The sequence below is a fragment of the Natator depressus genome, chromosome 3, assembly GCF_965152275.1.
Source record: "Natator depressus isolate rNatDep1 chromosome 3, rNatDep2.hap1, whole genome shotgun sequence".
Classification (NCBI taxonomy): Eukaryota; Metazoa; Chordata; order Testudines; family Cheloniidae; genus Natator; species Natator depressus.
The window spans coordinates 149,929,662-150,041,635 of record NC_134236.1 but is presented as its reverse complement, the minus strand read 5'-3'; the positions used below and the strand labels follow the sequence as shown (position 1 = coordinate 150,041,635).

The window sequence follows — 111,974 nt, the reverse complement described above, 5'->3', positions numbered from 1 at the left end:
TGAGATGCCAGAACAACACTGCCATCTCCACCCCGGGCACATCCTGCCCCGTGGGAGGTCCCTCTGCCAGCTCAGCTGTCCCATCCCCAGGCTGAATGCATGGTTACAGTGTTGGTAACCCTGGGACAGGTTGGTGGGGAGAGGTAGGAATGAGATGCCAGGGCTGGAAGGGAAACACAGGGGAACGTCTGGTCCCTGAGGTTGGCTGTCTGGTGTGTGTCCCCCCAGTCCTGGCTCCTCTCACACACAGGGCCCTTGTTTTCTGGCCTTAGGGAGACAGCAGCTCTTCTAGGGCTCAGGGCCATGGGAAGAATGACTGGACAACGTGGCTGTTGTTACAAACCTGGCCAATGAGTTCATGATTCTGCTTGACTTTCCGGAGGCCATGGGCATGAGCTCTGTGCTGAGCCAGATGCACACTGGGATATGCAGCTCGGGATGTGCCCCAGCCAGTTTGAATTTAGCATGGCTAACAAGAGCCCGTAGCTGCAGCAGCATGGATTTCAGCACAGCCTGCCCAAGATCCTGGGATATATTCCCATTCAGAGCCTGCACCCGTGTGGCTGTGTCTTCTCTGCTATGTTTGGCTGTCCTAGCTCACATGAGTATGCCTCTGCGAGCTGCAATCACACCCTTCAATGACTGTGTACACGTACTCCAGGGGAGAATCAAAGAGCAAACCCTGGGGGTTTTGCTCAGCTAGGTTTGGTGCCAGGGATGCAACTATCCTGGACATGGGTTACAGGTGGTAGATGGAGGGCATCAGTGGACTATGCTGGGGTGAAGCTGGCAGGTGTATGGGCAGGTAGTCCTGGTGTTCAGAGGAACCAGCGCTGTCCCTAGGAGCAGGAGAATGTTTCTGGGGAAACTGCTTCCAAGAGAGGCAAAGGGGCTGGGAAGCTCAGACTGGAGAGAATGCTGCAGTTCACTATTGTGGTCACTAGGGGGCACAACAGCTCAGCCAATGCACCTGCCAGGGCAAGTTTTGCAGAATAGATTTGATTCTCAGAATAGCTTAGCACCCGCACCCCCGCAGCCCCCAACACCTCTCAGGGCATGAGACCCCAGCACCCCCAGTCTGCCAGTGCCAGCCCAGACCTCTGCTCCCCCAGCCTGCCCGTACTGCCCTGGACTCCCACACCCCCAGCCTGCTCTCAGCACTCAAAGCACTGGCCATGTGTCCAAGCGCTGGGGTTATGGTTGGGACCCCCTGCCCATGGAGCCCCCCCTGAAATGGGAAGCCAGAGTGGGAGTGAGCTGAGCAGGGGCTGAGGACGGAGACACCAAGATGTCTCCACACCGGTCCCTTCAGCCCTGGGGGCCTGGCTCTGCTGTGGCTGAGGCCTGCGTGGTGCTCGTGCTCCCCTCCCCCAGTGGCGGCGTGGGAGTCAGTGGCAGACACACGAGGAGGCATGTTCACTCTTTGTATAGAAAAAGGCAACTGTACAGCTACATTTACAGAGACAAATGGGCCGGGCCCCCACTTGCGCCAAGGGGCACCCCGCCAGGCAAGGCCTCACGGAGCATGGGGTGGCTCGTGGCAGTGCTGTCCTACACTGGCCTTCTCACTCTCTGCGCCCCGCCCCCAGCCAGCATCCCTGCTCCACTCCGCCAGTGCCTCCTGCTGGGGAAGGCGGGGACTGCTGCAGGGGGCAGATCAAAGTCTGGAGCAGTGCAAGCAGCTGGGGTTAGTGACACCTGGAAGGAGGGCAGGAGCAGGGGAAAGGCCAGGGCAGGAGGAGAGGAAGGCAGTGCAGTAATTAAGGCATCTGACTGGCACTCATGACACCTGGGCTCTATCTGCAGCCCTGCCCCAGTTCCCCATCTGGAGCATGGGGTCATGACCCTTCCCTAGCTCCCAGGAGGGAGGGGGAGGAATAAAGCCATGAATGTCTGAGAGGCTCAGCAGCCATAGAGATGGGGGGGCACACATGTATATAGGGCGGAGCGGGATGGAGTGCAGTCTGCAGGACTCCCTTTCACTCAGCCAGGCATGGGGCGTTTCCCTTGCTAGGGGAGGGGGAGAGAAACTGGACAAAGGTGAACGCTCCAGGGACCCCTTGAGAGGAGGGCAGGATGGGGAGAGCTAGTCACAAGCAGCCCCCAAGGGGGCAGTGTCCCAGGCACTCTCTTTTCTTTTGAGCCAAGGACCCCAGACTTGGCGGGTGTGATATGAATTTGAGGCAGGATCCTGGCATCTGTGTGTGAGGAGGGAGTCACACGACACTGGGCAGAGGGAGATCTGTGTGTGCAAGGGATCACACACAGTACGGTGGGCACACAGGTCCTGGAGCCATCACACAAGCTGGGGGTAGGGCAAAGTGGCCCAGCCATGGGAGCCCCAAGCCATCCTCAGGGCAGGTAGGTGGAGGTTGCTCCCCAGGTCAGAGGGCATAAGGTCTGTTAAAGCAGTGAGTTCATAGCAGTACACAGGAGACGTTCCCCGCAGCATCGTAGCCTCTACGTGCTGGCCGGGGGATGAGAAGCTGAACCAAGCATGGCGTCAGTGTCCATGCTGCCGTCCCGCTAGATCACCGTCCGGAAGAGGAAGGAGAACACGGCTCCCAGCGCCAGGCCCAGTGAGAGGAAAAAGGCCATGATGGCTCCGGCTGTCTCGGCTTCGTGGGCGAGCACCTTCCTGGGGGAGGAGAGAAGCATCAGCCCAGCAGCACTATGCACCAGCCCCCACCCTTTGGTGGCTCCTGTCCTAAGCCCTCCTGTAGGAATCAGTGCCCTGCAGCTCCCCAACATCTCCCACTCCATTCTCAGGGCTGAAGGGAAAGGGAACGAGAACCTGGAATGAACTAGGAGTTGTCTTTGGGGAATAATCCTGCGCCACCCCAACAGAAGGGCTGGGAGGGACCTAATGGGGCTTCTCAATGCACACTTCAGCAGAACATGTGGGAACTAGAGCAGGCGGGCTGCCCCCACCCTCGCTCGCAGCTGGCGCCTTCGCTCCTGTCCTGCCCCTCCTGCTCTTCCAGCTCTGGTCTCTCCGTCTGTGTGGCACAGAGCAGTTAAAATATTTCTGCTGGACACCCCACCCCTTGTGGCAGAGTCGGGCTGAGAACCCAGGTCTCCTGACTCCCAGATCTGTGCTTCAGCACCTGCTTGTGGGTCAAAGCAAGGGACTGGGGGGATCCTGGGGCACACACAGGGTCTTCTCCCCGCCCGGTGGCCAGGGCCGCTTTAGAGACCAATTGTTCTACCTCCAGAGAGAAGCCTCAAGTGCCTGACAGAGAACAGTTTAGTCCAGTTTCCAAGGGCCCCCAGGGTTGTGGTACTGACGCTGTAGGGAAGGAGGGGACAGGATGGCATGTGAGGGGGAGCAGCCTGCAAAGGGCCCCCAATGTTGGAGGGCAGGAGGCTCCCTTCACGCCACTGGGAATGCACTTGGTGAGCAAGTTCATTGACCTGCCCAGCTGTTATGCACTGGAAAAGCACTGGCGGAGTGTGTGTAGATCCGACACACCCGGCGGTGGTGCTCTCGTGCTGCCTCTGCTGGAACATGGCAGGCAGAGCAGAAGTCTGCGCTAAGGGTGGTGCCCAAACCAGAAACATGCTCTTTTCAGGCTGTGTGAGGAACGCAGGGGCTGGGACGGGGTGTCACACACAGCCACACAGGACTGAAGCTGAGCCAGGGGTCAAGCTGGCGCTGTATGTGGAGCAGGGGGTGGGGTTAGGAACCAGGCCGGCCAGGAGCAGGGAGAAGCGCTGGCATGGCTGCCACTTGATAATCACACACACTGGTGATGGGGAGAGGGAAAGGGGGGCAGGAAGGGCACCTGCTTCTGGAAGGGAAGGGGGCCGAGGAGGTAGTTGCAGCAAAGGGCAGGGAGGGTGCTGACTGCTTCCCGGCGGGGCTTCTCCGCAGCAGTAACCCCATCCCCACGTCCCGCTGGGACGAGCGCCCAGCTCTGAGTTATGGGCTCGTAAAAAGACCACGGCTGCTAAGTGTCAGGCAAAGCGCCATCCTGCAGCTCCTGGTGCCAGCATACCCCTCGCCTTGACAGACTGCAGGGCCCGGTCGACCCCAGCTCCCTGCGCTGGGGCCGAGGCTGTGTCCCTGGCCGAACGCTCTGCAGGGCCAGTCGCCTTTGGCTGCCTAGCTCTGGGGGCAGGTCTCCCCCCCAGCCATCGGCCCTGGCCCCTGTCGCTTTCACTCCTCTCTTAGGAGGCACAAGTCTGAGCTCAGCTCCTGGCTGGGGAGGAAGGAGAAGACTCGTGGCTGAAGCACAGGACTGGGAGCCAGGACACCTGGGTGGCCCGGGGCAAATCCTCCCCCCACCACCCGTTTCTCCCTCTGTAACATGGGGAGAGTGCTTCTAACCCACTGCACCAAGGCAACTGGAAAAGCACCCATTAGATAGGGGAACCCCCAGTCCCTCAGGCAGGGCCTGGATAAGGGGGCTGTGCCCAGGCTGGGTCCCTGGGGCAAAATTGCCATCAGCCAGTGCCCAGTGCAGCAGCATGGGCTGGTGTGTGGTAAGAGGTTGCTTGGCTCCCCAGCCACAGGTCACACTCACTTGGGCCCGAAGCACATGCAGAGGCTGGCCAGGTAGCCGTTGGAGATGGAGAAGAGGATGATGAAGCTGATGTACCAGGCGTCGTGGTGGAAGAAAACGGGCATGTGGCTGCGGGGCTGCACGTTGCATAGCATGAAGAGGGGGATGAAGACCATACGGGCAGCCACCATGAAGGGCAGGAGCCGGCTGTCTTTCCCAGGCTGGGAGAGAGAGAGACAGACCTATGAGTGGGTAGTGTGCCACAGGACACTGGGGAACTGGGCAGGTGAGGGGCATCTCCCCACGGCACCCTGCAGGGCACTAAGGTGCATCCGACGGCAAGAGGTGAGGGCAGAGGGGGATCCATACAGGTAAGGCATAGGAAGGAGGCTTTTGAAGGAGCTTCGCATTGTCCCACTCAACTCTAGGCCCCCCCTTCTAACCGAGGCAGCTCAGTGCTGTGCCTACCCGCCTGAAGGGGGTGCTGCTGAGGGACGCAGGCTCCCTCTCTCTGCCCTGCAGTGCCCCTTGCACATCCTGCGCCCCCATCTGATGCGAATGTGGCTGGGGAGGACTGGACTTGCTGAGCTTCTGCACTGCAGCTGCTGGCTTACGCCCCAGGGAGAACAGCGGGGTCAGCAGGCAGGTCCCTGGGACGCAGTCCCTGGCTCCTGCAACCCCTTCAGGTCCATTCCCTGGGACTGGGCTGGGGCTTTTCCAGCCTGCTGACTCGTGCTGCTGGAGCGCTGGGTGGCAGCAGGAGCCAGAATGCTGAGCCAGGGTTCTGCAGAGCCAGTAACGAACTGACGGAAAACAACAGGCTGATGGCAGCTGTGAAAGCCCTGCACGCACGCAGTCCCCCGCCCTCTCCCGAGGGGACGGCCGTTCATGGGAAATGCCCGTATTCCTGGCCGGCTTTCACCAGCTCCCTGAGCAACCCTGCCCCACGCTCTCTGAACCTTGGCCCTGGCTTGGCGAGTTTCTGGTCAGTCTCCCTTCTCCTGCCTGCTGTGTCTGCAGGTGTGAGCCCTCCCCAGGGAGCACTTTGGTTCTGGCTGGAACCTGCCCTGTTCGGTCCCTTCCCTTCGGCAGGTCCAGCTTTGCTTAGAGCCGAGTGCACAGAGTGGGAGCCCCCATCTTTGTCTTTCTCCAGCTGGGTGTGAAAACGTGCCCCCTGGACCCGACGCCGCTGGGACATCCCAGCCTCTCCTCTCGGTTCCACCTGGGCCTCTCCAGAGCGGTTGCAATGGGGCCACCATGGATGGATTGCTACCGTCCCGGAGCCAGGATTGGCTGCCTACATCTGACATGAGCCTTTGTTGTCCCCTCAGCTTGAGACCCTGCAGGGCACATTGTGCCCACGACTGCCCCACCGCCGTGCCAGCCAAGCCCAAAGAGTTTGCTGCGGGATAGGGGCGGGCCAGTCCCAGTGGTTGTGGGTACAGCCAAAACCAGCATCCTGTTGACTGAGTGGCCCCGCCCCGGGAAAGGAGGGCCTCCGGCAGATCAGCCAGGCCAAACCACAGGCAGTCACATCCCCATTTCCATAAAGCTGTTTTGGAACCATCTCCGGCTGGGTCCTCCTGCCAGCAGGGATGTGGCCTGGCGAGGCAGCTCAGGGCCAAGGGCGAGGGCAGCCAGACAACGTGACCCCACTGCTGGGAGGGAGTTTCGGAGAGGCGGCTCCTGGCAGCAGGGGGTCCTAGCTCGGCCAGGCCGGCTGCCTCAGACCGGACAGGCTCCCCGTTGTCTCATGCTGTCAAGAGTTTATTCAAACAAACATCCTGAACAGTAATGGGGGAAGTGTTGTATGGGGCACGGAAGAGGTAGGAAGAGCCAGAGACACCCCAGCCTCCTCCCCACCCACAGCAGCAGGCGCAAGGGATAGTCACTGCAGAGCAAAACTCTGGACCCACAACCTGACCCACTCTAGGCCACCTGGAATGTGGGAGAGAAAGAGTCCCCCAGCAGCCCTGTTAACTGTACATGGCCTATGACACACACTCATGCAGATCAGTTTCCAAAACACCTCTCACTCCCTGGACATGGTAGCACCCTGAATGCTAGCTACAGGGGGCGGTGTTTAGCTTCGCTCCTGCATTCTCAGGTCCCTGCTGCTGGCTGTGCCTGGAGGACGGCAGGTGGCAATTCCAGGGCAGAGTGGGTACAGGGCTCAGACCAGCTGACACAGTCTCGGAGGCCCACACGAAGGGCCTCCGAGCCCTGTTATTGGGACAGGGCCAGACCCCACAGCAAACACCATAGAACTCCAGAGCATCAATGGCACCATATGGGGCAGGCCTGAGGGGGCAAGAGAAAGAGACAGAGGGGGGCCAGGGAAGGGGCAGCATTGGGCACTGCTGCCATGGAGGGGACTGTAGCCCATTTGGTGCCCTTTGTGAGCCCAGCCCTAGACTGCCTGCGAGCAGTGCAGCCCCCTGCTGCTCCTCCTCCGCCCTGGCCAGCTGTTTGTGTAGCTGCAGCCTGGGTTTGTTTACAAGGAGGCTGCAATTGAGAAGATGATTGCCTCCAAGCCACACTGCCGGGAAAACAGTACCATGGGAACGTCTAACCAGAACTTCACAGGATCCCACCCCCACGCCCATTCGCCACATCCCCTCTTGGACCTCCCCAACACCAGCTCCCTTCCAGGACCTCCAGCCTACCCATCTCTCTGACTTCACTTGGGCCCACGCCCTCCTTCCCAGCCGGAGTTTTCTCAGCGCCATCCTGTCCCCGGCGGTGAGCTGCTCTTCCCTCGGCCCTAGCTCCCAGACTCATAGACTTTAAGGCCAGAAAGGACCATCACGATCATCCAGTCTGACCTCCTGCACGTCGCCAGCCACAGAACCTCACCCACCCACTCCTGTGACAGACCCCTAACTGCTGGCTGAGCTACTGACATCCTCATTTAAAGATTTCAAGTTACAGAGAACTCACCATTGACTCTAGATCAAACCCACAAGTGACCCATGCCCCATGCTGCAGAGAAAGGAGAAACCCCGCCATGGTCTCTGCCAATCTGACCTGGGGGAAAATTCCTTCCCGACCCCAAATGATGATGATTAGTTAGACCCTGAGCATGTAGGTGGGACCCACCAGCCAGACACTTGGGAAAGAATTCTCTGTAGTAACTCAGAGCCCCAGCTAGCGTCCCATGTCCAGCAACTAGAGATATTTGCCAGCTGCCATCCCCACACCTCCTTCCCTGTCACACACATTCCCAGAGCAGCCCATCTGTTTCTGCTCCCTGGGCTCCTTTCTCCCAAGTAGCTGCTGCCCTCTGCACTCTTCACAAGGCAGCTGATGGCTTCCTGCCAGTACCACCTATGGGTCCCTTCTATGCCCTTGGCATCCTGCATCTTGCTTTTCTCTGGGCTCACCACTTCTCTCCCTGCTGTACTTTGCTGCCCGCAGCTGCTGGTGTCCCTCAGGGCACCATCCCCTTGCTTGCTAGTTCTCTCTGGAGTGCCTGTTACATCCACTTCCTGGGGAGTTAATTATAGACCCTTAAGCAAACGTGTCAGACTCAGCTGGGAAAACACCCCGAATTCACAGTGCCTTTAGCTTCTCTAGCCAAAAGAGGCAGGACAGGATTCCAGGGGGACGGGCTCCCTACAGCTCCATGATAGTCACCCCTTGCCCTTTCCTAGCATGTACACACAACTGTACTTGAGCCCCAGCCCACTGGGAGGTAGGGGTCAGCAGCAGGATCCCTACTTACAGGTGGAGAAACTGAGGTAGGGCGCAGGGAAATGACTCACACACGGGCATGCAATGAGGCAATCAGAGCCAGGGACAGAAACTAGGAGTCCTGACTCCCAGCACCCTGCTCTAACCCAACAGTCCTTGCTCAGCTCCCAGAGCCAGGATCAGAATTCAGTGCAGAGCCCCTTGTGCTAACTTGCCAGCACCCACTTCCTTGTGTCCTGCATGGGCAGCTGGGCTGTCAGGACACAGGGCAGCCCTGAGAGGTGAACTCTGATTGGCTGACTGTGCTCCTAAAGGGTCAGGGCCCAGCTGCCAGGCCCGTGCCCCCTCCGCTCTGCCCCACACTTACCCACAAGCAGACAGCTGTGAGGCTCCGTCCCAGCCAGTCGAAGATATTAAACATCAGGAAACAGGAGACAGGGATGAAGTACATCTCTGGAGAGAGAGGAAGGGTCAGTGACAGGTGATAGGAAGGAGTGGGGTGTCCTGTCTTCTGCATGAGGTGCCCCCCACCGTGCAAGGGGACAGGGGGATCAGGCCCTACCCAACAACACAGCCCCTCCCAGGGGTACAGGCTCGCACCCTCCCTCTCCCTCCAACATGCCTCTCCCTGCAGCTCAGCAGCCAGGACAGGGTCTGGGCCCAGCCCACACCGTTGCCCACAGATCCTGCCCAAGCCTAGGAGGGAAACCTGGCGCCCAGTGTGTCAGAGGACACAGCAGGCCTATCCAGCTCTCAGGTTGCCATCAGATGTCACTGGGGCCTCTCCCCATAGCTCCTTCCCCACCCGAGCCCCACTTTCTTCCAGCTCTGCCCCTGGGGCTCCACTCCCTTCTAGCCCGCCCTGTCCCTAGTCTCCCCAGCAATGAACGAAGGGAAGCCTGCTGTCACTCACCCCACTTGCTGCTTCCTGCGATCGTGGACTTCACCTCGGCGGTGACTGCCGGGAAGACCCCAATGGTGACAGTAAAGACGAAGCAGACGGACAGAGCCATGACCCAGATCTGAGGGGCGAAAACAGAGCCAGGACCCATTACCCAAATATGTAGGGACAGACCAGCTCTGGGGGTCTCCCACTCCGGGTGAGAGACGTGGCCCAGGGACCCATAATCCAGGTATGAGGGGTAGGGGGTATCACCGACTCACATACCTTCTTAAAGATGCTGAAGACGGAGGGCTTCTGGCTGGAAACTTGGGGGGCTGTGTTGTTTGGGTACCTCTGTTCCACCCCATTGGGCTCGCCTGTAGGGAGAGACAGGAAGGGTGAGGGGAGGCCCTAAGGTGGGGGGTGACCCCAGGTGCAGCCAGTAGCTCCACGCTTGAGCCCAGTCCCAGAGTCAGCACTGATCATGCCTGCCGCTTCCCCATCCCCTGGGATTCTGGGGTGGGCCACATGCAGAGGGGCTGCAGGCTTCCCCAGAACCAGAAGGCTCCCCAGGTCCAGCTCCAGTCCCCAGCTCTCCCTCCAGCCTACCTGTCAATATTCCCCTCTCCCCTGGTCCAGGCTACTCCCCCGGCATGCCCCACCTTTCTTGATCAGATCGATCCTAGTCTCCAGCTCAGCAGGCCCCTCATGGACCCGATACTTGGTCTTGTCCTTCATCAGGTGGTAACGGAAGAAGTCCTGCAGAGAGACCACCCAGAAAGTTTGTGTGTGTGTGGGGGGGAGAGGGGCAGGAGGAGAAACTCTCTGCCCCCAGGGATGGGGGCTGTCTGCGGCCAGAACTGGAGTGTCACGGGGGAAGCCTGCAGGCATGGGAATGAGGCTGGCTTCCCCTTGCACTATGGCTCCTCTGGAGCACAGCACCCCTACTCTCCTCTGCCGGATGGGTGGTCACCTGCTGGGGTAGGTCCCCTGCTGGGGTAGGTCCCCACCCTCCGCCTCCCTGAGAAGGGCAAGTCCTTACCAGGCGGGGCAGCAGGATGTAGGAGCCGATGGCCAGCAGGATCACCACGCAGGCTGTGATGAAGTAGCCGAATGCGCTGTCTTCCAGCAATGAGCCGCCTGGGAGCACGGAGAGGACAGAGGCCGGAGGTGAGGGAAGGGCAGAGGGGGTTGCTGGGGAAGGCAACAATAGGGGAAGAGACATTCCCTGCCTCTCCCCCCCGCGCCAGCTCTGCCAGAAGGACACCCCTCTCCTAGGACAGGATGTTTGCAGAAGCCTGTGGAGACCCCCCAAGCTGCCCCCTGCAGTGATCACCTACCCAATAATTGGATTTTAGTGCCCCTCCCAGAGTGACCCCCAAGTGTGCCCTTTCCTAGAGGTGCCCTGGCAGCTGGCTCTGAACTGTGTGTGTGTAGGGGGGGTGTCGAGGGGACGGGCAATCCTCACACCCTCTGCACCGATCAGGCCCTCCTGCAGCTCCTGGGCACAGGCTGTGTTTTGCAGCAGATCCCACTGAAAGGTGGGCGGCTGGAGGGCTGTAGACAGCGCTTCATGGGAGTTACTCACTGGCGATAGCGCAGATCATGGCCAGAGCTGCGAAGGTCCCTGCCATGCCCTGCCCGCTCATGATAGGGGCTGTGTAGCTGACAGGCAGCAGCCCTGCCAATCCAAAGAGGCTGCCCTGGAGGATGGCACCAAAGGCTGCAAGGACAAAGACAGGTAATAATGAGGATCGGCAAATAGGGGTGACACATAACAGTGCCCTTCTCCCACCCTTGCTGTGAGACAAACAGGGGATCTGCACTACATTGCGGCCAGTGCCCCTGCCCGGCTCCTTATGGCGCCTCCTGCTGGGGGAGGAGTAGCCATGCATTTCAGTGCCAGGAGATCAGACCCAGATGCGAGACCCTGTAGCAGCAGAGTGGGTTGGCACTGCCCGGGGTAACAGCGAAGGGAGCGGTTGAATGGGGCCAGTGCCTCTTTCCACCCCTCTGGGGCCAGCTTCCCCAACCCCAGTAGCATCAAGGATTGCCCAAGGCCCCCACTCACAATTGATGAGGATGATCTTGACCATGGTGATGACGAAGAAGGGGAGGGGCTCCAGGGGGATCTTTACCAAGGCAGCTGTCATCATGAAGACCAGCAGGATGGCAACCAGGCTGCCCAGGATACGGACTTTCTGGGGGACCCTGCAGGGTGGCAAGAGAGCCCCACAGTGAGAAGAGCCCCTGCCAACAGGGCCATGGGGGGCTGCGAGAGGCACCCACCTCGGCAGGCCTGCCTTAAAGGGGAATTGGGTCACAAAAGCCAGGTGTTTGGTGGGTCTCGTGCCGGTGTCGAGTGGGGATTGGTCCAGCTGGGCTCTGGGAGGATGGAGGGGACCCGGAGGGAGGCTGAGTTCTCTGCTTGGCCAGAGGGGATGGAGATGAGGGACCGGGCCAGGGCAGGGGCCCAGACTTACCTCTGGTGGAGGAAGGAGTTGAGGCAGGTGAAGATGAGCAGGGGTAGCATGGCACAGAGTGTCATGAAATTGTTGAACCTGGCCTGCAGGTGGGTGGGGGGAGGCTCCTGGCCCTTGTCCGTGCTGTTCAGCCCAGCGAGGGGCTCCAGGGAGGAAATGTTCTGGGGTTCCCCAAGGCGGTTGGTGAAATACTGAAAGGGATAGAGCGAAATGAACGCGCCTGCCTCCGACACACCCATGCCACACGCACGTCCCTCCTGGCGCACACCAGCTCCCAGACCAACACGAGCATGGACCACACGCACCACACACTCCTTACCCTGGTGGCTGTCATGAAGAAATTCCATGGCAGCAGCGTCCCCAGGCCGAGTGTGAAGAATATGAGCCAGACAGCTTTATACCTGTGCGAGAGATGGGCAGAGTCAGAGGGGTCTCTGAGCAGGCTGCTGCTGGGACAGGTCAGGCGGTAGGAGGATGTGTGGATATTGCCCCCATCTCCTGACCATCCCTGGCCCAGAAGAGGGGAGAGGGGAAGGAGGCACCGAATCATGAATTAGCTCAGGTTCAGTGTTCATAAAGGGAGGGCAGAGGAGAGATTTTCTTGGAGAAGGCAGGGGCCTGGGCTACCTGCCACTCCCACAGCTCTGCCAATGTCCCTCACCCCTGACCTGCAGCCCCCCTGCTACCCCAGCCCTGGGCTCCCCATACACAGCTCTGCCAGTGTCCCGCACCCCTGACCTGCAGCCCCTGGCTATCCCAGCCCTGGGCTCCCCACACACAGCTCTGTCAACACCCCTCGCCCCTGACCTGCGGCCCCTCAGCTATCCCAGCGTTGGGCTCCCCACACACAGCTCTTCCCATCCCTATCACTCCTGACCTGCAGCCCCTGGCTGTTCCAACCCTAGGCTCCCTTAAGCAGACATTAATTACATTCCTCAGGACAGTGCAGGCTGGTGCTGCTCAAGCTCCCTCACACAACACAACACAGACAGACACTAGTCTTTGGGGCACCCCTGCTGAATTCTGCAGCACTCTTACAAGCACTAATGTCACCGGCCAGTTCCCAGATTCAGAGATTCACAGGACAGAAGGACCATTGTGACCATCTAGTCTGACGCCCCGTATAATACAGGCCGGAGAACGGCCCCAGAATAATTCCCTGAGCATATCTTTTAGAAAAACATCCAGTCTTGGTTTAAACACTGCCATTGTTGGAGAATCCACCACGATCCTTGGTAAATTGTTCCAGTGGTTAATTACCCTCCCTGGTAAAACTCGGTCTTATTTCCAGTCTGAATTTGCCTTGCTTTGACTTCCAGCCATTGGATCGTGTTGTACCTTTCTCTGCTAGAACGAAGAGCTGACTAACAACTATTTGTTCCCCATATAGATACTTATAGACTGGAATCAAGTGACCCCGAACCTTCTCTTTGTTAAGCTAAATAGATTGATCACCTTGAGTCTATCACTATAAGGCCTGTTTTCTAACTTTTTAATCATTCTTGTGGTTCTTCTCTGAACCTCTCCCCAATTTATCAACCTTCTTCTTGAACCATCTGTGGGCACCAGAACTGGACACAGAGTGTGCCAGCAGCAGTCACCCCAGTGCCAAATACAACCGTAAAATAACCTCTCCACTCCTACCTGCGATTCCCCTGTTTATACAGCCCAGGATCAGTTTAGCCCTTTTGACCACAGTGTAGCACTGAGAGCTCATGGTCAGCTGATTAGCTGCCAGGACACCCAAGACTTTGTCAGAGGGTTCTCCATTCAGTGGGGCACTGTGCCGTTGTGCCTGTTTTTACAGAGGTGCTGAACACCCCGCAGCTCCCACTGGCTTCACCTGGACCGGCGAGTGCTCAGCCCCTCTGAGAATCAGGCCCTACATGTCCAACATGGGACACTCAAAGCCTATAGCTGCTTTTGTCCACCTAGGCCTTAATGCAGTCAAATGGGCACGCGGAGTCCTGGCTGCCCCTTAGTGGCAGCTCTAATCATAGTGCTGCTTAGTACAGCACCCGCCTGTTGGACCCAGAATCCCCTAATGGGAAGTTGGATGTGTTGGAGTTCAGAGAAATAAGGCCAGGTGGGTTGTTAGCTGCGAACACCAGGGGCTCCCACTTCCTTACCCGCTGTGTATGCCTTCCCAAAGAGAAGAGACTGGGTGCCCCCAACAAGGTGTAACCGGGGGGGAGTTATATCTGACACTCCATATGGCATTGATGCTAAGGCAGGAGAATGGATCCCACTTGTAGGAGAGGGGCAGCTCTCTGCGGGAGGCGCAGTGGGGAGAAGGGTGACTACTTGGCCCAGGACGGGTTGTGTGGAGCCCTGCAAGTGCTGGGAGCAGCCCCGCCTCCCACTGACATTAAGCAAGAGTGCAAGGGTTCAGCTGCCCTGTGACCCAAAGGGGATTTCCAAGCTGTTATGAAAGGGAGGGAGCAAGCGAGGGTGTTGGCTGCTCACAGGCCCATGGCGGCCAGATATGTGCTGGCAGCTGGCAGATGTGGGAGGGGGCCAAGTCTCTTAGTATTTGTCTTCTCCTCGCAGTGCGGAATGTTTGCAGCCCGTGAGTTATGGGGAAACTGACAAGAGGAGAGCTGCCAAGGGAGGCGAGCGCCACAGACCTGATCCTGTTGCTTTAGTCACGTCATGAGCTACAGACTGGGCTCCACCGTAGAACTACATATATAGCACAGCACTGGCTGCTGCTCCCCCAGCCCTCTGCTCCAGGGCCACGGCAGAAGGCAGGGCAGTAGGGTTTCTGGGTTTGGGGACAGCAATAGCTCCCCACCACCCCATCTCCAAGTTTCAGGGACATTGTATTTGTCAAGATCATGGCCCCTGTGGGCTCATCCCAGGGTCCTTGGGCTCTTCTGGCAGTCCTGTCACTTGGTGAGCCTGCCAGGCTGCAGGGAGGGGGTCCCGGAAACATTGCTGCAGATGTGGTTCTGTCAGGAGGGGCTGGTCAGGGGACCAGCGCGGGAGGCGATGTTTCCAGGGGACGTGTGTGCACGCACACTAAGGCCTGGCCATACCTGTCTGAGGGACCGCTGCTCGTCATCATGGTGCCTGGTGGCGGTCAGCGAGGTTTGGTGGTGGTACTCTCACTGTGCTGCTGGCGTCCTGCAAATCCAAACCAAACAGAGAGCTTAGTGGGGAGCTGGAATCCTGGGAGCAAGGGGCGCAGTGCTGGTTTTAGTGCTGGGTTCATCCTGGGTGAGCTCCCAAAGGGCTGGGATCGGCAACACTCGGAAAGGGAACAGTACCCGCACAGATCTGCCTCCCCTTTGCAGAGCTGCTGCTTGGAGCGCTTCGAAACGACTTGCTCAGGACAGGCTGGGATGCAAGGCAGTGGGGTCGGAGGCCTGAAGCCCCTTCCTCCTGCAGGCAAGCCCTGCCCTGACACTGCCCCTTTCTCCCCTGGGTGAGTTGAGCTAGCATTTTTCTCAGCTCCTCAGTCCCCTCTGCATCAGCCAAGCATATCTGTTCCCCTTCAGTTACATACCCAGCAGGGCCCACCCAGGAGGCCTGGCTCCTCCATTCTAGGCTATGTGGAGTCGCCAGCCCAGCAGTGACTCCAGTAGGGGCAAATACCCCATCTCCAGACAAGGGGAATGCCTGGCTCTGGCATGCTCTAGGTTCCTTTAAGCTGGTGCATATCTCCCACCCCCTTTTCTCTGCCATGTACACTGGAGCAAATCCTCCACAAGGGCTGAGGCCCCTCCCAACCCCTCTTTGGTACCAAGTGACAACGAACCTTTAGGCACCTGCTCCAGCCATGTCTGCTTTCTGCAGAGACCCGGCCCTGCTTTATCCCTATACACCAACGGCTCTTCAGCCCTGAGGATGGATCAAGGGCCAGCTGGAGGGTTTGAGCATAGGCCAATCTCCTCCTCCCACAGAGACTGCAGGATTTGCTGCCCCATCAGCAGGAGCAGCCCTAGCCTGGCCCTTGCCAGTTTCAACTGTTACTACATTGGGCACTTCCTCTTCACACGCAGTGGGCATACTCTGGGGGCCCCCCTCTAGCTCACTCCCCTCTGCAGATCACATGACCCCCTGGACAGGGCAGAAGTGTGATCCCTTTTGTCGCTTATGGGGCACGGCATAGTTACCTAGTACATCTCACCCACTTCCCCCTACCATGGCTACCCCCCAGAGAGCCAGCGCCCAGCCACAGCTGGGACTGCTACTCAAGGCTCCAGCATCAGTCTAAGGGAGCCCAGAAATAATGGAGAGCAAACGGGAAAGCCACTGCATCTGGTGGGAGAAAGCCTACTCAAGGCGAGGAGTTCAGCTCAGGGGACACGCGAGTGCGGGAAGGAATTTGGGAAGACCACTATGAAGGTGGAAGGTGCTGCACCAGAAGAGACTAGTGGGCCCATATGCCCAGCATCCTCTGTCCTTGCTGAGCTGGATCAGATCAATGGGCCCATCTAATCTGATGCCCCCTTACGTCCCCTACTGCACTGGCTGCTGGTCCCAGTACTTAATGGCACAAGGAACGTTTAAAAAAAATCCTCATCATGCACCTGGCCAGGCGTACAACCCTCTCCCCAGCCAGCTGACACCGTGAAGCGTGACATCCAGTTGCCCGTAGGTCAGCGTGCAGAAAGCTGCAAGCGTTCTTGCTGCACATCCTGCTCCCCAGCCAGATTCATCCTGCCACTGCACAAGGGGCCCAGGGCAACTGGATCCCTCCTGTTGGGAGAGTTCCAGTGGGGCTGATCAGAACCTGGATCCCAATACGCCGCCTGATAAATGCCCTGACTGTGAGACACACCCCTGCTCCCCCACCACACCTGCATCATAGAAGGGCTGATGGAGAGGCCGAGCCCATGCACACACCTGGGGCTGACAGAGCCAACGGAGGCTCTGGCAGCCCCATGCCCACTGAACGGGAAGGCGTGTCTGAAGGCAGTGGAACTGTGTTTTGCCTCCCACGGGGGTGAGTGCCAAGCCCCTCCTGGTCATGGGGGCTGCGTTGGAGCAGATGAGTTGGTGTCAGCTGGCGTCAGGTCACATCACACAGAGCCAAGGGAAGGGAAGTGAGGAAATGGAGGATTTCGCGGAGGGGATAGCGTGTGAGCAGTACTACAGGCTACCAGCTTCAGGATCCCAGAGGAACGATGGAGCAGGGCAGCAAGGCCCAGGAGCTGGGGAGTTTGCCGGCGTGGGGACGGCTCTCCCTGCCAGCAGTGCAGCTGCAGTGGGCCCGCTTGCAGCAGCCTCTGAAAGCCCATCTGTCACAGGGCCCTGTCACACCTGGTTTAGTTCTGCTGCTCTGAGCTGGTGGGTCCCCACACACTCCTCTCCCAGGCCCCTCTCTCTGCCCTGAGGAGGCCATTCACTCCTGGGAAGGGTGACCCCCCCCATCCTGACTGTGAGCCCATGTCACTCTGGGAAGGGTGAGCGGGCTTCCTAAGGGAAGGTGCCATAGCTGCTTAACCCCATGCTCTCATTTTGCCAAGTGCCTCCATTTCTTTCCAGAGTGCTGGCTTATTGCAAGCACTCACAGACCAGCGCTCATTACTCCCAAATACCTGTAATGCAGCCAGCTCAACACAAGCAAATCAGTGTGAGTGACCCAGCCTGTGCCGCCTTGGGCAACCCAATAACAGTGCCCTACAACCAACCAGCGTATGTAGCCCAGTCTTCACAAGCAATCCTGCGATAATGCCCAGCTCAGCTGGGCTAAGAAAGCCTGCGAGACAGCTGCTGGGCCTGCACTCTTCCTCTCAGAGGATACATGAGCCTTCATGGATCGTGAAATCCTCTGCACATCAGGGAGAGGAAATACTTTTTTCAAGGTCATGGCATAACAGCTTTGTGACAGTTCTGCAGAGCTTAGAAATGAAATCTCCCTGCAGGGGAGGGATGTGGGAGCCCTTGTAATAAGCCAGGCTGCTGCTCCCTCTTGTGAATTGGCTGCAGGGCTACCTCTGACAAACTGCGCGGCCCTTTCAGGGCTTCAGGCCACATGGGATGGCATGAGCTTTCCATGGTCAGTACTTTCACCCCTGGTACGTGCCAAAAATGGCTGTCAAGGACATTGTTCCCATAAAACGATCAGGACAGGACAGGTCCAGATGCCTTTCCTGCCCTTATCTATAGATATTCTTCAGAGAGTCAAAAGTCTTTCCAGATGTCCCAGTGCAGGGGCTGACTTGAAGGGACTCCCATCTCAGTTCATGCTGCCCTTAGGGGAGTGCCCATGGACGCTTTTGATACGGATAGAGTGTATATTTGGCAGTTGTACGTTGAACGCAAAAATCTCACTGATGCTGCACTATGGTATATCTGAGATTTCACACTCCCACCTGGCTCCCATATGGACCCTAACCTGGCTGCTATTTAAACTAAAGGGCAATTGGGCACAACAACATATGGGCATCAACTGACTATGGACACATTTAGGATGGCAATTAGAAGGTTTCTAACCCTCAGACAGATGAGGATCTGGAACTCCCAATAGGAGTTGTAGAGGCAAACCATGATCTAGTTTTAAGAGTGAGCTGGACAAATGTATGCGTGCAATTGTATGATGGGGTTCCTTGTGATCGAAAGGTCAGGGCTCAGCAGCCTTGGGGCTCCCTTCCAGTTTGCCTTATGTTCCTAAAAGGTTTTGTTTCAGGGTTCCAGCCGGCCACCCTGCAGGGGTCGGGAAGGGATTCCCCCCTCCCTGCCAACGTATTCTGGGAGGTTTTTTTTTTTTTTAAAATCTCCTTCCTCTGAAGCATCAGGGATGGCCATGGTCAGAGATGGTTCATTGCACGGGGAGGGTTGGAGCTCTGAGATGGCACCAAGCACTCTCTCTCAGCTACTTGCCCCACATGCTCGTGGTCTAACCGATCGCCATATGTAGGGTTAGGAAGGAATTTCCCCCCCCAGGTCAGATTCGGGGAAACCCTTGGGGTTTGGGTTTTTTTGCCTTCTTCTGCAGCATGGGGGTCACTTGCAGCATTATCTGGGTATATCACACTTAATCATTTCCCTGTCATTGCAGGGGAACTTGGTCCCTCCTATCCTCTGCCTGTGGCACATGACAGTCTAGTCTCCTGAGGGCTGTAATACTTTGGTCTCATTGCGGTCACTGGGTTTTGTGTGAGGGTGCTGGGAGGTGCTGTTGGTCTGAGATATACAGGAGGTCAGACTATTATGAACTGGTGGTCCCAGTTTGGCCTTCAACTCTATGACTAATGAGGCTGTGGACCCACTAATTTGGAGCTGTCTGGCCTGGTGAAGGTCAGGTCCCTGGTAAATGCAGGTTTTTACAGTTAGCCTCTTGTATTTCTACACCCCAGGTAGAGGCTGTGTGCACAGAGAGCTGTATTTGTGCATGTGTGCATCCAGGGGATAGTGTGTCTCATACTGTTCCCAGAATGATGACAAACCCTTTGATTCAACAGTCACCATCAAAGAGCTGATGAGGAAACAGCCACAGTTTCCAGTCATCCTCTCTCTTCCTTCCTGGGTCCTGTTTTCAGACATCCTCTTTCATTGCTCGCCTGAGCCCAGAAACCTGGGAACCCCACAGCCACTTCCCACAGGCTTCCAAACCGGAGGCTCTGCCCCTCCCTGGGAAGAGGCAGCAGGATCATGGCAGTCTCTGAAGGGCCAGTGCCTAGAGTCTCTGCTCCATTTTTACAGGGGCTCTGTATGCTGGGGCCAATGAGAGAGAGAGAGAGACTAAGCTCTTCAGAGGCAGTTGGACATCAGGCTCCCCCATTCTGCTCGGGTGTCTCTAATGGGGGCAGTAATGCCTGCTCTCTCATCCCGGCAAAGCTGCTGACAGCCCTAAGACTCTCATTCCAGACACTCACCCCCTTCCTCCAGGTCAGGGACCCTGCAGCAGCTCCTAGCATTGTCCACAGCCATGACCCTGTCCTGTCCTGCTCCATTTTCGCTCCCCCATCTCTTTGGCAGGGAGTGTGAAATCAGCCAGCCCTGAAGAGGAGTCATAATCCCAGCACTCTGGGAGTGAAAGGGTGACCCGAGCCCAGCCCCTCTCAGCCACCCCATCTGTAGAGCCTCAGGTGGGAACTCTGCAGCCAGTGGGAACTCCCTGGGGAAATATAAAACCAAGGTGTTTTATCTTTCCTAGCACCCGGCTCCTTCTTATCACAGCTGCCCAGAAGTCTGGGGGGAGTGGCACAGCAGTGTTTCAGGGCTGGGATATGCCTTGAGTTACAGGCTATAGACCACTGTACCAGCCACTTCCAAAGTTAATGAGCACAGCTCCTGACACTGTGCGGGACCTGAGCTAACGTACCCGGTCAGCACACTCCACGCTACTTGAGGAGCCAAATATAGCCAGCTCCCCAGGCATCTCCGACCCAGTTTGACTCACCCAGCATGGACCTCACTGGAATCCCTCCTGAGTTACACTGGCATGAGAAGAGAAACAGACCTTCCAGGGAGAATCCAGGGCTGCAATAACAGTGGTTAGTTACCGATGGGGTGTAAACGATCACAAACAGCTGCAAGTGGGTGCCTGGAGTAAAGTTGTGCTACTGACCCTGATCTGGCACCAGGTGAGTGTGGAGAAAGAGTGTAACACACATGCTGAGGGGCTCGGTTGGTTGCAGCAGCTAATAGGTGGGCACAGAGTAAACTGAAGAGCTGCTTTATCTTACACCCACCTGTTAGTTACTTCTCCCACCACACACTCCCCGCTTAGTGCATAAGACAAACTCCTTTCAAACCCCCCCATCCAATGCCAGATCCGTGCCAGTCACACAGCTTTCCCAGAGCATTCACTCCCACCTGCTTCCTGACCATTCCACACAGTTCTGCTAGAAGTGGCCCTCGGGCTCAGAGTCTGATCAGAGGTGTACAGTGTAAAGCCAGTACTACTGCCTGGAGTGACTTCACATGTACCCTGCTATAACTGACAGCACAATCAGACTCTGGGTGTTTACACCAGACTAAAGAGTTTTCCGTGAAAAAGAGAGAGAGCTGGCCCATTGAGTTTGGGGTAAAGTTTCCCTGCAGATTGAACTTCTAGGATCCCTGCCTACAACCCCTTACCAAATGCCCCCATCCTACCAGCCAGGTGCTCTCGATAGCTCCTTCATGCTCTCTGTGCCTTGGGCATGCTCCCAGCTCCCCCAGAATTACGCATATTTTGGAACAGTTCCTAAGAGACTAGCATATAAAGTAGATCATTAGAGAAACTCCCACAAACACAGCCGCTTAAATAACAGCGCAAACAATGCTGAGTTCTCACAACAGGAGGAGGACTCAGCCCCCATGCTCCTGGCTCCCTTCAGCTGCAGCAATCTCCCAACCCCCCTGCTTCCGCAACATGTGACAGAATGGAAACCGTCCTGTTGTCTAAACCCAGCTGCAGACCCTTAAATCCCGCAGCTGGGAACAACTGGCTGGTTTGGGGTGAGGATCCCCCTTGCCCCAGTGGACAACAAAGAGAGATTTACCAAGAGGGCAGGTGGGTCTCCGTCAGTCAGGTCGCTCCAGACCCTTCAGGCTGCACTGGGCAGAGACTCCATGGAGCAGCAGCTCAGGGAGGTGCCCTAAAGGCCCTGCAGCTGGTATCTGAGCAGTCCCACAAGCTGAGGCCAGCACTCTGGATGTGGGAGGGGAAAAGCAGATACAAGAACTGACCCGGGCCTCTTTCTGAGAAAACACAAAGAACTCTCCCCTGACAACCTACTATGTCAGAGGAGCGGAGATAAGCTATTCTCAGTGTGGATACCAAGCACGTGGGACAGGGCCTGTCTCCCCGATGAGATGTCACACAGGGATCCTGGTTACTTATGCCCACTAGAGATTCCCAAGCACTTCTGGTGATGCAGCGTGTTACGTCCTGTGCCCTGGCCTCATCTCAACTTGAGCAAGTCCATTCAGCCACCCTCACTCCTTGCCGTTTCAAACAGATACTGAATTCCTGCCTTGCTTCATGGCTTAAAAAATTGTGCCATGTCACTGTGCACTGATAAAAGGCTGCCACGCTCCACCCAAACAGTGGCTGCACTGGAGCAACCGGAGAAACATTGTGTGTGTGTGTGTGTGTGAAGGAGAGTGTTTAACAGAGGTGAAGCCAGTGAATAGGGGATGGGGGTGGGCACTGTTTCTATACAGGCAGTAAATCTGTGTGCATTCCCACTTGAGTGTAACACAGTACGGATACAGACAGGTTGGAGGGAGGGACCTGTGCCCCAGGGCCAGAGCAGAACTCTGGCTATCTATCTCCACAGAGTTAGCCACACACAGGCTGTCTCTGCTCTGCCCCAGACTCAGTCAGGGAGTCTAAGGGCTGGGGTGTGCAAACTGCTAGCCTGCTGAAGGAAAGATCTATACACATTTGAACTGATTTGCTGACTGGGCCAGTTTTCTCCCCTAGAACTTACTGTGATGATTCTCCGGGTACCCAGAACTTGGCACCTGCTGCCTCCAGAGCAAGAGAGCTTGCCTGTGGTAGCTAGGTATTAGCTCCCTGATACCACCAGCCTTCCTAGCTAGTACAGTAGGTTTTCCCCTAAAGTTCAGTCTGTTGCAGAGTCGGCTGACTTCAGACGAACCAGGATCCAATCTTTTATGAAACATGCTCGCTCAACAAGACGTCTTCTCGGTGAAGGGATGCAGAGGATCATTCTCCATGCTGTGATAGAATGAATTAGAATTTTGTTTTCATTCACAGACAGGGTGACCCCATCTGTTGTATCCTTCCTTTTTACCTCCAAGTGGTTTCAATGTTTATAGTTTGTCTTTGATGGTTTTCTATTCACTGTTCTCAGTTGCCGCAATCGTAGAAAATTGAGCAACATGTGACATAATCAGTTAGCCGGGTGGGGGGGAGGGGGAAGGGAAGAAATGTTCCCTTCCACTTGAATGGGCCATCACCAAGATGACTTAATGCTTTCCTGTGCCCTGTGGATTCATTTTTACTCCAAGACCATAAGGTACAGCTTTCAATATAGTTACATTATTCCTTAAACATTACCCATACACACAATGGTTATAAGTATTAATAAGTTACAAGCACTCAGTAGAGACATCATATGCTACCCTTCATGGATAAACACCCAGAAAATGGTGTGAGTTTGTCAGGTCTGAGACAGGAGTTGTTTGTAAAGAACAGTGAGCCCTTTGCCCATTGGCACCAATTGGCCTCTGTGTCACAAAGACCCATTCCTACCCAAATCCTAAGTTCACCAGAACTAGGACCCTGGTAGGTCAAAGCAGGCTTCGGAGAAATTAAAAGTGGTTACCACAGCAATAACAAGGAAGAGCCAAGAGCAGCTGACTGTAAAATACCCAGGAAGGGAGGGAAGGAGGTTGGCCTTGCTCAGAGAAGCAGATGCCACTGAAGTATCCTAGGAGATGCAAGCCAGGTCATTGGGGGTTTACAGAAGGAGGCTCTGCCATAGAGTTAATATTGGTCTATTAAATATCCAGTGCCCACCCAGCATCTAAAACTGTACCCAATGCTTCAGTGTTTAGCCCCGTGTCCCATGGTCCCACTTCCAAGCCAGCACCATGCTAGGCAGCAGTCAGTCCCAGGCCTTACTTGGCATTCTCCAGAGTCCTAACCAACCTCCTCCTGCTGAGCTGTCACAGGCTGACACTGCCCCTTTAGGGCAGAGCAGAGCCAGTGCATCCTGAGCCTCATCAGCTCACTCCAATTCAAAGGGTGGGGCAGCACTGGGTGCTACCAAAGATCCAGAAGAGACCCCCTGCGAGAAATATCTGGTGACTCAGGGCTGCCTGGCAGGACTGACTAGAGGAACAAGGAAAGAGGCAAGTTAGCACTACCAGAGCCTGTATGTTTGGAACCTGGGAGAGGGCTGAAGGCGGGAGAGCAGCAAGAGAAGGTTGCTGGCTGACATCCCCCAGCCAAAGAGCCAGAACTGCAGGCAGGAGGAGAAGCAGCAGCAGCGGGAGCTGCCTGTTGGCTCTAGCTGGAGATGGGGACAAAGGAGGGTGGAAGGCAGAGGAGCAAAGGAGGGGCCTACCCATTGCCACCTCCAGGGCTTGAAAGCTGGTACCAGAGGAACTGTGAGAGGGCTGGGGAGAGGGAGGGATGTTTCCCTGGCAAGGATGCTGCCAGCAGAGAGGCTGGGGAGTTCCTGCTGGGAAGAACAGGGGTTGCACCCCAGGAGGAAGGGCTGGGCTGGCTGTCCCAGCAGAGGGACAGGAGGAGTGACAGAGTCTAGGTGTGGCGGGTGATGCCAGAATGTGGTATGTATTATGCCCATGGCCGAGAGGGTGTGTGATTTTCAGGACAGCTTGCACTGGGGTGATAAAGGACTATGGTTTGGGACTTCTGGTAATAAACTCACCCCAAGGAAGGGCATTATTGTAGCAAGAGAGCCTGCATTGGAGCTCTTGGGTTACCGGAGAGGGGGACACTAAGGGCAGGCCACACATGTCATACCATGGCTTGCCACCTGAGGTGCTGCAGACAGGGCTGCCTTCTGATACCGGCCATCACTGGGAAAAGGGAAAGGTGGTACAGCAGAACCTCAAAGTTACAAACATCAGAGTTATGAACTGACCGCTCAGCCACGCACCTTATTTGGACCCAGAAGTACGCAATCAGGCAGCAGCGACCAACCCTCCCCCCCCCATACACACACACAAATACTGTACAGCACAGTACTACATTCAACATAAACTACTAAAAAAATAAAGGGAAAGTTAAGAAAAGAAAGACTTGACAAGGCAAGGAAACTGTGCTTGTTTCATTTAAATTAAGACCGCTAAAAGCAGCATTTTTCTTCTGCATGGTAAAGTTTCAAAGCTGTATGAAGTCAGTGTTCAGTTGTACACATTTGAAAGAACAACCAGAACATTCTGTTCAGAGTTACAAACAAACTCCACCCCAAGCGTTGGTAACTTGGAGGTTCTACTGCAAGTGCTGAATGGGGTAGTTGGAAAAGCTCTTGTTCAGTGGTAGTGCTGGGAAAGCCTTCATCCAGCATAGTGGTGGCAGTGGGGGATCCCACACTGATTCCTGCTTCCCTAATGCACCCTGATCTTCACCCCTTCACAGATCTTCTCCCTTTTTCCCCAGGTCCCAAGGATACCTGAGCGCACACACAATCCTTGCTCTCCCCACCGATCCCTGCCCCAGGGCCTAACTCTTTGCGGCCTCTGTGTTTGAAACTAGCATTGAAACCCACATTTTCACATCCCCCTGCAAAGAGTCCTGCAGTTGCTCACTATCCCCCAGTTCACTAGTCTGTGCAGCAACAGGAGAGAGGAGCAAAGTCCCCTTTGTGGGGCAGTGTGCATAGGAGGCGGGAGGTCCCTGGGGGTGCTGGAAGGGAGTGGGAATGAGGGGGGTGGATTCCAACCTTGTTGCTTCACTCTTGGCACCAGGGTCTAGGGTCAGGACAGAGTCAAATAAGAGAAAGAAACTAGGGGCAGATGGGAAGCTAGCGTGAATTGGCAGAGCAACCGAGAGGGTGCCTGGGGAGATTATAACCTCCTGCTCCTTGGGTACTGGGCCTGTTCTGCACAGCTACTAGTCAGTGGGTTAGGCCCCAGCCTCTGCTGATGCTCAGAGCAGCCTGGGCCTTGTTTGCCTTCAAAGGGCAAGGGTGGCTGGTTCCAACATGACAACAACTAATGCTAGCTTTCCTCAGGTGGCCCATCTCCTCTGTGTTTCTGTGGCCGGTACTGCAGCTCGGGGGACAGTGATTGCTCTGGGGATTTCAGAAGGGGGGGCCCCAATGTTAAAGGTGCTGATATTCCCCCCAGGGGAAGTGCCCGGGAGCTCTCAGAGCCAAACACACCCTGGCAAGGGATCTTCCCCCTCCCTTGCGAATAAGTCACATTTCTCTGGCTCCTTTCATAGCTACAGGAATCACTTGCCCATCACTGAGACATACTCCTCCAAAGATGGCTGTGTTTATGTTTTTGTTCCCTCTCCGTTACAGTGGCCATGTTTGCTGGGCCCACTCCTCCCTGACCACCGTCTCCAGGTGGAACTACACAGTGCCAGGAGCAGCCCGGTGGTGTTGGAACAGCCGGGAACAGCTGTGCTGAGCTGGCTGTAGGCTGGGAATTGCATTCCCCCCCCGGGGGTTAAGCTGCTAAGAGCTGCCCTGAGCTGGTCTTGGGCTAGCAGCTGCCTTTCTGTGGCTCTTAAGAGAGCATTCAGAAGCCTAGGGCAGCCAGCAGCCTCTCCCTGGTGCTCACCCTCTGTGCTCCCCAACTCTGGCCTGTTGCTGGTTTAGCCCTGTAATTCATCCCCAAGTCTTAGCTGCCCACAGCAGGTTAGAGCCCGACTCCCTGGGGAAATACAGAGTGAGGGTTGCCCTGACCCTGAGGGCAAGGGGCCGCTTGCAGAGCTTGGGGCTGCTGCACTTATGCAGCTCCTCTCCCACTGCTTGGTGAAGGTGTAGCTTCCACTCAGCTATTTCTACTATTCAGCTGCTCCAGCTTAGCTATTTTTAGGAGGCCGCTGGGCTGGGGAGCCCAAATGAGACTTGCAGCTGGTTCCAATTTAGAGGTGGAGGGGGAAATGCAGCCAAAACCGAACAAAATGTTCCGTGGGCTGACCATTACCATTTCCCCAAGTTGCAAAGATTTATGGGGGGGGCTGTGGGGCTCTTCCTTAGGATTGGCAGCCTCACTAGGAGCTAGGCTTGCCGCTCAGCTCAACCAGCTGCCTGCTGTTCCCAGCGGGATGTCCGGTGGCAACGAGGCTGGGATTTTCTGCCCTCTCCATCAGTCATGGCCAGTTCTTAATATGGGCATGACAGAAATGCAGTAACTATTTTGGGTCCCAGCCCCCAGAGGGCAACTGGCCCCTCCCTCTCTACCAGACAGAGGCAGAGCAGGGCCAGAGCCGGTGCTCTGAGAGGGAAAGGGACATGCCTGTGTTATCCCCATCATGGGAAGTGGGGCAGGGAGAGAGGCAGAGGCAGAAGAGGCTTTGGGGCTGAACCGTGGGCCTGGGGAAATGCTTGGCCCTGCTCAGGGCTGCTGAAGCGGTGCAGCTTTAGTACCAATCCCTAACGCTCTCCAGCAGCAGATCTGCTAGCACTTTCCAAAGGGGGTCAAAGTATTCTCTCCCTTTTACAGCTGGGAAACGGATGCAGGGAGGTGATGTGACTTGCTCAAGGGCTCTGCAGGTCAGTGGAGGTAGAACTCAGCTACCCACATGGCCCCCACCATTCCCCCCCCAAATCCCCAAATGGCCCCCACATTCCCCCACCGGCTGAGGGGGATCCCTGGCCTTGCAGACCACATCCTCCCATGCTGCAGGCAACTCACAATGATGGGGCAGAGCCCTGCCCCCCCCCCCCCCCAAGGATCAGGTAGCCCCAGGAGATGCTGATCTTCAAACCCCATGGCAGAGAGAGCTCACGTGCAATGCAGCCAAGTACCAATGCCATGGGCACTGCCCACAGCAAGGGGGCTGGCTGGAATGCTAGCTCCACCCCTTCAACACAATCACACCCACGAGCAACTCCCAGGAGGTCTCCCCCCACCCCTAGGCACACAGGGCAAGATGGGACAAGCACAAGGACCAGCAGGGTCACTGTGAGCAGTCCAGAGGCGGTAGGGTGTGTCCCTGTGTTTAGCACGATGAGGCCCTGACCTTGAGTGGGGCCGTGGATAGCTCTGCAATACAAATGATGAGATGCCTGTTGCTTGGCCAGGGCACAGCGGGTAACCTGTCCCCCTGCAACTAGATACCCTCATGCAGCCCCCCACTACTGGCTGTCAGTCAAGGACCAGCTGGGGCAGCACATGTCATAGAATATCAGGGTTGGAAGGGACCCCAGAAGGTCATCTAGTCCAACCCCCTGCTCGAAGCAGGACCAATTCCCAGTTAAATCATCCCAGCCAGGGCTTTGTCAAGCCTGACCTTAAAAACCTCTAAGGAAGGAGATTCTACCACCTCCCTAGGTAACGCATTCCAGTGTTTCACCACCCTCTTAGTGAAAAAGTTTTTCCTAATATCCAATCTAAACCTCCCCCATTGCAACTTGAGACCATTACTCCTCGTTCTGTCATCTGCTACCATTGAGAACAGTCTAAAGCCATCCTCTTTGGAACCCCCTTTCAGGTAGTTGAAAGCAGCTATCAAATCCCCCCTAAGTTCTGGGTTCCCAACCTGGGACAGCTGGGGATGGATCGTCCGGGGTGCTGTGCACCCACAGCTCCCATGTACCTTAACTGGAGCTGCGGGTGCTCGGCTCCTCTGAAGTCAGGCCCTGGCCCTTGTCTCAGCAGGGACACCCACAGCTCAGTGAGAACAGCTGAACACCATGGCACTATTTGCTAAAAAGCTCTTTAAGGTGGGGACTCTGTCTCCATCAACATCGCCCACAGGAGGGAGGCACTACTAGCCAGAGGCACCGCAAGGCCATGAGCCCCTCCGTTCTGAGGAGGGGGCCTGAGCAGGCCAGCCCCTCCCTGGGTGCAGGCTGACCCACCTAGAGATGGCTCAGAGAGTCTCACTAGAGCCTGTCCCAGAGTCTTTACTGTCTACACGTGTTGGAATGTTTGTGGGCTGGGATGACTGATAAAGGGCCCATTGGCAGAACCCTGCCTAATTAATAGCTTTCTGGCACATGCGCCTGTGCGAGCCACCGCGAGGTTATTGTCTTTGTTTAGACAGCAAAGTGATGTAGTATGGCTGGAGTTTATCTCTGTTGAAAGTTCCTTTCAGCCCCAGACATAGGGTTTACAGCGGAGAGTAACTGACAGGAAGGGATGGGGCCCAGTATCCCCCCCAAGCACTGGGAGAATCAGAAATGGCTCAGCTCGCTCCCCACTTCAGGTCTGGCCTTTGCCCAAAGATCATGACTGCTCCAAAAGCCAGTGCGGAATCCTGCTGTCTACTGCATCATGGCTGCCCTACTGGTGTGAGAGCGGGTGCCGGGAAGAACAGAGAAGAAGGGGCCAGCCACACCAATGAGATCATCACGCTTTTCAGTTGGCTGGTCCTTGAAGAGCACCAAGATCTGATCCCCCTCCAGCATGCACCAAAGTCATGTTAGGGTGGACTACCCTTTCTGCAAAGACCCCGTGGGGGCCTTGACTCCAGCCTAGAAAGGAAACTGGCTCACACGGCGGTTGGCCAGTGTCTGTCTAGACAGGGCTGGGATGAGGAGATGCCTCAGTCGAAAGGTCTGGATTGTACTTTGTGGGAGAAAAGGAGAAACAAAGACTGTACTAGAGCCACAAAGGGAGAAGGTGCCAGAGCCAGGCTAAAGAATCAGCAGTTCCTGGATCCACTTCCTGTGCTCTGCCCCCCAGACCATGCTGCTCTCTCACTGTCTTAGAGTACTCCAGTTATTTGGAAGTCAGTTCCTGGAGGATGTACCCAACACAGGGAGTTGAAGGCTTGGCTGGTGTCAGCAGCTACTGGCAGAAGCTACATTCTGCACCAGGCTGCAGCTACATCAGCATCAGAGGGACCCATCAAATGGAATTGATGGTGAGGCCCTAGCACTGGGGCTGGCCATCCCCTCACTCCCCAGACAGAGCCCCTCTCTGGGCTCACAATTCTAAAAGGAGAAATCTCTCTCTGCCCTTCAGACCCAGCTTCCACCACAGAGAGGAGAGGGAAGGTTGGCCAGAGAGCAGGGCTCTCAGCGGAGAGTCTGCATGAGCTGAGGCTGAGCAAGCCCTGATGTAGAGCCTGGTGAAAGAGCAGGGAGGAGCAATCTGTGCCTGCAACCTCCCCTCCCTCTGCCCAGGAAGAGACACCAGCCCAACTAGTCACCACCCTGAGCAGGCTTCAGAGAGGCACCGCCCCCTCTACCCAGCTGGGGTAACAGCAGCATCCATTCCCAACAAGCTTTACCAGCGGTGCACCCAGCAACCACCTCCTTTCCTGCCACCACTGGGGACAGGGGGATCGGCGGTGTTTAAGAACACACAGCACAACAGGCAATGAAGGAGAGTCCCATTTACAACCAGCACTGGAAGGGACATTTTCGAGAGACCAAGCTGAATTGCCTGAATTTCAGTCTGGGCAAAACAGCAAGGTTAATAATGCTCCTCTTCTTGCCAGAAGTGCCTTGAGATCTTTAATAAGCACAAACAGTCAGGCCCCTCGGCAGCATGGCATGCCCTAACATACACTAGGATATGGAGTTCCATACTTTGAGAAAGCCTGCCCCATACAGAGTCATGCCCATGAGTCCTCCTCTGCCTTCAGCGAGCGCTCCTTAGCTTCTGAGAGCTGATGGGGTTGTGACTGTGAGAGAGAGCGAGAGAGAGCTGCAGACTTCTTGCAGGCACACCAAATAGGGGATGGGAGATCCTATAGCACTAGGCTGTCCAAAAAGAATAAAATCCCTGTGTAATTCACAGAGCAATACCATGGGAGTACCGCAGCAGCTCGCTTCACCAGAAATGGCGTCGAACCCACAACTGGATTCTGATGTAAGACATTCTAGGAAGAGACAAAGGCGTTTCCTTCAACCTGGTGCCAGAACCAGACGCGGCTGGTTGAAAACCAGAACTGGCAGCTCTCCTGTGCTCCCAGCTCAGCACAGACCAGGGAGAGGGGGCCAGGATGTGTCTCTACGGTCTAGACATGGAAAAATCCCCCTGGAGAAGAGTTATAAGTGTCTCACAGGATGGAGTGTCCGTTGCTTCCCTAGGGAATCTCTACCACAGGCTGGTGTGGGGAGATAGAGACATGCTGCAGCAAATCCAGAGGCCCATCTCCTCTGGATGGGGATCTCAGGGTGAGCTGTTTTGGAAGACAGGCCTGTGGAACAGAAAGTTTCTGTTCCATCCAATGGTAGGGACTAGACCAGGGGTAGGCAACCTATGGCATGCGTGGCACTCACACTGCCTGAGTCCTGGCCACCGGTCCGGGGGGTTCTGCATTTTAAATTTAATTTTAAATGAAGCTTAAACATTTTAAAAAGAAAAGGAGTACTTGTGGCACCTTAGAGACTAACCAATTTATTTGAGCATAAGCTTTCGTGAGCTACAGCTCACTTCATCGGATGCATACTGTGGAAAGTACAGAAGATCTTTTTATACACACAAAGCATGAAAAAATAGGTGTTTACCATCACAAAAGGTTTTTTCTCCCCCCCACCCCACTCTCCTGCTGGTAATAGCTTATCTAAAGTGATCACTCTCCTTACAATGTGTATGATAATCAAGTTGGGCCATTTCCAGCACAAATCCAGGAGAGTGCGTTTGTGGCGGGGTGGGGGAGAGGTGGGGGGAGAAAACCTGGATTTGTGCTAGAAATGGAACCGCATTTGCTCCAACCCCTCAGACAGAGACAAACACCTACAAGATCTCTATCAAGCATTCTTACAACTACAATACCCACCTGCGGAAGTGAAGAAACAGACTGATAGAGCCAGAAGAGTTCCCAGAAGTCACCTACTACAGGACAGGCCTAACAAAGAAAATAACAGAACGCCACTAGCCGTCACCTTCAGCCCCCAACTAAAACCCCTCCAACGCATTATTAAGGATCTACAAGCTATCCTGAAGGATGACCCAACACTCTCACAAATCTTGGGAGACAGGCCAGTCATTGCCTACAGACAGCCCCCCAACCTGAAGCAAATACTCACCAGCAACCACATACCACACAACAGAACCACTAACCCAGGAACCTATCCTTGCAACAAAGCCCATTGCCAACTGTGCCCACATATCTATTCAGGAGACACCATCACAGGGCCTAATAACATCAGCCACACTATCAGAGACTCGTTCACCTGCACATCCACCAATGTGATATATGCCATCAAGTGCCAGCAATGCCCCTCTGCCATGTACATTGGTCAAACTGGACAGTCTCTAGGTAAAAGAATAAATGGACACAAATCAGATGTCAAGAATTATAACATTCATAAACCAGTCGAAGAACACTTCAATCTCTCTGGTCATGCGATTACAGACATGAAAGTTGCGATATTACAACAAAAAAAACTACAAAACCAGACTCCAGCGAGAGACTGTTGAATTGGAATTCATTTGCAAATTGGATACAATTAACTTAGGCTTGAATAGAGACTGGGAGTGGCTAAGTCATTATGCAAGGTAACCTATTTCCCCTTGTTTTTTCCTACCCCCCCTCCCCCCGACGTTCTTGTTAAACCCTGGATTTGTGGTGGAAATGGCCCACCCTGATTATCATACACATTGTAAGGAGAGTGATCACTTTAGATAAGCTATTACCAGCAGGAGAGTGGGGTGGGGGGAGAGAAAACCTTTTGTAGTGGTAAACACCCATTTTTTCATGCTTTGTGTGTATAAAAAGATCTTCTACACTTTCCACAGTATGCATCCAATGAAGTGAGCTGTAGCTCACGAAAGCTCATGCTCAAATAAATTGGTTAGTCTCTAAGGTGCCACAAGTACTCCTTTTCTTTTTGCGAATACAGACTAACACGGCTGTTACTCTGAAACCTGTCATTAAACATTTTAAAAACCTTATTTACTTTATATACAACAATAGTTTAGTTATATATTATAGACTTATAGAAAGAGACCTTTTAAAAATATTAATATGTATTACTGGCATGCGAAACCTTAAATTAGAGTGAATCAATGAAGACTCGGCACACCACTTCTGAAAGGTTGCCGATCCCTGGACTAGACTGCCCCGCAGCATCACTTTGTTATCTGGCTTCCAGGATGGATGGAAACAGCTGGGCTCTGCCTGTTGTTGTTAAACAGGGTGCGGCATTGGCGCACACCTCCAGCTGGAGCAGTGCAAGCGGCTGGAGAAGCCAGACAAGGTGGCGCAGTTCAGATTCTGAGCCGGCCTGCAAGGTCTATGGCAAAGGTGTTAACTCACTGCGGAGAAGGCTGAACTCCATTTTAATTCTGGGCTGGTGTATGAGGTTATGACAGTGCTCTCCCAGGGATGGGTTGCACAAAGATCAAGGGGAGCACGTGCCCTTATGTACTAAGCAAGCTGTGTGATGATCAGTTGTTTGCACAGCATCACTCAGTTGGAGAACACGTTCTCCTTTAGAGCCATGACTATTTCGGATTCATTTCTCTTTCTTTGCCCCACCCTCCTTTGTTTCTCTCCCTCTTCCCTGCCTTTGTGTTCTCCTCTCTTCCCTCTGCACATCCCAGTTTCCTCACCTTGTGAACTTCACTCCCAACTAGAGCTGATCAGAAATTATCCATGGGACTGGCTTTCTGTCACAGAATGCTTATTTGTCTAAATCTAAGCTTTCTGGGGTGATGGTCCCATTTCACTGAGGGTGCCACAGAAAGCAGGCGGGATTCTGGTTTGCTGATCCCTTGCCCATCCGGCTCCTGGCTCTTTGGGTGGCTGATGGGAATCTGAAAGCCCCAACTCCTTGGCAGCCCAGGGTCCGTAGCCCCGAAGGCTCCCCTTTCTGTCACAGCCAGTAGCTTCCTCCTCCTTGGACAACCTAGGATGTGGGGCTAAGTGCAGAAGGTGGAAGACTCTGGACTGCATGTAGTAGGCCCTGCTCCGTGTGCTCTGGCTTCCAGGCAGTCACAGTGAGGAGGAAGGTCAGGCTAGGCCAAGTCCTCAAGTGACTGAACAATAATACTGACCCGCCAGCGCTAGCAAATTGATTAACATCCTCCACCCAGGAGACAATGAGGTACTAGCATTAATTCCTCATGGTAGGATTCTTCCTCTCATTAAGTAGCTTGGTAAGGAGAGGAGGCCCAGGGACACCCTGCAAGACCCAAGCTCCTCAATTCCTGTGCCTGGGATCCCAGCCCTGCTGTGTGGGTTGAAGCAGATTCCTTCTCACCCAACTCCTCACCCTCCCATTTCTGAAGGTTTGTCTTCCCTGCAGAGCTAACTCGAGTGATCTATGCTCAAGTTACTCCTCTCGAGTTGGCCTAGCTTGAGTGACAGCAGCCACACTATGACATAACATGCCAGCTGCTGTGTCTTCACTGGCTCTGCACTCACTCGTGTGTAGCACTAAGGGTACATCTACATTAGAAACCCTACAACAGCACAACTGCAGTCAGACTGCTGTAGTGTAGACACTACTGCGGTGACGGGAAGTGTTCTTCCATCACTGCAGTAAATCCACCCCTCTGAGAGGCGGTAGCTAGATGTACAGAAGAATTCTTCCGTCGACTTAGCAGTGTCTACACGAGGGCTTAGGTCAACTTCAATACGTCTCGTAGGGGAGTGAATTTTTCACACCCCTGAGTGACTTAGCTAGGTCGACCTAACTTTGTAGTGCAGACTAGCCCTATGATTGCTGGAGCTGTTTCCCATGGCTCCTTGTGCTGCAGTAAGCTAAGCCGCTCTTTGAATTCTTTCCCAGTGAATTGTGGGAAGGCACTGGAGGACTAGCAGCACCTGGGTGGAGCTAGCTTGCATCCGCATTACAGAGTGGTCACATTAGCGACTGGTGAGTTTTGCTCACTCAAGCTTTAACTTATACCCCTGAAGGGCCACACTCCAGTCAGGGTTGTGGGTGTGTGGACAGGACTCAAGTTAACCGAGTGAAGACAAGCCCTGAGAAACTCAAAGCTATTTAGGGCAGGAGCTGGCTGCTGCCACAGAGACAAGAGGATTACATGTTTTGGGATTTCACAAGAGGGACTGGGGATTTCATGTTTTGGCATAGACCCTGGACAATAAGGGAGCTAGCTGGAGCAGGCAGCTTAAGGGACAGGCCTAGGGAGGCAGCTTGCTGCTCAGGATGAAAAGGGAAGCATATCCCAACTGTAACATTTGGATGACTTGCATGCCTCTAACCCAAGGGAACCTGCCAGGTGTGGGATTGGGGGTCAACGCTCATTTACCCAGGACCTCAATAATGAGTCTCAGGGCCGACCCCAGAGCCTGGTCACCAACACTCCCAACTCATAGCTTGAAGGTGCCCCACTCAGAGAGTGGGCAATGGCTGGTACAACTGAGATCTTAGTCAGCTGAACTGGCACTTGTGCCCAGCAAGGTTGGGATGCCCCTATCTAGCTTCTATAAAGTCTACTAAGGAGGGGTGGGTGCAGGGTCCAGTGTGTGGCGGTCTCTGGTCCTGCTCCTATCAGACTCACTATTAATACAGTTGTCACTCTCAGGAAAAGAAAGAGATGCTCACTAAAATTTCCGGGGTGTCTGGTCATCCCATTCAGAGCAATTTCTACCTTGGCCATCCCCTACAGCCACTAACCAGGGGGAGTGCAGGAGACGAGGCAGCAAGGCCAGATACAGGAAGCTACCCCAGACCACCCTCCAGCTCCTCTTACACAAGAGCCTTCCAAACTGAATCCATGTGACACAAAGGGGTTACAAAGAGAGCGCTCTAGCTCCCCACAGCCATCAGAACACAGCAGCTTCCCTAGTCCCACACACCAAACCTCCTTCAGAGCTTCCTTCTTCCACCTCCCCTTCCAGCACTGCTCTCCTCTCCAGCACTGCCTACACCCTTATTGGGCTGGATCTGCCCATGGCAGACTGTATATTCCTCGGGGCTGGGATCTTGCCTTAATCCCGCATGTTCATAAAGCGCCCCACACACAGTGGTGGGTACCACTGACCTATGAGCAACAACATGAGCAGCCCCAAACAGTCGCTCCCATCGTGGGCACTGAAGACATGCACCCCTGCCCAGTGCCAAGGCGGTACACGGTAAAGTCCAGCACCTGGGCCAGGCTGCATGATACAGTTGGGACACCACCACCATCTCCCACCCGCTTCCCCAGCAGTAACCATTACAGGGACATTCAGCCCCACCTCGGACAGGGAGCAGTGCCGCAAGGATTAATGACCATTGCCTGGCTTTGGGGAAAAACACGCTCCTCACACATTCCACTTTCCTGCCCTACGCCAAGGAACTGACAACTGGCACCTCCCTACCCACGCCCAGTCCACTGGCTGCTGCCAGATTCCTGTGCCCGAGACGTTCAGGCGATGACACTGTTGGTGAACTGGGACACACACCCACACCCGGAAAAGTGCCTGCTTCTGTTACTCCACAAACTCCTGGGGTGACGATCGGCAATGGGGCAGGCTGTGCCCCGCGCCGGTGGCATGGGCCGTGCCCGAGGCATCTGCGTACAGCAGCAGGAAGTAGATTTACACGTGGCTGGCAGGAGAGAGACGGGGGAGCGGGTTGTGGGAAGGAGAGGGGAGGGGGCACCGACCCGCAACACCCGCTGCTCGGTGGCTAGTGCCGGGGACCTATGTGCTGGGCAAGGAGCAGCTCGGCCTCCCCCACCCACGAGCCAGGCAAGCGGGTCAGACCCCCTCCCCCCACCGGGATCGGGGCCCTTCCTCTCCTACTAGGGGATGAGCGGGGAGGGGACTCTGCTTCCCCGGAGCGCGCAGTCCGCCCCCCCCCCGCCGCCGCCGCCGCCGCCGCCAGCGGCTGATGTCCCGCCTGTCCCAGTGCGGCGGCGGTGCAGGAAGGGGGTCGGTGGCCCAGCCTCACCCACGGGCTCCGGGACGGCTCCGCGTGGCCACGGTCCGACGGGCTCTCAGTCCGCTCCCGCGCTGCTGCGGCTGCTGATTGCCTCGGTGGTGGAGGGAGCCACATGTAGCCAGCGAGCTGGCCCGGCTCCGCCCATACCCTCCTTCCTCTCCTCCCCCAGGCTCAGCCCTCCCTGTTCCCTCGGCCCCAGGCCGGTGCCCTCACTGCCCCCGCAGCACCTTCCCCTCCACCCTCTCCTTCCCCAGATACCCTCCCTCTGCCCCAGGCTGGCACCTTCCTCTGTCCCTCTCCAACCCATCCCCTCTCCGCTTCGTGGCTGGCACCCGCACCCTCCCTAGCTGTTCAATCCCCTTGCTCCTCCTCCCAACCGGCAGTCCTTCCACTCTGGCAGGCACCACCCCCTCGCTTGTTCTCTGATGCCCACCCACTAAAGCATTCCTTGCTCTTCCCCTCTGCAGGGCACCAGGTGCAGCCTCCTCCGCTCAGGAACCAACCCAGGGCCCAAAGTGGGTCATGGATATTTCCAAAGCTAGGGGCTGGGGATGAATCTTAACAAGGCTCTTGAGTTGTCTGCCAGGCACCACAGCCCTTGGCAGAGAGCCCTTCTCCTCTTCAATAAACCCCACTCTGTCCTGGGTGCCTATTAAACAGGCAGCAGGAGCCAGGAGATGCCAGGGTTTATTTATCATTCCAGAAACTCGTGAGCCACCGGCGCCTCCTAGAAATTGTGCTGGGAGTCAAGTTGGCTTCCTCCTCTCCATTCATTGTGTGCTGCACAGGGGATTTGGCACGAAAACAGGCTCTTTGCCCCCTCATCTGCTACTCCTGGGCTTATTCCCCAGCTGAGCTCAGGATCCTGAGGGTCACAGCACTGCCACCTCCACTGCAGCCCCATGCGGAAGAGCAAGAAGCCTCCAAAGGGGCAAAGAGCTTATTTTCTCATTGTAGTCCCCAGCACGCACCAGTCAGGGAGAGGAATGCACAGGACTAGGAGCAGAACTGTTTCTAACTGGCCTACTTCTCAGAATCCCTGCTACTCTGAACAGCTGCTCTAGCATCACTCGATAATGATTGCTCTGCCCATTTTTGGCCCCTTCCATGTGAGGATCCCAAAATACTTTACAGACATCAATGAATTCAGCTTTTCAGGCCCACTGCGTGGTTTAGGATCCTGCTCCTCAGCTTGCAGATGGGGAAACTATAGCACACAGGAGGGACAAACTTGCGTAAAGTTACACAGTGAGTCAGGGGCAGAGGATTCCTGGCTCCCAAGCCAGTGTTTGAACCAATAAACCATCCTTCCTCTGCTTCAGAACATCGTTCTTCAAAACCAAGTGGCATGGACTGATGGAGCTCAACCCTCTACACACAACCTCCCCGGTGCGAGTCTCTGCCTACCTCATCAGACCAGTTCCGCTTCTGGCTGACGTCCCACGTTGGCTGTCCCCAGGCTGGGTGCATGTTGCAATACATTTCCCAAAGCACCGGAACACGTATGCTGACTCTGTCTCAGACCTTCTCTAGACTAGGAGCGAAGGTGTGACGTTAGCACATGTTGGAGGGCGGAGAGACTAAAGCTTTACCTAACTTTACACATACTGGTACAGTCAGTGCAGTGCAACCTCCTAGTGTGACACAGTTATATGTGTACAAATGTGCTTTAGACCAGGATAGGTATTCCCCTTCCTTATGGGAATAAGCTATACTGGTAAAAGGCACCTTTACACCAACATAACTACATCCACAGGAGGGGTTGCACCAGTGTAACTATATTAGTAAAACAAAACACAGCCCCCACCCAAATATGTGTAGGTCAGACTTCAGCAAGTGAACATCACATCATAAACCTAGTCTAGGCAAGGCCGTTCTGCTGAGGCTTGCCCCGTAGGGTATGTCTAAACTAGAAAAAAAGGTATATTCCTAAACTGAGTTAGCCATCCCCATTAGAAATACCACTTAGTACCTAATCTAAATGCATTATAGAATCATAGACGTGTAAGGGAAGGGACCTCAAGAGATCATCCAGTCCACCCCCTGTGTTGAGGCAGGACCAAGTATACCCAGACCCTCCCCGACAGGTGTTTGTCTAACCTGTTATTAAAAAACCTCCAGTAATGAGGATTCCACAGCCTCACTTGGAAACCTAATACAGAGTTTAACTACCCTTATAGTTAGAAAGTTTTTTCCTATTATCTAGCCTAAATCTCCCTTGCTGCAGATTAAGTCAAGCACTTCTTGTCCTACCTTCAGGTAGGTCAAGGAGAACAAGAGCACCTGTCCTCTTTATAACAGCCCTTAACATATCTGAAGACTGTTACCAGGTCCCCCCTCAATCTTCTTTTATCAAGACTAAACATGCCCAAGTTTTTTAACTTTCCACATAAGTCAGGTTTTCCAAACCTTTGACCAATGTTTTTTCCCCCTCTCCTCTGGACTCTTTCCAATTTGTCCACCTCTTTCTTTGCCATTGTAGGGGCTGACCCTACAGGATGCACAAGAGAGAGATACTTGTATTCAATCATCATTAGGGTTAACCCCATATCCATAGGGCAGTCATTACTCCTAAAGAGCTAGGAGCCAATCTAATCTATAAGTTTGTTTCAAGTCACCAGTCTGCAGACTTAGGGCTTGTCTACACTACCACGCGGGGTCGATCTAAGATACGCAACTTCAGCTACGTGAATAGCGTAGCTGAAGTCGACGTACTTAGATCTACTTACGGCAGTGTCTTCACTGCGGTAAGTCGACAGCTGATGCTTTCCCGTCGACTCCGCTTGCACTTCTCATTCTGGTGGAGTACCAGAGTCAACTGGAGGGTGCTCAGCGATTGATTTATTGCGTCTATACTGCTGATCCAGCAGGTAGTGTAGACAAGCCCTAAGATGGCCTGCCACTGGGGTCACCTTCGCAACTGTGAGATCTAGATTTTTTTTTAAAAAAATCAAATCTTATAGGGGACGCATCAGATAAATCAGTTACTTTGTCTCACCACAAACCAGTCCAAGCCAACCACTGATCAGAGCAAACACAATCAGTCATATTTCCAGCTGACATACAGTGATTAAACTGATTAGATTGGCTCCAAACACACCGTTGTACTAAAAGCAACCTCTGCTTGTGCCCTGGAAACTAGCACACAAATGTAATCATATGCTCTCAGTACACAGCACTCCTTCCTAAGTGTAACTCAACTAGACAATGAGGTCACAAGCAACTTTCCCTCTAATTTTTGACAGGCCATGTGCGCAAAAAAATTTCTTCTGTGCAAATTTTTGTGCTTCTGTGCAAATGTTTGTGTGCGTGGTGTTTCGCTGTGTGTGTGTGGGGGGGGTTTAGGATCTGTGTGTGTGCGCACATGCACACAGCTTAGAGGGAACAGTGGTCACAAGAACCCAGAACCAACAGCAATGGCAGGAAACGGAAACTGCAACTGCGGCTGCTTACCCAAAATCCCTCCTATTGCAGCCATCTTATGTTATTAAGACACACACAAGAAACCCATCTGACTTTTCGTCAGCTTCAGATGGTGATAGAAATTAAAGATGGAAAAACCTCCAGTAGATCCCAGCCTCTCCATATCCCAGGGCAAGATTACTCTCTGTAGTCAGACTTCTGCAGCTGTGGAGTATGTTCCAGAATCCAACCCTGGCTGAAGAATCATGCTCCAGCACTGCACTTTAATTTAAAAAAAGAAAAGAAAAGAAAATATGTTTGTAGCCCTTACAGTTGCAAAAAAGCCTTGAAAATATGATCCAAATGTAACCAAAGCAGTGACGCCTGAGTCTGCAAACAGCCGGAAACAATAGCTCGGAGAGGGATGAACCACCCCATTCACCTCAGTGAGGCACTGACTCTGAGACCTAGAGATGACAAAATTAGAGATCAACATTGTTATCTAGTTTACTGCTATAATTTTAGCAGATGCATCCACCTAACGTCCTTATCCCACAGTATCAAACCACCTCCACAGCTACCCCTTGACTACTCCATTGCTGCAGTTGTATACTTCAGTATAAAACTGTGTGGCAAACTGAAACTAGGTGGGGACAGCATAAAATAAACTGAATATCAACATAAACAACACAGGAGCTGCTGATCTGAGGGTATGATTCATTTCAAATCAAAGTCATTCAAAGCCTTCTTTTGTCATGTAAATGAAGCTCTTAACGAATCTCCCATCTGCTACATCAGAATGTTGCAGAATCAAGGGGTCATGCTGCAGAATTCAGGCCCATCTTGCCAGAAGTGTATGGAGCCTGTCCTATAGCCTACTTCTCAGAGCTTTCTCCCCTCTAGATTGACATGTCTTGAGTGATGGGAACTCTGTCAGGGAAAAATCTTACTGTAGGAGTAAAGATAGACAGAACCTAAAATAAGACTCAGAGGCCACCAGAAACAAACAAGATCAGACAGAGACTTGCCCCTGCGCTTCAGCAAACCTAAGAGTTAATGATCGCTAACTTAATATGCCTCTGTTTCAAGCGCAATGGGTCTGAGACGCACCAGTAGGTCTCACTGAAGTCTATGGGTGCTCAGCCCCTCTGAAGTTCAGGCCCCGCATGTCCTGTTGAGACCTCTGCACTCAGGGCTCAGAACTGTAAACTGAAGCAAAAATCCAAGGTAACAATCTGCTGTAGATTCCACAAATACTCTGAGCAAGTCATCCACAAAGCTGTTATTTGTGCCCCTGTAATTTCAGGAAGTGAGTGCTCTCAGGGATGTGCACAATCAGAATGCAAGGGGAAGGGAGACACCACCTCCATCTGGGAGGATGTCATAGGAAGTTTCTACTACAGGACCGGACGTTTATATCCCACTGTGTTCCCCAGAGGGTTCACAATCAACATAGTATTTAGTGCTTTCAAGCTTCAAAGTACTCGACAGACATCATCTAATTCATTCACAGACTTTGCAAGAGACACCGGAGCTTCCAAGCACAGGAATAAATTTCCCTTCAGTAGAGTCTCTAAGCTTAAAATCCATTAGTGCCAAATCGCACAGCAGCCATCAGTGGCCACCAGAAGACACAAGCCCAGCAGAATGTAGGAAACGACAGAAGGACATAGCAGTTTTTATCTTCAAAGTACTGTATGCACACAGAGGCCCTGATCCTGCAACTGGATCTGTTCAGGCAAACCCTTGGCCCCTGTGGATCCAACTGCAGGAGCAGGGCCTTGGGTGAGGTAATATCTTCCACTGGACTAACTTCTGTTGGAGAGAGAGACAAGCTTTCGAGCTTACACCTGAAGTAGAGCTCTGTGTGGCTCAAAAGCTTGTCTCTCTCACCAACAGAAGTTGGTCCAATAAAAGATATTACCTCACCCAACTTGTCTCTCTGATATCCTGGACTCGACACAGCTACAACAGCACTGCAAGGCAGGTAGGCAAGTCAGTGTTGTTATGAGAACTTACCCAAGAATGAAAATCCAAATGGTTGGGCTACTTCTTTAAACTCCACCTAGCAAACAACAACTTCTGGCAACTGCCAAAGGCAGAACTGAAGCAGGCTTCACTCAATTAGGTGAATTGAAAGTAATTTCAGGGCAGCATCCACTCAATGATATTTACGAACATCTCTGCCTTTGTTGTGTAACTCACATCACAGCGCGAGACAGGAGTGCGTTTGAAGAAGGTGACGCTAATTCTGTTAAGTAGCCCTGGATCTGAAGTGTAATTAGTGACTTGCAGTTCATGTGGAAGGGTTTTCATTACAAGGCAGATGAATCACCCTGTATCCTGTGACTCCACCTAATCCACATGCAGCTAGGAGCCCCCACTTGAGCAGCTACAGTCTTGCCAAATATCTTTCCAATAATATCTCAGTCACTGACTAAAAAAAAAAAAAAAGAAAGATTTACGCGCCATCACAGCACTGCGTCTAAGCTATTTGGCAGGAACAAACACCCACAGTAACCTAAGATACCTTTGCTCAATCCTGGAGAAAACCAGGGCTTTGTGCAGAAATCAGCACTGAGAACTTTACAAATTATAGCTACCGTACACTGAGCTAAACTGTGTCCTGGATTACAATTGCTGCCTTGGAGTCTAAGGGGAAGTAAGAGCCCCCCTTATATCCCTGCATAGCCTCCCTAGGGAAGATACACAGGCATAACTGGGGGCTGTGTGCCCACTACTCCTTTCTGACCTGATGGATGGGGCAGGGCAGTGCATTGGCTCCAGCCCCTGTAATGTTCTCATTAACACAGCTGAACCCTCATGGTGTCATCACAATTTGCTTCTGCTACAGGCCAGCAACAATTCTGGAGCAAGGGGGAAGCAAAGAGGACGCTGTTCCTCTCTAAGACCTCCCCCTGCACTGTTTCTAGGGTGGTACAGCTACAAGCCAACCCCGCTTGCACCAGAGCCATGATGCAGCCCACTGGAGCTTCTGAAACTTTCCAAAGTGTGGAGTGATGGACAGAAAACTCCTCACAAATGGGCCATTTGTATCCTTCCCCTTCAGTTATTTTTTTAAAATCCATAAAAAATATGCTACATGATCTCCTTTTACACATCCCATTTCCTGCAAAATGTTTAACGAAAGCTTCATTTGTTTTCAGCCATTCAGTGTCTTCTACTTAAGTAACAAAACCCAAAGGGAAAAAAACAAACACCTGTCTTTGAGGGCAGCAGCAGAAAATGGGATTTGCCCTAGGCATTGGGCAATACACCAGATAATCTCAGGGTCTATTTTTTTCCCCTTGGCCACTATTTGATTTCTAGGGCCCTGGAGCTCGTCAATATTTGTATGATCTCAGTCTGTTTAGAATCCTTTACACTTTGCACCCATACAGAACCTTTTGTCTGGAGATCTGAAATATTTTACAATCATTCATTAACTAACCCTCACAACCCCTCCACAACACGTAGAGTACGAGCACTATCCTGGGGTTACAGATGGAGAAACTGAAGTGCAGAGAGATTAAAACGTCTTGCCCAATCTCACACAAATGAGTCAGTGGCAGAACTGGAAACAGAGCCCAGGCGTTCTAAAGTATCAGTCTCCCGCTCTAATAACATGACAATATTCCCTTACTGAGCCTGGAAAAGCATCTGGACTTCCAAACGGCTTTAGCTACTAGACTTTGCTTGCTAGTGAAGTACTGTTTGCTCCCTAATGCACAGGCAAAATCTAGTATTGCTGTTGTAACACAGTCTGGGGCTGCCTAGCACCCCTTCCCTGTATAGACAAGAGCAGCAGAGACAGGGATATATAGACACCTACAAATGAGGAATCACAAGCCTGTAACTCTTATGCGTTCCCATGCCCTTTGCCAGTTGGCACCAAGAGGTCCTGGGGTCACCCCTCCATCATTTTGTTCCAAAACAGAGCTCAGTTTAGAAGGTACTGGAGAGCATAGGAGTCTGGGGGCAAGGAGCCTTTATCCTCTAGGCTACTGCTGATTCCAGTTACAGCTCCGGTCAGCAGTGACTGAGTTGTCCTCTTCTGACAGATGTTCGAGGGCCCACGTGTGAACTAAGTGAGTTGGTGGATTCTCAGCCCAGTTCCTGGGGGACATGTGTCCATGACACAAAAACCACCATCACTTTTGGCACTTATTGGCCCACTTGCTGGCAGCCTCAGCAGAGGCCAAAGAACCACTAAGACGGAGCTCCTGTCTAAAGAGGGTCCCTGCACAGCAGGGCTGAGGACCACTACACTGGCCTGGCAAGTCCCTGGCTCTGTGCGTAGAGGCCACCCATCTGCAGAGATCAACCTGGCACCTGTTGTCACCAAATCCATTCAGGGTTTTCTCCAAGTGGATTTCCTGTTCTAAGCTCCCAGGGCCTGGCAGCTATGGGCAGGATGCCAAGAGGTCACCCTGCTGCAAAGGGCTCTATAGGAGCAAAGGCAGAAGCACAGGACTTGCGTCATTAGTGTCTCATTAACACAAAAACAAGACCATAAAACTAGCCATGCAAGTCACTCTGCCATGGTCTGCATCCTTGGGACTGGGGAAACCCTCGCTGGCCCGCAGGCCCTCTTAGCACACCTGGGGCCCGCTTGCTGAGCTAATCCCTCACTACCAGTCATGAGACCCAGAATCTAGTCTCCCAAGCACACCTGGTCTTAACACCATCAGTTGTGCACTGCAGAGCAGGCCATGCTGCAGTAGGGAGGACAGTAGCGGGGACACAGCTGCTGGATGGGCCAGAGCGCTCACTTACCACATCCAGTGTAGGGCAGCTGCCTCCTTGAAGCCCTGCACAGCTTTGGAGCCTCGTAGTGGATCACACACTAGTTTGCAGCAGTGGCCCCTGCCCTGATCCTGAAACTGGAACATGCTAGCCTTGCCCTGGCTCTGGGGGAAATGGGTTGAGTGCTGTAACAGATGTTTCCCATCTCAAAGCTGGAAGCAGCCCCTTAAATCACCAGCTATGAATAGTGCTGAGAATCAGGAGCTGCTGAGAAACCGACAGAGAGTTTATTAAAAACAGAGAGGGGTGGCGGGTGGCAAGGAGTGGGGCTGAGGGCACACTTTACCAGGCTGGGTCAGAGATCTATGGGCATGGCAGATCCACCATCACATCTATTACCTGAAAGCTTAGAGGTTTCGTGTGAAAGAGCCAGGGGGAGCTGGCTGGCTGACTGAATATCCCCTTGACAGAGGATGACAGCTCAAAGCAGAGGTTGGCCCTTGTGTGTTTGAACAGAAAGTGAGGGAGAGGTGGCAGGACAGCTGGGAAACTAACTTGGTTTCTTTTTGTGGGCTGGTTTGTTTCCAGGGAAGAGTATGTCACAGTCCTCTCCCAAGCTCTGCCCACAGCTTGAGTTCCACTCACTGGCATCACCACTCACAGTGGACTGTGCAAATCTTCAGTGTGATCTTCCCTCTCCTTTCTTGCATGATTCAACCTGAAGTGAAATAGTTAACAAGGCTGACATTTACACTCTCCTCACCTTGATCATAATTAACACCTCACAGAGAAGAATGGGGGCAGTTCACATGTCCTAGAGCACCTGTATCAGGCTCTCTGCAGACTTAGGCATTGCTGACATTTGTGTCATGATTTGAAGTTTTTCCTTCACAATCTCAAGGGCTACAGATTTATTTTAGCTGAATGCTGAGAAGCTGCAGCACAAGCTGCTGATAGCAGGTGAGAATTCTGGCTGCCCAGCTGCCATAAGCCAGCCCAGTTCCACCCCGATTGTCTCTCCAATAAGCTTTTGCTAGAAGCACCTGCCTAGAGCAGGCTGTGGATAAAAGTGAGGCTTCAAATCAGCAGAGAAGTCAGAGATGGGAGATGCCTTAGTAGATTCCACCTAATCCCTCCCAAGGAGGGCAAGGCAGGATTAGGCCCTATAGCACATCCCCCAGGGCTCTGTCCAGCCTAGGGCCTCCTTCTCTGGGGAGGTAATTCACAGCTAAGTGCCGGGAAGGTCCTCCAAACACAGCCTGCATGTTTCCCTTTCATACTTTTATCACTGGCTCCCCCATCACTGCACAGCTCCTAGCTAAGAGCCAGGCAGGGTCAGGTCCATGCTGTATTGTGGGGGCCTAGACCCAGCCCTGGCTCCAGTAGAAGGGGTCAGAACTAATAACTATTTTCACAGGGCTCAGTGGCAATGCCAATGCATGTGATGACTGCCCTCTGCTGGGGAATGACAGAACGCACCTGTACGTATGATTCCCTTCCTAAAAGCAGAGCAACTGTTTTGACTCCCTCCCTCCCGCATGCGTTTAGGCCTGCTCACCGCGTCCCAGATACCCTCTGGGGGCTGATAGCACTTTCTGTGCCCCCCAGGAGCATAGACAAGGCAGCCTGCTTGTGCCTCTAAGCCTCTGATGATGCATACGGAGACGCAATGGGTCACAGTGCCTGTTGTGCCCAGAAGGCCACCCCAGGCAGTAAGCCCAGTGACGGGGTGCTCAGACAGACTAACCGATACCAACCCCATGCTTGCCATGCTGGCCTGAGCTCCTAGTCCCTTCCCTCTGGCACCGACACTCTCCTCTGGGTGAGGCCTTGTGGGACTCTAGCCATCTCTGCTGTCCTGGGAGGGGCAGCAGGGGTGTGGGCTCTGCCTTTCCGGCTCAGCGGGCACAAACAAACCCACACTGTCTGTGAGTCAGGCAGCAGCCCTGTGAGGGACCCCCTTAGGCTGCTCAGCCCACCTGCCTCCCCACAGCAGGGCCAGGCTCAGGGGTGTCTAGTGCCCCGTGGACTGGTGGAGGGGGCTGGGTCTGTGGGCCTGGGTAGGGACCGTCGAATCGTGGAAGTCAACGAATGGCTACGCAGGTGGTGTCGGAGAGAAGGCTTTGGATTCTTTGACCATGGGATGGTGTTCCATGAAGGAGGAGTGCTGGGCAGAGACGGGCTCCATCTTACGAAGAGAGGGAAGAGCATCTTTGCCAGCAGGCTGGCTAACCTAGTGAGGAGGGCTTTAAACTAGGTTCACCGGGGGAAGGAGACCAAAGCCCTGAGGTAAGTGGGAAAGCGGGATACCGGGAGGAAGCACAGGCAGGAATGTCTGTGAGGGGAGGGCTCCTGCCTCATACTGGGAATGAGGGGCGATCAACAGGTTATCTCAAGTGCTTATATACAAATGCACAAAGCCTTGGAAACAAGCAGGGAGAACTGGAGGTCCTGGTGATGTCAAGGAACTATGACGTGATTGGAATAACAGAGACTTGGTGGGATAACTCACATGACTGGAGTACAGTCATGGATGGTTATAAACTGTTCAGGAAGGACAGGCAGGGCAGAAAAGGTGGGGGAGTAGCACTGTATGTAAGGGAGCAGTATGACTGCTCAGAGCTCCGGTACGAAACTGTGGAAAAACCTGAGTGTCTCTGGATTAAGTTTAGAAGTGTGTGCAACAAGAGTGATGTAGTGGTGGGAGTCTGCTATAGACCACCGGACCAGGGGGATGAGGTGGATGAGGCTTTCTTCCGGCAACTCACGGAAGCTACTAGATCGCATGCCCTGATTCTCATGGGTGACTTTAATTTTCCTGATATCTGCTGGGAGAGCAATACAGCGGTGCATAGACAATCCAGGAAGTTTTTGGAAAGCGTAGGGGACAATTTCCTGGCGCAAGTGCTAGGGGAGCCAACTAGGGGGGGCGCTTTTCTTGACCTGCTGCTCACAAACCGGGTAGAATTAGTGGGGGAAGCAAAAGTGGATGAGAATCTGGGAGGCAGTGACCATGAGTTGGTTGAGTTCAGGATCCTGACGCAGGGAAGAAAGGTAAGCAGCAGGATACGGACCCTGGACTTCAGGAAAGCAGACTTCGACTCCCTCAGGGAACAGATGGCCAGGATCCCCTGGGGGACTAACATGAAGGGGAAGGGAGTCCAGGAGAGCTGGCTGTATTTCAAGGAATCCCTGTTGAGGTTACAGGGACAAACCATCCCGATGAGTCGAAAGAATAGTAAACATGGCAAGCGACCAGCTTGGCTTAATGGTGAAATCCTAGCGGATCTTAAACACAAAAAAGAAGCTTACAAGAAGTGGAAGGTTGGACATATGACCAGGGAAGAGTATAAAAATATTGCTCGGGCATGTAGGAAAGATATAAGGAGGGCCAAATCGCACCTGGAGCTGCAGCTAGCAAGAGATGTCAAGAGTAACAAGAAGGGTTTCTTCAGGTATGTTGGCAACAAGAAGAAAGCCAAGGAAAGTGTGGGCCCCTTACTGAATGAGGGAGGCAACCTAGTGACAGAGGATGTGGAAAAAGCTAATGTACTCAATGCTTTTTTTGCCTCTGTTTTCACTAACAAGGTCAGCTCCCAGACTGCTGCGCTGGGCATCACAGAATGGGGAAGAGATGGCCAGCCCTCTGTGGAGATAGAGGTGGTTAGGGACTATTTAGAAAAGCTGGACGTGCACAAGTCCATGGGGCCGGACGAGTTACATCCGAGAGTGCTGAAGGAATTGGCGGCTGTGATTGCAGAGCCCTTGGCCATTATCTTTGAAAACTCGTGGCGAACGGGGGAAGTCCCGGATGACTGGAAAAAGGCTAATGTAGTGCCAATCTTTAAAAAAGGGAAGAAGGAGGATCCTGGGAACTACAGGCCAGTCAGCCTCACCTCAGTCCCTGGAAAAATCATGGAGCAGGTCCTCAAAGAATCAATCCTGAAGCACTTACATGAGAGGAAAGTGATCAGGAACAGTCAGCATGGATTCACCAAGGGAAGGTCATGCCTGACTAATCTAATCGCCTTTTATGATGAGATTACTGGTTCTGTGGATGAAGGGAAAGCAGTGGATGTATTGTTTCTTGACTTTAGCAAAGCTTTTGACACGGTCTCCCACAGTATTCTTGTCAGCAAGTTAAGGAAGTATGGGCTAGATGAATGCACTATAAGGTGGGTAGAAAGCTGGCTAGATTGTCGGGCTCAACGGGTAGTGATAAATGGCTCCATGTCTAGTTGGCAGCCGGTGTCAAGTGGAGTGCCCCAGGGGTCGGTCCTGGGGCCGGTTTTGTTCAATATCTTCATAAATGATCTGGAGGATGGTGTGGATTGCACTCTCAGCAAATTTGCAGATGATACTAAACTGGGAGGAGTGGTAGATACGCTGGAGGGGAGGGATAGGATACAGAAGGACCTAGACAAATTGGAGGATTGGGCCAAAAGAAATCTGATGAGGTTCAATAAGGATAAGTGCAGGGTCCTGCACTTAGGATGGAAGAATCCAATGCACCGCTACAGACTAGGGACCGAATGGCTAGGCAGCAGTTCTGCGGAAAAGGACCTAGGGGTGACAGTGGACGAGAAGCTGGATATGAGTCAACAGTGTGCCCTTGTTGCCAAGAAGGCCAATGGCATTTTGGGATGTATAAGTAGGGGCATAGCGAGCAGATCGAGGGATGTGATCGTTCCCCTCTATTCGACACTGGTGAGGCCTCATCTGGAGTACTGTGTCCAGTTTTGGGCCCCACACTACAAGAAGGATGTGGATAAATTGGAGAGAGTCCAGCGAAGGGCAACAAAAATGATTAGGGGTCTAGAGCACATGACTTATGAAGAGAGGCTGAGGGAGCTGGGATTGTTTAGTCTGCAGAAAAGAAGAATGAGGGGGGATTTGATAGCTGCTTTCAACTACCTGAAAGGGGGTTCCAAAGAGGATGGCTCTAGACTGTTCTCAATGGTAGCAGATGACAGAACGAGGAGTAATGGTCTCAAGTTGCAATGGGGGAGGTTTAGATTGGATATTAGGAAAAACTTTTTCACTAAGAGGGTGGTGAAACACTGGAATGCGTTACCTAGGGAGGTGGTAGAATCTCCTTCCTTAGAGGTTTTTAAGGTCAGGCTTGACAAAGCCCTGGCTGGGATGATTTAACTGGGAATTGGTCCTGCTTCGAGCAGGGGGTTGGACTAGATGACCTTCTGGGGTCCCTTCCAACCCTGATATTCTATGATTCTATGACTAGCATGACATGAGGCTAAATCCAAACTGCAGCTCCAGGGAGCTGCTGGTCACTGTATAATCACCAGGGCAGTCTGGCACAGCTGGGAAGGAAGGGGAGTTAAAGGCTTTGGGGGGCAGGGCCCCTAAATGCTGATACTGTTGGGGTCACACGGTCCTTGCTCCTGGCCAGACCCCTCCTCCCACACTCATTTAGACCGAAGGACACCCCTGTATGTATGTGAGGGGAAGGCCACTCGCTCTCTCAGGAAGCAGGGCACAGGCTGATGGCCAGGGGTTCCCCGCCTCACAGCCTGTAGGGGGCTTTCCACTCCACCGAGTTCACAGGCCCATGGGGGAGCAACTGCCCCTCTGCCAAGAGTGCTGTCTATGGTGCCATCTCCTGGACAGGCCAGCTTTGTAAGTGATCTTTTCCCACCTCCCTCTCCCATGCCAGCAGCCTCTCCTGTAGCTCCCTCCCCAGTCCCCTTTCCCCACTTCCCTTCCCCACGCCAGCAGCCTCTCCTGTACCTCCCTCCCCAGCCCCCATTCCCCACTTCCCTCCCCCATGCCAGCAGCCTCTCCTGTAGCTCCCTCCCCAACCCCCTTTCCCTCCCCCACGCCAGCAGCCTCTCCTGTACCTCCCTCCCCCACGCCAGCAGCCTCTCCTGTACCTCCCTCCCCAACCCCCTTTCCCTCCCCCACGCCAGCAGCCTCTCCTGTAGCTCCTTCTTCAGTCTCCCTTCCCCACTTCCCTTCCCCATGCCAGCAGCCTCTCCTGTACCTCCATCCCCATTCCCCACTTCCCTCCCCCACGCCAGCAGCCTCTCCTGTAGCTCCCTCCCCAACCCCCTTTCCCTCCCCCACGCCAGCAGCCTCTCCTGTACCTCCATCCCCAACCCCCATTCCCTCCCCCACGCCAGCAGCCTCTCCTGTAGCTCCTTCTTCAGTCCCCCTTCCCCACGCCAGCAGCCTCTCCTGTAGCTCCTTCCCCAGCTCCCCTTCCCTATGCCAGCAGCCTCTCCTGTACCTCCCTCCCCAGCCCCTCTCTTCCCTGCAATCCCCCTACCCCTAACACCTCCTTCTTTAGTCCCCCCCAGCACCCTTCACTCCCTTTGCCACTCCTCCACTTCTGACTTCTCTTCTTCCCAGCTCCTGTCCCCTCCAGTGCAGGCCACACCTTCACTCCCTCCTACTGTAATAATTAACCACCTAATGGCTCCACTTCACCAAGTGGGGGAGGCTGGACAGCTCTGCTGCTGTGGTGCTGAGAGCAGAGTGTGCCCAGTGCCCACATGGCTGACTCCTCAGGCATTACACGCTCACAGCAGGGTGCAGGGGGAAGGAGATCCCATATACATCACCTGGGAGGGACCAAGTGAGACCCCAGCGAACTCCTTACGTATAACGTGGGCTTGTGTTCGTAGAGCAGTTCCAGGAGTGACCCCTGTTCACATGGGGCCCATGGGGTTTTCCAGCTTCCTGCTGCTCTGGGGTAGGTGCGGAGGGAACGAACTGCTGGAGGCTGCCCACCTCCCATCCATCACTCTTACCCCATTACCCAGGTCCTGACCCCTGAGCCACAGGCAAGCCCTTTTCGCCTTGCCTGCCAGGCCCCAAGTGAATTCCAGTGGTCACGTCACTGCCCCCAGTCCGGGGCACTGGCAGAGCACGGACTTGACAGACCAGCTCAGCGAGTGCAACCTGCACGTGAACGCCAGCTCCTTGGCTGCTGAAGCCAGAGCGCTGAGAAGGAGCAGAGCTCTCTGCTGAGAGTGGCTGCTGGAGGCCAGCCAGGCTCATCAAATACAATGAGGGAGAGATGGACAGCTGGGAAGGATCAAGTCCTCCGCAGGGGGAGGGAGCTGTCACAGAGGCCCCCTCACTCTGAGTCTGCATGGTAGCTCCCCTTGCAGGACAGCTCCCCGCACCTCTGTTCCTGCCCGCCAAGGCAGCTCTCCCCAGCTCAGGACTCCATGCCCGCTCCCATTGACCCACAGGACGGCATGTACAACCCTATTTTATGGCACCTGCAGCTGTGCCGTCTGCGCCCTCCAGCACCCATGTGCAGGTGGTGCCCCTGTAGCTGGCACGGCAGTACTGTCTCCCTGCCTATGAGCTTCCCAGAAATGGGGGCTTCTTACAGATTTCTAAGAATGTGCCCATCACCTCGGCTTCTGGGAACACTTACAGCGCTTTAAAAATTGGAATGAGCCATTCCCACTGAGCGCTGCTCCTTCAAAATCCAGCGCCACACTCCTGTGTAGCTCCTCCCTGCACCTTGCACTCCAGGGCCTGCCAAGCCGGCACATGGCCCCAGGGTAGCAGGGTGCCAGAGGAACCGAGACTGCCCCTGGCAGGACACACTATATCACTGTGTTTTCATCACCTGCTTGTCCCAGCTGCTGAATGCCAGCCCTGACAGCCAAAGAATGAGAAAGGGACTGGGAGACGACCCTCCCCGGCTGCAATCAGATGTCCCATTCCTTGGCAGCACTAGAACAAAATCAGTGTCTGGGTTCAGGGCTGGCATGACCTTAGCTCATCCCAGACCCAGCTTTGCCACCAGGAATGCCAGGCTGTAACACTGACAGCATACCTGAGTTCTGGGCTTCCCATCCAATCATGTCACTGAGCCACCTGTGTTTGGGGATGGGCAGGGATTTGGAGCTACTGACACTGACATCCCAGCTACCAGCCCTGCAGGTGGTTGGTCTGGCTAACATGCTTCCCTGCCAGGGATACCTGGTCCTCTCCAGCATCACACACACAGTGGATTCAAAAAGGCCTGCAGTAGTAAGCAGTGTACCCACACCTTCTCCCCTTCGCTGCTAATGCACACAGCTCTACCTGCCCCAGCAACAGAGAAAGCTGTACCCACACTACCTGTAGATGCTGCAGCTATGGAGCTATCCCTCCCCACAGACTCAAGCTCCAGCCTCTTACTCTTCATTTTAAAGAGATACAGTCTCTAGCTGCCATGGTTATGCACAAAATCTTTCAATGCAGCCCCAGTCGCCTGCCTGAGTCTGCACACAGCCTGAAACAAGAGCTCCAAAAGGTTAAGTGATCTCCTGAGTATCCCTGACAGCAGGATTGTCTGGCTATGCAGACTCTCTCCTCAGACCCTACGCTACCAGCACTCCTAGCTATCTTCGAGACACTAATGACTTCCTGAGGAAACTACAACCCATTGGTGATCTTCCAGAAAACACCATCCTGGCCACTATGGATGTAGAAGCCCTCTACACCAACATTCCACACAAAGATGGACTACAAACCATCAGGAACAGCATCCCCGATGATGTCACAGCAAACCTGGTGGCTGGACTTTGTCCTCACCCACAACTATTTCACATTTGGGGACAATATATACCTTCAAGTCAGTGGCACTTCTATGGGTACCCGCATGGCCCCACAGTATGCCAACATTTTTATGGCTGACTTAGAACGACGCCTCCTCAGCTCTTGTCCCCTAATGCTCCTACTCTACTTGCACTACACTGATGACATCTTCATCATCTGGACCCATGGAAAAGAAGCCCTTGGGGAATTCCACCATGATTTCAACAATTTCCATCCCACTATCAACCTCAGCCTGGACCAGTCCACACAAGAGATCCACTTCCTGGACACTACAGCGCTAATAAACGATGGTCACATAAACACCACCTTATACCAGAAACCTACTGACCGCTATATTTACCTACATGCCTCCAGCTTTGATCCAGACCATACCACACGATCCATTGTCTACAGCCAAGCTCTACAATACAACCCCATTTGCTCCAACCTCTCAGACAGAGACAAACACCTACAAGAACTCTATCAAGTGTTCTTACAACTACAATACCCACCTGCTGAAGTGAAGAAACAGATTGACAGAGCCAGAAGAGTACCCAGAAGTCACGTACTACAGGACAGGCCCAACAAAGAAAGTAACAGAATGCCACTATCCGTCACCTTCAGCCCCCAACTAAAACCTCTCCAGTGCATCATCAAGGTTCTACAACCTATCCTGAAGGATGATCCCTCATTCTCACAGATCTTGGGAGACAGGCCAGTCCTCGCTTACAGACAGCCCCCGAACCTGAAGCAAATACTCACCAGCAACCACACACCACACAACAAAAACACTAACCCAGGAACCTATCCTTGCAACAAAGCCCATTGCCAACTCTGTCCACATATCTATTCAAGGGACACCATCATAGGACCTAATCACATCAGCCACACTATCAGAGGCTCCTTCACCTGCACATCTACCAATGTGATATATGCCATCATGTGCCCCTCTGCCATGTACATTGGCCAAACTGGACAGTCTCTATGCAAAAGAATAAATCGACACAAATCAGATGTCAAGAATTATAACATTCAAAAACCAGTCGGAGAACACTTCAACCTCCCTGGACACTCAATTACAGACCTAAAAGTCGCAATTATTCAACAAAAAAACTTCAAAAACAGACTCCAGCAAGAAACTGCAGAACTGGAATTTGCAAACTGGACACCATTAAATTAGGCTTGAATAAAGACTGGGAGTGGATGAGTCACTGCACAAACTAAAAACTATTTCCCCGTGCTAATTTTCCCCCTACTGTTTCTCACACCTTCTTGTCAACTGTTTGAAATGGGCCATCCTGATTATCACTACAAAAGTTTTTTTTTCTCCTGCTGATAATAGCCCACCTTAATCGATTACTCTTGTTAGAGTTGGTATTGCAACCCCCATTTTTTCATGTTCTCTGTGTGTATATATATATATATATATATATATATATACTTCCTACTGTATTTTCCACTGCATGCATCTGATGAAATGGACTTTAGCCCACGAAAGCTTATGCTCAAATAAATTTGTTAGTCTCTAAGGTGCCACAAGTCCTCCTCGTTCTTTCTCCAGTATTTATCTTCTGTCTAAGCAAACAGAGGAAACTGATGCTTAATCCATGTTTTGGGAAGGCAGATTTTACACGTGATACTTCAGAAAATGTTTTCTCTTTAGATCTAAGCAGTTGCTGAGCTGTTGTTAAACATTCCCCAAATGGCTGGAGCGCTCCCCAGCCTTAGCAGCTCCTGACATTTTTACCATCATCTCAGTCATGTTAGCATGCTCCCAAGCAAGAACACTGCATGGAGGCCAATATGTACAGTGCCATGACACCATATCACAAACAGGGAGGAATTAATCTGCAACATCCAATAGTAACTGATCAAATCTTATCGCAAAGGAGAAATGAGGGAAAGCACCCAGCCCTCCCCATATAGCACTCTGAGCAATTTCCCCCTCCTTCAAAAGTCCCCCTCCAAAGAAGACCCTTGCAGTGTAGCCTGAGGTCAGCAGACCTGGCCTATTTTGGACCTGGGGGGGGAAGAGAGTTTCAAAGCCAAGAGGCCCATACAGAGAATACCCTGCCCTCTGTTTCATACCGAGCAGCGCCACTACCTCAATTGCAGCAATATGGCATGGGGAAGACGCAGTCTCTCAGGCAGTTCCTGGGCCATCTGGGGCTTTCCTGGTCTTAAACTCCATCTAGACATCCACAGCATGCATCCTGGAACACTGTTGGCACATGTTCCCGGCAAGATACACCACTGAGTGGGCAACGCGAGCTTCTGCCAGGATTTAAGATGCAGTGTGATGCAACAATCCAATCCTGAGGTGGCAAAGGCATGAATCAAAGTAGCAAAGTCCCCAGGGACAAGCAAAGAACGTGTCCTATCTCCTCCTAGCCGGATACAAATAAGCTATTTAAACAGTAACTGGCAATCTACCCAGGTTGGGAATGCAGTAACACATGGCAGGCAAACGTCCTCACTGTATCTTTTTGTTGCTATCCCCAACCCACCAACGATCTCTGCACTGGGCTGAGCTAGCTGGCACTCAACCAAGCTGCAGTCCAGCAAAGCACTGCCAAAGGGACTTGCCTGCACCAGCTGAGTGGGAAGAGATTAGAACTGTTATAATTATTGGGCTTAAAAAATTACTTTATTTATTTATTTATTTATTTATATATTAAATGTAAAAAGTATGTAAAAGTTTATAAGATGTTACAACGATGTGTAACTCTGTTTGCTTGCTTGGGAATTAACTACAGAAAATAGGTCAAGTAGTTTTTAATGCTAAGTGTTATGAACTAATGCAAGAAAACCAGACAGACAAACTCAATTAGTCTAAACAGAAAAAAGCTGACTAATATGATTTAAGGACTGTTAAAAATAAATTAAATAAACAACAAAAAGACATGACTCCTGAAATCAACAGACTAAAATTAGTGCAGCGAATATGAGGCCGAATTGGTGGATAAAATAGTGAGAGATAAACTACGCCACCCGCTTTTTTCCTTTTGGGTTTTTTTAAAAAGAGACTTAAAAAGACCCAAACATCTTGTCTCCCCACCACATTTTAGCTTATTTTGTTTTGTTTTATTTTATTTTTCCCAGCCCCCAAGACAGAAGAAGCAGATCAGGCTGAAAGCTTTTTTCTTGCGCTTGTTTAAGGAACTTGTTTTTTATTTGAGAGTTAACCTTCAAACAGTTCAAAGGCTAATCAACTCTTTTATCTCTTGTCGCCCTTAAAATCAATACAACAAACCACAGGCCCGGAATCAGGGAGTGGCTTAAGGCCATGCCTAACTTTAAGCACATTGACTTTAATGGATCTACTCACAAAGTTAGACATGGCCACGAAGCTGGTCTGAAGACACTGCAGCCTGGCTCTGCAGGTCGTTATGAAAGCCTGCCAAGCCCTGGACAGAAGGGTCTGTCAGAGGAACAATCCTCCCCCTCCACGCCCCAGGAAAGTGCATGGCCTCGTACACGGGACAAAGGAAGATGGCTCCCTATCCCATCAGTGCGGGGAGTACTGGGCCCTGGTGGAGTGATCCCACAGGGCTTGCTGGGGGAGAGAGTAAACTCCTGGAGTGTTGTGTGCTGGACACAGTTCACAGCAAAGGCTGCAGCAGCGAGGAGACACAGTCTTAAGGCCCTGCTAGCAGCTCCTGCCATCCCGGGTTGGGAACAGCCTTATCTCAATCCCTCAGATAAAGAACAGCTCTGTGCTAAAGACTATCACAGGTGGCTTTCTGGACTGTGCGGAGGGGCCAGCAAGAGGCCCATAGGGAGGGGGCAGGATTCTCTCTCCCTAGCATTTCACTCATTCACTCCCTGGTTGCCAGTCCCTGGCTTGCTGACTTAAAGAACATAAGAATGTCCATTCTGGGTCAGACCAATGGTCCGTCTAGTCCAGTATCCTTCCTGTCTGTGACAGTGGCTGGTGCCAGATGCTTCAGAGGGAATGAACAGAACAGGGCAATTTCAAGTGATCCATCCCCTGTTGTCCAGTCCTAGCATTTAGAGGCTAAGGACACCCAGAGAATGGGGTTGCGCCCCGACCATCCTGGCTAATAGGTCCATCCATTGATGGACCTATCCTCTATGAGCTTATCCAATTCTTTTGAACCCAGTTATAGTTTTGGCCTTCACAACATCCCTTAGCAACGAGTCCCGCAGGCTGTGCATTGTGTGAAGAAATACTTCGTTTTGTTTGTTTTAAACCTGATGCCTATTAATTTCACCTCATGAAACTTTGCAGATCATGAAATGTGCTCATGATTCAGGAAGGCCCAGTCTCACAGCAACCACCTAGCAAATGGTGACAGCTCTGCCCAGTCAGAGAGAAATGCCCCAGCTAGTGCCACTGGGCTGCGCTGTCCCTTTCACTTGGCCCATCCCCTGCCTGGGACCCCCATAGTGGAGGGGGTCCTCCAGAATAGGGCCAGAGCACATTGTCCAGAGGAGTGGGGGTATGTGTGTGTATCTCTGTCCACAGAGGTCTGCAGCTCCAGACCAGGAAATCCTGCATATTTCACCACCACCAAATTCACCACAGCAGCAAACAAGCCAGCTGACAGCAGCAGGACCAGGCACAGCCCAGCTCCTCCTGGTGAGTGGGTAGATACTTCTCATGAACTGCCACATGACCTCTCTGAGCCCCACTGGGCTCTCTCGGGAGCAGCCACTTCTGGGCTAAAGCACCTGATGGATGACAAAGTGTTAAAAGTGAACTGACCGGGGAAATCAAGCTCCCTTCCGTGAGGATCCTGGGTGGCAGCACTAACCTGACTCATCCCAGCCATTGCTGAGCAAACAGGAGGCATTTATGGCCCAATATCTGAACACTTACACTGGCACCGAAACTAGAGGAAGAAAAGGTCTGTTGGTCTCCTGAGTGTCTGAGACAGGCCTTGTGTGCAACAGTTTTGATCTATCATCCTCAGGATTAGGGCCTAGGATGCTCCTGCAGGGTCATTCAGTTTCCTTTTGAGCTGGCCCACCAGTATTGAACAGGGGGCACCAGGACAGCCTGGTCCCTGCTGTGGGACTTTAGCTGGTGTTACGATTTCAGGCGTCTGTATAAGATGCTGGTTTGGTGTGCGTGATCGTGTTGCTGCCCCCAGAGGCCAGATTGAGGGATTATAACAGCCTGCTATTTAGTGCCAGCTAATAGAGTTACTCCCTTTGTTCTTGTGCTTTTGGAGCTCCAGGTATTGGTTTCAATTCCCTATTTCAGCCATGGAGCCCTACCCCTTGTCCCTATGGCAAAGTCAGAGAGGATGGGCAATTATTCAGGTGTGACTGACTACCTGGTCTGGGCTGCCTGAGAACTGAGGCAAAGCACAGAGAGGCAGATGGACTGTAAGAAGACTGGCAGGTAGGCAAGAGCTTTTAGAACACAGTGATGAGTTAGCTAGCAAACCACTGCCCTCTGCTCGTTGGAATCCGAACAACTGAGCTGGGTGCCATAAGCCCTGTACTGCTATGGCAACTCTCCCCCAGCTCCTGTGGCTGGGCCTGTGTCGGTGGAGCATGAGGATCTGAATGCTATCTCCATTGCTGCTGTGAAGTTCTGAGAGGCCACAATGGGCACAGCAGATTGTGGGCACAATGGGCACAGCAGAGACAACTGTGAAATCCCAGGTGGCCAAGGATTTGCTCCAACATCAGATCTTTCCCTGCTGTTTTAAGTCATCTCCAACTCTGATCCACTCAGACAGCAGGAGGGAGCAGCCTCCCTGCTAACCCAGCAATACACCCGGATGGCTCAGCTAAAGGCTCCCTCGGGATGTGGGAAATCAAGCGATACAGGGCTCCATGTACAGCTCACCTTCAGCCACAACAACAGGCAATGGATTTCCCCTTTAAGAAAGCTAGGGAGGGAAAGCTTGCAACCCCATATGCCATGCAGAGAGCAGGAGTTGTCCTGCACTGTTCCCTGACAGGGATCAGGGTAGCACATGAGGCACACGGGAAATGGATTAGTTGGTTTATAGACTTAAATTCCCCTGTGGCTTGATGTACGTAGGTAAGAGGACAAGAAAGTTAAACGGGAGCGTGAATGAGCACAGTGCTAATCACCCATGATATCAGGGGATGGAGGGAGATGGCGAGCAGCATCAGGGAAGGAAGCTGCCCCTTTTGGCCTCTGCTTCACACCTTGGGCGAGTAGAGAAGCAAAATGAACTGGACAAGATCTCCGCAGCACAAAACTACTCACAGCAAGTGAAGTGCTCCAGAGGTCTTGCCCACTTTGCTTTGCTGTTCCACTCACTCGCGCAGCGGAGTATCGGGGAAAGGGGGCAGTACTGGAAATGGTGCAAGTGGGGAATTCGGGAGTTGTGGGTGTAGCTGGTGAGGTTTAGGAGTAGCAGATCGGGCTCTATCTCCCTTGGCAGGAGGCAGTTTCAAGATGCAGGCAACTGGTATAAGTTTTGAAGTCCAGCTGCGTGGGGCCTGCATTGCACTGGGGAGGTGGCAGGGAGCTTTCTTAACGGTTGCTCCCCAACAGGAAAGCTGGGCCTGTAGTGAAAGCCCAGGACTGGGAGTCAGGACACTTGGGTTCTATTGCCAGGTCTGGAAGAAAGCGTTGTCTTAAACTGTAGTGGTTAGAGCACATTACTGGGAGTCAGGCAGGACTCCTGGGTTCTATTCCCAGGCTGCGTCACCTTGGGTGAGCCACCTAACATGTAGTTCTAGTCTGAAAAGTGACTCTCCGCCCATTGCCTCTCTCTACTGCACTCACAGAACCAGCCTGCGGAGCCATCTGAGATAGACAGCCCCAGAGAAAGGACTGGGGCTCCAACAGCCATCCTGAGATGGCTGACTCACTCCTTCAGTTCTCAGCTGATTGTAATGCATAGGTTGTCCCCAGGGCAGCATCACTTGAGCAGCACACAGCAACCCACTGAGCAACAGACTGCCCCTCTGGGCTGCGTGTCTGGGAAACCAGGAGAAGTTTAAAGCATCACACAAGGATGCATGTGGCTGAGTGTTGAGCATCAGGCCCATCCGGTTCCTTGGAGAGGTGGCTTCAGACGGGGCTCAAGGCATACTCCTGTGCCCAGAACAGGAGTTGGCATCCTCACTGGGGAAGACAGCTTGCTGTTCTGGTTCCAGAGCAGTCCCTTGGCAGGATTTGTATTCGACTGGGTAGAAGGACAAGGACTGTGCCCACTGGCAGGGGTTGGATGGGCTTGCACTGGAACTGAGCCAGCAGAAGGGGGTTACTTGCTGTTTAATACCGAACAATGTCCCTAGAACCCTGGTTTATTCCACACTGAGAGCCCCACCCTCACAATCCATTGCGGCTGGGAATCAGCTCAGGGTCCCTCCAACAACCCATGCTGACAGCTGCCCTGGAAGACGAATTGCTTCACAATGCAGAGGGCTGGTGCCCCAGCATTAATATTAGCACTACAGGTTTCAGAGTAGCAGCCATGTTAGTCTGTATCCATAAAAAGAAAAGGAGTACTTGTGGCACCTTAGAGACTAACACATTTATTTGAGCATAAGCATAACATGCATCCGATGAAGTGAGTTGTAGTTCACAAAAGCTTATGCTCTAATAAATTTGTTAGCCTCTAAGGTGCCACAAGTACTCCTTTTTTTTTTTTTTTATTAGCACTACAGTAAATCCTGGCCCTGCATTTTGTTCCTGTCAGTCACTTGGGTGAGGTTTGCTGCCATCCACCTGTGTGCAGTGCTAGGCGACAGACCTGCTTGCTTTGATCACTACCTCCCCTCTCCCTCCCTCCTGTTTGTTACGCCCACTTGTTATAGCAGGGATCAGTTCTCCTGAATATCTGTGCCGCACAACAGAGCACACACTACAAAGGGGATGTGGCAATAATAATGCATTGCTTCCTACAGTACCTTCTGGATGAGGGTCTCAGCAAGCTTTACAAACAATGAATTCAGCCTCACAATCCACCCTGCTGGAGGGCCCCAGGAATCTCATTTTGCAGAGGGGGAAACTGAGGCACAGACATAGGTAGTGACTTACCCACAGTCACACAGCAAGTCTGGGACAGAACCCAGGAGTCCTGGTTCCCAGCCTCTGCTCTAACCACACTGACAAAACACATTCTTGTACTTCTGAAGACAAACTCTTCACTGCTGGACAAATGCCCAGCTCACCCTCTCTCCCTCCCAGTTAGCTCCCTGCTCCAGCTTCTCAGACTGCCTCACACCTTGCTTTGCTGCCTCTCTTTCCCCAGAAGAATGCCTAACTCCTGGCACCACCCCATCCCTGAATGCAACCTATCACAGACTGTGGACATGCTGCTCCCTCCTGGCCTGGAGGCAGCTCTGGGCAGTAGGATGGGAGGGAGAGAGGACTGTAATGGAACTGGACACCGCACTGAAGGGACAGCTGCTGCATGAGCTGCCAGCAAGCTGTGCGTCCCTTTAACGGGATTGCAGACTAAAGCTGTGACCTTGAGAGCCCAGAGCATGGTGCGCACAGGCAGTACCTGCACCTTCCTCCTGCCCCTGACACACACACGGGCACCCTGCAGAGGGCCAGACTCAGCCATTCAGAACTGAGCCTAGCTACAGGCTCAGGATTTGCTGCCTAAGCCCGACCCTGCCCAGGAGTTCAGAGCAACAGAGAAAGTCCAGTGGTGGAGGGGCACCCCTCCCGAGCAGTTACAAAGATGTTGATGTATAAGCTGAATCTGAGCACGTGTGGGACGTCAAAGGAAAAGTGAGCCATTAGGTAGGGTCTGAAGGGGGGCTGGCACGGGGAGGTCAGTCCATGCATAGCTGGGATCATGCACAAAGGTGGGAGAGAGAGGAGAAGGGGCAAGGACATAAAGAATGAGACTCGAGATGCAGGCGAGGGCAGAGCCGCATAAGGTGGCAGGGCAGCAGGGATGGTGCAGTCTGAAGGCTGGTCCACAAACAGATTTTGTACTGCTATAGGGGCATAGCTAAATCAGTGCAATGCCTTAGTATGGATGCAGTTATAGCCCCATAAAGGTGCTTATTGCAGTATTGTTCCTCTGTCTGTCATCAGGCCCTTGACAGGGTGGAACCGTGTCCTGGCGAGGGGGCTGCACAGCTCGGACGATATGTTTCTAAACCAACAGTTATAATAGGATACAGCCAGTGTGTAGATAAGCCACGCGTGGGGGGGCAGGGTGGTGATTGGGAATGAACCGCTTGGGGCTACACAGGAATCTGGGGGGCAGGGGTGGGCAGAGCAGAGGGAGAGGTGGTGACTGACAGGGCAGGAGGCCGGGCAGGGAACCTAGCGGAGCCGCCAAGCCCGGCTGGCCCGGAGCAGCCCCAGCCCAGGGAGGGACTCGGAATGCCGCGCGAGGGGCTGGGAGCACAGTCGGCGCGCGCAGGGCTACACAGGGCAACTTCCGACACGTGGGCAGAGCCGGCGACCTGTCCCCGCAGCAGGGAGGCGGGAAGCTGCGGCAAGCCCTGGCGGGCGAGCGGGGAACTCCGCTCTTGAACCTGCAACCTGAAAAGGAGGACTTGTGGCACCTTGGAGACTAACCAATTTATTTGAGCATGAGCTTTCCTGAGCTACAGCTCACTTCATCGGATGCATCCTGTGGAAACTTTCCACAGGATGCATCCGATGAAGTGAGCTGTAGCTCACGAAAGCTTATGCTCAAATAAATTGGTTAGTCTCTAAGGTGCCACAAGTCCTCCTTTTCTTTTTGCGAATACAGACTAACACGGCTGCTACTCTGAAACCGGTCTGCAACCTGTAGCTCCCCCTTCCCCTCCCCCGGCGCCTGGGACTCCGCCCAGCGCGAGAGCTGGGCCGCGCCAGCCCCGGGGCACAGTGGCGGCGGGTGCTTACATGTCTCCCGGGGCCGCAGCGGTAGCTGGTTCCTTCTCCCGCCGCCTCTCGCTGACAACTCTCGGGGGAGGCTTAGCGGTCCCTGGCTCGCGGCTTCCCGGGCTGCGGAGCGCTCCCCGGGTCCTAGTGCTCGCCTTCTCCCAAAGGCTGAGTGCGAGGGGGTGCTGGGGCACTCTCCAAACAGGCCACTGCCCCTCACCTCTGACCTGCAGCCCCCCCGCTATCCCAGCCCTGGGCTCCCCACACACAGCTCTGCTAGTGCTCCTCGCGCCTGACCTGCAGCCCCCCTGCTATCCCAGCCCTGGGCTCCCCACACACAGCTCTGCTAGTGCTCCTCGCGCCTGACCTGCAGCCCCCCTGCTATCCCAGCCCTGGGCTCCCCACACACAGCTCCGCCAGTGCTCCTTGCTCCTGACCCGCAGCAGAACAGTGGTTCTGGCCCTCGGTGTGTTAGAGGGGTGAGGGGCCTGAGAACTGTTTCCCCCTTTGTCTGGCCCTTCCCCCAGTCTTGATAGCTACCTGACTGAACCCAGCCTTGAGTCCTCAGCAAGAGTGTCTGCCCCTAGTTCTCTCCCTCTGCAGCCCCTCATCCCGGAGAAGAGGACTAAGGCATCCCACACACCAACGCTCCCTGACCATGAGGGGACACCCCAGCCGCTCAGATCCCTTCCACATTTGCCACCATTTCCTTGGTTCCCAAGGCCAGGGTGTCTAGGGCTGGACTCAGATCCTTCTCCAGGCAATGCTGTGAACCTCCCTCTGCAGGATCTCCCTCCTGGCAGGAACCGATTGAGGTGCTGCTTCTGAGAGCTTCCTGGGGCACAGCAAGCCAGCCCTGTGAGTGACAGATGGAGGCTCCCTACCCCAGAGCAGGGGGCAGTAGTGGGCATCCCTGTGGGGCAGTAGTTTGCCCTGAGAGACAGGGGACACCCTGGGACAGGGACCAGAACAGCAGCTCCATGTAACCGGTTCTGCTTCTGCCTCCTCCCCAGGGGCCCTTTCACTTCCTCATGTGGTGTAGGCCAGCCCAGCATATTAGCCTTTCTACAGACATTGGGGCAGGAGGGTTCAGAGCTTTGCTCAGCTCCAGGTCCTGGCTCAGTGGGGGAAGGTGCAGACCCAGAGGGGACAGGCCAGCCCTGTGGAGCTTACAGCAGGGTCCCTGAGCTAGTGCCTCTGTCTCCAGGATCACCCCACACCAGAACAGCCAAGTTACCGTTATGAAAGCACAATCTGCGTTCCCAGAGCTGGGCTCCCAGGACCCCTCATCCCCCCACATTCCAGTGCTCCAGCCCTGCAGGGTCAGGGCTCCCCATCACCCTCATTCCTCACCCCACGGCCTTGTGCATCTGGGTCCCACACGCTCTCCAGCCCGTTACCTCAAGGATCCAGCTGTCTCTGGGGTTTACACTGCCACCTCCTCCTCTCTGCCGCTCTTGGCCGAGAAGTCCCAGTGCATGTCTAGCACCCACAGGAACGAAGCGCTTCTTAACCCCAAAGCTGAGCCAAACCCTTCCACAGACTGCACAGCAGGTGCAGATTTAAGAGCCATGCCGCCGGCTGGGACTGGCTCAGCACAGCCCCCCCCCCGGCGCAGCCGGTGGACGCTGCCTGCAGCAGCAGTTTGCGAAAGGAAGCAGCTTCAGCCCACAGAAACTGCAGGGGAGGTTTGTCAGTAGAATGTGACCTGCCTGGGAGTCCAGGGCTAAATGCCAGAACCGATAAAGAAGGGGGCTGTGGAGTTTCATGGGCTGCAAACGGGCAGGGCCTTGAGTTTAGGGTTCTTCCCAAAGAGGACCCCTCAAGCAACACAGTACCAGGCAGGCGCATGGGCTTCAGTGCAGAGCTGGAGGGGAGAGCGCCCCCTACTGAGACACCTACACTGCTGCCTGCAGCACTGCACCCCTTCACAGGCTGGGGCATTGGAGTCAGTACTGGCTGTGACTGGACAGCACCCCTACTGTCACCCACACCTCTCTCTTCAGCACCCTGGCTTTTCCTGCTGGCTCTCATCCCAGTACAAGGCCTGACCCTGTCTGTTACGCTGGCGATTTGGCAATGAGGACGCTTGTCCCACCAATGACTGGACTGAGACCCACCAGCCCCCCTCACACAAGCCCTGAGCAGCCATGGAATGACGCTGGGCCATTGCTGACCAGCTGCTCTTTGAGTAGGGGGTGGCCAGGTCCCTGAGCCCATCATCACAGCCAGCTTCTTCCAGCCCCTGCCAGGGCTTGCCCCCTCCCCAGTCCCGAGAGCACGAGGCTCCTGCCGTGGGGCAAGAGGCTGCCTCTCTCGCCTGCTCCCATCAAGGAAGCATGGATGCTGTGTTTACTTTGGCGAGAGTAAAAAAAAGAGGAGTACATGTGGCACCTTAGAGACTAACAATTTATTTGGGCATAAGCTTTTTTCATGTTCTCTGTGTATATATATATCTTCCTACTGTATTTTCCACCGCATGCATCCGATGAAGTGGGTTTTAGCCCATGAAAGCTTATGCCCAAATAAATGTGTTAGTCTCTAAGGTGCCACAAGTATTCCCTGGTTTTTTTGCTGATACAGACTAAAACCACCACCACTCTGAAACCTGTCACCATGTTTGGCGAGAGTGAAAGCAGGTGATTGAGTTGGCCCAGCACCCAGGAGGTGGAGGCAATAGGAGCGGGGCAGGGAAGCTAAGAGAAAGAACCTTTCCTGGGCTGGAAAGGGGGAAGATATTGGGAACATCCCTGCATAGGTGCCAGGCTGAAAGCCCTGAAGACTGACTCCCACTGTGTGCACAGACAGGTACAGCCTGGCCAGCAGCAGGATCAGCATCCCCTCACATGCCAGCCAGTGTGCCACAGACCTTCCCCTGGGGGAGAGGGGAGCTCAGCCTCCATGGCCCCGCCGGCCCCTGACCTCATGGCCGTGGCTCCCAACAAGGTAGCCAATCAGTGTCAGTTCTGCCTGTGATTTTGTGCTGTGGCCCTGGGAAGTGGACCAAGACCTGCCCATTTCACTCCACAGATATCAGCTGGGACTGAGCAAAGATTAGAATGGAACTCGCTAACCGCATTCTGGTGCCAGGGGACCCCACCCGTACCTTATTTGCTCGGCCCCGGGGCCCTGAGGTCAGCCCCAGGGGCCGCGCCAGCTCACACATTAGAAGTTGCAATTCGTTTAGAAGTTCCTTTTGGAAATGGGAAAAAACCCAGATGCTCCAGTCTGACAGGCCCCGCCCCCCCATCCTGCTGGGACTTGCTGTAGTACCATGCACCAGTAGAGCCCAGCCCTGCAGTAAGAAAGGGGCTAGCTAATGGCCAGGGTGCTGCAGAGACGTGGGCAAAGGGAAGGATGGCAGCTGTGAAGCTGGCAGGAGCAGCCCCTTACCCTGAACTCGACACACTTGCTTGGTGCCCACGGCCTTCCCTGTGATCCTAGAGCATCCCTGCCTTTTAAACCCAATCCTAGCATCTCAAATCCAGCAGGGAAGAGAGGCACATGTGTGTGGGGGTGGTTGGGGAGACAGCCCCGCTGGTGTGATATGGCTCACCTTTCCCCTGGGGTTGAGCACAGTCCCCAACTCCATCCAGTGCTTGATACCCTCCCACTCTGAATGGCAGCCCAGGGAGCCCACTGGCTCCCCTTGTGCCCAGCCCTTGTGGTTGGTTAGGATCAACCAGAGGCAAGTGCAGCCCAGTGCAGTTGCTGCAAAGCATCTGGGGTCTCAGTGGACAGAGTAATGAACCTGCCCCCTACACCAACCATGTGAACTGGGGCATGGCCCTGTGTAAATCCCACCTGAGCAGTGGGTGAAAAACAGGCGCTACTTCTGGACTGAGCTCCCCTGGGAGGGATGTCCGGGCTGGCCTGACCCACAGCTCCTTCTCCAGGCAGGTCTCCTTGGGGAGGGGGTGGCAGGGGCAGGCAGAGGAAAGCTCACCAGCTTAGCACTCAGTGGTGTGGAATCACCTCCAGGCTGTGTCCCCAGGGAGGGAAGTGAGGTTTCCTGTAGACCCTGCTCTAGTTGGAGTCAGCTGGGCAGCTCGGGGCTGGGCTATGAGCTACCACGGACAAGGAACGCTCCGGAGCAAGGCTTCCCAGAGAGACTCCCAGCTCCCCCTGTAATTTTGGCATTCCAAGGAGCCCCTCGCCAACCCAGAGCAGCGCAGACTAGCCCCCTTCTCCTTTGAACCCAGCACAGCTCCCCCTAGCAAGCACTGGTTCCTAGAGCACACCTGGAGGATCTGAGGAAGGCCCCCTGGCATGGGACTCAGGAGAACCGCAGCCCAAGTGAGCCTCCTCCTAACACTGGCCCTGCTAGAAAGGGGAGGAAGAAACAGCAAGATAGTTTGGTTTGTTTGGTTTTAATAACAATAATCCCTTTTCCCTGCCCTGGACAGCATGTGCCCCGGGGTGTCTGGGGAACCAGCTGCCCGACACCCCTCCCCGCCACAGGGCTCCATCAGCTCCACTGGCACACAGAGACCAGGCCCTGCAAGCTCAGCGAGAGGGCTCTGATAGATACAGCAATGCACTCCCCTTCTGCTCCTTGTCTGCCAGAGCAGCCTGGCCCCTGGCATCTGCTTCCTTTAGGGGTGGGTGGGTGAGGGGCAGCCCCTGGGCTGGCATGGCCCTGCACAGCAGTCTCTCTCCCCCGCAGTACTCCCATCAGCCCTGGGGAGAGAGGGAGCCCTGTGGACAGGTGCTGGGCGGAGAGGTCCTGCTAGGATGGCACACGAGTGGGAGCTAACAGGCTTGCGTGGAGGAAGCAACGGCAGTCTCAAGCCCTCTTGCAACCTGCATCCCCCCCATCCAATCGGCTCATTCTTTCTTCCCAAAGAACTTCTTAAAGACGGATTTGTTCTTGTGGCGAGAGAGGGCGCCTTCCCGTGGGCTCCCAGGCCTGGCCACAAAGGAGTGACAGCGAGCCCTGGGCATGGCCACCGCCTGCTCCCCAATGTACAGCGTGATGGAGTAGCTGTTCCCAGCCTCCAGGGGCTCCTTGGGCACCGACACCGGCGTGATCTTCTGGTAAGTGGCTGAAAGAGATGGAGCATTGGGCAGGCTGCAGCTTCCCATGGAAACACCACCACCACTGAACTATCAGGGGCCCTGGGATATGGGGCCTTTCCCCACCAGGCCCCAGCTCCTGTATGGCCCCTGGTCAGAGGGATGGTCTGGCTTGCCGGGCGGGGGGTGTCATAACCCAATTCCCTCTCAGGAAGTACGAGAGCTTTGACTAGCAGGGCCCCAGCTCCAATCTGGTCCCATATATGGGGGACTGTCTGGATAAGGGGCATTGGGGAATGGGATACAAATACAGGGACTTCCTATTCACTTTATTTTGGGAGTAACCTCCCCAGGTACCCAGAGAAGAGACCCATCTCTATTGCAGATGTGTCGCTGTGAGGAGAAGGGTGTTGGTGCCATCACATGGTGGCCTTTGGCAATGAAATTCAGACCTTGAAAAGGAAAGCCTGAACTTCCTGGGGAAAGGACACGTTAGGGGTGGGGGGGAAAGTCTGCGGTTCAGCTGAAAGCCAGTGAAGCTGTGCTTAGTCCAGAGGTGGGCAAACTATGGCCTGCGGGCCACATCTGGCCCACGGGACCCTCCTGCCTGGCCCCTGAGCTCCTGGCCCGGGAGGCTAGTCCCCAGCCCCTCCCCTGCTGTTCCCCCTCCCCTGCAGCCTCAGCTCACTGCGCAGCCCCTGGGCAGTGGGCCTGCGAGCTCTTGCCGGACAGCACAGCTGCAGAGCCACGGCCTAACCCGGGGCTCTGTGCTGCGCGGTGGGGCGGCTGCCTGTCCTGGTGCTCTGGGCGGCACGGCTGTAGCGCCGCCAGCCTCTGGTGCTCCAGGCAGCGCGGTAAGGGGGCAAGGAGCAGGGGGGGTTGGATAGAGGGCAGGGGAGTTCGGGGGGGGTGGTCAGGGGGCAGGGGTGTGGATGGGGGCGGGGCGGTCAGAGGACGGTGAACAGGGGGGTTGAATGGGGGCATGGGTCCTGGGTGGCAGTCAGGAAGGCGAGGGGGGCTTGGATGGGGTGGCGGGGGGCAGTCAGGGGCAGGAGTTCCGGGGGCGGGCAGGGGACAGGGAGGGGTGGATGGGGCAGGAGTCCCGGGGGGACTGTGAGGGTGTGAGAAGCGGGGGCGGGGGGGGGGGGGTCGGGCCACGCCTGGCTGTTTGAGGAGGCACAGCCTCCCCTAACCAGCCCTCCATACAATTTAGGAAACCAGATGTGGCCCTCAGGCCAAAAAGTTTGCCTGCCCCTGGCTTAGTCCCACAAGTCCAGACAGAGGCCAACCTGGGAAGCTCATCCTCTTTACAGCTTGAATGGCTCTTCTAAAACCTGCATATAACTGATACACTCTCCATCCCCATCCTCATCCCCAAGTGGGTTCAACCAAGCATGACTCACAACCCCAACCCTTGCAGATCGGCTCTGTGATGGGAGCACAAAGAAACTTGGATCTCAGCCCCCTTCCCACCACCTCTGACTAGCAAACCACTTATATGTAGCAGCCTGCCACAGCCAGCCAATAAGAAGCCAGAAGCCTGCTAAGGCCCGTCAATCACCACCATTCTCTACCACCATTTATGCCAGGATCTCCAAGTTCTTTACAAGCACAGCTCCACTGGAAGCGGGGGTCAGGGTTACAGAGGGGGAGACTGAGGTGCAGTTTCCTCTCTGGACAAAGGGCCAGAGCCAGGAACAGAGCTTCAGCCCATGGGCTCTCAGTCCCCTGCTCCTGCCACTAACCCAGTCTCCCTGTGCTGCATACCTGAGGTGAATGAGTGGGACCTCCTCTTGTGTGTCACCAGCGCATCCTCCTCCTCCTGGTAGCTGTTATCCTGGGACTTTGGAGACCCAGCAGGCAACCACTGCCTCTGCCCTGTCGTGTGGCTGACGGCTCTGTGATTATCTCCTAATGCAGAAAGGGGAAACACAAGGAAAGGAGCTTATATATGTCAGACAGACAGAGAAGGGCTTCTAAGCGCAGATTGCTCTAGCTCAAACTCAGCATGTTACAATGGTGCTGTGGTTACCCTGGTGCAGCCTGGTAAAATGCAAGGTGACAACAGGATGCCACTGCGCCAGCCCCAAAGAGCCTGGGGACAGCCTGCAGGGGAGGATTAGCCTACCAAACCCAGGATGGTGATGGGAGCAGAAGATGGGACCTTTTGCCTCTGGAAATCAGTAGTGACCCAGCCTCATTCCATGGCTGGATTGTGCAAGGGGAGCTGGTGGGTTTCGCTCCAGCCACTGGTGGGACAAGCGTCCTCATCACAAAATCACCAGCTCAACAGACAGGGTGAGGCCTGGCACTTGGCGGAGAGACCCACGTTAAAATCAGGGTGTTGCAAGGAGGGAGGGAGGGGACTCAGTAGGGGGCGCTCTCTCCTCTTGAGTAGCAGTGACCCAGCACAAAGATAGGGGGTGCTGTGCTGTGCTGCAGGGAGAGGATCAGTACTGAGCCCAATGCTCTGAAGGGGGCTGTGCTGCAGGGAGGTGTTGTGTGTAACTCAGCAGGGGGTGCTCTCTCCTCTGTCCTCAGTGCCCACAGCACAGATGAGGTGGCTTGGCCAGGGCACTCTGCACAGGAGGTGGGATGGGGGTGAGGTGCGGGGAGGTTAACCCAGGTGTCCTGCCCAAACTCCAGCGTGGGGGAGTCCATGGTGCCTCTCCAGCTGGAGGGAGGATTCCAAGGGCATTAGTGTCTCCCACTCAGCTTGGTTCCTTCCCACCACACAAGGGCTGATGTCACTCGTATGCGCTTCGTACCAGCCCTGAGACCGTGCAGGAAGGCCCTGCTGGCGGAAGGATTCAGGACACGATGCTGGAACCTGCAGCTCGGGCGGGGTTATTATGGAGCCACCTAACCAGATGTGAGCGGAGTAGTGTGAGGAGCACTGCTCTGCTACAGGGAGCAAGGGACACTGAGCTGGGCACCTGAGGAGAGGCCCCAACAGGCTGGGGCGCTGGGAAGTCACCACACCCACCCACCTGCTTGTGAGGCTGCTGAATCCAGTGGGTCCTCCTGTGTCCCATAAGGCAGCTGCAGCCTGGCACTGGACCTGGGCAGCAATGTGATCTCTTGGTTCTTGGCTGTAACAGGCTGATGATGTCCCAGGAGGTGGGAAGAGCTGGAGCTTCCGGGCCCAGAGATCTTGCTGGGTCTGTGTACGAAAGGGAGTGGCAGAGAGACAGATTTACAGAGCTGGTCTCACCTGCAAAGAGGGCCTGCTCACCTCAGGCAATCTGACCCACAGACAATTCAAACCAGCGTGGGCAGGACCCCTACCCGGGAGCTCTGAGTAGGGGAGGCATCTAATGCAGGCCTCAGCCTGGCTCACCTGAAGCTTCTTCAAGGCCAAGGAAGCTGGGTAACACAGCATGCTAATGGGGTTGGGAGGTGATACTAAACTGGGAAGAGCTGCAAACCCCAGTGAAGATGGGGCAATATCCAAAGGGACATGGAGAGGTTAGAAACATAGGTAGGTAATGGAAGGAGATTTGGCCTGGTCAGTGCAGCTAATTCATTGGGTCAGCACAGTCCCCTTCTGCTACGCTGCAGAGCCCTGGAATGAGTGGCTCTGAATGCCAAGCGTTAGCCACCATCTGCTCACTAATTGGACGGGGCTTCCCAGCACTCACCCCATAGCAGAACTGGTCCCTTCAGCAGGCTGCGTGACTGCCTGGAAATAATCCACTTCAGGGAAACCTGTGGGCAAAGAAAATATCTATTGATAATGTGGAAAAGAGCCAGCAACGAGAGACCTGAAATCCACAGATGGTAGGGCCTATCTCACGCCATACTGGGCTGAACCACCTGGGGCCAAGGCCAGAGAGGTGCTGAGAGTCACAGGTGCTCGGCATGGCTCAGGGTTTGCCTTTCTGTGCTCAGTGTCAGGTCAACAGCAGAGGTTCCCATCTAGGGGAATGGGTTACGGAGGCTGCCTTGGGCAGCCCCAGACAGCCTGGCACCTGGGATGGGTGAGGGCAGTGCCTGTCTGCAAGCTGTCACCTTATATTGAAATGTTTCCAGTTAATATAGAGTTATTAAAGATAAGGGTGCAATAAAACCCAACTTAGTTTTTGAGCCTTTAGGTCGGTTACAGAAAACGTATTTAGTAGAGGACCACTAGGAGACACTTAGAACGATGAAACTAAACTTTATTCAAAAGCAAAATGCGTCGCTAAGCAAACAGGGATGTGATTACTATTTACACAGTACCACAATTCTACTTGCACACAAAGATGAAATAGTGTATCAACGAGTGAATGGACCACTGACGACAGAGTGACGTCCAAACTGATAATCCTGGAACCTAACAGGACCCTTTGGACGTTAATTGGAGCTCCTCCCAAATTAACAAAACAACTCCTTTTATCATCTGTTATCATACTACCTAACATTAAACTGCCCCTTACCATAATTATATTTCCTCCTCCCCCTTATTGGCTCTTTACATTACACATTATTTAAATGAACATCTGACCCAACATCCTTCCCATACGATCAATACAGACAGAATTGGGAAAAAAAAACATTCACAATTCTCAATTATTCATTAAAAACCCTGCTTGAAGCAGTTATAACCAAAACCTAATGGCACCATAACCCAGCTTATGTCCTTGCTAACTGCAATATTCTTACTGTCTCCAACTTATCTCTAACTTCCTCACACTAACAACCTCCATTTCCCAGACTCCTCTACACTTCGGCTAACTTTAAGCCAAAGTCTAATTTGTACATAACATAGGCTACAGACCCCAAGCATGTTTTCTCACAGAGGGACAGTAATCGGTGTGTGGTGGGTCTGACAGGTCTGGGTGTGAGGAGCAACCCAGCTGCATGTACAAAGGGCTTGTCTACAAGGGGTAGTAATGCACTCTATGGGGTTATGATTTCGAAAGCATGCTGACATCTTGCACATTAATTGGTTCACGTAGACCCTGCTGGTGTGCTTTAACACAGTGTTGTTTGAAACAGTACTACATTAAAGCCCACTCGGAAACCTTTGCTGTACACCAGCAGAGTCTACACAGAGCAATTCATGCACAACACTTCGGTGTGCTTTAGAAATCACACAGCCTTACAGCACATTCCCACACAGAGCCCTTCCCTGCTGCACATGGGGGCATTTTGATGCTATTTTTCTGTCCATGTTCACAACATGAAGGGGCACTAGAATGAAAATGAACTAGGGAAGCGGGTCCTGGCTCAGTGTCCGCAAACTAACTAGCCCAAACCCTTCTCCACAGCTCAGGCACCAGGACAATAATGTTTGGCTGTTTACATAACTCCTCTCTTCCCCAGGAGCCCAGCAAGATGCCCAAACTCCAGACACTCAGCACCGTGGAAATGCAGCCACCTCTCAGGTGAAGGGCAGAACCAGGCACACAAACCACTCCACCACAGGGAGAGGCAGCAAAGAGAAAATTTGGCGAGCACATGGGCAAAATCCAGTGTGCCCAGGAATTCTGAGTGTCCCTGCAGAGCAGAAGGGAGTGTAGGCTCTAAGGCCTGGTCTGAGAGATTCAGATACAGTAACCTGCATGGGACTCTCACTGCATAGAGAGCAGCACCTGAAGTTGGAGCCTATGGCTCCAAGGAATCTGGGAAGTTCCCCTGTAACGAAGTGGGACTGTTAATGTTTTCTCTGAATATTGTGGGGGTGCCTCAGTTTCCCCTATGCAGTTCTTAAGTATCTAGGTGGTGGGATAAGGGTGTATGATCGTTGCAGAGCCCTAGAGGGCAGGTGTGTGCAGGGGTCTGGACACAGAGAATGACCAACACCCTGTTTCCTCGCAACTGATGGCGTGGCCCTTCCCCCCTGCAAGGTGAGAGCTAAAGGGTTGGAGAACAAAGGAATCAGGTGACCTCCTGGCCTGGGAAAGGGACAAAGCCCAGAGAAGGAGGGGCTGGAAGATGAGTCAGTTGAGGGCTAGCTGGGGAAGATGAGTGAAGTGCAGACTTGGTTGTCTGGCTCACTGCCCCCTAAAATGGACCCGGCTGAGGGGTCCTGTTCTCTGTACCTACAAGCTCTGTTTTAGACCATGTTCCTGTCATCTAATAAACCTTCTGTTTTACTGGCTGGCTGAGAGTCACGTCCTACTGCGGAGTTGGGGTGCAGGACCCTCTGGCTTCCTCAGAAGCCCCGCCTGCCCGGACTCGCTGTGGGAAGCGCACGGAGGGGCAGAGGATGCTGAATACTCTGAGGTCAGACCCAGGAAGGTGGAAGCCGTGTGAGCTTCTTGCCCTGAAGACAGTCTGCTCACAGAGAGGAGATTTCACCAGAGTCCTGCCTGGCTTCGTAGGGAGCAGCTCCAGAGCATCGCCCGGGGATTCCGTGACATCCCCTCCTGCTCTCACCCTCAGCTACCCCCCGAAATTTATTCAAAGGTGAGTTTGGGCCTTGGGGGGATCATGCTCTCACTTGGAAATCTCCAGCAATAGGGGGAGGAAATGTGCTTCAAATCCCCAGGTGCCCTGTAGAGCAGAGCAGTATGGGACAGGTCCAGGGACTCATGCTGGCCCACGGCAGGGTCTGGCTCTTCTTAGCCTCATGCCCTGGAGTCTCAATGATTCTCTCTCACACCTGGCTGGGATTTCGTCACAGTGCCTGAGCCACCTGCCTGAGCACAGACCTTGTTTAATGGTCATGCCCATAGGAGTACCTCAACCTCATGGGATCTCACCAGTTTTATGTAGGGGGACTCAGCTGCCATCAGTGGAGTCACTCCTGATTTACACTGGAGCATGTGAGGTCACAAATCAAGCCTTGCCCTGAAACTTAGGAGAAGGGGAGAAATGTAGACCTCTGACTCCTCCTGCACCAGAAAGTTCAGGAAGGACTATCGCTTGTGGTGAGAGCAAAGCAATGAAAGCACAGAATGAAGCTTCCTGCACAGTTCATCCAACGCCATCCCATCCCTCTGCTATCCCAGCCCTGGGCTCCCCACACGCAGCTCTGCCAGTGCCCCTCACTCCCAACCTGAAGCCCCCCCTGCTATCCCAGCCCTGGGCTCCCCTCACACAGCTCTGCCAGTGTCCCACACCCCTGACCTGCAGCCCCCCTGCTATCCCAGCCCTGGGCTCCCCACACACAGCTCTGCCAGTGCCCCTCACTGCTCCACCCTGCATTGCATCCTGCTCTGCCAGTGGCTGGAGTGTTCCTCACCTGAATTCTGCTGCAGTTTGGAGACCCACTGGTTCATGAGCAGCTGGGATGGAGCTTTCAAGAGGTACTCAGAGCTGTCCCGCAGCCTGGGAGGAAAAGAGCAAGTCAGCAAAACGATGATATGAGGTGCAAATTCCTACCCCACCCCTCCCCAACCCCACCAGCCTAGGAGCCAAAGGGATAGAGGATGGAATTACACTAGAACCCCATATTCACTCCCCCTGGGCTACAGGCCCCAGGGCAAAGGAACCATGCCTCAGTGATTAGGGCCTGGTCCCCAATGCTCAGGGGCTGGCATTTCATCGGAGCTGACTGCTTATCATTAGCTGGCTATGCATGTGGTCAATTAAGGGCATTCATCACAGCACTATGAGGAGGCCAGCAGGAGGCACTGTACTTATGGGACCGCTCACCCTTCCTGAAGCTCTATGGAATTGACTGGTTGGGGTTACTCACTGTAGCCTGAAGCAGTTGGTCTTTTTGGTGTACTCTGTTTCCCGGGTGCACTGTGCTCCCGAGAGGTTCAGGGGCAGGGCCACCACGGAGCTCTGCAGCACAAGGGACAGCAAAGAAGACAGTGAGGCCTCTGAGGCTTGGAGTGTCTTTTCCCTGTGCTAGCAGGATTCCCTCATGCCTGTGACTCACAACTAACTAGTGTCCATTCTGCTCCATGGTCCCCACCACACCTAGGATCTGTCACAAGGGCTAACAATCAGGACAAAGCTGTTCCCAGCCAGCAGAATGGGGGTGTATGGGGGTGTGTTCATGAAAGGCAAGGCTGGTGAGCAGCAACGTTCTATGGTCAAGAGACTGTGGGCATCAAGGGGGGCAGCTGTGCCCTGTAGGTGCATGACACTGTGAGGGGCAGAGAGCTGGAGACAGGGGATGGGGGCAGCTGGCAGCGCCAAGTAGGTGTGAAAGGTGAGTGAACCCCTGTGTGTGCCATTCAGTGGGTCTCCGGCATAATCAGCTAAGAGAATGCTTTGTGCTTGTATCCCCTCCCCCTGGATGCAGTGCCAGTATCACCCAGAGACTGGGAAACCAAGGCCACCTCCCCGGCTCACAGAGACCCAGCACTTAGGAGGAGCACCCCAAGCACCAACCCCCTAATGGCCTGAAAGAGGCTGGCAGCAGCAGAGGATCCTGAGGTAGTGGGGATGCCTGCATGGGTGGGGGACTTGTCCTGCCCCTTCAAACACAACAGGGCTCCCCCTAGCCAAAGGCCCAGACACTAAGAGACAGGCTGGAGAGCAAGAGACCATGGTCCTCCTCTCAGCTCCAGCCATCTTCCTAGAGATCCTTGCTCCCCCTGCTCACCTTGCCAGCCCCACCACCCTAAACCTCAGCCGCATGTGGTGGCTGGGAGGTGAGGGGTTCATTCCCCCAGCTGTCGCAGCCCTGTGATCTGCAGCCCCCTGCCACTGATAATGATTTGCTCCTCAAAGCACTTGCATGCATTCATTAATGAAACTGTACTACCACTGTCAGCTATTCCAGTGCTGGTCTGCAATCTGAGGGGGAAACTGAGGCATAAAGAAGGAACTTGCTCAAGGTCACGCAGTAAATAAGTGGCGAACCCCTTCTTCAACCACTGCCACTCCCACTGGCATTTCCCTTCCCCCACCTAGAGCCAAGAACAGAACCCAGGAGTCCTGGCCGCCATTCTTCCTGCTCTCACCAGTGGACACTGCTCTATCCTCACGGTCAGTCTCACATCCCCGCCCCGCCTCTCCCTGGGAGAGGCCCAACTGCACACCGTACCTTGAGAGTGTCCTTCCTGTCCTGGTAGAAGCACAGTGTCTGCCTCATCAGCACCGCATGGAAGAGGTTCCAGGTGCGACAGGTTGCCTAACAGATCAGAAGCAGAGGCCAAAGGTGAAGCGGGCAAGGCCTAGCCCAATCAGCACTGCATCTCTACCCTTGCTCCGGGGAGAGTGCCAGGCAGCTGACGTAAATCAACGTGGAGCTTTGCTGACTTCAATGGAACTGCGCTGATTTACACCAGCTGAGGATCCAGCCCATTGACTTCAACGGAGCTGCACCCATTTACAGGAACTGAAGATCTGGCCCTCGATGTCCAAGCACTAATTCCTCTCTGTTTGTGGCATGTCACCGGGCATGTTGCAGATTGACTCCAACGTGATACCATCGCTTGGCAGGGCCTGATAGGGGTCGTACAATCTTAGAAGCTACTATAAATGACTGGTATCCTGAGGAATATCACTAGCTCCATGCTGCGGATGCTGACCAGGGTCAACTTCCAGCGTTTAGGGAATGTTTAATAACAGCTCAGTAACTGCTTAGATCCTACACTCAAAGCCATGCACCGAAGTGTTACAGAACTGCAGTCCTGATTAAGCACCGGCTTCCCCTGCTTAGAAAGAAGGTAAATACGACTGGCGAGAAGTGCTCTGGACAGCTTGGGAGATCAAATCACCAGCTCCATGATTTGGGAACAGCTGGAGAAATGCTCAAGGAGCTGTTTAGATGGGCAGAATTTCCCCTTTGGGGGTTTTATCCATTTTACCTTCAAAACAGGAGCCAAGATTTTCAACAATGGGGGCCTCCCGTTAGGTACCTACGTGCACAGCCAGACGTGTCGTGCACCCCACACCTCACAGTGAAGACAATGGACGTTGCTGGGTGACAGCACCTTTGAGAACCAGGCCACTGACTTGCGTGTCTAGCTATGCACTTAGGAGCTTAACAGGCCCCGCTTCTGGCAGTGTATCTAACATACTGTGTGTGTGATTAGAGACTGATAAAGTTAAAGAAGGAAAATGCAGCCCAGGGCCCACAGAAAAGGCTGGGCAGCTTCTACTGTACCTTTCTGCCTCCTGTCTGCAACACGTGTTTCCTTTCCAGAGTCCCTTCCATCATCTGAAACTCCATTTTACTGGGGGGTGTCTGCAAGGAGACAGGCAATGAGCAAAGCAGCCCCAGCACCACTGGGCTGTTGGGAGTGCAGTCCCCAGCAGCCAGCAATCCAGGGGGTCCCACAGCCAGCCAGGACCATAACTTGAAGCCTGCAATGGTAAATGGGTCATTTGGGGTCAAAGTCTCTGTCAGAGGGATTATAATGGGGCCATGTGTGTCCTGATGGAGACATATGCTGCCCTTCTAGACCTAGTGGGAAGGCTCAATGCTGCGCAGATTCAGGGGTGCTGTACTGTGCAATGAGACCTTCTTGGGATCCTGTATCCCTGACCCATTAGCTACATGGTTCTTCCCAGCCCCATCCATGGCCTCTGGGACCAGAAGACAGCAGTGAATTGCAGAGCAGGGAACCACAGCACAGAGACCGTCTTCCTCACATTGGCCTAGATTCGCGGTAAGCCCCGTGCATACATAATCTGTCCTGACAGGGTTATAAATCCACCTTGCTTCAGAAATCACCAGGACTAGAACCCAGCCCTTCAGTTCCAAAACACAGTCCTCGTTCACTTGCTACAGGAGAACTCCCATGGCTGGCACTCACAGACCTTTCATCCTTCTGGTGCATCGAGTCATTACAGGGCAAGACTGCGCCCTTGCATACAGGCTCAAAGGCAGTAGGTTCCAGCAAGTATCTGCCTCGCCATATCCTCACACTGTGCACACGCCTGCAGTAAGCACATGTGCAGAGCAGACGTGCATTGCACATGCCCAATCCATCTGTGATCTTCTGTTTAGAGCAATGGTTCTCAACCAGGGGTACTCATCTAGATATTTGCCTAGTTTTACAACAGGCTACATAAAAAGCACCAGCGAAGTCAGTACAAACTAAAATTTCATACAATGACTTGTTTATACTGTTCCATATACTATACACTGAAATATAAATACAATATTTATATTCCAATCGATTTATTTTATGATGATACGGTAAAAATGAGAAAGTAAGCCATCTTTAAGTAATCATGTGCTGGGGCACTTTTGTATTTTTATGTCTGATTCTGTAAGCAAGTAGTTTTTAAGTGAGATGAAACTTGGAGGTACGCAAAACAAATCAGACTCCTGAAAAGGGGTCCAGTAGTCTGGAAAGGTTGAGAGCCATTGGGTTAGAGCATGGGATCACATCTCCCTCTAGTGGCCAGTCTCTGCACCTAGCTTAGCCTGCTCCTGACTCCCAGCTAGCAGAATTACTGCTTCAACTCAAGTGGCAGGAGGAGGTGATTTTGGTGATGAAACACTTGGGTTTGACCCTGCTGATTGCTGTGGGTGAGGTTTGGGTTTGAGCCTTGGCACAGGTTGGAGATGGTGTTCGGACAGCCAGCTAAGCCCCACGTGCTGCTCATGAGTGACCCTTTGTGGCCAGTGCAGGAGCAGGTTAGCCAGGGGAACCGTGGCTCAGAGGCCTGGTATAAAGCAGGGAATATCTAGTAATCTGGACCGATCACTGCAGTGCCTGAGAGTGTGCGAAGGGGACAGTACAGCTTCTGGCAGGTCTCCCCCAGCCCCTAAGAAACAGTACACAGAGCCCACTAACCTTGCCAACGTCTCTGTCCTCTTCCTGATGCTTCTGCTGGTTCTGTGGGCAGCTGCCCTCCACTGATCCCATGGATGCAGCCTCCTTTGCCCCACAGGGCTCGTCTTGACAGGGGAAGGATGCCCAGAACCCGCGTGGGCTGCCCTCACTACCGTGCCCATCACTGGTTTCTCTTTCCCCATCTGGGCTCTGAAGGAGCTGGGTGGAGTTGGGAAGGGTGAACTTGGCTACCAGCACATTATTCGCTGATGTTAAGATCAGTCTCCCACGGGAAACCTCTGGGCTCTGTGCCTTGTCTGCCTTGTTCCCCGACATGGGGTGGGCATCAGTGTCCGCACAGGGGCTCTGCTTGTTGCGTCCCTCCACGTTCCTCCAGATGGCCTGGAGCTCCTCCTCCTCCTCTTCAAACAGCTCGTGGTCGGGGTGGCAAACCTCGGCTGAGCCTGGGAGCTTTGCCCCTTTGGACAGCCCTGATCCGGCCGCCCTTCCATCTGGAGCCAGGCCCTGGCGGTCTAACCCTGCCGACACGAGGCCACGTGGCTGGGCATCGAGCTGGCATTCAGACACAGACAGCAGGGTCGGTAGGTTTGCACACCTTCCAGAGCGTGCCATCAGGCTTTCCTCCAAGGCCTCCTGGAAGGGGGCAGGCTCTAGCCGATGCTCTGGGGGATCTTCCTTTAGCTTGCCATTCACTGCGGGATGCTCTGGTTTGGCTGTGCTGGGGTCCCCTCCGGCACTACTCGTGTGCTTAGTGGGAGAAGGCCTGAGCTCCACCTTAGATGCTTCTTCGAGTCTGGGTTTGCAGCCTGCTGGCTTCTCGGCCTTCGCGCTGCTGGACGTGCCCAGTGTGGCCGCCAGCTTGTCCCACTCGCGCCCAATCTGCTCATGCAGCACGCTGATGCGGGAGAGCCGGTTCAGTCTGAAGTCCAGGAAATCATCACTGCCACTGCCCTGGCTCCTGGGAGTCCACTGCTCCTCCCTACAGGGGGTGGCACCAATGCCCTGCGCCTTTGGCCTGCGGTAGCTCGGGTTGAAACTCACCTCTTCGAACCAGGTGCCTCCCTCCCTCTTAGGAGCCTTCCTGAAAGCATCCCTTGGCCCTCTGGGCCTTTGGCATGTGGCCACTGGCTGGTTCAGTGTCTCCTTCTGCAGGCTGGCCCCATTCGCCTCCCTCTCTGCCTCACCGGTGTCCCATGGAATTGCCCCACCATCCTGCCTCACCTCCTCCCCTCCTGGCACCTCCTTCTGTGCTACTTTAATGGCGTCCTGGACGTTACCAAGGAGACCAAGGTCCTTGGGCAGCTCCAAGCTCAATACGGACCCCAGGGAAAGGTGCCGGCAAGCACTCTTCACCACCGCCAGCTGGGAACTACTGGGCCCCCAGGCTTGGCTCAGGAATTCAGCTTTGGGGCCACTAGATGCCGCGCTGACAATGCCACATTCTGCCTCAATGGCTGTCCCCAGCGGGTTCTTCACAAGGTCCAGCAGCTGCCCAAGCCTGGGGTTTGGAGGTCTCCCTGCCAACTTCTTCCCGCTGCTGCACTTGGGAGGCCAAGTGTTGCTGGGATTGTGCTTCTCCTCAAGCAAAGGCTGTAGCCTGCTGGGACCTGCTCCCACGATGCCCTGCAATGTGAGCAGCTGAGCATCCTCTGCCTTTGCCTGACCCTTTCTCTTCAGGCTGCTGAGGAGGGAGCTGGAGCTGATCTTAGGCAGGGTGTGGAAGGCGACCTCAGGCCCAGGGCTTGGGACCAGGGAAACATGTGCTATGGTGGGCGCTCGCTTGGCTAGCCGTGGCATGGTCGAGCTCCTGCAGGTGGCGTCTCGATCCCCCTCTTTCTCCTTCACATGCAAGTAGGTGCTCACCTGGGAAACACAAGGGTGGGGAAAGACGTGAGACTCACCCGTCCAACTGCTCCAAGTCACTAGTGCCCAAACCTGCCTGGGTGGGCATGGCCCTGGACCCGCTCACGGGCTGGGTCCTTAATGGCATGCACTGGCACATGGCTCCTCCTGCCCAGCTGTCAGTCACACATCACAGTAAGCCTCATTCTCGTCACACAGTGGCCAGCGGGGTCAGGCAACCCAAGATGCATTCCAGGATGTTACAGTCACTTGGCTTCATTGCTGGGGACCAGCTCCCACAGTCCTTTTCTAGTGTGGGGCTAACCCAGTGCTGCCTGAATGGGGGCTGCACTGGCCAACTCACCAGTTGGGCTGCTCCTAATTGTGCCCCCAACACCTGTGATGTGCCTGGGACTACAGATCCCAGCATGCAATGCTTCCAGGGCACTCAGTGGCTTGGCATGCTGGGAGATGTAGTGCACTAGGCTGCCCCTTCATATTACAGAGGCTAGCAGTTGCAAAACCCCACAGGCCCTCTGGCTGCCCCAGTATAGCAGAGGCTGGCTAAATCGTTCAAATAGCACCGATCCCCTCCCTGTACCCTTTGCCGGCTGGAGCCCATCTAGCAAAGGAGACTCAGTCACTGCTGGTGCCCTGATGCTGGGATTTCGCTCCCTCCTGTTTGTGCCAAGTGGGAGGACTCTGAGCAGTTGGGACTTGCTCTGTCCCTGCGTTCCCCACCACTCAGCAAAGGTGCCTGTTTCTTTCTCCAAGCCAGTGCTGCTCAAACTTATTACATAGGAGGGCCACAGAAATCTACGCACAACCTGCTGTGGGCCAAACACATTCTACGTATTTTAATAAAATTTAAAGTCACCTGTATTGATTTATATTTTAAGTTCAGCTTGTTTCGTACGTGTTTCTATGTACAGTATCGTCTATTTACACACACATGTAAACTAAATGATGTACACATGATGACAAAACGCTAATGAATCAGCCATTAATATATTGTGTTCAAACCGGCCATGGGCCTTATGAAACGTTCGGGTGGGCCAGTGTACAGCCCGTGGGCCGTAAGTTGGGCAGCCCTGCTCTAAAACACCTCCCCCTCTTCCATGCTCACAGATCTTCCTGGCCTTTCCCACTGGAACAGGCAGATTCTTTATCAGGTCTGCGCAGCCTGAGGCTGGGCGAGGATGCTGGCAAAGACCTCCGCCCTCCTGTGGCGGGGGGAATGGATCAGCACTTCCCTGAATTCAAGGCTGGATGCTGCCTGCTATCCCTGAGTCTTCTGGCTGGCTCCCTATTCCTCTGTCCTGTTCAAGTGAATGAACTATTCCTGTAGGGGCCCTGGTCAGGTCACAGCTCTGCTTCCGAGCGCCGGCCCAGCTCACGTAGCACTGAGTCCTAAGCCTGCCTCACACCTAAGCACCTGCCCTAAGCCTGTGACTGTCCAGCGATGGTGCACACTGGGATCTGCTCAGCTTCTCTGTGCTGGGTTTTTGCTGATTTCAAGAGCTCCTGGGAAACCCCCTCAGGATAGAAATACACAAGATAGGGAGCATTAAACAAACACAATTCTGTGTGAAAGCAGCACCGGTAAAAGTGCCTGCCTCACAGCCCCGAAGCCCTCTAAGTATCCCCAGGACAGGCCTGGCTCATGCAACACACCCTCCCGCCACCAGTCTGCCCCAGGACTCCCTGGCACATTCAGGCCTTGGCCTCTCTGCTCAGGCTGGCAACAGGACTTGTCACCACCAGCTGGATTGTGGGTTTGGAGAGCTGCCCCCTGGTGACTGGACTGAGACCTTCTGACTCATTTCACCTCCCAACAGCCAGCAGATGGAAACCACTTACCAATAAGGGCCAGACAGCAACTGGTGTCCGAAAGGTGAGAGGCCCAGTAGCCCATTCCCTAGCCCCCCTGGGCCAGCTGGTGCACTGACCTCATTCTGTGGAGTCCTGTGACACCAGGCAGCCCTTGGGAGGCCATTTCTCATGGCGGGGTTATCAGGATGGCATGGTGCCCTCCCTGTTCACCCCCTCCACTGCTACAGCCCTTCTAGCAGGGGGATAAGCCTTAGCCTGGCCTCTCGGCCGGGAGCCAGCGGGGACCAGGAGCAGTGTCAGAGAGAGGACACAGAGGGACTCGCGGGGACGGGACGGTGTGTTAGTATAGGGCAAGCTCACGCCATGCAGCCACTGTGCCCGGCATGCAGCCCCTGGGACGTTACCTCTTCCATGGGCTGGCGAGATGGCTTTTTCTTTCGCTTTAAACTACCCAAAGTGTTTCCTAAAAGCCCCTGGCAACGCTTCCAAAAGGTTTTACAGCCTGAGGGTTTAGTGCCAGGGAGCTGAGTGTGGGAAAAGAGAGACACAAAAAGAAAATTGAGGGAGGAGAGCGGGTGGCCTGTTACAGCGAGGAGGAGGAGGGGAGAAGGGGGGCCACAGTGCTAAAGGCCAGCCCCATGCTTGAAATCCAAGGGAGCTTGTGCTGTATCTGCCAACCCAAGTGGCAGGGACACCGGGGCTGGGGCTCCCTAGTCAAGAGGGTCCACCTGCTTCGCTCTTGATTCATCCGAGAATCTCCTGAGCTCTCCGCTGCTCAGCCTCAGCCCCAGGGGTCTGGGTTCACCTGGAAACACCCCCACTCTGCCATGCCCTTCCAAGTGCACCTGGCAGTTTCCAAGCCCTACAAAGCCACAGCCCTGAATTCACCTGCAGTTGGACAAGCTCTGGTCTGGGGCACAGCTCCCCTAGGCAGCTCTATCAAGAAACATGGTCTCTCCCGTCTCCCCTCGCACCAAGCCTCCTGTGCACAGCACAAGCTAGCAGCCCTGACAAAGCCGTGTGTCTCCCCTGTGTGACATCACCTACCCTGTGCAGGGACTCTTCCCCCGGCATCGCTCCAGCCAGCTGCAGCTTCTTCTCCCCCTTCTTGCCAATACTCAGGATCAAGTTGACTGTCCCGCCCAGGCTGCTGGGCCCAGGCTGCGGCACCAGCAGCACTGGGGTCTCTGAGGGATCCAGAACTAAAGTCTCCTTGGGGGTTTCCACCTCCAATGGGGTGGAGTCACCAGGATCTTCCCAGCTTTGCTCCAGCCCTTGGAGGGCATCTGGGATAGATGGGGCGGAAGGAGAGGCCACTTCCCTCTCTTGCCTCTGGAGCTGTGGTGGGGAGAGGGAGCACAATGTGGGCTGAGGCCCTTTAGAAGTGTTAGGGCCCAGGATGCCATCTGCTCCGGGCACAGCTGCTTGGGCGCATGGGTCCTGGGAAGTAATAGAAGACAATGAAGAGGTGGGGTTGTGGGGATGTCCTGCCCCCGTCCTGTGCACCTCCTTTCCCTCCCCGGTGCCACCATACCCCACTGCCCTGGTTCCTCCGCCCCCCATTCCACTCTGCTGTGCCCCCTCCTGCCCCTCTCTGTACTATGGGTGTGCAGTGGGATTTGGTGGTCTCCCTCACAGGAGCCCTAGGACTCTCACACTCTGTACATGACAGCACTGGATGCCAAAGGCAGTCTGGACGCACGGATCTCCAAGTGCTTTACAGGCATGAATTAATTCAGCTTCACAGCTGCCACCCCCACTCTGGGAGGTGGATCAGGAGCATTACCCCTGTGTTGCAGGTGGGGAAACTGAGGCACAGAGCAGGGCTGGGAGTCACTCAAGGCTGCAAAGTGAGTAGCAGCTCCAGGGCTAGAACCCAAGAGCCCTGACTGCTGGTCCTCTGCTTTAACCGCTAGCCGGCCTGTGGTGTACGGCTTCCCCGAGATTCTCCAGACGGAAACAGCCACCATGGTTTATGTGAGTCTCCCTGATTTTTGCCCTGGTAGACACAATGCCTGTGTATCTGCTCCTGTCCCATGCTGGCCTTGTGCAGAGGCCTTTGATTGTGCCAAGAGAGGCGCCTCAGCTGGGCTGAGCAAACAGCGGCCTGACCCATCCCTGCTCGCAGACTGTCCCACAGCAGCTACGGACTCACCTGGCAGCTGGGGGACACACTCAACACAGAGTCCACGGGACCGTCTTGGCCCTTTTTGCCAGCACTCTTGTTCCCAGAATCCCAGTGGTGTTTCTGTGCTCGCCAGCGCACCAGCACCCATCCCAGCATGCTCTGCAGCTCCTCCAGGCGTTCCTTTATCTACGGGGAGAATAAAGATGCCAAGGGCTCCTGTGAGAACTTCAGCTCCCCTCCTCTACTCCCCAGACACAACTTCAGCCTGGGATTGGGGACAGAGAAGCCAATGGGGAGCATAGGACACTGAGAACCTTTCGTTGGGGACTGGGGAGTGGTGCTTTCTTCAGGAGCGATTTCATAATGGGCCCTTTGGGGTCAGGTCTGGAAAAGAAGCTGAGCCCCAGCAGGTCTGTGCTCAGTATCCATCACATGGGTAACCACCCCAGCCAGCGGGGTGGTCTGACTGCCCCTTGCAGGGCGGGTGGTTGAGGCTGGCTCCCCCTGAGCACTAAATGGCTTCTTGGTAAGTCTGTCTCACTGGGCTCCCATAAGCGAATGGTTTGGCTGGGCACTATGCCGAGGACTCACCTCTCTGATGACCCAGAGGTTCCATCTGCCCTGTACCAGGCCAGAGGCTGAGCCCCAAGGGTTTTCAATGGGGAGCTCATGAAGCATCCCCCAGTCCACCTCCTGCTTACCGTCTCACTCAGGTAGTGCTCCTCGGACACCAGCGTCTGCCCGGTGGATGCCAGCTCCTCAAACTCCTTGAACTTGCCCTCAATTTTCCTCTCTAGCTCCTCCCACTGAGTCTCTGGGAGCCCATGAGCACTCACGCTCTCCGAAAAGATCTGAGCCCTTGTGTCCTCTGTCCAGGAGCTGCGAAGACAAGGGGACAGGGCCATAAGGAGCCACTGGGACGACTGGAGGGAATACAGCTGCCGAACCGAACCATAGCCAGTGCTCTCCTCCCCTCTCCCCACCCCTTCCTAGGAGGGCACAGGTGAGGAACTCCCTCCAGGCTGCAGGCTGAGCCGGATCTTCCATGCCAGGGTTTGATTCTCCGCTAGGTCAAACTATTCAGAGAACGTCCCTTCAGTGACTGGCCCCCTGCTCCATGGGTTTGGCCGGCAAGGAAAGCAGAGGAAATGGCCGTGCTCTAACTCAGTCTCTGCAGCAGGGAGTTCCCCCACCCCCCGCTGAGGCATGAACAGAGCTGCCACCTGACAGGATGCGACTGCGACTGTTGTGGTGCTTGGTGTGTTGTTAACGCTTCCCATGGACTCCTGCAGCTTTCCTGCGAATTTCTGCCATCGCCTCCCATTGCTCTCAGTGCGACTGAAACCGCAGGCTGCCCGCTGCCATTTCCCTACAGCTGTGCTGGTGGCGCTCTGGCTTCCCAAGCACAGACGTCACCCATAGTTCTCACCGGGACTACAGCCGGGCTGCCTTCGGGGACGATGGCCACCATCAGGCTCTGCGGCGAGCCCAGGAAGGCATGGGGGCAGAGAGAGGGAGAATGTGAGGGCTGGAGGCTGAGGGAAAATATGGGAGGAAGGGCAAGGCAAGGGCCAGGAGACGATGGGGAAGCCTGGGGAGTGACAGAAGAGTGGCAAACATCCTGGGTTTCTCTGGACACCTGACTTTCCCCACGGAGCTATTTCAGCTCCCCTTGCACCTCCCCAGTCTGCTCCCCACAGAGCAACACGTGGCCAGACACTTGTGAACCCCAAGCTGAGCACCAGCCCTCAGGCTGTCCTCCCTGGATCCCAACTTTACAGGCAGGGCTGGCTGGATCACAAAGGCAGTTGGAAGGGAAGACGCCATGCAGGCTGCAGCCACTTACATCATGGCTAAGTAATCTCCAAAGAACTGCTGCAGCCGACCGGCCTGCTGCACATGGCCCTTGTTCTCCAGCACCAGCTTTTGCAGCTCCTCCCAGGCCTGCAGCATCCCCTGGATCTCTGGGCCCATGTCATGCATCCGAGCTGGGCAGAGCTTTTCCAAGTGGATGACTGCCTTCTCCAGCTCCTCCACGTCCCCCTCCAGCACCTCGGACATGTTGAACTAGGGGACATAAGACAAAAGGACTCTGGACACGTAAAAGAGACCCTCTCGTTTCTGCCTCTCTGCCTGAAGACAGGAGGGGACCGAGGCAACCCTGCCTACTTGGCTTGCCAAGTTGTTTCCTTCCCCTCCCACTTGGGGAAAAAGATCAGGGTTGGGAATCAACATGGCAGGGCAAAGCACTGGGCTGACTCCCTCAGGCACTGGCACCTAGAGATGGGACCCAAACCCAGGCCCCCTGCATGACAGGGGCAGACATTAGCCACTAGGCCACCAGGCTGAATCCCTTCAGCATCGCAGGAAATGCAATGTAGAGAGTTAGGACCCACACCTGATCCTCCTGCATACAGCTCAGAGCACTGAGCCCCTGACCATGGGAGCAGCCTCTACTTTATCATCTCTTCTGTGCGACAGGGGATGGGAGTGCAGGGGGAGATATGCTCTGTGGGGAGCTGTGCTCTGCAGGGTGCAGGGCGTGGGGGAGCAGAGGATGGGGAAGCAGAGGGTAGGGGAGCAGGGGATGGGGAAGCAGGGGGAGCTGTGCTCTGTGGGGTGCAGGGGGTGGGGGAGCAGGTTGTGGGAGACCAGGGGAGCTGTGCTTTGTGGGGGGCAGGGGAGCAGGCTGTGGTGGCACAGGAGGAGCTGTGCTCTGTGAGGAGCAGGGGATGGGGGAGCAGAGGATGAGGGAGCAGGGGGAGCTGTGCTCTGTGGGGTGCAGGGGATGGGGGTGCCGGGGATGGGGGTGCAGGCTGTCGGGGCACAAGGGGAGCTGTGCTCTGTGGGGGAGCAGGAGATAAGGGAGCAGGCTGTGGGGTGCAGAGGGTGGGGGAGCAGGCTGCGGGTGCACAAGGGGAGCTGTGATTTGTGGGGAGCAGGGGGTGGGGGAGCAGGGGATGGGGGAGCAGCAGGGTGAAGAGGGATCCAGGTTTCCCAGCAGACAGTTCCGCTCTGCTCTGCATGGAGCTAGTTCCCTCCATGGGGATGCAGAATGGAAAGATGTGTGAGTTGTTGGCAGCCAGACCTTGGCACACAGGGGCTGACGCAATCCCTTCCCCTCTCCCTGCCTGGCCACAGGGGGAGTTAACAGGAGAGGCCTAGAGTCAGCTGGAAAATTCCAGTGAGCCCTCCATAAAAGGCCAGGGCTTATAGCTCTTGGGCCTGAGGGCTAGAGTCTCCCTGAGGTGACCTCGTCTCTACTCCTGACACCCTTGGTAACCCCTAGCTCCAACATGCCAGGGCACTGCAAGGCTCCCAGGAAGCCAGTAGAGGCCATCAGTGACTCCACTTACCATGGCAAGTCAGAGCGGCGCAGTCTCTGGGACTCACCTCCATCTCCTGCTGCTGGCTCAGCAGCCCCTGCAGCCCCTGCAGGTCCAGCTCACTCTTCACTGTGGCAAAGCCACTCTCCACCTGGGCGATATCACGGGCCAGAGCCTCCGCTCTGCATCGAACGGCCTCCATGCGTGGAAAGACTCTGGCGAGCTGGGAGAGAGAAAAGTGAGGTGAACCCCAATGTGAGCTGAGCTCCCTTCAGAGATGCTCCTTGGCCTCACACGGGTGCTAGCTAGCTGCGGGGCGCAAAAGAAGAATAGGGATAACTGTGCAGCACTAGCATCAGCTGCCTCAGCCTTGGCTCCCAACCCCCTGCTCTAACCACTAGGACAGACTCCACTCCTAGAGACAGGTATAGGACCCAGGAGTCCTGTCTCCCAGTCCCCTGCTCTAACCTCTAGGACACACTCCCCTTCCAGGGTCAGGAATAGAACCCAGGAGCCCTGGCTCCCAGCCCCCTGCTCTAATCACTAGACCAGGGGCGGCCAGCCTGAGGCTGAGAAGGAGCCAGAATTTACCAATGTACATTGCCAAAGAGCCACAGTAATACCCCAGCAGCTCCCCCCACTCCAACCTGCAGCGCCTCCTGCCCACCGTCAGCTCCACCCATCAGTGCCTCCCACTTCCTTCCCACGCTTCCCACCCGCCAAATCAGCTGTTACCTGGTGTGCCGGAGGCTCTGGTGCGGAGGGGGGAAGAGCGAGGGCATGGCAGGCTTGGGGGAAGGGGTGGAGTGGGGGCAGGGCTTGGGGCAGAGCAGGGGGTTGAGTAGCGAGCACCCCCCAGCACAATGGAAAGTTGGCGCCTGTAACTCCAGCCCTGGAGTCGGTACCTATGCAAGGAGCCGCATATTAACTTCTGAAGAGCCGCATGCAGCTCCGGAGCCACAGGTTGGCCACCCCTGTACTAGACCCTACTCTCTCAGGCTGGCACTATGCATAGGAGCCCCCTTCAGTCAGACTCTACTGTTCTGCCCTCACCTCTGACTGAGCCAGCCGTGCTCCGCATGGCCACTAGTGGTGTGTTACCCCCCTCCTTCTCCGTCAAAGGCTCCTCAAGCCAGGTCCCTTACCAGGCGCTCCAGACTCTCAGTTTCAGCTACTGCCTCCATGACTCGCTCCCGCTCCTTCACCACGTCGTTCAGCATCTCCACAGCCTCCTGCAACTCACCCAGGGGGCTGCTCATGTCCTCACGGCTCAGCTGCTGCCCAGCCTGGGCCAAGGGGAGGTGCACAGGCTCCTGGGAGCCCAGCCTGCTGGTCCCTGGCTAAAGCAAACACACAGGGACGCTGGAGCTTTAGAGAGAGACCGGGACACGTGGGGTGATTCTGGCACCACCTGGCCTGCGAGGGGTCCCGTGGAGCCTCCTCACCATGCACTCAGGGTTGCTGAACTCAGCCATTCCCCAGGATTGAGGTCAGTGGCCATTGTGCCTCCCCCACCTCAGAACAAACACTGGCAGCTGCTGGGGGTGACACGGGAAAGCGAGGGGTTCCAGTTATCCCCCACCCAACCCCTGACCTCACTCGGTCAGCAGTAGGGCCCCCCCACCCAGACCGACCCAGCAGGGATGGGATTCCCAGTGGGGGCCCGAGTCCAGGCCCATCCCCACTCACTCCTCACCAGCGTGCTGTTCCTCTGGCTCAGCACCTCCTCCTGTTGCACATTCTGCAGGAACTCAGACAGCACCAGGGAATCGCGCAGGTCCTCCGCCCGCCGCTGCAGGGCCGCCCGCACGCACCCCAACCTGGCACAGCAAACGCAGCAGTGGGGCAGGAGCACACGGAGAGGCAGCGCCGCAGGGGGCTCCCACTCCTGATGCCAACCACTGCAGGGAAATCCCCTCCCGAACCTTCAGTGCTGCCATTCCCCAATGCTGCCCCCCAGGGGGCTCCCACCCCACTGACACAGCCACCCCCTTCCATCCCCCAAGGTTGTCCCATTGGAGGTCTCCCACCCCTCTGACACCACTGTCCCCTCCCATTCCTCAAGGCTGCCCTCAGGGGATCCCCTCTCACCTCTCTGATGCCACATCCTCCCCAGAAGGGGGGAATCCCCTCACACTCCTCCAACCTCATCTCTTCCTCACATCCCCTGACACTACCTCCCACTCCAGCAGCCTGTGCTCCCCGTAGTCCAGTTCCCAGTCCTGTTTCCCCAGGACTCACTTCTCCTCCACCATCTCCACCTTGCTCTGAATCTTCCCAGCCATCACGTGTTCTGCAGAGGGCTCTCTCCCCATCTCCTCCCGCAGGGCTTGGAGCTTGATGCCCCACAACAGGACCTGGTTCTCCAAGCAGCTGATCTCGTGGAGGTCCCTGCGGAGCTCCTCTGGGCTCCTCATGGTGGCTGGCTCCGACAGCGAGCCCACCACCCCCTGCAGCCAGTGCTCAGCCCCATCCAGCTCTCCCACCAACCGCAGAACCTGCAGGAAGAGATTGGAGAGTAGGACAGACAGGACCTCCCAGGCCAGATCCCCCTCTGTCCCAGCCTCAGGGTGGGCAGGAATGAAAGCCCCTGAGGGCGCCGTGGCATCGTGTCGCAGGGAAGACCAGTTCGGTGTGACCCAGCACCGTGTTATCCCACCCAGGGCAACACGTTTCCATGGACCATCGCAGGGCTCTCCATCCTGCAGCACAAACAGCACCCGGTTGCCCACCTAGAGGCATCTCGGACACAGCAGGGGCAGTCCTGGCTGTGCCAGCACTGAGGCCACTGCAGTGCCAGATCCAGCTGGAGGAGCAGAGACTTCCTGAGCTGGCTCCACACAGGGCACCTGTCCCTCCCAGGTGGTGTGCATGGCACTGGGCTAGCTGATCTTTGGGGAAGGCCAGGCAGCCAGGGCCATCACCCCACACCCTGCTGACACTCCCCGGGAGACTCCCTTGCAGGGGGCTGCAGCCGAGGCTCAAGATGGCCCCCGCACCAGCAGAGCCCAGAGAACGGGCACAGCGACCCTTGTCCCACCAGTGCCTGCACTGGGGCTGCCCCTGTGTCCCGTGTGCACCCCCTTCCCGCCCTGCTCACACTCCTCTGTCTGATATGGGCTCATGCCTGGCAGAGACAGATGGCACCACGCACCTTATCAATCTCCTTCAGCGCCGCACCGTTCTCCCGGTGCCTCCTCTGCAGCTCCTCCCACAGCCCCTCCAGCTCCTGGAGGACCCCTTCCACCTGAGGTCTCCCTCCATGGCTGCCACACAGCAGCGTCTGCCCTTCCTGTGGGACACAGACACGCATTGTCAGGTGATGCCCACCTGGGCATCCCGCTCCGCAATCCCTTAGAGAGGCCTGAGAATGAGGCACATGCTGAGGACAGGGATCTGCCCTTCCCAGCCCCCCCTGACCCTGGCCACCAAGGGGGCATGGATCTCACTGCCCACTCCCATCCCTCCCCAGAAGGCAGCGGAGAGGAAACTCCTCCTGGCGCCCCAGGTGCCTGGCAGGGGAACCCAGTGTTATTCCCCAGGTTGCACGAAACACCTGCCGCCGGGGATGCCATCAGCATGGCGCCCCCTCTGCGTCCCCAGCAGCGAGTTGTAGAGGGGGACTCCCCGTCCCACACAGCATGCACCCCACAGCTGGTGCTCACCAGGCGCAGGGCCTCGACGCTGGAGCTGTTGCCCAGGATCTCCTGCTCCAGCGCGGCCTGCTGGCTCTGTGCAGCCTCCAGGCTCTCTGCGTCCTCCACCTGGCTCAGCCGGACGCTGAGCCCCACGTTCTCCCTCAGCCAGGACACAGCCTGCCGCGCACCGGGGGAGAGACAGCGCGTTACTGCCAGCCGAGGGGTGGGGGGCTGCGAGGAGAGGGGTAGACACATGGGGGAACACCCAACGCTGGGACCCAGGGACAGGGGCTGGGACGCGCCTTGGCTCATTTGAGACGTTACCGCGTTAGCAGCCTGACAGAAGTCCTGCAGCCTGGCCTCCTGCTGGGGTGGGCCCCGCACAGCATCCGACTGTCCTGGGGGTTTCCTCCTCCTGCGGGAGAGAGGCAGAGTCATGGACAGTTTCTCTCCTACCACAGGGACCCCTGCAGGCTCTGCCAAAGGACCAGGGCAGCCTCATATCACAGATATGAGATACAGCTGCAGGGCAGGGGCTGGTATCCATGCCATGGGGGCCCCACAGGTTCAGGGCATGGGGGCAGCTGCCTGTACCAGGGAAACCCCAGGTGCCCATGTCCTTCCCTGCCTGCTATGCCCCTTCTGGGGACTAGGTTCTGGAGCTGGGGATGGATTCTTACAGCTAAGGAACAGGCCTAGCCCAGCAAATGCTCTAGGTCCCCTCCCCTCCCCTCTCCCCCCTCCTAAGGAATACCTGGCCTATACCCCAACCCTGGACCCCATTCTTGGGAGCAGCCTGCCGAGTCAGTACCTATTACTGTTGCTGTGGCAGCCAGGAGTGGCCTGCTCTCCTGGCGAGCTCGGGCTTCCCTCCTCGCCTCTCACACGCTCCGTCACATTCCCTGCAAAGTCCTTCTGCACCTAGGACACAACAGGAGCCTCCCAGGGTCCCATTCCTCCCTCATCTAGCACCAGGCGGAGGAATGGGGACCAACAGAGCCAGCTCAGCCTCCCCCCGCACCAGGCCTAACACCTACTCCTCTGCTGCCACACACAGAGCACTCCTGGGAGCAGGGCCATCCTGGCAGCAGCACAGGGTCCAAAGCAAAGCCTGGTGACAGGTCCCTGGGGCTGTGGGTGGGGCGGGTGCTGCTGTGCTGCCCGTCCAGAATTCCAGGTGCCAGGGCGACATCACAGACGGATGCAGGTCAGAGCCCAGAGGGACACACAGGAACATGTGCTAGGTTGGCCTGGGCAAAGGTGTATTGGGAGGAGGGGATCTGAGCTGGTGTGTGGGATGCATGAAGGGGCAGGTGTGTGCAGAGGTGGGGCACATACAGCACTCCCAGACCATCCCACAGGCCAGTGTTCAGAGCCACACACAGGTCACCTGGGGCACTGCACACAGGTTCCAGGGTTTACATGATCACATGCTTATCACTCAGAGTTCATAGAGGGGGGTCCCAAGGGTTAGCGAGGGTGTCACAAGAGGGGTCACACAGCTGTCACTTAGGGTTCACGGGCTCAAGCTCTTTCCCCATGTGCCTTTGCTGGGTGTCTAAGGGAAGTGGCTCTGGTTTGGCTGCTCTTGTTGCAGGGAAGGGGAGGGCTGGGGAGAGGGGCAGGGCCCCAGCTACTATACTCACCATACGTAACGGGACCCTCCTCCGCTTGTCCCCGGCTTCCCTCCCTGCAACTCCCCCGCTGCCGGCTTCTGTCTGCTCAGGGCTCAGGGCATTGGTTTCTCTCATAGGCAAACTGCTCACCAGGGCCAGCAACGGTGACTTCTCATTCCTGGGAGATGGGGAGCACACACAGGGCGAGGGGTGGGGAGTGAGAGGCAAGAGGAGAGAGAATGGGGAAGAGAGCCCTAAGCTGTTCTGGCCCCGTGAGTCCTCTGGGGTTGACTCAGGAGCAGAGTCTGGCTCATGGCGGCCAATAGCTGATGTGGGTTCTGCCCCAGGGACCCCGCTCCAGGCAGGTGTGGGGAGCCCCAATACAGGGGAATCCAGCAGATGATGGAGAAGTGGGGCCAGATTTTCAAAAGCACTGTACACCCAGTAGCTCCCAACGGCCTGACCCTACCTGTGTAATGGGAGCTGAGCTCTTTGGAAAGTCCAGCTCTTGTTTCCCAGAGCTGAAACCCCAGCTGCCAATGGCAGGCAGCTCAGATTTGAACATATCCATAGAATGGGCCAAGCCAACGCCTTTCCCACGCCACCAAGCTTGTGGGGATCAGCCATGACCACGGATTCAGATTCTGTAACTCGGGGAAGAGCAACTTCAGCCACTCAGGAACCAGCATGTGTGTAAACCCAAAGCCACCCTGCCTGTTTCTGGCTATGCTCTCTTGTGATTGGCTGAGATACTCAAGCAGCCCACTCTCTAAGTCAATCAAATAATAGCTCAAAGGGCAGAGGTTACTCTGGTGCATCTCATAGGTCACTCCATTTGCCCTCAGAGCCTCCTCTGGAGCATTCTCCCCAGTGTACAGAAGAGAACACTGAGGCACAGAGCAGGGCAGGGACCTGCCTTCCAGGGCCACACAATGAGACAAGTGCAGAGCTGGATATAGAACCCAGGAGTCCTGGCTCCCTCATGCTTTAAGTCACACGCCCTTCTGCTCACCAGGTCTTGAGGCAGGAGTGGGCAACAAATGACCCCTGTGAACGCACACGCTTTGCTAAATTCAGCCCTGGGCTTGCTCTGTGTTTAGGGGGGATGCTAGTGGGTGGGTTGCTACGAGGCTCTGCTGTACCTCAGCACCTGCTGAAGCTGGGCCCAGCTCTCCTTGACGTCTCGGTGTTTGTGCAGGACTCGTGTTGCCAGGCTGGGATGGAGGCTGATGAGCTGGGACACGGTCACATCCAACATCTGGAGGAGCGAGAGGGGCACGAAGTGAGCTAATGGGGCTGGCTGAGGGTGACCCTCCAGAGACCAGAGCTGAGCACAGAGGCTACTGGGAAATGCTCCAGGGGCAGGTGAGCAGCAGGACACAGGGCCCCAGCTCCCTTCTAACAAGCCCTCCCACTGATCCCTCCTCTCCACACACCAAACCCTGCCCAAGATCCAGCCCCTCTGAGATGCTAGTCTGGTTAGCTGAAGGCAGCTCTGGATGCAGCCACCCCTGTTACAAAGGATTCAGAGCATGACATATGCCAAACCCCTTGATGCTGGCAGTTCGGCCAGATGAAGGTTTGACTCCAGGCCATTCTGTCCATGCCACACCCTGCTAGGGGCTGTAATGTCCGTGTCCGAGCCGGGTGGTGGGGGGAGATGTCCCGTCAGGGAACACGCAGTATGCCTTACCTCTCAGGTGAGACATTTCGGGTGAGTTTGGGACAGCACAATGCCGACACTTACCATGACCTGGCTGGCAATATCCCTGACGTCTCGGTCCCGGCCGGGCTCAGGGTCCCCCTGCTTCCCCACGCCACAGAGGTTCCTCCACTGCAAAAAGCAGCAGCACCCATTGTACCCCTTAGGGGAAGGTGGGGACAGGGCCCTGCTCTCTGCAGTGCCTCTGTGCTATTTGGATCCCCTCTGAGTGATCCTATCCCCCACCCCATGTCACACAGGAATCCTCTCCTCCAATCCTGCTCCCCAGTGACAGGGGCCATCAGCCCTGGCAGCACCAGCAATGATGTAACTCAGGGTCTGGCTGAGGGGGGCGGCCGCTCCAGAGCAGGCAGGGGAGCTGGTAACTCAGCCCTAGAGCAGGGAGTCCCCAGAACGTCACCTTCCCAGAGATGCTAGGGAATGTCCATCATTTCCTGGGAGTAAAAACAGGCCCCAGGGAAGAAGAGGCAGAGTGTGATACTCCCCCATCAGGCCCCCCCATGGCCTCCTTCTCACGCTGGGCTCTGCTCACAACCTGGGGCTGGGGAGAGTCCTCACTTCAGCTCAGTTCCAAGTGCCTGATAGGGATGGGGCACAGGCAGTGGGGTAGCTCACACTCTGACTGGCCAGGAGAGCCAAGCTCTTTTCCTCCACGCAGCACTGCGGGTCCCCCTCTCCCTACTTAACTCCCTTGATATTCTGTACTGCTGCTGCCGAGCTGGTGGCCACGGAGGAGCAGAAACAGCTCATCAAGCCAATCGTGGCGGGGGGGGGGGGCGGGGGGGGAGCTGTAGAGCAAAGCAAGGGGCTTTCTCCCTGGCCCCCTGGTGGGGAGAATACTCCTTCCACACCCTCCCCAGCCCTGTGCTAGCCCAGGTGTCAGGGGCTGAGAGAAGAGTGGGCTCTTCTCCAAACTGCCCTTGCTTTGGGAGGTCCCTATAGCCCGGCATGAGAACTTCCCATCCTTGCATCCCGCGCCCCTCAAATCATCGATGGGGCCGGAGCTGATCCCGCTCTGAGCCCTCAGCGGTACCTTAGCGTGGATGGCTCTGAGGAGCGTGTCCGCTTGCTGGAGGAAGGCAGCTGCCTCGAGGGCCAGCTGCAGGGTCTCATGCTGTTCCTTCAGGGTCCCCTGGAGCCGCAGCCACCTGGGCGGAGAAAGCAGGAGGAGGTTATTGCAGATCGTGCTGCCCAGTGCAGCCTCCCCCGGCCTCCTCAGCCATTCCCACAGTCACGTGACTCACAGGCCAAGACCTCCCTGTGCCCAGCCTGCCTGGCTCTGCAGCCCCCAGGCAGCTGTGACTCCTCCCCACTCACATTTTATTGAGGTGCTTGCGCCGCGCGGAGATGCTCCTGCTCTCACTCTTGCCATGCTTCTCCAGTTTCTGGGCCAGGCTGTTCATCTCTTCATGCAGGCCCTGGAATTGCTGCTCCTCCTGCGCTCAGACAGAGAAAAAGAGAAATCCCACCAACTCCCCTGGCCCAGCACAACGATCCAGTCCCCAAGGGAGAAATCAGCTCCTGGCTCCAGCTCCGGTTAAGCGCCAATGTGGACACAAGAACAAATAGATATAAACTGGCCAACAACAAGTTTAGGGTTGAAATTAGGCAAAGGTTTCTACCCATCAGAGGAGTGAAGTTCTGGAACCGCCTTCCGAGGGGAGCAGTGGGGGGAAAAAAACCTAACTGGCTTCAAGGCTGAGCTTGATAAGTTTATGGCAGGGATGGTATGATGGGACTGCCTACAATGGTGTGTAGCTGATCTGTGACTGCTAGCAGCAAATATCTCCAATTGCTGGTGATGGGACACTAGCTGGGGAGGGCTCTGAGTTACTACAGAGAATTCTTTCCCAGGTGTCTGGCTGGGGGTCTTATTCACATGCTCAGGGTTTAACTGATCACCATTTTGGGGTCAGGAAGGAATTTTCCTCTGGGTCAGATTGGCAGAGACCCTGGGATTTTTTTTTGCCTTCCTCTGCAGCAGGGGGCATGGGTCACTTGCAGGTTTAAACTACTGTAAATGGTGGGTTCTCTGTAACTTGAAGTCTTTAAACCATGATTTGAGGGCTTCAGTAACTCACCCAGAGGTTATGAGTCTGTTATAGGAGTGGGTGGGAATGGTTCTGTGGCCTGTAGGATGCAGGAGCTCAGACTAGCTGATCATGATGGTCCCTTCAGGCCTTAAAGTCTATGAGCTCCGTTTCAGATGCTCCAGCACTGGCTGCTGAGAGACTTGGGCAGGAGCCACTGCCCAGCTGGGTCTGGGGCCCCCAGCACAACAGACTCTGTGGCTGAAAGGCATGGCTTCGAAGAGCATTCCAATGCTTGTGGCACCAGGGGGCGCTAGGCTCAACAGTGTGAACATGCAGAGGCCTCCCCAAAGGATAGCTGGGTGTTACTGAGATGTTCCCGGTTCACCCCGGATCAATCAGTCATTGCTCTGGCTATAACACCGAGCCAGTGAGGAGCTGAGATGGACCGCTGGCTGGGAAGTCTGAGGTATCCCCTGGGGGCCGAGCTACAGCTGAGAAATGCAAGACATCCCCTGGGGGTGGGGTGACAGGGACCAAGCCCAAGCCAGGCAAGGGGAGAGACACTCACCTGTTTTAAGTCAAGGATGCGGCGGGTGAGCTGGATCTTGTCCATGCTCTCTTGCAGGAGGGCAGTCAGCACAGGCTTCTCTTCCTGGGACAGATGGGGGTTAGGACATAGAGGGGGCAGAGGAAGTCAAGAGATCTACAGAGAAACTGCCCCAGACTGAACCTGAAGCAGGAGGTCTAGGGCGAGGGCAGAGCAACTGGGAGTCAGCACTCCTGGGTTCCACACCCAGCTCACTGTGTGAACTTGGGCAAGTCCCTTCCCCTCCCCGCCTCAGTTTCCCCTTCTGTAACTGGGAGAAATGCCCGGGAGCACCATCACCCTGTTCATGGGTGATCTCAGCTCCCCTCTACGTTACACAGGCAGCTAGGTCCTGGTTGCCATGGCAAATGCAATTTGCCTATAGGCTGAGAGTATGAAGATACCATTTTTAATCAAGTGGCATTTCCCTGTTAGGGCCCTGGCCCCACCTCCCCCAGTCCTACAGTGCCATCCTGGGCCCCAGGCTGCTGCCCTGCCCTTTCCAAGTGGCAGGTCTCTGCTCAAGGGCCAAACCTTTGGCAGAGTCAGTGGCAAGGCTCAGAGACCCCTCTGCAGGGGCAGGGCCCCTTGGACATTGCAGGGGGTGGGGCACATTCCTAATGCATCACCAGGCAGCCGGGAGAAGGCTGATGAGGTCCCATCCAGCCTGCTCTCCCACTCCCCATACCTTCTGCCTGATCCAAGCCTCCAGCCGCTCCGCTCTCCTGTTGAACTCCTGCAGGTTCCGCAGCCCACCCAGAGCTTTGCTCTGATTCCCGGCTGTCTGCTTCAGCAGCTGCCACTGCTCCTTCAGGGCCAGCAGCTGCCTCCTGACCGTCTCCCCACTGGGGCTGGGCCGGTTCATGAGCTGCTCACCCATCTGGGGAGAGGAAGGGAAGCAGCTCAGAGAACCTAAGCCTTGAATCCACTGGCTTGCTGGGGTGCTGACTGGGTATGGAGGGGGACAAAGACACAGGGATAGCTAGGCACTGCCTGGGTGTTGGAGAGGACAGCACAGACCCAATCGGGTCAGTCCTAGCAGGATTCATGCTGGATGCCAGGGGGTTGCTGGGGAGGAGGCTGGAATGGGAGTGGGTCTGTCCTGGAGCCCCCACCATACCTGGTTCAGTTTGATCAGCGTGTTCTCAAAATCCTTCATGTCTCTTTGCAGGGTCTGTGCCACCCGTTCCCAGTCCTGAATATTGCAGCCATCCTTCAGATCCCGCAGCTTCCCTCGCACCCAGCTCTCGGCCTGGAACACAGGGAGGAGCTCTGATCTGGGCATGCCACTGAAACAGGCCTGGGGACAGCACTGAGCAACTTCTTCCAGGAGTTGGCATGACAGCTGGTAAATGGGCCCATCCCAGACAGGGATACATGGGGCCATTGGTCGGACAACCCAGCATGGCAGGGAGATGGGCCCATTGGTGTGAGCTGGGGTAGCAGGCAGCAGGGGATACTGGGCTAGATGTCACATTGGTCTGAGGTGGTGGAGGTGGGGATACTTGGGAGATGGGTCCATTGGGCTGACCTGGCGCAGGAGCTCCTGATCTGTCAGAACGAGAACAGACTAACTGCACTTGTGAGTCCCCTGGAATGGGGCTCTGGGCACAGCCCCTGGGAGAAGGAGACTGAAATGCTAAAGCCCAGAATTTCTGGCTGCCTCTGGAGAGCCCTGCAGTCTGGCTGAGCCACGTCCCCCACGCCGCAGCCCAGGCCCTTTGCAGGCTGAGTGGAGAGGACAGAGCCGGGCGGGCAGGCCTCACAGGCAATCTCTCTACCCGCCATGTGAGGAGTCTGTTCTCCTTTCATTCTCTCTCCCCTGCTGCCCCCCACCCCCCTACAGAGCAGACAGCGACACCCCTTCTTCGTGACCCCTTTTCCTGTGCTGCCTCTGCTGCTGAGGGGGGAGGAAACTGGGCCCCTGTGCAGGCTGACCCACGCTCCCTGGGGCAGACGGCCTAGAGAAAGGCAGCCAAATATGACGTTATGCCACAACAATGGCTTCACTCCGAGCTGAGCGTTCACTCCCCCCACACTCCTCCTACTCAGATGAAAGGCTTCCGGCCATGGACACATCCCCGCTTCATTCCTCCACTGGAGCTGGAAGGAAGGAGCTCTCTCCTACCATCACTGCTCCCCCCCAGGGACCAACCCCACTACCCCCAGTAGAGAGGCACATCGTGGTGGTTAGCATCCTGGGCAATTGTTCCATTAACCAGACATCCACTGAGCTCCCTGCTCCCAGACCTTCCTCCAGGGATCCCCAGAACAAGGTACCCCAGACTCTACCTGCATTATCTCTCGGTTGAACTGGACTATGAGAGGGCTCTGGTTAGGGAGGTTTGCTTTCCCTGCACTGCTTCGGATGCCAGTTTTCAGCCCAGCCACTCCACTTGGCTCCTTGTTCTTGACACTTTCCTTCCAGGGGGCTGCTGCATGGCATCCTGAAACCTAAGGGAGTTAAAGAGAGGAAAGACTTAGTACGCTCACCTGGGGGTGGACACCTGAGCCAACCCAAACACACGCATGAAAGGAGATGGCAGCCTGGTTTGTTCCCACAAACATTAAATACTATCCATTGGCTTCAACAGCACTGTGCCAAAACACTCCAGCTGAGGATCTGGCTCACTGACTTCAATGAGTTACACCAGCTGAGTTTCTAGTCTTGTGTTTTTCTGAGACGGAAATCACTTGTCATTCACAGAATTTGTTGTGGCACCACAAACACACATGGGTCTCTGCACTCGGCTAGTCCTTGGGACAATCCATGCTGCAAAAAGTTTGCAATCTAAATAGACAGACAATGTAAAATGCAACCATCTCCATTTGCTTCCTCTTGGTTCACTACATTTCCTCTCCCTTATGTTACAAAGGAATTGCTTTACTGGATCAGCCCAGAGCTACATCCAGATACGGTCTCTGACAGTTGCCAGTAGCCCATGCTTCAGAGGAAAGTGAAAGAAACCCTACAGTAGGGACTTGTAAGAGAACCTGCTCCCGTGAAAAGACCTATTAGTTAGAGGTTGGCTTAAGTCTAGAAGCAGAAGAGTTCACAACCCTTCCAGAAATTTCTCTCTCTTAAAAATCCTTATCGTTGTATCTCTGGACGTTCTCATTCTCCAGATAAATCTCCAATCTTTGTTGAATCCTGCTAAGTTCTTGGCTTTGGACTTCAATGGCATCTAGTGGCAATGGGTTCCACAGCCCAATTGTGCACTGCATGAAGAGGTGTTTACTTTGGTTAGTTTCAAACATACCACCTTTCAAATTCACTGGATGCTCCCTATTCTAGTGTTATGAACAGAATGGCCTGATCTACTTTCTCTACATTTCATTAGCATGTATCCTTTGATCACATCCCATCTTATTTATCTCCTCTCTGAAATAAACAATGCCAATCTTTTCAATCTCTCTTCACTCTGAAGTGTTTCCAGGTCTCTAATCAATCTTATGGCCCATCTCTGAGTCCTCTTTATTTCAGCTAGTTTCTTTGTGAGATGGATGAGCAGAATGGGCATAATACATATTTGTACAATGACATTTTTATATTTTCTGTATCATTCTCCATCCCATTCCTCATACATCTGAACATTGGTTCCCTTTTTGGACAACAGCTCCCTACTGAGCAGAGGTCTTTATTGAGCTGTCCTCAGTGATGCTCAGGTCTTTTTCCTGATCTGACACAGTTAATTTAGAACCCCGTAACAGAGGTTCTAGAACAATTTTTATAGTGGAGGGGCTGACAGCTATCAAACCAAACTGTAAACCCTGTATATGATGGAAACCATTTCAAGCCAGGGGGTGCAGCAGCACCCCCCGCACTCCTACTTCCAGCACCTATGCCCTGTAAGGTGTTTGAGTCGTTCAAACTATTCCTTCCAACGTGCATTACTTTGTATTTGTCATCACTCACTCTCACCCACCATCATGTTGCCCATTTACCTAGCGTGGTTAGATCCCTCTGAAGTTCCTCACAGTCTTCTCTGGACTTGACTACCTTAAATACTTTTATGCTAGCTGCAAATGTTCCCACTTCAGGACTCACTCCCTTTTCCAGATGAATACATCTGTCAAACAGCACTGGTCTCAGTCTGGAGCCTTGGCTCACCTCACTGCTAACCTTCGCCATGTTGAAAATCAACCAGTGATTCTGACTCTCTGTTTTCTGTCTCTGCCAGTCTGCGATCTATGATGATATTTTACCTCTCACCCCATGGCTCCATAGTTTTCTTAATAGCCTCTTGTGCGGGACTTAATCCAAGGCTTTTTGGAAGTCCAAATAAATTATGTCAACCACTTTGCCTTTATCCACTGTTTTATTGACGTGTTCAAAGAGTTCTGATAGATCGGATTCTCCTCGGCAGCAGCCACGCTGGTTAGTCCCCATGATTAGATATGTGGTTTATAATTCCTACTTTTAATCATCATTTCAATTCGTTTATCACATGCGATGGCAATAGGCAGGATGTAATGCCCAGCATCACCCTCCTTCCTATTTAGAGACAGAGACAACGTGTGCTGCTCTTCAGCCCTTTGATAAGTAGCTGATTTTAGTGAAACTGCATATTTTTGTGAGGAGCTCAGACATTTGTTGCACTCTCTCTGCATCTCGCCCTCCCGTCCCCCTAGCTGCCTCCTCCTCCTTCTCAAGCCTGGCCCCAACCCCTAGCCCTCAAGCACAACATCAAAGCACACTGAGTTATCTTGGAAGTTTCCCTCTACTCCTCCCACAGAGCACAGGGAGCCATCAGCACTGTGTCAATTGCACTCAGCCAGAAAATGGAGTGGAGCAGCCTGTGAGCGCACTGCCCTCTAGCATGGGCACGGCAGGAGTAGGGATCACCCCTGCCCCCAAAGGATCTCTCTCCACATGTTTAAACTACTTTGCAATGTGACAGATTTTGTGCTTTCTGATCAAGGACTGGAAATAGCAGGGGTCTGCAGGTCAGGCGAGAGGGGCGTTGGCAGAGCTGTGTGAGGGAAGCCCAGGACAGGAATAGTGGAGGGGAGGGCCAGCAACAAAAGGCATGAGCAGACCTGCATCAGGAGGAAGTTTGCTTAGTGCCATCTCTCCGAGTATTGCCTGGTTCTCTCACTTTCAGCTGCCTCCTGCTAAAAGGAATAAAATTCACCCAGTAGAGAAATGGTTCTGGAGCTCTGTCCTCTTGGGGAAGGAGCTACAGTGCCCTGATCCCACACCCATGCCTGCCCCCACCAGACTCCAAGGGCCCTGGGGACAGGGTTTTCCTCGCCCGAACATCCAGTGCCCTTTAGTGAAGAGCAGACTCCGAAGCAAGAGAACTAAAACAGAAGGGCGATTCTCCCGCCTGTCTCCCTCCCTCCCCACTTGGCACTTCTTCGTTCACCAGAAGCTCAGCCCACAGCAACTCCAGGGGCATCTGGAGACTCTTATTTGAAGTAACTCATCAAGGGGGAGAAGCTCTGCATTTCCTCTGGGGTTTCGCTTTCGTGGTCCGCACTGATGGAATGTTTTGTCCGGGATCCAGCTCCGACGGGGGCGACGGCTAAGGTCAGCCAGCGACGGAACTGGCCTTTCTCCAAGCTCAGCCCGAGGTCCAGCTGCACAAACCTCTGCGGAGGGCCGGGGTTGTGAGGCTCTCATGTCCTGCTGCATGGAGGGAGCTCAGTGCCAGCCTCTCCTGGGAGACGGAGCAGACAGAGAAGGCTGGCATTGCACCAGCTATGGGCATGCCCCACAGAGCTTGCAGTCTGGGCACAGGAGGCACAAGGACAGGGATCCGGCAGTGGCCGGTCAGTAGAGTGTGATGTGCCATGGTTTTAATAGTGAGGGTTCTGTGCATACCCTGAGGAGGGAACGTAGGGCCTGGTGGATCAGGCTGGGAGGGGGCAGATCAAGGCGCAGCACTTGGCACGGAGTGGGGAGAGGTGGACAAAGGCCGCGCTGTGGGTGGTGAGTTGGGTCATCTCTTGTCAACAGAGCTGTATTCTTACAGGATGATTTCCCCCACCCCCAGCGTGACTGCTTGCTGAGCCAGGCCCAGCCAGCCCTGCTGCGGAAGGCAAGAAAAATCTGGAGACTGGTTCATGTGAAGGACATACTCCTGCTGCGAAGGGGTCAAGGCCAAACCAGGACGCAGCCAGGTTACAGCAGCAGCCTCTCCCTAGAGCACAGCAACAGCCACGCAGCCTGTGGGACACACTGGCTGAAGAACTCTGGCCACACTTCCATGTCCCAGGTCCTTATTGAGCCCAGGACTTTATTGCTCTATGGCTAGCGCCAAGGGGCTTTCCTGTACCTCTCTGTGCCTGATTGTGGGGTGCCCCAATCTGCTCCCAGGAAGCCTCCAACAGCCTCTGGGGGCTGGAATTCTGTTTGAATGGGGGACCAGACATCCTGGCCATCACCCCAGCACTTTGGCGAGAGAAGGCAGGGGTGGTATGACAGCTGCACTGTCCACAGGAGACTCAAGCTCAGAGCTCCAGCAACAGGACCCAGGGGAAAGAATAAAACAGCTGGACAACTAGGCTTGATCCGAATTGTGTGGACAAACCCCTCCTGCATACAACCCCAAACCAAGCCAGCAGGCACTCTGCTCACTGCCTCCTTCAGCAAACCTGCGACCCTCACCCAGCCCTCTTACCAAACCTGCCCTTACATCAGGGTTGGACTAAGGCAATCCAGGGCCCTAGACACACCCCCTATGGGGGTCACCTTGCCATGGGCATGCACGGCTCTGCACCTTGCCCTAACCCCACTTGGGTCACTTGTACCAGAGCCATAGGCTGGGCTGGTGGGATCACTGCTCCCTGTCTTCAGGGCACAGGAGTCACAAGGACAGGGAACAAATGTTCAGTTTTGAGAAAACATGCCGTTGTTGTTAGCTTTTAATTATGCAAGGTTCTGTAGCAGAAGACTCAAGGGAGGGGGGATTTGCAACACCACCCTAGCAATGAGGGTCTCCCCAACACACAGAGTGCTCTGCTGGGATGGTATCAGACAGTGGGGACCACCTGGAGCAGCGGAGTTACCGGATACAGGTTGGGCAGTGTACCCCCCCCAGAGCACTCGTTTCAGGCTCTTGGCAGATGGCACTGCGCTCGTTACACGTGGGCCACATTTTTCCAGCTTTTCTGCACAACCCCAAGGGCTAGAGAAATAGTTTTTAAAAAACCCTGGAAAGAGAGATTCTGACGCACAGGCCCATGGTACCTTCATGCAGCCTTGCTTAAATAAGCAGCAGCAACACTTGTGCTCACGGACGCTCAGCGACAGGTCTACAGGCAGCACAGACTCTGCTAACACTGTTACTGCTTCCCCAGGAGACCAGAAGCAGGGCACAGGGAGGCCGATGAGAAATGAAAGCCTGAGGAGGGAGGGGTGGGACGCTGCTTCCCTTCAGGTATCCATCCCTGGACTCTCCAGCCCCCCTCACCTTCCTGTTTAAACGCTCAGCCTGTTCCCTTTGCTGCTGCAGCCCTCCCCACACTAGGCCATTCAAATGGCTGGAAGCCCAGGATGTGTCTGCACCAGTCATGCACTTTTCAGAGCAGGATCTGATGCACCCCCCTGCCCTGCCCTGGATGGAGGCAGCTCACAGTTGAGCCCGCTGGGCCTTCTTTACAGACATGACAAGCTCGCTCAGTTATAGGGATTGGCCCATGCACAAAACTCAGCCTCAAACTACTGAGCTGGCAAGTAGCATGTTGCCCCACTGGGCCAGGTTTGCCATGAGGCCCCTAAATGAGAGTCTCCATTAGCCCCTGCTCCACTGGCTTTTCATCACAACTGCAGGCCTGGGAGGAGGGATCTCACTTTTCCCTGCTACCCTTGTGCTCAGGAAATGTCCCCTGCAGACCACATTCACACAGCACCAAACCAACCCAGAATATCCCACCCCAGTACAAGACCCACACAGACCCTTATAAATCAAGAGAACCAGGGACGTACCATATGGAAGGGGGGACCTTTGTCCACCGGAGAGCAGAAATCACCAGCATGGAGGCTCCTGGCCTCCTGCTTTTCTTCCTCCACATCCACTTCCTTTCTGAGAAAGACCTAGAGGTGGAGAAGAAGCAGTCTGTAAGGGCTGAGTCTCACCCACTCACCAAGAGAGGTCTGGAGACCCCTTCACCGAGCAGCCAAAGCCTGGGCTCCTTAGATAGGGGCTTTCAGGTGTAGACCCCTGAAGGTCATAGTGACATACTGCCTGTGTTTGCCTGAACCCCCACCACCCTCCTGTTAGTGGCTGTTGATCCTGCTAGGAAAGGATTAAGTGGGTTTGGCTGCCTCTCTGAGGCAGGTGGCTCAGCACCCCACCTGTTTGGGGAGAGAAGATCTGGGGTGTGGGCTGAGCTGGCCCAGAGAAGAAACCCTAGGAGAAGTCAGGCTTGGGGAGAAAGTCTGATCTGATCTGTATGTTGTTACCTTGTTACTGTTAATAGAGCCAGAAAGAGGGGTGTGGGATTGGTTGGACTCTGCACAGTGTGTGGACTGTGTTTCAGAACAGGCTGGGAATTATACCCAGGACTCCTAGGATACTGGATGCTTGCAAAGCTCCCATCTGTGCTGGCAGAGAGGGAGGTCATCTTTAACATCCAGAGTCACTTCTGCTCTTATAGTACAGGGGACAACGGCTGGAAGAGAAGCCAGTAACAGGGGCTCGCTTACTGTGCACAGAGAGTCCTTGGGGTATGTGCTAATCACTCCCTATCTTTCATATCGTCCCTTCGGGAATCACAGCACTGTAACACTGCCCACATCCAGACCTCCTGCCACCCGAGGGGCTCAAAGCACTCTGCAAACATTAGCTCCGCTGCACACAGCCCCCTGAGAGGTGGGTCAATACCATTAGCCCCATTTTACACACAGGGAAGATAAAAGACTTGCCCAAGGGTACACAACAAATCTGTGGCAGAGCTGGGAATAGAACCCAGGATTCCTGGTCTAACCAATAGACAATACCTTTCCCTGCGAAAGCCATTCTAGGCCAAGTCTTGCTCACCACCTTCCCTCACAGGTATAGGCTTCAATGAGGCTCCTCATGGGAGTGAGGCATGCAGGTCTGGACCCCATGGGTATGTCTATGCTTCAAAACAAATCCCGTAGCAGTGAGTCTAGAGACTCAGGCTCACAGAGCTAAAAACAGCTGTGTAGACATTCCCACTCGGGCTCTGAACCCACCCCCTTCCCAGCCTTTAGAGCCACTGCTGCAGTCGCACTAGCTTGGCCCTCTCGAGATGGCTATCTAGAGAGACCTGTGCAGACACAAAATCTGTATCTGCATCTGATCCGCAAACATGGTCCACGGAAATCTGCATGCGCAGATTCGGATGTCTGCAGATATCACGCAGCTACCCGCAGATTTGCAGACGTCCCAGGAATCTCTGTAGCTGACACACCCTGGGAAGCCCTCGCACTACCATTTCCCTGGCACCTATGCTACATGCACACCCTGTGCTGCCTCTGGCAGGCCCACGCAGCCCTGCGACAGCACTATCTGCCTCCTCTTCACTGGTGGAGGCAGCCCACCCTGAGCAGGAAAGGGGACATGAGGCGGCAATGGATGATCAGACACAGCAGAAGAGTCTAACTGAGCTGAACGTTCCCAGACAGAACCATCCTGGCAGCTGTGGGATGAGCAGATCTCACAGGGAGCAGGGCTCTCCCTGCCCAGCCAGCACCCACAGGTCTGAACCCCGCCAGAGGTGACGGACACATATGTACATTAGCGTCTATCCTGTTTGGGGAATGGCAGGTGGTTAGAGACACTGAGCAGCTGCTGCTGTGCCAGGCACAGTACCCTGGGAACCACTCATGGGCAGTCCTGTCCCCAAGCCCATTGTGGCCTGTTCAGCCCTTCCCCACCCAGCGCTCAGCGACGGGAGATAAGCCTGCAGGTGACACAGGCACTTTATACACACTGTGCCTCGCAATCCACCAGCTTCAGGAAAACAGGGCTGTCAGCATGAGATGACCTCATCCTTCCTGCCAAACTGCTGCGCCCTTTCCCAGCCCCTACAGCAGACAGCTCCAGAGTGCACGTGAAATGAAGAACTAAGCTAGGCCTCGCCTTGCTTTGGGGATTGGAGGCTGCAAATGAGAGGCTGGTGCCCCTGGCTGGCTGGGACTTTCACTGCCCAGAGCCACCCAGAGGAGAAACCAGCACAGACCCCCATAGGGCTCAATGCCAGGGAGACATGTGTGTGCACGCACACACATGTTCTTGGCTGAGGATTCAGGGTGATCTTAGAGGACTCTTCCTTGGGGTCTAATGAGATAGTGCAGTGAGGTAATGTGTTCATGGGTCACCACTGAGAACCTGGACATCAATCCTGATTTCACTCACAAGTGAAATGAGCTTCGTGGCCTCAGTTTACTCTCCAGAAGATGCTTCTCTGCATCACAAACCACAATGTTAATTTGGCATACCAGTTTGCACTCATGAGGGCTGAAACAGCGGGGAGAGGAAGGGAGGAGCCGGGGGGCTACAATTCAGGATCAAAGGGCTTTGTGTGTCGGAAATCCAGGATGGGAATAGTGGGGGGCTGCAGGACAGGAGTGAGGGGCATCAGCAGAGCTGTGTGTGGGGAGCCCAGGACTGGAACAGCAGGGAGGAGGGGCTGCAGGTCAGGACTGCAGTAAGGGGCATGGACAGAGCTATGTATGGGGAGCCCGGGGCTGGGATAGCAGGGGGGGCTGTAGGCCAAGAATGAGTGTGTACTAATGTTGTTCTCTCTCTCTTCCACCCCACTCTCACCCTGTCTGGATATCATAGTTCCTTCTCTTCTAACCCAGCTTTCACTCCAGCACACTGTACTCCTTCTAACATGTCCCGACTCCCTATCAGCCCTCTGTCCTTCCCTCTCTTACAAAGCCCTATTCTGCAGGCCTCCCCTCCCTTCCAGCCCCCTTCTGTTGGGGCTGACCCACTCACTCAATCTCCCGAGTCCCAAACAACATGGGGGAAAAAGCAATTATTACATGTCCCCTCCCCACCCAAAAAAGCTAAGGCAAAGGATCTATGAGAATCCCCCTTTCATTGCCCAAGCCGGGGACTCCTCAGTCAAGCTGCCTAGCAATGATCTGCCTGTGTGCTGAGCACACCAGAGGCTTGTGTGAGGCTCTCTGGCCTTTACCAGCACTGAAGCTCAGAGGTTTGGCAATGACGTACTCTGCTCTCTTCCCAGTCTTGCCCCACTGTGAAAGCAGCTGTTTTGGGGTTAAATCATGGGGAGTTTCTGTTTGAGATCTCAGCTGCTTTCTCCCGATACCAGCCTTAGGCCACCAAGGGGGTCTTCTGAGCTCAAGCATCAAGCGATTAGAAGAGGTGTGAGTTCGAGTGGCTAGAGCACAGGTGACTGGCTGTCAGGATTCCTGGGTTCTGTTCCTGACTCTGACATAATGTGTGGTCCCTGGAAGAGACCTTCCCCTCTGAGCCTCAGCTTCCTCATCTGTAAAAGGGGGATAATGATACTGCCCCCCCACCCTAAAATTGCTGTGAGGTCCCCAAGGGAGAGGTGTGGGGGTTACGACAGTGAATCAGAGAGGAGCCCTCAAGAGCGCTTGAATTCAGATGTATCCCCAAAGGCATGCTCATCTTCTTGTCTCCAAACTCCCCCTCACCCTCACTACGGGTTTCTTCTCCCTGGGGGTGGGGGTAATATTGCCTCTATGGGCTCATGTGGTTGGTTCTCCTGCTGGTCTTCAAACAAACAGAGAAGCAACCGAGCTCCCAGCGGCCCTTTACAAGAAGGGACGTCCTTCCCTGAGAGAGACCCATGTTTGTCTCCCTCCATACATTGCCTGTGCTATCTCCTCTCACTGGGAAGGAAAGAGAGCAACAGACATGGAGACTCCCATAGCTGAGGATTGGGGGTGGGGTGGGGGGGCAGATCTAGCCCTGCTGTAACAGAGGGGCAGAATGTAGAGCAACAGAGCACAGCAAAGGACCGTGTCTATGCAGGGTCCTGGGGCCAGGGTACAAAGAGTCCTTACCTTGAACTGAGCCTTCCCTGGTCTGCTGTTGTTGTTGTTGTGATTCCTCTCACAGCTGGTCTGGACCGGGACCCCAGGCACCCCTTCCTTGCCTGGGCCAGGCTCCCCGTGCCAGTTAGATAGTGTGATCTTCTTAATGGAGCGGGCTAGTGAGTTGCGGTTGAGCTGGTCCTCGTCGGTGATGCCCTCCTCAGTTGGGCTGGTGCTCTGGAACCTGCCTCCAGCGGGCTCAGGGCTGGACTGGGCCCGAGCCAAGTACAGGGGGACACACTCATTGAGGTTCTTGCGCAGGGCATGGTTATCCAGGCCAGCCATGGTGTCAGGGCAGGAGTCCCCAGGGAAGTCCACTGTGCACTTGGGCAGGGAGAGCTTGGTGCTGATGGTGAAGGGCTGGATCTTCCTCGCTGTGCTGCCGGACATCCTCCCCCAAACATTGGCCTTGTGAAGCCCCCAGGAGATTGTGGGGAATATCACAACCCCAAACTCCCCACCCGCTGCTGCCAAAGGAGAGGCGAGGCAGAGAAGGATCCAGCCAGCAGCCTGCAAACCTCGAGGCAAGGAAACGACACAGGATTTCAGCTGAACTCCGCCTCCAGAAACAGAGATGGAGAAGCCCCAGTTGGTGCCGTCTAGTCCGTCCCCCAGGGCCCTGGGCCAGATCACTCCCCAGGCCTCTGTCCAGCCTCCTTTGAAATGGCCCAGAATGTGGGGCTTCCAACCGTTCCGAAGGGCAAAAGTCACAAAATAACCATAGCACGCCCCTTGGGGGGGAGGGGGGCAAAGGGAAGGATCCCCTTCCGAGGGGCTGTCAGAAAACAGGAGCAGGAGAGCAGGAGAGTAGAAGGGAGGTGAGGGGGGGAACGGATCCCATCTTCAGACCAAGATGACGAAAATGATCCTCCCAGGAAAAGGCTGGAAACGGGGCAGCTCTGCACAGCTGAGATAGGGAGTGATGAGTCTGCTCCCAGGGTGCTGGCCTGGTTCCCACAGGGTGTTGAGAGACCTTCCCCCAGTCCCAGGCTGGCTGCTGGGGTCTCTCCTCCCCCCTCGGTGGGCTCCGTGTCCTCCCCTGGACTGGACAGAGCAGACGCAGAGTGCTCTCCTCTGTTGGCAGGCTGCGCTCCCCCTCCCTGGCTGGGTGCACGGCGCTGTCCCCCCAGCGCCAGGGGAGGCTCGAAGTCTCAGTCGTCCGCCTTCTTGCGCAGGTTGAGGATGCAGAGCAGGCAGGTGAGCACCGCCTCGCGGGACTCCCGAGAGCCCAGGCGGGCCGCCAGGCGCCGGAGCAGCGGCAGGAGGCGCTTGCGAGCCAGGAGCAGCAGGCGGGCGAGGAGGGTGCGCAGCAGCGGCAGCAGGAGCAGCGGGGCGGGCATGCTGCGCTCAGGGCGCCGGGCCGGGCTCTGCGGGGCAGACGCACAGTGGGGTCAGCAGCCCGGGCGGGCGGTACATCCCGCCCGCCCGCTGCGGGGATCCAGGCCCGTGGGGCTCACGCCTCTCCAGTCCTTCCCGCGGCATCCGTCCCCCTCCCCCGGCCCGGCTCCCTCTCCCCCGCGCGGGCCCAGCCCGTCCGGCAGGCAATTCCTGAGCATGAGGTCATGCGGCTCCCGAGCTCACTTCCAGCCCCGCTCCCCAGAACTGTGGCGGGGGCCCGGGGCGCTGCCCGGCACAGCAGCCCGCCGCGCGGCGGGGGCCGGGATCCCAGCTGCGGCCCGCGCGCCGCCCTGCCCCGCGGCTCTCTGCTGCCCCCTGGCGCAGCGCGCGGCTCGGGGCGGGGGTGGGGGCACACATCATCTCCGAATGTGCCCGGCGTTGCCCAGGCAACCGAGCGCCGGAGGCGATGATGCAATTGAATTCCACCGGGATGGGCGGCGGAGCCGCCTCGGCAAGGAAACTTCTCCGGGCGCCATGGCAACGGGGAACACTGCGGGGGGGCGCGGGAGGGGGGCGCCGCCGGGCCAGCCCTCGGGCTCTCGTCCGCTCTGCAGGCCCGGGACCACCGCCTCTGCTGGCCCCTTGCCCCAGCCCGGCGCCTTGCCCCCGCGAACTGCCCGCAGCCCTCCCGCAGTCTGGGCCTGGCTCCTTGGCGGCGGCAGCACACCAGCCCGGCTCAGCCTCACCCCTGCAGGGGCGCAGGTGTCAGCAAGGATCACAGGGGATGGGCTGGTCGGGTGCCTGGGTTATATAATAGGGTAGC

General features: G+C 55.0%; 2 protein-coding genes across 12 annotated transcripts; both read right to left on the bottom strand.

The window, feature by feature from the left end:
• Window positions 1-1,393: 1,393 nt before the first annotated feature.
• SLC29A1 (solute carrier family 29 member 1 (Augustine blood group)) lies at window positions 1,394-64,045 on the bottom strand. 9 transcript variants are annotated; one of them, XM_074949074.1, is made up of 15 exons: window positions 21,005-21,180; window positions 19,918-19,997; window positions 19,391-19,632; window positions 14,603-14,690; window positions 11,884-11,965; window positions 11,565-11,755; window positions 11,153-11,292; window positions 10,670-10,804; window positions 10,124-10,221; window positions 9,744-9,840; window positions 9,367-9,458; window positions 9,112-9,220; window positions 8,566-8,651; window positions 4,527-4,726; window positions 1,394-2,638 (listed from the first exon to the last, which is right to left on the bottom strand). In XM_074949074.1, the coding sequence occupies exons 4-15, from the start codon at window positions 14,629-14,631 to the stop codon at window positions 2,527-2,529; spliced, it is 1,371 nt and encodes a 456-aa protein (XP_074805175.1). In that variant the 5' UTR covers window positions 14,632-14,690; window positions 19,391-19,632; window positions 19,918-19,997; window positions 21,005-21,180; the 3' UTR covers window positions 1,394-2,526. The 9 variants fall into 9 exon arrangements, with proteins under 9 accessions (XP_074805175.1, XP_074805171.1, XP_074805178.1 ...); XM_074949070.1 differs by lacking the exon at window positions 19,391-19,632; XM_074949077.1 differs by lacking the exons at window positions 19,391-19,632; window positions 19,918-19,997; window positions 21,005-21,180 and adding an exon at window positions 63,824-64,045.
• Window positions 64,046-66,804: 2,759 nt separating this feature from the next.
• LOC141985184 (uncharacterized) lies at window positions 66,805-111,163 on the bottom strand. Of its 3 annotated transcripts, none has more exons than XM_074949067.1 (32): window positions 109,784-111,163; window positions 105,737-105,844; window positions 100,096-100,257; window positions 98,924-99,055; window positions 98,492-98,683; window positions 97,786-97,869; window positions 96,502-96,620; window positions 96,218-96,332; window positions 95,209-95,295; window positions 94,604-94,719; window positions 93,492-93,639; window positions 92,657-92,766; window positions 92,170-92,260; window positions 91,873-92,022; window positions 91,362-91,499; window positions 90,449-90,705; window positions 89,904-90,027; window positions 89,353-89,547; window positions 88,275-88,430; window positions 86,728-86,948; window positions 85,583-85,760; window positions 84,909-85,067; window positions 83,801-84,193; window positions 79,079-80,941; window positions 77,437-77,517; window positions 76,372-76,458; window positions 75,067-75,158; window positions 74,611-74,696; window positions 71,081-71,147; window positions 70,430-70,602; window positions 69,207-69,350; window positions 66,805-67,468 (listed from the first exon to the last, which is right to left on the bottom strand). In XM_074949067.1, exons 1-32 carry the CDS (start codon window positions 110,201-110,203, stop codon window positions 67,251-67,253), a joined length of 6,666 nt encoding a protein of 2,221 aa, XP_074805168.1. In that variant the 5' UTR covers window positions 110,204-111,163; the 3' UTR covers window positions 66,805-67,250. The 3 variants fall into 3 exon arrangements, with proteins under 3 accessions (XP_074805168.1, XP_074805169.1, XP_074805170.1); XM_074949068.1 differs by having other exon boundaries at window positions 83,801-84,091; XM_074949069.1 differs by lacking the exon at window positions 105,737-105,844.
• Window positions 111,164-111,974: the final 811 nt, after the last annotated feature.

Coding starts and splice junctions, on each gene's coding strand:
- SLC29A1 (XM_074949077.1), bottom strand. CDS start 14,631: ATGATGACGAGCAGCGGTCCCTCAGACAG. Junction 10,805..11,152: donor CAAGATCATCCTCATCAATT/GTGAGTGGGGGC, acceptor TTGTCCTTGCAG/CCTTTGGTGCCATCCTCCAG. Junction 9,459..9,743: donor GATCGATCTGATCAAGAAAG/GTGGGGCATGCC, acceptor CTCTCCCTACAG/GCGAGCCCAATGGGGTGGAA.
- LOC141985184 (XM_074949067.1), bottom strand. CDS start 110,203: ATGTCCGGCAGCACAGCGAGGAAGATCCAGCCCTTCACCATCAGCACC. Junction 105,845..109,783: donor CAGGGAAGGCTCAGTTCAAG/GTAAGGACTCTT, acceptor CTCCACCTCTAG/GTCTTTCTCAGAAAGGAAGT. Junction 90,028..90,448: donor GTGGAGATGGTGGAGGAGAA/GTGAGTCCTGGG, acceptor TTGCTGTGCCAG/GTTGGGGTGCGTGCGGGCGG.